At 43.2% G+C, this 144,179-nt stretch overlaps 5 protein-coding genes and 1 pseudogene across 5 annotated transcripts; 4 read left to right on the top strand and 2 right to left on the bottom strand.

Annotated features, from left to right (window-relative positions):
• The first annotated feature begins 37,185 nt into the window (after window positions 1–37,185).
• Window positions 37,186–48,220, top strand: LOC115385627 (F-box only protein 33-like). Its single transcript, XM_030087698.1, is given in 10 exon segments — window positions 37,186–37,285; window positions 37,288–37,325; window positions 37,328–37,620; window positions 41,642–41,752; window positions 42,618–42,778; window positions 42,855–42,908; window positions 42,911–43,062; window positions 43,244–43,541; window positions 43,661–43,798; window positions 43,801–48,220. Coding segments are annotated over 10 exon segments (1,461 nt in total). The 5' UTR covers window positions 37,186–37,194; the 3' UTR covers window positions 43,926–48,220.
• A 6,902-nt stretch (window positions 48,221–55,122) lies between these two features.
• LOC115385628 (pinin-like) lies at window positions 55,123–60,602 on the top strand. The gene is made up of 9 exons (XM_030087699.1): window positions 55,123–55,280; window positions 56,045–56,122; window positions 56,525–56,596; window positions 57,027–57,102; window positions 57,374–57,468; window positions 57,608–57,683; window positions 58,047–58,202; window positions 58,297–58,435; window positions 58,954–60,602. Exons 1-9 carry the CDS (start codon window positions 55,168–55,170, stop codon window positions 60,147–60,149), a joined length of 2,001 nt encoding a protein of 666 aa, XP_029943559.1. The 5' UTR covers window positions 55,123–55,167; the 3' UTR covers window positions 60,150–60,602.
• Window positions 60,603–61,073: 471 nt separating this feature from the next.
• Window positions 61,074–63,562, bottom strand: LOC115385625 (gem-associated protein 2-like). Its single transcript, XM_030087697.1, has 10 exons — window positions 63,358–63,562; window positions 63,123–63,207; window positions 62,837–62,926; window positions 62,699–62,758; window positions 62,483–62,599; window positions 62,364–62,408; window positions 62,213–62,281; window positions 61,754–61,864; window positions 61,526–61,584; window positions 61,074–61,330 (listed from the first exon to the last, which is right to left on the bottom strand). The coding sequence occupies exons 1-10, from the start codon at window positions 63,477–63,479 to the stop codon at window positions 61,285–61,287; spliced, it is 804 nt and encodes a 267-aa protein (XP_029943557.1). The 5' UTR covers window positions 63,480–63,562; the 3' UTR covers window positions 61,074–61,284.
• Window positions 63,563–72,512: 8,950 nt separating this feature from the next.
• Window positions 72,513–82,596, top strand: LOC115385629 (melanoma inhibitory activity protein 2-like). The gene is made up of 23 exons (XM_030087700.1): window positions 72,513–72,708; window positions 74,191–74,322; window positions 74,411–74,432; window positions 74,568–74,656; window positions 74,841–74,912; window positions 75,520–75,630; window positions 75,746–75,817; window positions 75,911–76,015; window positions 76,187–76,309; window positions 76,529–76,699; window positions 76,783–76,873; window positions 77,001–77,068; window positions 77,833–77,903; window positions 77,984–78,085; window positions 78,180–78,276; window positions 78,383–78,450; window positions 78,961–79,046; window positions 79,320–79,433; window positions 79,941–80,102; window positions 81,137–81,277; window positions 81,357–81,409; window positions 81,498–81,678; window positions 81,760–82,596. Exons 1-23 carry the CDS (start codon window positions 72,607–72,609, stop codon window positions 81,951–81,953), a joined length of 2,427 nt encoding a protein of 808 aa, XP_029943560.1. The 5' UTR covers window positions 72,513–72,606; the 3' UTR covers window positions 81,954–82,596.
• A 1,988-nt stretch (window positions 82,597–84,584) lies between these two features.
• Window positions 84,585–88,656, bottom strand: LOC115385624 (breast cancer metastasis-suppressor 1-like protein-A). Its single transcript, XM_030087696.1, has 9 exons — window positions 88,515–88,656; window positions 87,783–87,941; window positions 87,594–87,684; window positions 87,356–87,483; window positions 86,786–86,865; window positions 86,598–86,694; window positions 86,296–86,385; window positions 86,114–86,178; window positions 84,585–86,020 (listed from the first exon to the last, which is right to left on the bottom strand). Exons 2-9 carry the CDS (start codon window positions 87,919–87,921, stop codon window positions 85,922–85,924), a joined length of 789 nt encoding a protein of 262 aa, XP_029943556.1. The 5' UTR covers window positions 87,922–87,941; window positions 88,515–88,656; the 3' UTR covers window positions 84,585–85,921.
• Window positions 88,657–88,893: 237 nt separating this feature from the next.
• LOC115385630 (ral GTPase-activating protein subunit alpha-1-like) lies at window positions 88,894–140,685 on the top strand (annotated as a pseudogene).
• Window positions 140,686–144,179: the final 3,494 nt, after the last annotated feature.

Raw genomic sequence — 144,179 nt, 5'->3', positions numbered from 1 at the left:
ACAGTGAATGATCTACAAAAAAACTCCAAAGTTAGTGACTTGTAATAATTGTTTTCATCAATCAGTAGGGTTGTTTTTTGGTGTAACTTCAAATGAACCAGTCAGTTTTCAATCTCTTCAGTAATTAGGTACCTCAAGCATATTATTAGGCCTGATTTGTCAGATGGAGTTCAGTGCTGATGGCCGCTGCTCTCTGAACAAGTCAAGTATTTTGGTGTGACAGCTCAGAAATAAAGAAAAGCACACAATAATGTCAGCTGGTACATCGTGACAGTGTCCTGCCCCCATGCCGGAGAAATAAATATCGCTGTTCCTCCTGGCAAAACAGTCAGTCACCACTGCAGCAAACACAACTTCTGCTACTCATAAAATGTTTGGCACAACTCATAAGTTGCGATCCTCTGTTATACTGTGAGCTCAACACACTGATTCTGACAAAACCCAGAGAGATGGATACCCCAGTTTGGGTTAATGCGATTGCTTTGCCTAAAGATATGTAGCAGCGTGAAGCCAGACAGCCTGATGACATCTCATTTTAAGAACACACACACACACAAACACATACAGCCACACAGATGTGTGCAAACAGAGAAGCACAGAAATAACAACTACTTCAGTTCGAACACTTTTGCTGAGTTTGTCCCACATACAGGCCTATCTAGTTTTCAGTAGCTGATATTAGACTGAGATTATGATAAAATCACTGAAGATTTTCATCTGAAAAAGTCTTAGATTTTGTGTTTTTGGCTTCACATGTGCCCTACTGTATTCTCTTTAGTATTTGTTATTGTGAATTTAAAGTATCTAATCATGTAGCAGCTATTTAAGATTTGAAGAATTCAGAGGGGAGATTTTGATCTTGTAAACTGAAACTCAGGCCGACTCCTCACGTTATACCTTTAACTACTCAGGTTGTGTCAGAAAGTGCTTCTAATTTTTGCCAAATCAAAATGCAGGTGTTGCAGTGAGCAGCCACGGATCGTGTTCGGGTGAGGATAAGGATGAATTGATGTATAACTCACAGATTGGCCATTCACTCTTCTCACACAGTCATTGTGCATTGAGACGCTCTCTGACCAGCTGCTGTGCCCAACATGCTTCTCACTCCACTTTAATCAACGGTCGTCTATTTCTCTGTTCATTTGAGTGATTTTACTTTATTATCATATTTTGGAATTCCATCTGGTTTCTTCGGAACAATCAGGCCCCAATCATCCCCCGTGACAGGCACATTAAAGCTTTTTTAATTAATCTCGCCATAGCTAACAGCACGTCAGTAGCCAGCAACAGTGTGCTCATTGTTCCTCATCATGAAATCCTTCCTTCAACCTTCCTTTATCTCATTTATATCTCTCCCTCTAAGCCTGCCTGTCATAAAGACCCCAGCTTCATTCCATCTCTCTGCCTATACTTTATAACCTCACGACAAACACTGTATATAGCACACACACACACACACGCACACAGCACAAAGACCTCAAGATCACACACTGCAGCTGCCTCGCAGTAAGCCATAAAGACAAACAATCAAATCTCTTTAACGCTGCGTGCGAGGCCTTGTATTCCTCTTCTCGCGGGGTCCATTTCGTATGGAAATGTATTCTAAGATATGTCTTCGGAGCTAGAGTTTACATTGGGTTTAAATCCTGGTTTACATCCTCAGTTTTCATGGCTAAAATGTTCAGGGATGCATTATGTCCATTTGGTCGGCCTTAAAAGTAATGCAGTAAAAAAAATGTGCGTGCCTGCATGCGCCCATGTTTATGACTGTGGTGAAATCTAAATCTCTTTAAGCACTTATATTATGGGGACTTATCTTTGTGTCGGAGTCTAAATAAGAAAAAAAAATGCAGGTGAATAAATTTTTAAAAGGTTTGACTGAGGTTATGGTTAAGCAGGTAGTAACTGAAATGAAATTGCAGTACGTCTGCTACAAATAAATCTGGGTTTATATAATGGAGGTACGAAAGTGTGCATGCGTGTGTGTGTGTGACAGTGTTCAGGTCAGATTAAGTACTATGTGTGTAAGTGTAACATTATATCATGCATAAATATTTGTCCAAATATTAGACTCATGTCCTTAAGAGTGAAAAGTGTTTGAGGTAGACTCAGACGTATGAATGTAACACCCAACAACATTATCATGGCATTGCAAGAGGGTAAATAAAGTGGTCTGCACTCTCAACTCACTGCAAAAACACACGACTGTATTCCAGGCTCAGGGCCTCTTGATGTGACGTTTCTTTATTATCATCGCGGTCTTCACTGCAGCCGTGTTACGAGTCCCGGCAGGCATCAGCATCAACTGTAACTCCTCTGATTGCTGAAGTCATTCAAACATAACGCAATAATTTATAGTTTGTGTTTTGAGCTAACACGCAGTGACAGCCTGGAGAAGAGGTTTGGTGAGACTGTATTGTAACGCACAGTGATTGGAAAAAAATGCTTCCAGGGGACGAAGATATCGACACACTGAGTCTGTTAATCCACAGCATATTTAGTTACACTGGCAGAGAAGACAGTTAAAATGATTTTACCTCTGATCATGTCACTGTTAAATGACTAGGTTCTAACAACCTTCTTTTAATAATACCATTGAATGGGTTAAAGCAGTTTTTGTAGTAAACGTCATGAACTCAAACCAAACTTGAAAAATTATGTTGAGTTAAATGTTTGATTGAAATATAATCCATTGCAATGACTTCAGTGTCATGTGTTTCTAAAAAGTCTTTTGTACCTGTGTGTTCTGATCATTCTTGGAAGCCCCACCACCGTAGTGAGGACTGATCTACTGCTATGGAGGCGTGACAACAAAAGATCTCTACTTTGTACAATATGAAAACCTCACTTCCTTTTCTTGGAAAAGGTGGATACCCGTAAAATAAAGCGTATGATAGCGACTTGATTAAACGCCACCGCTCATGATAGAACAGATGAGTCACCTCCATCCAGACAAATGTGACACTCAGCAGCTTTTTCTCCAATAAGCTGGCTGGCAGCTCATATCTCCTCGGTTTTAGTAGAGTCGGTTTTACCTCCAGAGACTGACGGATCGTCGGCTTCAGCCGTTTTGGTAGCCAAGAAAAAAAAAGTTGAACTTTAAAGTTGGACACTGAAAGCGAACAACTTAGGATTCACCTTCAGGTGGTTCTCGCAATGTCTGCGGAAAATCTTGTCTCAGGAGCTATGCCTACGTAAAAGAGAATATATATGCCTTCACCTCAACTCTGAACTCTGGACGACTCAGCATTTGAGGTCAGTTAGGAGATTTGCACACGGGAAGGTTTGCTGTATAGCTGGGGGATTTAATGCAGCGTTCACACTTGTGGTGTGTTTTGCTGGTCCAGTTGAATTTGAAAGTAATGAAAGGTTTGTACTCACAATTCACTTGATGACATTTCGTAACACTGGACCTGAAGATGTAAAAATCGTCTTGCCTCACCATATCATTGGTGGTCAGAATTTTAAATAAAAGAATAATCAAAACTTTGACATGCCAAATCACCAACTTAATGCACAGAAACTGTTTATTCTGAATCCATTCTCTTAAGTCATGAACTGCTGTAAACTTCCTGCTGAAGCCTCCTTTATCTGCCATAACACCTTCGCTCCAGGGCGATTTGTTCATCATGAATAACTTCAGCAATAGTTCTTTTCAGCTTTGAAAAGCCCGTGTATAACTTTATTCTTTTTCAAAAAAACCATTTGTTAACCTCTTAGAGAGTGATTGTCCATTTAGTACCGTTTCATCCTTTCTTTGTTTTCCAATACTGACTCGAGTGTGCCGCAGCGGCGGTGTTAGCCCCATGAAGCAGAAGTCAAGGAGAGAGCAGGTTGATATGACGAATTAACTATAAATATTGTGTTCAACACAGAAAAATCCAATGCTGAAAGTGAACATGAGGATTTTTGAGATCTGGTCACTAGAAGGCTTTTTGTCATGTTAAAAAGATGTTGAAGATTATTTGAGCTTTGTGAAATTTATGAATATGGAAGTAGCGATCAGAAGATGGATACACTGAGGTCATCAAAGCTGGACAGAGTTGGCAACAATACTTGGGTGGGCTGTCAAGACTAAGCAACATTCAACAAACAGTAAAGGGCTCAAACTGTGAAAAGAAAACATTCTCCACATGTTTATACTATATTGGTAGCAGCCCGATCTTTCAAATTCTGACACTGCCATCTGAATGCCGCAATAGAAAGGAAAACTCATCTGACCGGGCTGTGTGGTTTTCCAATCTTCTGTGCACCTTGGTTCTAATGAGTGGTTACTCAAGTTACTTTTGACTTTTCATCATTTCAAGTCCGTCTGGCTTCCTCTTCTGACTTCAGGCATCAAAAAACTCCCCCCAAGAGACCCCACTGCATATTTTCTTTTCGGACAACACTCCGTAAACCCCAGAGATAGTTGTGAACGGAAATCCCAGTAGATCGCCAGTTCTTGAAATATTCAGACCGTCCCGTCTGGCACCAACAGCCATGTCGCATTCAAAGTCACTTTTAAATCACCTTTCTTTCTCCTCCTCCTGCTCTGGCTGGAATTCAGCAGGTCACCATCGCCATGTCCGCACACCCAAATACACACAGCTGCTGCTGTGTGATTGACTGGCTAGCAATTAGAGTTAAGTGGTAATTGAACAGGTGAACCTAATAAAAGAGCTTATGGGTGTGTGTGTGTGTGTGTGTGTGTGTGTGTGTGTGTGTGTGTGTGTGTGTGTGTGTGTGTGTGTGTGTGTGTGTGTGTGTGTGTGTGTGTGTGTGTATGTATAGTGGCTATAAAACACTGACTTCTGTGCATTCCTTTTATGTGTTTACCCAAAACCAACGCTCCGTTATTTACAGTGTGATTACTCTGCATTTGAATTTCCCAGCGGTGACATATAATATAACTACAGCATGTTTAGAAGATCAGTAGCACAATAAAATCCCCCATGTTTTTGAAATAGTTGACACTTTATTCGAAGCAAGGGATATTTCTTTCAACGTGCAAATGTAGTTTTTCCTAAATCCCCCCCCCACCCCATGAAGCCTTGTTCAATGAGAATGTTCACATCTTGTTTCCATGCAACAGCGAATGACAGCTGCCCACCTGAAAGCAACGTTTCATATAAGAAATAGCAAAGTGAGCTCGACAGGCTGAACCCTTTCCAAAACAATCTGATCACATCGACGTGATCATCTTCATCAGCGCTTTGTGAACAACGGATCAAAACACCGTTGTGAAGTCTCTGACTCCTGTGTGTTCTTCCGACTTGAAAGGACTGACATCCGTGTAGATGTCACTGGATTCCACTCAACATAAAGAAGCAATTTATTTGTCTATCCAGCACAAAGTTGGTCTTTGTCATAGGAGTCAGTGAAAAACCTTTAACAGAAAAAGACAAATATTATATTTTGCGCAAAAAACATAGAATAAATCACTTTCTCATACCCAGATACATTCAACAGCTACCAATCCAGTTACTGCCTGAATACATTCATATTTTTTTAATTCTTTACTCTTTTTTTCACTATTCAGCAAACAAACATCATCTTACCAGCTGCTTCTCGGCCGTCAGCAATGCATTTAGGCTGCACAGAGTAACCTTTCACAAACCAGCACCTGCCTTTTGGATCTCACACCAGCTATCAAACCTGCACTGAGTGTGCGCGTGTGCGTGTGTGTGTGTGTGTGTGTGTGTGTGTGTGTGTGTGTGTGTGTGTGTGTGTGTCTTAATGAATGCATGACCCTCTCACATGAACAAAACTGTAAACTTGCATCAAATATAAAATACTGCTTCACAACCACAAGTGATCAGGTAACAGCCGTACTAATCAGCCAACCTAAATGTTGCTGTTAGCTGAAAAGACGTCCCACGGGCATCGCTTTTATCTTTGCTGAGTGAAAACATCTGCTTTCTTTTACGGCTTATTTTACCCCCCTGTCATCGTTCATTTAGATTGATTTTATGATGCCATAAATTTTGCTGCAGCGCTGTGTAACAAGCAGATCTGTGCCGTAAACATTAACGCTGCCCGTGGCATCAAGAAACGAATAAAATATGTCAGTGAACTCATTGCACGTTTGTTAGTTGGTGATAACATGTTCAATCTATGTTTAGCACTTTACTGTGCCACGCGAACGCTCAAGTAAAGTGTTGACAGAGAATCACTCGTCTCTGTGTCCAAAAAAATATAAATCTGCCACAACAGAAATGTCCACAGGGTGGGGTGATTATTGGAAGCTATGAATGGTTGTTAGATTTAGATTAGCTGCAGTCATGCAGACACAAGTGAGCTCGTAACATTTTTATACCCACTTTAATTTATCTCTAAATGAACCTGACCTGCAGTGAAAATCAAGTGCTGCGTGTGAAGGATGGTATTACTTGATCAAGTTGTCTTCTTGTTTTTATACAGTACAGTTCAGGCCTCTCATAGAAGCTCAGTTTAAATCTAATGTTTGTTGATATCTCAGTCAATTCGCAATTATTGAAGAATGCATTATTTACCTTTGAGCATTTAATCTGCTGCCTCAAAGTGATATTGATCTTAAACCACTGCAACGTAATCAGTTCATCCACTAACTCTTGCAAGCATTCATGCCAGTCTTGTGTAGATGTCACTGACAAACCAAGAAAGGTAAAATCCAACACTCTGCTGATAAAAGTCCTGCATCAATCATGTGTATTCGAACTACAAATTTAATTCTTTTCCCTGCAAAACCAAAGGCAGGTTCACTTAAAAAGACCCTTGTAAGTTCAGTTACAAAAAATATGCATCCTCATGGTAACCGATACATATGGAAATTTATTTTTGCACGCCCACGTTCTCAGCATGTTTCTAGCTTCTTAGCATAATGTTTCCTGCTGCCAGTGTTAAAAATACCCCCGATCTCGCTCCTGCCCTTGTGTTGATTCCAGGTTGCTGTTACCTTAATGAATGGATTCACTCTCCTTGCTCACATATAGCTGAGACCCAACTACTGCATGATGAATGGATGAGATCCGGAACGCCTACGCGCCGGTGTGCTTGATGTTCTGACAGTGAGACTGAGAGAGACGCACAGATTCCTGGCAGGGAGAATACACAAACCACTAGTTTCAAGGAGAAAATGAGGAGAGATGCTTTCTTTAACAAGGTAGTACAACACATGCAATTTGTGAGCTGCAGTACAGTATGTGGGACTCAGCTTGGTGGCTGTAATTGTGCCATAAGAGCTCAAACAGTATTCGGGGCGAGAGAGAGAGATTTCTTTTAACTTTAATCTGAAGAAGAAGGTGCATGGAACACTGGAGGTGGAAATTATAGTCAGTACCTGAAGTGCAAGTTTACATATATATGAGTATGTGTGTATGTTTCTCATTAGATGGAGCCCTGTGCATGAAAACACAAGAAATTTTGCACCAATATGAAAGATCGAAGATTTGGTGAACCATCAATGGTTTTTAAAAAACAATAAAGAGCCTTTTATAATCCTCTATAAGCACATCAAATAAGACACTGCCTTGCAAAATGCTCCACAGTGTCTGAAAATCTTTACCATCGTTTTAAACACAGCCGACAGGGTGGCTGTGCAAAGAGTGGTTAGATCTAGTGACGCCTCGCCATCCCCTGCTCACACCGTGACACCTTCATCTCAACCCTGACCGCCTTCCTCCAAGGAATTGTTGCAGCATTTGTTTTCATGCACACAATCCAAGTTCCTGTTTAGGGTTGTGCTTCAAGCTACACAGTTTGTCTATTCCAACCTTCAGTGACTGTGGAGGAGTTACACAGCAAAGAGGGTGCAGGTCTCAGGGTTAATGGACAGTAAAAAGTAAATGACTTTTGCCAAGCAGACACATGTCAGCGCAGTTTGAGTTCAATTAGAAATGCTACCCTACCCCTAACCTGCCATGGTTCCTGATCACGCTCTATCTGCCTCGTTTTTGATGCCCAACAAACTTGGATAAGGACTTTTTACGATCATCAGGATATATCACTTCCAACAACTGGCTTACCGCTTCTGCTCCTGTCCCGCGCCGGTTCCTGTCCCACCAGCTCCTGTCTGGTGGCTGTTCCACACAGCTATTCCATCTGACGGTGTCTGTCCTGTATTCTATCATCCGGAGTGGTGTCCCTTACTGTCACGTCAATCTGGCCTCTGTCCCACTGACTGTCCGCCCAGGATCTGACGATCCCGGTGCGTTCGGTCCGGTGGTAGCACGAGTGCCCCGCTGGTCCCACAGCCTTGCAGTGATACACACTCCCATGCAGACAGCCCGTCCTCAGACTGGACCCCAGGCTTCGGCCTTCCACCGGACTCCTTGCTGGGCGATGACTTACATCCTGTGGACTCTTGTCAGCTCTCTTTTCCTCTCTGGATTTCATCATCAGCCTCATCCTGCCAGTATCCAGCTCCGCCAGTCTGAAGCTAATGCTAGCTCCCTGTTAGCATCTGCCACTCGGAGCATGCCGCCGCTGCAGTCCTCCGCCTCTGCGCTCCGTGGGCTCAACAACAGCCGTCGTCCGGCCTGCCAACCTTTCAGCCATAACCTAAACATATCGGATCACTGAGCCATCACCTTCAGCATACACATTCCCCTCACAGCCCCCAAAACAAAACGTGAAATAACCTTCAGAAACCTCAAATCCATCGATCCACCTGCACTTTCAGCCCTCCTCAGCACCAAACTGACCACCTACCCTCCACCACCGTCCGATAACCCCTCTGATCTGGTCTCTCATTACAACAACACTCTCTCCTCCTGCCTCGATGAACTTGCCCCCACCAAAACAAAGACAGTCTCTTTCACCCACACAGCCCCCTGGTACACCCCCGAGCTCCATCAGATGAAATCCCGCAAGCGCCAGCTTGAGAGACTGTGCAAAAAATCTGGTCTTACTGTGCATTTACAAATCTACACAGAATACATTCAGCAATACAAAGATGCACTCAACTCTGCTCGGTCCTGTTATTACTCCAACCTTATCCACTCCGGCTCCAATAACCCCAAAGCACTCTTCACTACCATAAACACACTTCTCAAGCCCAGTAATAACACTTCATCCTCATTCACTACTGACAAATGCAATAGTTTTCAGTCTTTCTTTCAGTCCAAAATTGACACCATTTACATTTCCATTGACCTCTCTGCCGCCCCCATTGCTCCACCTGACTCTCCTCCCCCAGATTCCTGTCCACAGTTCTCTCACTTCTCACCCATTTCCTCTGCTCAGTTAACACAAATTTTATCTGGCATTAAAACTCCAACATGCTCACTGGATCCCATTCCCTCCTCACTCATTAAAACCTGTCTTCCCATAATCTCTCCACTCATCACTCGAATCATAAACTCCTCACTCTCATCCAGATCTGTCCCACAGTCTCTCAAGCTGGCTGCCATCACCCCCATTCTCAAAAAACCTGGTCTCGACCCCGACAACCCTGCAAATTTCCGGCCCATTTCCAACCTTCCCTTTCTGTCCAAAGTCCTCCAACGGGTCATTGCTTCTCAACTCCAAACCCACCTCAGCTCAAACAGTCTATATGAACCCTTCCAGTTCGGCTTCCGTTCAAAACACAGCACTGAAACAGCTCTATTAAAAATCACTAATGATCTCCTCCTCTCTTCTGATTCTGGCCATCTTAACATCCTCATCCTCCTGGACCTCACTGCAGCTTTCCACACCATCAGCCACTCCATCCTCCTGTCTCGCCTCAAATCCACCCTCAACATCACCGGCTCCGCTCTGTCCTGGTTTCAGTCATACCTCTCCGATCGTCAACAGTTCGTCCACATCAACCGCTGCTCCTCCTCCATAGCCCCCCTGCCACAGGGCGTTCCCCAAGGTTCGGTGCTTGGTCCTCTCCTCTTCATCCTCTACATCCTCCCCCTCGGCAACATCATCCGTCGTCACGGTCTCCGCTTCCACTGCTACGCTGACGACATACAACTTTACATCTCCACCACATCCATACACCCCAACATCCACTCCACCCTCACCCAGTGCCTCACAGACATCAACACATGGATGAATCACAACTTTCTCAAACTAAACAGTGGCAAAACAGACATCATCATCATCGGTCCTCACAACATCACCAAATCCGCACAACAGTTCACCTTAAATTTTGATAACTCTACACTCACTCCATCCCCGCTGATCCGCAACCTCGATGTTCTCCTCGACCCCACTCTATCATTTGACCCCCACATCAAACACATAACCCGGACTGCATTCTTCCACCTCAAAAACATAGCTCGACTCTGCCCATCACTCTCCTTCTCTGCTGCTGAAACTTTAGTCCATGCTTTCATCACTTGCAGAATCAACTACTGCAACAGCATTCTTTACAGTACACCATCCAAAACCCTCAATAAACTACAGTACATTCAAAACTCCGCTGCCCGCCTCCTCACCCACACCCGCTTCCGTGAACACATTACCCCTGTCCTCCACAAGCTCCACTGGCTCCCCGTCCCTCAGCGCATCCACTTCAAACTCCTCCTGATCACCTTCAAAGCTCTCCATCATCTGGCCCCTCCATACATCACTGACCTGCTCCACCGCCACACTCCGTCTCGCTCCCTCCGCTCCTCCAACTCCAACCTGCTGTCCCTGCCGTGTAGGACCAGGCTCCGAACCTGGGGAGACAGAGCCTTCTCCATCGCCGCCCCCACCCTCTGGAACTCACTGCCCCAACCTCTCCGTGACTGCTACGACCTCCCCACCTTCAAGAAATAACTCAAAACCCACCTGTTTAGAATTGCTTTTGATGTTTGTTTGTTTTTCTTCTGTTGATTTTATGCTGCTGTGTTTTATTTATCTTGTTGTATAGTGAAGCGACTTTCAGTGTCTTGAAAAGCGCTATACAAATAAAATGTATTAATATTATTATTATTATTATTCCTTTCTGGCTGCTTTTCTTGCTGCTTTCTGACTTTGTTTCTCAGTGTTTCATTGAATGTCTGCTCATCCTGGGCTTCATGTGTCTGTGACACAGAAAGAGAGCTGTGTCAAGAGTCACTTTGTCCTGTCGGGATGTGGATGCCGTGACGGCTCTGTGCAAAATTTAATCTACCAATTCTGTATTTTCATACAACAACTTCATTCAACTCTTCATATTTCCAGAAGATCTGAAGATAGTCCTAGTTTCAAGGTGAACTGCAGTCAGTATACACTTTGGTCTTCCTTGATTGTGCAATTTTGGCATAATAACAAACAACATAATGTGATACTCACAAAAGAAATGTTTTGTTGAGGTTATTGCTTTCTGTTTATTTCACTGTTAAAATGTCATTTTTTCTGTAATCCGGGTGATTATTAAGAGACAAATGGAAGTGCATCACATGCTGTTCTCCGAAAGGACACAAGGTGGCAGCACCATCTGGGAGCATTCATTCAGTGACCATTTTAGCGGTGCAGAGCAACGATCGGCCACAATCCGAATGAATGGAGAAGGAGCAACAGATGTGTCGTGTGCTGATTCCTGTGAAATATTTTCACTATTTACAGGTCAGTTACCCACTGTCTATATAATCACAGATGTTTGTAAAGTCATATAGATCCCTGGTAATATGTGTTCAGTCAGTAAGAAATATGTTATTTGTGGAAACGGTTTAATTTGACGGCCCGCAGTGAGAAAATGGCAGCCGCTATATCTGTATAAACTCTTTCTTTATTTCTTCATTTGTGGCTCCGGGGCATTTGAGGTTTATTTCGGTGTGTGTAAGATAGTTGTGTGTGAGTAAAAATGTTAAAAAAGAAAATCAATTCATATCAATTCATAGTTTTAGATACGTTATGGCTTCATTGGGCAGCACATGTTAATGTTTGATGGTGAATTCAGTTCTGGGAATCTGGCGCCAAGTGAAGAGGTATCCATGTTTGTAATTGTTCTCTGTGTTAAAAAACTGCAAATGAGATTCATTCTGTTTAATCAAGTTGTGACTTATAAACTGTATCCTTATTACAAGAAATACTCTTTTCATGAGTGAACAAAGATGTAAAAAGTGTTTGAGTCTAAGTACTGACATGATTGATGGAAGAAAATGTGATTTCAAGAGAAGATGTGTATTTTGGTTTTGACTGACTTTTGATAAGTCTATGTTTAAGAAGAATATATGGCTTCATGTTATCCAAATGTGGATTTTGCATATGCTGATGCAGAGCAGACAAGATAACAGAAAAGAGTTCTTTAATGCAGTTAAAGTAAAAATGAAAATGTAAATAAACACAATCCGAATGAATGGAGAAGGAGCAACAGATGTGTCGTGTGCTGATTCCTGTGAAATATTTTCACTATTTACAGGGCACTCCGTTCAGCCGGTTTTCTATATATCTGCCTGCGGAGCCCAAGCTGGGACCCGCTACAATAACAGTAATAAAGACTACTATGTTATGAAACGGTCATTAAATCAGATTATCAGTGGAAAATTCAACTCTCAGGGTTGGAGGACGTCTTTTCCTGTCAGAACTTCTTGTTATTTAATTACTGATTAATGATCAGAATCAAAAAAAGGTCATTTTGTTAAAAAACACATTTTAGAACAGAATTCCCTGTGATTGCAGTGGAAACAAACTAAATGGAGTAAATATGCTTCAGTGTTACAATAAACACTAATATTAAAGCATCTGAAAAACATTTGATTATTTGGCACGAGACAGAGCAGGTGTGGAGTTGGTCAAGCTGTTTGAGGGTGGAGGAACCTCCTCCCGAAGACCCTCGATTAGATCGTCTCTGTAACACCCAGCTCATGAGATCAGTTTAAAAGACGGAAACACAGCCCAAATGGTGACCTTCACATTTACTTGAATGCATTTTATAGAAACAATATTTCTTTGTAGCTTTGTAACTGAGACGTGCCTTTCATATTAAATTCAACAGCTTCGTGAGGAATTCTAAACCTATTCCTGTTCATATTTTAAGCTTGTGTGCATCATTCAAACGAAGGTCCAACGCTCCTCCTCCTCTTCTTGCTCCGTCAGCTCGTCTGTGGCTGAAGCCGAAGCCAAACCTCCGTTCATTCATCTTCCGCTGACTGGGAGCAGCATGGCAGGCAGGAAGTCGGCGGTCCTGAGGAGGATCGTCAACAAGGACGGCCACAACAACGTGCGCATCGACAGTGTGGAGGGCACGGTGAAGCTGTACCTGCACGACATCTGGACCACGGCGGTGGACATGAAGTGGCGCTACAAGCTCACCCTGTTCGCCTCCACCTTCATCATGATCTGGTTCATCTTCGGGGTCATCTTCAACTTCATCGGCATGGGGAACGGCGACTTCGAGCCGGGCCTGAGCTCCAACCACACGCTCTGCGTTCTGAACGTGGAGACGCTGACGGGGGCCTTCCTCTTCTCGCTGAAATCTCAGACCGCCATCGGCTACGGCTTCCGCTGCATCTCCGAGGAGTGCCCGCTGGCCATCTTCACCCTGGTGGCCCAGCTCGTCATCACCGGCCTGACCGAGATCTTCGTCACCGGCGCCTTCCTGGCCAAGCTGGCGCGGCCCAAGAAGCGGGCGGAGACCATCAAGTTCAGCCAGTCGGCGGTGGTGTGCCGGCGCCGGGGCCAGCTGTGCCTGATGCTGAGGGTGGACAACATGTGCGGCTACGAGTTCAAGCCGGTGCTGTTCAGCACGCCCAGCGGCCGCTACGTGGCCGACTTCAAGTTCTTCGACAAAGTGCAGGCGAGCAACGACCCGGCATTCGTCAGCAACAACACGGAGAAGCTGAAACTGGAGGAGGACTACAAGAAGAAGTAAACTGTTTACCAGGAAGGCAATAAAATGTTTTTTAGGTAACAAAGAGACTGAATAGAAAACATGTAAAATACAGGAGAAATTCGGAGCAGCTTGACGAGTGAAACGTGATTTGTAGTTTAATGGAATTATAAGATAAAGTGATATAAAACTACAAAACAGCGTCAGTGGAGTTCACAGAATAGGATCCTGTTGGACGCTTCTCTGCAGAAGAAGACATAGATGTGAAAGGGAATGTATTTCATGTGTTCAGCAACTTTGATCATTGCAAAAACCACAAAAAATTACACACCTTTACCACAAAAATGTGTGAGAATTAGAAAAGTTTAAGTTAATCCACCAGAGTTCACGTCTTAAATTTAAATCTCTGCATTTGTGTTTTTTTCTGCCTTGAAATAAAAACCCAGTTACAGTCTGATCCAGTCATTTCAGTTGGTACCTTTTTCAGAATGTTGATCATCCTATCATTAAATGTGAAATCAATAAGTCATTCGTATCTGTGAATTGGCTTGTGGACTCTTGAAAAACACACGAATAAAAAGTTGACTGAATTTGCCAAATGTCACAATACAGATTGTGCTTCTTGCCTTTCAAGAAACTGAAGTGATTTAAGCTCCTTGATCACGCAGGGGGTTTTGAATGAATGGGTTTGCTCTGTACTCGCACAGATTAAAAGCAGAAGCCTCTTCAAGGACAAAACTCGTTCCCCCAGCAGCTCAGCTGTTCAGGCTTTCATGTTTGTTATGGAAACATGGTGGAGTGACCAGCAAACTCGAGACGACTGTTTCTGATCCAAACAACATCTGATCTTTTCCTGTCAGAGACAATAAACTACATTTAGTAATAATTCTGTTGTTATTTTTGATATGGAACAACTTCTCTTTGTTGCTTTTCTATCAGCAGCGACACATCCGATATTTGCTCTGATGGACTGGAGCGACACACACATTCTCACTGTAATTAATGAACGGGTGCAGGAAGCTTTTGGTTTTGTCTGTCAGACTGTACAACTCTACTGTATATGCAGAATATGAGCAACAACCTTGGACAAAATATCCTGCAGTCTTGGTCAATTTATAATGTTCTTTTTTTTTTATTCTTTTTCTTTAATGCACAAACACACACACACACACACACACACATTGTGACGTAAAGTCCATTCCTCTTCTTTTCCAGCGTTGTTCCTTAATAAAAGACACTTTTTTAACCTATTTGTGCCTTTTTTTTCTTTTTTTGGGGGGTTTCATTGAATAATGCCAAGAAATTAGCTAGTTTTTTTGTTTTGGTTTTACCAAATTATGCCTGGAATGTTGCCCTCTTTTTTTCTTTTTTATCCTAAATTTGTTCTGAATTTTTTCATCTTTCCCTCTGTCTTCTTTTTCCCCGTCCCCAGTTTCCTTTCGATTTCCAAATTTCTGTCCAACTGAGCGAACTGGACAGAAATCACTTTTTCCAGCTCTTCCGGCTCTTCCCGCTGCAGCAGCTGAACAGTTTCCTCCACCAGCTCCATCGGCTCGACTTTTTAACCGGATCCACGGGGTCCACAGTCTCTTCTGTCTCCAACAGCTCGACTGTCTCTACCGGTTCTACTGTCTCCACCAGCTCTACTGTGTCTACCGGTTCTACTGTCTCCACCAGCTCTACCGGCTCCAACGGCTCTACTGTGTCTACCGGTTCGACTGTCTCCACCAGCTCTACCGACTCCAACGGCTCTACTGTGTCTACCGGTTCTACTGTCTCAACCGGCTCTATTGTCTCTACCGACTCTTCTGTCTCCACCGGCTCCACCAGCTCTTCTGTCTCCACCGGCTCTACTGTCTCTACCAGTTCTACTGTCTCCACTGACTCTATTGTGTCTACCGGCTCTTCTCTCTCCACCGGCTCTTCTGTCTCCACCGGCTCTACTGTCTCTACCGGTTCTACTGTCTCCACCGGCTCTATTGTCTCTACCGGCTCTTCTCTCTCCACCGGCTCTTCTGTCTCCACCGGTTCTATTGTCTCTACCGGCTCTTCTCTCTCCACCGGCTCTTCTGTCTCCACCGGTTCTATTTTCTCTACCGGCTCCACCGGCTCTTCTGTCTCCACCGGCTCTACTGTCTCTACCAGTTCTACTGTCTCCACTGACTCTATTGTGTCTACCGGCTCTTCTGTCTCCACCGGCTCTACTGTCTCTACCGGTTCTACTGTCTCCACCGGCTCTATTGTCTCTACCGGTTCTTCTCTCTCCACCGGCTCTTCTGTCTCCACCGGTTCTACTTTCTCTACCAGCTCCACCGGCTCTTCTGTCTCCACCAGCTCTACTGGCTCTACCGGCTCTAATGTGTCTACCGGCTCTAATGTGTCTACCGGCTCTACTGTCTCCACCGGCTCTTCTGTCTCCACCGGTTCGACTTTCTCCAATGACTCCACCAGTTCAACAGGCTCTATGGGCTCCAGTGGCACCACTGGTTCTGCAGGATCTAACGGCTCCACCGGCTCCACCTGTGGCGCTTGTACCAATGGCTGCACCGGTTCCACAGGCTTCTCTGGCTGAACCTCTTTCCCTGTCAACAGAAAATGTAGAGTCACAGCAGTGAGTTTGAGGGGTTTTTACACACTGTTTAAAATAACAATCAGCAAGTCAAGCTGCTCTGATCTGCTCTGATTTTGAGGAAACAATCAATTTAAAATGTGTGTTTGCCTCATGCAGGTTTGGTATGAACATCGTCAGCTCACCTGGCTCCACCCTGTTTCGCTCTATCGCTGATGTCGCTCTGGCCTCCCTTTGTCTCTGCACGTGTTCTGATTCAACAAAAGAGAGAAAACAAGGAAGAAATAGATTTAACATACAATGTGAGAGAAAACAACACACTTTTCTTTCATGATGAGTTTCCTGAGCTCAGGAGGAGACCTTACCAGAGTCGCCAGCTACAGTCCACCCACGACATCCTTTCGCCCATAACCCCATACCTTGTGGGCGCAGGTGGATGGTTTGATACACAGGGTCTGGTTTGGGGCCGGCAGCCTGGGAAACTCCTGATTCTGCAAGAGATCAATCAAGGAAAAGCCTCATTATCACCATTCAGATGCAGCAGCACGTCACAAAAAAAGAGAGAAATTAATGAATTTCAATGAATGAGATTAAAACTGACAGTCCTAATTAAAGCATGTGTTCTGATTCAACAAAAGAGACAAATCGAGGAGGAGACCTTACCAGAGTCGCCAGCTGGAGTCCATCCATGACATCCTTCATCGGACTCCACCCGTTCAATGGACTCCGCCAGTTCAACGGGCTCTGCTGGTTGAACGGGCTCTATGGGCTCCAGTGGCACCACTGGTTCCACAGGATCCAACCGCTCCACCGGCTCCACCTGTGGTGCTTGTACCAATGGCTGCACCGATTCCACGGGCTTCTCTGGCTGAACCACTTTCTCTGTCAACAGAAAATGTAGAGTCACAGCAGTGAGTTTGAGGGGTTTTTATACACTGTTTAAAATAACAATCAGCAAATCAAGCTGCTCTGATCTGCTCTGATTTTGAGGAAACAATCAATTTAAAATGTGTGTTTGCCTCATACAGGTTTGGTATGAACACCGTCAGCTCACCTGGCTCCACCCTGTTTCGCTCTATCGCTGATGTCGCTCTGGCCTCCCTTTGTCTCTGCACGTGTTCTGATTTAACAAAAGAGAGAAAACAAGGAAGAAATAGATTTTACAAACAATGTGAGAGAAAAATAAAGGTTTTTCTTCCATGATGAGGTTCCTGAGCTCAGGAGGAGACCTTACCAGAGTCGCCAGCTGCAGTCCACCCACGACATCCTTTCGCCCATAACCCCAGACCCTGTGGGTGCAGGTGGATGGTTTCATCCACAGGGTTTGGTTTGGGGACGGCGGCCTGGGAAACTCTTGATTCTGCAAAAGATCAATCAAGGAAAAGCCTCATTATCACCATTCAGATGCAGCAGCACATCACAAAAAGAGACAGAAACTATTGCAATTCATGCGATTAAAACTGACAGCTCTAATGAAAGAATGTGTTCTGATTCAACAAAAGAGACAAATCGAGGAGGAGACCTTACCAGAGTCGCCAGCAAGAGTCCGTCCATGACATCCGTCAATGGACTCCGCCAGTTCAACGGGCTGGACCGGTTGAACGGGCTCTACCAGATCCAGTGGCACCACTGGTTCTGCAGGCTCCACGGGGTCCTCTGGCTGAACCACTTTCCCTGTCAACAGAAAATGTAGAGTCACAGCAGTGAGTTTGAGGGGTTTTTACACACTGTTTAAAATAACAATCAGCAAGTCAAGCTGCTCTGATCTGCTCTGATTTGAGGAAACAATCAAATTGAAACGTGTGTTTGCCTCATGCAGGTTTGGTATTGAACAACGTCAGCTCACCTGGCTCCACCCTGTTTCGCTCCATCGCTGATGTCCCTCTGGCCTCTCTTTGTCTCTGTACGTTTTCTGATTCAACAAAAGAGAGAAATAAAGGAAGAAATAGATTTTACATACAATTTGAGAGAAAAATAAAGGATTTTCTTCCATGATGAGTTTCCTTAGCTCAGGAGGAGACCTTACCAGAGTCGCCAGCTACAGACCACCCACGACATCCTTTCGCCCATAACCCCAGACCTTGTGGGCACAGGTGGATGGTTTCATCCACAGGGTCTGGTTTGGGGCTGGTGGCCTGGGAAACTCCTGATTCTGTAAGAGATCAATCAAGGAAAAGCCTCATTATCACTGTTCAGATGCAGCAGCACATCACAAAAAAAAGATAGAAATTAATTAATATTAATTCATGCGATTAAAACTGACAGCCTCGGGCTGGACAAATTTTCGATAGCAAAATATACCGCGGTATATTTTTATTCAACAACGGTGATATGAGTTTTAAACACATTTCCGATATTTCGATATAGTGCAGTACAGTATGCGTTTCACAATCATTAATTGCTATTCAAGCCCAACAGAAAGCGCCACAAGAGAGTGATCACGCACTCAGCATTCACACCACAGCTGGCCGTCCTCAGCTCATGATACAAGCTAAGCTCCACCGCAGTAAGTTTGAGTTCCAAAATGAGAACTCGTGATGTAAACGTGACTGAACAAGCTTCCACAAACTAGTTTGTGGCCACGAAATAATAAATCGTGGCCACGAATTAGGTATATCATTCACTGAACAGTCCAGTAAAGTTGGCAGCATATTGACAGATGCAGACTTTCAGTCTCAATAACTCTTTCACAAAACGTCAGTAACATACAAATGGCGCCTCCTTCCCACCGTTGTCAGGTGGACTATATGCTACAAGCTCATTTCTATTAAAAGTGTGTATCAAGCATCAGCAACAATATTGATTTCTATGAGCAGCTGGTAGTGCTACTGGATTCAGGGCTTGTCTACAATTTACAAGACGCTGTAACAGTGAAGACAAATTCCACAAAAAAAAGAAAAAAAACAGTACAGGGATTCACTGCAGTGTCACCATAATCACTACAACCTTAAATAATTCTGTACTTCTGAGAACTTTAATTTTTCTTCCTGGTTGAAGAACCTTTCTTTAAATCTATAAAAAAAACTGTGTGGTAGTATAAAAGTTAAAGCTATTAATATTGAAAAGGTGAGTGTATGGAAGTTATTTCAATTCCCTGTCCCAGTAATATTCATGTTTGTTGTTGCTCACTTTTTCTGTTTATTGCAGTAATTCTGAGCACTTTTATTTTTCTTCTTGGTTGGAGCACCTTTGTTTGAATCTATAACAATAACATAACTGTATTTAAGTGTAAAGTTAAAGCTATTTATATTGAAAAAGGTTAAACTTACGTTTATTTGACAGTGATTTCATATTTCTTAAATAAAAGGTAAACATTTAATTTATTGTAGTTTTTTTAATTATTATTTTCTTATACTGGAGGAGCTGCCTGGATAAATAATTTCTAGTTTTACAGGTAGTACATTATGTACATGATTCTTAACAGTTTTTCTGAGGCTTTTGTATTATTTATATCGATATCGGAATTATATTGTATCGACCAAAATTAAGACCTATATCGTGATAAAATGTTTGGCCATATCGTCCAGACCTATGACAGCCCTAATTAAAGCATGTGTTCTGATTCAACAAAAGAGACAAATCGAGGAGGAGACCTTACCAGAGTCGCCAGCAAGAGTCCGTCCATGACATCCGTCAATGGACTCCGCCAGTTCAACGGGCTGGACCGGTTGAACGGGCTCTACCAGATCCAGTGGCACCACTGGTTCTGCAGGCTCCACGGGGTCCTCTGGCTGAACCACTTTCCCTGTCAACAGAAAATGTAGAGTCACAGCAGTGAGTTTGAGGGGTTTTTACACACTGTTTAAAATAACAATCAGCAAGTCAAGCTGCTCTGATCTGCTCTGATTTTGAGGAAACAATCAAATTGAAACGTGTGTTTGCCTCATGCAGGTTTGGTATTGAACAACGTCAGCTCACCTGGCTCCACCCTGTTTCGCTCCATCGCTGATGTCCCTCTGGCCTCTCTTCGTCTCTGTACGTTTTCTGATTCAACAAAAGAGAGAAATAAAGGAAGAAATAGATTTTACATACAATTTGAGAGAAAAATAAAGGATTTTCTTCCATGATGAGTTTCCTTAGCTCAGGAGGAGACCTTACCAGAGTCGCCAGCTACAGTCCACCCACGACATCCTTTCGCCCATAACCCCAGACCTTGTGGGCACAGGTGGATGGTTTCATCCACAGGGTCTGGTTTGGGGCTGGTGGCCTGGGAAACTCCTGATTCTGTAAGAGATCAATCAAGGAAAAGCCTCATTATCACCATTCAGATGCAGCAGCAGCACATCACAAAAAAAAGATAGAAATTAATTAATTTCAATTCATGCGATTAAAACTGACAGCCTCGGGCTGGACAAATTTTCGATAGCAAAATATACCGCGGTATATTTTTATTCAACAACGGTGATATGAGTTTTAAACACATTTCCGATATTTCGATATAGTGCAGTACAGTATGCGTTTCACAATCATTAATTGCTATTCAAGCCCAACAGAAAGCGCCACAAGAGAGTGATCACGCACTCAGCATTCACACCACAGCTGGCCGTCCTCAGCTCATGATACAAGCTAAGCTCCACCGCAGTAAGTTTGAGTTCCAAAATGAGAACTCGTGATGTAAACGTGACTGAACAAGCTTCCACAAACTAGTTTGTGGCCACGAAATAATAAATCGTGGCCACGAATTAGGTATATCATTCACTGAACAGTCCAGTAAAGTTGGCAGCATATTGACAGATGCAGACTTTCAGTCTCAATAACTCTTTCACAAAACGTCAGTAACATACAAATGGCGCCTCCTTCCCACCGTTGTCAGGTGGACTATATGCTACAAGCTCATTTCTATTAAAAGTGTGTATCAAGCATCAGAAACAATATTGATTTCTATGAGCAGCTGGTAGTGCTACTGGATTCAGGGCCTGTCTACAATTTACAAGACGCTGTAACAGTGAAGACAAATTCCACAAAAAAAAGAAAAAAAACAGTACAGGGATTCACTGCAGTGTCACCATAATCACTACAACCTTAAATAATTCTGTACTTCTGAGAACTTTAATTTTTCTTCCTGGTTGAAGAACCTTTCTTTAAATCTATAAAAAAAAACTGTGTTGTAGTATAAAAGTTAAAGCTATTAATATTGAAAAGGTGAGTGTATGGAAGTTATTTCAATTCCCTGTCCCAGTAATATTCATGTTTGTTGTTGCTCACTTTTTTTTTTCTGTTTATTGCAGTAATTCTGAGCACTTTTATTTTTCTTCTTGGTTGAAGCACCTTTGTTTGAATCTATAACAATAACATAACTGTATTTAAGTGTAAAGTTAAAGCTATTTATATTGAAAAAGGTTAAACTTACGTTTATTTGACAGTGATTTCATATTTCTTAAATGAAAGGTAAACATTTAATTTATTGTAGTTTTTTTTAATTATTATTATCTTATACTGGAGGAGCTGCCTGGATTAATAATTTCTAGTTTTACAGGTAGTACATTATGTACATGATTCTTAACAGTTTTTCTGAGGCTTTTGTATTATTTATATCGATATCGGAATTATATTGTATCGACCAAAATTAAGACCTATATCGTGATAAAATGTTTGGCCATATCGTCCAACCCTATGACAGCCCTAATTAAAGCATGTGTTCTGATTCAACAAAGAGACAAATCGAGGAGGAGACCTTACCAGAGTCGCCAGCAAGAGTCCGTCCATGACATCCGTCAATGGACTCCGCCAGTTCAACGGGCTGGACCGGTTGAACGGGCTCTACCAGATCCAGTGGCACCACTGGTTCTGCAGGCTCCACGGGGTCCTCTGGCTGAACCACTTTCCCTGTCAACAGAAAATGTAGAGTCACAGCAGTGAGTTTGAGGGTTTTTTACACACTGTTTAAAATAACAATCAGCAAGTCAAGCTGCTCCGATCTGCTCTGATTTTGAGGAAACAATCAAATTGAAACGTGTGTTTGCATCATGCAGGTTTGGTATTGAACAACGTCAGCTCACCTGGCTCCACCCTGCTTCGCTCCATCACTGCTGTCGCTCTGGCCTCTGTTCGTCTCTGCAAGTGTTCTGCTTCATCAAAAGAGAGAAATCAAGGAAGAAATAGATTTTAGACACAATTTCAGAGAAAAAAAAGGTTTTTCTTCCATGATGAGTTTCCTAAGCTCAGGAGGAGACCTTACCAGAGTCGCCAGCTACAGACCATCCTCGACATCCCTGAGCCCATAATCCCAGACCTTGTGGGCACAGGTGGATGGTTTCATCCACAGGGTCTGGTTTGGGGCCGGTGGCCTGGGAAACTCTTGATTCTGCAAGACATCAATCAAGGAAAAGCCACATTATCACCATTCAGATGCAGCAGCACATCACAGAAAAAGACAGAAATAATAATTTCAATTCATGTGATTAAAACTGACAGCCCTAATTAAAGCATGTGTTCTATTTATTTATTTGACAAGGATATTGCACAATAAAGGTATTGCACAGACCAGATATAGCTAGAAGCTAATTTTCATCTTCTGATTCAACAAAAGAGAGAAATCGAAAAGAAAATGGTGGCAAATTGCTGGAATTCTACTCATGACCTAGACTATCAGCACCTAGACTCTTTCCTTTCTTCACGTCGTATACATGGAACTTATTATATGCAGTTTTTTCTAATAAAATAAAATATTTCATCACAAAAAAAGAGAAAAATCGAGGAGATCTCACTAGAGTTGCCAGCTGGAGTCCATCCACGGCATCCCTGTGCCCATAAACCAAAACCCTGTGGCCGGAGCTGGACTTCCTCATCCACACATTTCTGCAGAGGGAAAACAGAGAGATAAATATGCATTCTGTCGTCTGGAAGAAATGTGACACTCAAAAAAAGAGTGCTGGTCTCGTTTCTTCAAAGATCGATAAAGCATTTCTAAGTTGTGTTTGTAATTGTGTTTGTAAGAACTGAATGCTCTTTTCTTACCCGTGGCCTGTAGGCCTGGTCAGCCTGGGTGGAACTCATGTTCCGCAGAACTGAATGGTTCATCATAACCGCAGAAAAGTCTTCAAAAGACACGCAAAGACACCAAAAAGACGCTGTTCGACTCGCTGGACTCGCTCGACGGACAGAATGACCCTGTTCTCCCCTGGTCTCAGAGAACCTCAGGGAGATTTAAACTTGTGATGACATCAACAGTCTGTTGTCATGGAGACACCCAGCTGTTCTGCGCATGCTCCATGCTGGGTAGCATGTGCATAGATTTATACAAATTGTAAAAGTTCTTATATGCGGCCTATCTTAATATGCTTTCACTCACCAAAGCTGCAGACTCACTTTCAAAGAAAGGCGCACGGCGGTTCTTTTTTAGATAAACTTTGACGACCTTCATTCCTTTTGATTTCCGACTGTTAGCCTTAGCTTTAGCATCTCCCTCTGTCTGTCAATCACTAATCAGGACCGTCTGCGATCAGGACCCGCCTACATTGGCAGCAGCCAATCAGATCTCAGTTTGGAAATGACGCTGCAGTCTCAGCCCCACTTGTCAAAAAAATAAATAAATAAATAAAAATTGCTTTTTCATGTCATTTTAAAACAGACACCATGCAGGTAAACATTTTTCAAAAAATTTGACTGCCTTGCAAATACAGGTTGTCTGATTTCTTCAACCCTGAATAATCATCCTGAGGGTTTTCCTCAAACCTGTCAATGGCTCAAGCAGTGACCTCTGACCCTGCACTCAGCTGGCAGTCTTGGGCAAATCAGTTTTCTCACACAGGCCTGAATCACATGCATTGCAGCATTATCCAGGAAACGGCTGACAGGTGGATCCTCTGGCCACTGCTCAACTCCTGAAGATGAAAAAAATAGAAATTTATTTTGACAAATTTCCAGAGGTGGAAAGAGTTCTGAAAATGTAGTCGTGAAGTACAAATACTGCTACACTGATTAATGCTCAATTGCACGTAAAAATGCTGGTGTCAGAAAAATACTTAGGAGTACAAAGTATGTTTCTAGATAGACTCCTCAGAGTATTATTTCTTTTAACCAATGGATGCTTTACTGTGTTGTCTGTAGCAGCCATCTTATTTGATTTGTCTCATACAATGCTACGTTTAAAGCCTTTTCTCAGATGAACAATGGAAAAACTCTGCCAAGACAGTTTGTCTTTCTTGTGACCAAATGTTAATATAATCAGGAATTTATTTTGATTAAATGAATTCCCCCTTTTAAAAACATTCATTGTTTTGCTTTTTTTTTTTGGTTTTAATTTTTAAAATCAATATAATTTCTAGATTATTTAAATTTTTAGATTGCAGAGGGAATCCCTCTCAGGGAATCAACCACATCAAAACCTTTCTCTTTGGTTAAAAACCTGCTTATTTTTCCTGAACTCCCTGTTCTTCCTCCATATCATCACTCTTCTCTCTCTCTCTCGCAGTGCATGCTGGGAGTGATTGGTAGTCGGAGTGTGTGAGATTGTGGTGTGTGTGGCGTTGCTTTTTGCTTGTTTTTTTCTGTTTGTCTAAATTGCGAATGTTCGCTTTCACTGTGGTTTATTAATCACAGAGCACATTTATTAGTTTATATCGTTTTCGGGTTTCTTGGTGGGTTTTTTTGCCGTCCGTTTGGGGGTCTGGCTGCAGCCATGACCAACCTCAGACAGCTCACCCGCAGACACGGTGTCCGGGTTGTGGCCCCGCCCCCCGCGGCGTGGAGGACGTGGCTGTGGGGAAGAAGGTGGGCGACGATAATGTGAAGTCGGTCGCGGGGATGAACAGCGCCGTGGTGATCTTGCTGGACCAGGTGGAGCAGGCCAACGCTGTGGTGGAGTCGGGGACAGGTTCGTCCCGGTCCAGCCGGCTGTCCGGGTCGTCCTGTCCAACGTCTGATGGTGAGGTGGAGGGACGGGTGGAGCAGGATCAGGGTGAGACCGTGATAGGGGAGTCTCATAGTGATTTAAACAATGAGGCTGAGTGGAGGAGGGAGTGGAATTTACTTCATGCCAATAAAACTCTTCTTGTCAGGCCAGATCGTTTCCACTGCTGCTCAAACATTCGACTGCTGTTCCAGCTAAACGCCTTGAAGATGGACAAAAGGAGTCTGAAACACTCGGCTTGTATTTGGTTTTATTGAAGAAGAGAGATATGAATTGGTCGCCTTTTTTTAAGGCACCTCCAAAATGTACAACAAAAGCTGAACCATTTATTTATTCAGAATACAAAAATACACATGTCAGTGACTTCAAACTATAATAAATAGTTAACCATGCATTCTAACCATAAAAAGGCACAGAAAACAGTCACTTAGTAGTCATAAAAATCATCAACTACTTTACCAAAAATCATCCAGATAGTAAGAGAGGTGACGACCGTAACATTGTATTCCAGATGTGAGAACACAAAACACGTCATATCATTTAACCTTAGGCGATAAATATGCAAATATTTGTTTATACCTACATGTATGTCCTTAAAAATGAAAACTGTGCCATTGTAAATGTAATGTAAACAAATCAAACTCACTTTTCTCCCATAGTTTCAGGACTACATGCCAGCTCGCCTGTCTTCTTAAAGATCATTGCATGGGTTCTCCCGGGGTTCTGGAGAACCAGGCAGTTTGCAGCATTATGTACAGTCCACTGAAAAGACACGGCGAGGGGTGAGGTGGCCAAACACACCCAGACAGTACACACACACACACACACACACACACACACACACACACACACACACACACACACACACACACACACACACACACACACACACTGAGGAGCAGCAGCTCGGTCATTGTTCAAGCACAAACCAGCACGAAGAGACGGAGACAGAACCAGAGTCTGAAATGTTCAGTCTGATCTGACGAGACTAAAACTGTTAATTGCTGTTAAATTTAAAGTCAGTCACACCGCAGAGGACAGCGGATTTAACCACCCAGCCAAATTATAGTGGTTAAAAAAAAATCTGCTAAGGATTTGAATAATCGCTATTCTCTGGTTGCATATGAAAGGCCCTGTCTGTTAATAATGGTTAAACCCGGGTGTGCAGAAATGCAGACAGAGTTCAGCCGCAATTGATTTAACAGAAAAGAATATCCTAATATACGGCTTCAGCCATGTTGAAAGCACCAGCTTTATTTTCCACTAGCCAGTGGGCACCTGCAGTGTCAGCTCGCTTTAGCTCAGTATTAACAACAGATAATAAAGCATCCCATGTCCCCCTGAAGTTATTGATAGTAACCAATATGAAGTGATCGCATGAGAGGCAGGCATTTATCGTTAATTCACAGTTCATCATCAGAACTGTTTCTCACAAACTGAATCCAGCCATGAGGGTGTGTATCTGAACTGTGAAGTACGTGAATTCTCACTCCTCATTTCATCAGTGCATCCATTTTGCTCACCTTCTTCATATGAGCTGGAGCAGTAGGGGCTGGTGTTGATCTGAACTTTGATCAAACGCTTTGCTGCGAGGGAAAATTCCCCAGTACGACGCCATGCTGCACCTCAGCGTCTTGACCCCATCCTCCAAAAGTCTAAAAATCCTTACATGATCCACATGATCTCACTAAAAATTGTAGTTGAAAGAGAGATGCTTTGGCAAGTCTTTTTTTTTTCCTCACAGTAACTACTAGTGGAAGTAACTGAGGGAATTTTTAAAGGATGTGATTAGTAACGTCAGTCACAGAACACCTATGGCCAAAATTGTACTTATACAGGGATCCATTTTGGCAAATTATTAATTATTTTTTGGACTGTGAAGGTCATAAGTGTGTGAATAAAGGCCCTTCGCACAGGCCTGCCGGTAACACCATTTACCACTCATCCTTTTTGATGAGATTAAAATCGATTGTGGCACATTTATATGAAATATGAACCCTGCGGCCTGCTGACATACATCCATACACATGTATGTGCACTCTCTCTCCTGTTTATTGCCTTGGAAAATTTATGACCCCTGCAAACCGCAAAGGTCAATACCATATTTGAAAATGAGAAGCTATTGAGCATACATGTCACATAAATGCATGGTATTTTACACAGGTGGCTTTGAATATATTACAGTCAAATTTTACATCCGTGGCTTGAATTTGCAGCTTCTTTGGCAAATCTTTCATCCCCGTCTCTCCTCATCCTGCTTGCTCTGTCAATTAGATTACGAATCCGCCGCATTAAAGTAGGCCGTGATATTACGTTACGTTGCTCGTAAATAATCACTCTCACGTTTGCATGGCTCCATTTTTCCACTCGAAGCTCTCAGTGAGGGGCTTCACCTGTCGGAGATTACTGGAGCAAGAGTTGGGTTTATCCAACACTGAGCTGAGTAAAGGGGCCTCTTCCATCCCATCATCAGGGCCCTTCACAAAACAGCCCCACCTGGTGAAAAGCTGCTGGAACGCTGTCTTCCAGATTTTACCAGGACAGTTCCACCCTCATATCACAAACACATTTTCACTGGACTGTGCAGAATTTACCTTTTTGAAAAAACAAAAATAAAAGCTTTCTACATTTTTAATCTCCTGCTGTTACACTGTTGATAACCTCCCACTAACACCGTATGCATTTAAAGCTTAGCTCTAAATCTTTTAGAACAAGATTTATCTTTCTGGAGAAAATAATAGGCTTTGTGCAGTACGTCCTGCTGCTATCTTCCCCAAGTCCTTGCTCAGTCATTTTTTAAAGGATCCGTTGGCTCAGATATCTCTTTAACGCTGTGGCTGAGCTTGTAATCACAGACTTTAGACTATGCCAGGTCCGACCATTTGCTGTTTATAAATCCTCATTTTCTTGGTTCGGCTCAGAGAGCATTCAGACCTGAAAAGAGTCCAGCCGAATTTATTTATAGTGGGAGGTCACAGATACCAGGAGCAGAGAGTTTTTACTACAATGCAAAAATAAAGTCAGCTATATATGGCATACTTGGTCAAACGTATGGCCAGGGGGCCAAAACTGGGTCATCAGAGGGTCCCACCCATTTTATTTATTTTGAAAGATAAAAAGATGTAGTTGTAAAGTATGGAGATTAAACTAAGCTATTATAATATGTCTCTTCGATATACCGTTTTGCTCAAGGACACTTCAACAAATGGATAATGGAGATTGGGATTCAAACCCACAACCTTTTAAGCAAACAACGACCACTCCACCAACCAAGCCACAGATGTCTTTCAAATATAAAAATGTTATCCCTCAGACTCAGTAAACCCCTCATACTCAGTTTGAACAGTACCATTCTCCCACTTTCGAATTCAAAAAGCAACCAGCATCTCCTGCCTGAAGGCGAGCGAACCAGGACGTAGGCGCCGTTCTCTCAGATGTTTGTATTCCCGCATGTCTTTGTTGACAGTGAGTGGAGAAACTGTACGTTCTCATAAAAATAAATTAGTTTGAGATTTTACATCCGGGTGCACGATGTTGCAGAACCGCAAATAAAAATATCTGAAGCAGCTGAAGTATCCATCTGTGCCGCTCCACAAAAATCCAGCCCACAACCGTCCTATGCAAAAAAAATATATCTTTTTATTGATAAAACTGGGCTGAAGTCAGATCATCTACGACTACAGTGTCCAGTTGTTGCTCACTATTTAAAAGTGAAATTTAATAAAGAGAGAGAAGCAATACGAATGCTGAATACGAACTCATTAATCTTTTCTTATCTAATATTAAACATCCTGGAAATGCCAACTTTCTAGCACTCACTGTAGTAATGTCTACATGAAAAGCATCACTTTCAAGCTAAAAACAAGATGTTCTGATTTGAAGACAAATCCCTGGCCGTGTTTTTTTTTTTTTTTTTTTTCCGCAGACAGACCACATCCTAAAAACAGCGTCTCAGTAACAGCATCTCACGCCACCCACCACAGACACGCACGCCCATTTAACACATCTCTCTGCTCCTGGCAAGTAAATCCCCACATGTATTTCAAATCATATCTCTACAGCAATGCTACGCCGCCAAGAGCGGTTAAAGCAATTTTGCAAATCACTCCTCACGGGTAATACATTGAACACAGAAGGACTCAGTAGACACTCATAGCATTTCTCACTATAGTCCTATTTCAAAGGATGTTACACTGTGAGGGCCCTAGAAGAAAATGAAAGCATCAGGGCTGTAAGAAATAATAACTTTCCTTCATGGAGTCATCGACAATCGGATATTTGAATGATTAATCCAGTAAAGGTTAGATCAGTCTCAAGTCATTGAATTCCTCAAAGTACTTATGATATCAGACTGATCAATTGATCTTATAGCATATTTGTCTATTTTTTTGTTTTTGATGAAGACTGCAGATAGCATTAAGTCTCCTGTGTAGTTTGGAGTTCAATGAAGTGCGACTAAAGGTAATCCACCTAATCAGTTTCTATGTTCTTTATTTGTATTCATGAAGTCTTGTGGCCTTCCTCAGGTTCTTTCTAACAAATCCTCATACTAAAACGACATGTTGTCGATTCCCTCTCTCGCTCAAAAGGGCAAAGCTTACATAATGTGCAGGATGTAGGATATGTCGACCCTTCCTTGAGATTACAAGAATAAACCTGTTAGTTATGTTGTCAAATGTTCACTGGTGAGTTGACCGATCTCCTCGCTCAATTCAATGCTTTGTTTTTATTTGAATGAGATCACACTAAATCAGAATACATCAGCTTTTCTTCAGTCAGTCAATGACTCAATCAAACCTTTATTTGTACAGTGCTTTTCATACAAAACTCATGCATATCAAGACACTTTCTACAAGCAATCTCACATCTCTCATCTCAACTCACTAAGTAAAGCATTTCAAAGGCAACTTCACAGATTTGAACAGTTAAAATGATTAAAATACCTAAATGAGGCATTCATTTTTACTTTTATGTTGTAATCAAACTGCCTCTTACTAAACTCTAACAGGGCAAAGGAATGCAATTTTATCTCTCAAAAACAAATCATACTTGAGCTGATTATTATTTATTTGCTGATTGTCTTTATCGCAGCACATCCAAACATTCCTCCTCCTCTAGCTTTGGGTGCAGTCTTTCTCTTTCCGCTTAACACACACAATGTGCAAAAGACAACACACATTTCAAATGGTGCTAAAACAATGTCAGATAAAGAGGCTCGGTAGAGACTGAGATGATCCCTGACAGACAATAGCCCAATCGTCTCAAAGCCAGTGTGAAATGTGCTACTGATAAAGTCTCACTCCAGCCCTTTTGGTCTTGCAAAAAGTAATGCAGTGAATCACTTAAAGAAACAGCAAAGTGAATAAATGGTTGGACATGGTTTTATAATGGTATTTCAAATGTGACAAACAGAGTCCACCATTTACCTACTGCAACCAATTTAGGTCATTGCAACTGCCACCTCAAAATTACAGTCAAAGAACCTATAAAGACTGAAGATAGACTGACGATAAAGTGAATCAATCCCAGTAAGGCAACTCTGAAACTTTGCAGTTCCTTCCATTTTTTGTTTCTTGCCCTGTGCTGTCTCTTATTATCATTTTGTCAATCATTTGTGAAACAATTAGAACGAGACACACCTGTGTCTAATAATTGATGCTGCTTTCTTCCAGCTCAGCTCAGTTCCCATGAGATATCTATTGCAGATCACTTAACAAAAGTGTACTTTATAGCATTCCAGGAATTGTGAACAGTTAAGTCATCACAGTTTGGTGTAATTTTGATTTGCAAATGAGATCTTATTCAGGAATGTGTCTACCATTCAGGGTTTTGTGCGTCTCTTTTCCAACATTTCCCCAGCCTTTCCACTTCATGTGGGAGAGCCAGTGCATGAAAAGAAACACAGACCTGTACTGGCACCTAGTGCTGCATAGTGGTCCTGCAGAGTCCAGAAACTGAGGTGATTCAGCACTAAAAAGGGTCTCAATTTCCCCACAGACTTGGAGCTTTCTGAATGCATTAACCATACTATAGCTGAATATTATTCTCTTTCTTTTCCATTTATCACAGTTGAGCATCAATACCAGTTCTTTGTAATTTCTCTATTTTTTATGAGAGATTGATCACAAACACAATCCTGCTCTCAGTGTCGTAGGAGTAGCCCCCAGTTGCAGAACAATGCGGTGAACAGAGAAAAATCTGTGTCAAAAGGCTTTGTAAAATGATGAGTATTCAGCGGGCGACATCCACACATCTGCAAGCAATCAGAGAGCTGAGATAAAGTCTGTGAGGATGCCATTGATTAGCAGGATGCAGCAAGCCTCCGTCATCACTCCATTTTCCCCACTCCTACTTGGCTGTAATCAAAATTGCTTTGTACACCCCGTGTCTTCTCTTTTTAACAGACACAAATCCATCATGTGGGAAAGCACTTATCATTACCACAGAGTGAGGCCTGAAGCATCATTATGGTATCAACATGAGAGCCCGAGCAGCTGCCATCCAGAGTGTGCAGGTGTGAATAAAAGCAGATTACCTCACAATTGGCTGGCGGAGATTCGTAGTTGCGGCACGTCTCTCCTGACATTGGTATTCAGCAGCATCATGCCTCATTTGATGTGATGTACTCTAATTTTTCGGAGTATGAAAGTGTGTTTTGCCCTCTGGTTTGAGGTTCAGGATCAGCCAGCAAGTGGGATTAAGTGTCACACTCAAGGACACTTGAGTAGGAATGGCACGGCACTCTAGAAAAATATGATCGCAGAAAAAGTCACAAGGAGAATTTTAGTCAATTTTATTCATTCTGAACGCTGCAGTGTTCAGTGTGTGCAGTTTAATCAGTTGTGCAACTGAATTGTTGTTGCTGCCATAGAAATGGAGGGGCAGAACTGCAAAATCAACATGTATAGTGACCTCTTGTGGCTGTAGGAGTCACCATAGAAGCAAACCACAAAGGCTGTCAGATGAGGTCGGGAGTGTGGGCCATTCGTAGGGGGCAATCCATATCACAAGGGACCCAAGGCTTCTGAGGCCCGAAAAATTAGATTTGCACATGTCAAAGAAAATGAAAATAAAGAGTCTTTCTGGAATGTAGACCAGGCCTGAAGAACTGCAAATCACTTTGTGTGTGTGTGTGTGTGTGTGTGTGTGTGTGTGTGTGTGTGTGTGTGTGTGTGTGTACAGGAAGACTCGACAGGAGTGAGAGGAAAGTCATTACAGCTAAATATAGAGTGGTTCTGGTTCTAGAAGAAAATGTGCTCCAGGGTGCACTGACCTCATCCTGAGGTGATGGTTCACTTTTCAAAATGTATGGCACGCAGCCAGGAAATGACTGCGGCTTCAGGACTGTCTGGCAGTTAGTTAAGTCACCAGGGAGAGCTGAAACATGTCGGAGCGGCTGCGGAGTTACCTGAGGACGGCGGGTCACAGACACCCCTGCTTCAATCGGACAAATCTTTACAGGATCAGTCAGGAAGAATGGGGATGGAACATCCATATCCAACTCTGTTACATTTATAAGGCCCTACTCAAAAAAACGACTCTAATGTCTTCATCAGTGTATTGGAAAGGCTCACTATAAACATGCCATCCTCACCGTGAAACACGGTGGTCGCAGCATCATGCTTCATGGGTGATTTTCTTCAATCAGGATACAGACGCTGACTAGTTGATGGGAAGATGGAAGGATTCCAATGCAGGGCTGGAAGAAACCTTTTAGAAGCTGTGAAAGTCTTCGAACTACAGTGGAGATTCATCTTTCAATAATACAAGGACTCCAAACATGGATTCAGACCTAAAAAAGGATTGGTTTCTGTCAAAGCACACTCAGAAAGGCAGAGTCTGGGGTAAGACTTAAAGATTACTGTTATTACTGTTCACGGACACTCTCCAGCTAATCTGAACGATCTTGAGCTTTTTTTTTTTTTTTTATGTTTACGGGACTGTAAAGCAGTTTGTTATACAAAATGTCATTTTTGTGATACATGTTTCATAATGAAGCATTTGCACCTTGTTTGAAGGTGATCACATGATTGTTTCTGGAAGTGTCGACAGATGGGGAATCATAAATCAAAACTGATGAATATTACATGTGGGGTACCACAGGGGTCAGTATTAGGACCAAAATTATTCATAATGTATATTAATGACATATGTAGTGTATCTAAATTATTGAAATTTATTCTGTTTGCGGACGACACAAATATCTTTTGTTCCGGTGAGAATTTGCAGCAGATTTTGGAGACCATCACAACAGAAATGAATAAATTAAAACTATGGTTTGATAAAAATAAATTATCATTAAATCTAAGTAAAACAAAGATCATGCTGTTTGGGAGACACAGAATGGATTGTAGATGATAACAAAATAGAGAGAGTAAGTGAAATTAAATTTCTTGGCGTGATTCTGGACAACAAAATCTGCTGGAAACCTCATGTGAGTTACATACGAGCAAAACTGGCAAAATGCACATCAATACTGTGGAAAACTAAACATATCCTGGACATTAAGTCACTGCACACCTTATATTGCGCACTTTTTTTGCCATATCTGTCTTATTGTGTTGAGGTCTGGGGAAACAGCTACAGAACCACTCTACAGCCGATATGCACGATACAGAAAAGAGCAATTAGGATAATAAACAATGCAGGATACAGAGACCACACAAACCCACTATTCATAAAATCACACTTGTTGAAATTCATGGATCTAGTCAAATTCAAAACAGCACAAATAATTTTCAAAGCAAGAAATAATTTACTGCCAAAAAATATACAGGGGATGTTTGCGGAAAGGGAGGGTGGTTATAATCTAAGAGGAGACTTGAATTATAAAAAACCAAAAGTTCGAACTACACTGAAAAGTATGTGCATGTCAAGCTGTGGAGTGGCTCTGTGGAACAGTCTGGAGACAGAAATAAAACAAAGTAGCAACATAAATCTGTTTAAAAAAAAGTACAAAAAAATATTTCTTAATAAGTATATGGAGGAGGAAGTCTGGAACTCTGTATGATGATAACAAATGGTGTTGAGTATTATACATATAGTGGAAATTGATATATTGCTGTTATACTGTAGTTATAATTATTCTGTTATATAGTATATATTTATGGGGATAACTATATGGTATGTGTGGGTATATATTATGTATTTATAGGGATATCTGCACGGTATATGTATACATATATTATGTGATGTCCTATGATGTATGATTTTAAAACTTGTTAATAGTTAAAAAGGGGTAGGAATCTCTAAAAAGTTTTTACTTCTTCCTACTCCTTTTTTCGAACTATGCTGTTATGTTGGGGTTTTTTTGTTTGTTTGTTTGTTTGTTTGTTTTTTTTCTTTTTTCTTTGATTTGCATTAACTTTCCTTTTTATCTTTTTTTTCTTTCACTTTATACATGTTCGAAAAATAAATACATTCATTCATTCATTCATTCATTCGTTCATTCATTGGTATTCATGGATTCAGTTGAAAAAGATATGTCAAGAACTAATGATGATTATATGTGGCTCGATTGTGAATAAAATGTCTGAAAGCAGAGGGAAGACCAAAAAAACATTCTAAAATGGTTTTTTTTTAAATCAAATTGGAGAGGAATGCTCAAAGGTGATATGGATTATAAATCTGATCACATGAAAGCTGAATGAGAATTCGTAGACACAAAATGAACAATCCCATAAAAATGTCTGCTGAGTGGTGAACTAATGTGTTTGAAAACAGTTCGGATTGTTTGAGGTATTGAAAAAAGTCATCCCAAAACACTCTCTGACAAACAGTTCTTATAAAGACTAGTGCTGCTTGAACAGGTTCAAGTCTGAGGTACAGAACATTATTAATCATTCATTTCAGATATGTCCAAAACACACACAAAACACACATCTGCAAGGAGAGAATAAAGTCATCTGTGCAAACTCAATGTATCTGTACAATCTCATACACACAAATACATACACAGTTCCACAACATACTGTATGTTTAATTGACCATGCCTGCAAATTTGGCCAAGTACTTTATCTGGGATTTTGTGCAGGAATTTTTCATTCCGCTAGTTGCTGCAAGTGTTTTGTGCATGACCTCCTGCCTCCTGGGCACAAGTTGTATCTGTGAGAGACTGCAGTCGAGAAGAGAAGAACAGCCTCACTATGTTTACTACTGAGTGCTGCTGCTGCTGCTACTCGATGATAAAACAAGTGTGTGTCCTCATCTTTGTTGATGTAGGGACTGTCCCAGCTCTTTGTATTCTGTCTCAAGAGGAGCAAAGATTTCACGCACGTCTTTCAGTCGTTGCTGTATTTCCACTGTTGTCCACTGGATAGTGCTGCACTCAAAGACAGATAATGCCAGTGGATTCCATTCTCTCAAAGCAAAAGGGAATGATTGCACAGCCTGTGACACTGATCAATTAAATCATCAAATGATGAGAGCAAGGATTAAAATGTAAACATTTTTGTTATACTTCTCAAATTTCAAAAAATTGGTACAATCAGGGAAAAGAAATTCCAAAACCTTGGTCTAAATTATTTTGTTTAAAAGCTTCATATACAAACTCGTTAGTATGTGTTTCCAAATGGCACAGGTACTTGCATACTGCTATTCATTTCATTAATTTAGAACCTTTTCCGAATAATCTAAATATCGTAATTGATTTTCTGAGGGAAAAAAAGAACAGAACATTAAAAAAAAAAATCATGTTTATGGTCAGAGGTTCAATCATTGCATGCAAATATACATTCATTCAAATGTCAACACATTATGAATTTGAATTAAAACTGGGACATGGGCCTAATTCAGCCAGAAGACTGTAAAATTGAGGGTTATCATAATCCTGGAAACACATTTCAGTTTTTAGGTGCTGTGACATTCATCCATGTAAGAGTTGTCAGTTGAGTTTAAAATCTGACCTTACCAAAATTAAAAGAAAGGTTTGTTTTGTTTATTATTGTGTTTTTTAAATGCAGTAGTGGTCATACTGGCTCATTCTTTACCCTAGCCACCACTACCACAACTACCTCTCTGTGTGAAGCACTAAACCCAAAACGTTACCAGCAGACTGATTACTAAATATAAGATACAGTACATCTAAAGCGGATTTGCAATCTCTCAAAACATTGGTTGAAGTTAGGATTTCATCGACCCCCCCCCCCCCCCCCCCCCCCCCAAAAAAAAAAAAGGTTTTTAAATCATTAATTTTAAGAGCACACTCGTTGACCCTGTTATAGCATTGGTAATTTCAATAATTTAATTTAATGAAATTGCATCTCAAACATTTAGTTTTATGTTTTAATTCTATTCTACCCACTCACTGTAGAAGTAATTTTTGTTATTAATTAGAGGAACAACAATCAATCAATCAATCATAGTTTACACAGCACTTTTTAGAGAATATACACCAAATCACATCACATATCACAAATGAAAGCAAAAAAGTAATATTTCTGGAAACACAAAACTGCACAGATGGTCTATAGGTGTCATTGCATGTGCATGCATATACAAAGGAAAAGAAGAAGAAAAAAACATTGGCACGTGCATACATTCAGACACGTGGTGTGTTTTGCATGTGTAATCTCTTCCCCGATCTGGATACTGAAGGGGGTGTGTCCGCATACAGTACCAGAAAAAAAAAAAAAAAAAGAAAAAATCACGTGTTGGCTCCAGTATTTCTCTCCACCCGTCAAACAGCGCTCCACCGCGGTGTACGGCTTTATGGCAAAAATAGCGGCCCCTCCGGACGAAACCATTCACTTCAGAGGGTCCATACATGACAAAATATGGCTTGAATGTCTCTAAAATTCCATTATTTGGAATAGAGAATACGTGTTAAAACAAAACTAGTAGTAGCTGATTTCTTACCAAAGACGATTTGATGTTGCTCAGGGAAGTGTTTATAGCCCTCCCCCCTTTTGTTGACTGACAGTGGTCCCTCCCAATAGTATTGAAGGCTAACCTGAAAAAAAAAACGGTTTGTTTTCACTGAGAGGAGGAAGCGTCGCTGTGACCTCCGCCGCAGCAATCCACTTTTACAACGGTTTGCTTTTATTTGACGCCTGGTTGTGTCCAACACACTTTGTTTAGCTCGCCATGGCTCTGTGCGCGGGTGTCGGAGCCATGGCTTTGCCCAGCGAGCTTATCGTCCACATATTCTCCTTTCTGTCCGACCGAGACAAGCTCCGGCCTCGGCTGTGTGTTCTCGGTGGAGGGAGTGTCTGTTCTCTACCCCGCGCTGTGGGGCCGAGCTCAAACTGCGATAGGCGGCGGATCTACCTCCGATGAGACCCCGAAGCTTGAGTTCCTCATGCGGAAGTTTGGCTCGTTCGTGCGGGAGTTGCAACTGAAGTCGCACCGGTGGAGGGCACCTCGGCGCCCTGAACAACGACCCGTCGTCCGCCAGGATGGATCAGCCTCCCGTCCCGACAGCGACCCGCAGCTTTCGGAGCGATGGAGGACGCCATGGCCTACCTACTTGGACCAGGTGTTGTGCGTGTTCTCCAGCATAAAAAACAACAGGTAGTGAGAATTTTGCAACTGCTACATGCCTTTTGTGTGTTTCGTATTTATTTAGTTTCCTAACTCGGCGTGACACGTTCTCATTGTTGCTGATTATTCAGCTTGTGTAGTGCGTCGCAGTGAGCTAGCCACTAGCTAGCTTACTTAGCTACAAACAAACCAGGCATTAGGAGTTACGTAATCGTGTCACGTCTTTGCGGCGAAGCTTACAGCGTGTATCCATCTTCATTGAATAGTACACTATTGCTTTGTTTGACATCTAGGCGATGTTTGCTCGAGGTGATCTTCGGGGTCAAGCCAAACAAACGCTGGTCGGCGTTTTCTTTTGTTGCCGCCCTCTATTTTCCATGTTACATTACTCTGACCATGCCAGCTGGTACAATGCAGCGCTGCTGCTGGCTACAGAACGCTTTGTTGGCCCTGACTTGCTGATATCAGCACTGACACACACACACACACATATATACAGTTTATGTGGCGTTATATTTAGCTCTGGTATGCTTTTGCACGCTGTTGGATATGTGAGCAGCATACATTAAATATGACCACTCTGGTAATGTATGCTATAGGGCCTGCAGTTCTTAAAATAAGAGGAACCGTCTGTCTATCAGTCTGAAAATGTCACCTTCTACAAATTTCTCCGTTCTCTGCTGTGCTTTGTTGTATTGGAATGCGTACCTCTCGTTGAGAGTGTTCCTGTCTCACTGCTGTTAAATTCTGTTCTGTTACGTCAGTTCTTCTGGTCAAACATCTTTACCGGTTTCCCAGTCCATACAGCACATTATGACAATATTATACAAACCTAATTGGGCTTAATGGTTAATGTGTTTCTATCAAGCAGGATGCAAGTGAACCAAACCAACCATCCACAGTAAAATGATCAAAAATGTCTTTTTCCCTAGTTTGGTTGAAGCTTTCATGCTTCAAGCTGAAATCAAAAATCAATAAAAAAGAGATAATCATGATAATGGATTCTTAAACAGAATTCACGACTGAAATTGTCGAGTACAGTGGTTTTCCTATAGTATTACAGCCACAAGTTGTTACAATTGTAGATGGTGTCAGTCCAAGTTGATAGTAAGAGCAGATAAGCCATCAATTTCTGTTCTGTGTGATCAGTTGATGTGAAGCGTCATTTCAGTCAGTGGTAGGATTAGCTGCTGATCCTCAGCTCTCTGTAAACATACCTTTAAACAAATATCCCATTCCTTTTCATCTTGACCTTGGCTGAGGGACATAGATCTAATCCCAAAGCAGAAATATGTAAAACCGTGTAATACTGTCGTTTGTGGTGCAAATTACAATAACTGGTAATCTCTATAAAACTTTGGTTCTAAATAGACGTGTACTTACTCTGAGGACATTCAAAGACGGAGAATGGTTGGTGTTTATATGATGACTGAAACAATTGGTGTTCTCTACTTTTCTGGCAAAGTCAGATTTCATGAAAACAAACTTGAAGGGACAGTTTGTGCTTTCCTGCTCACAAACTCTGATGCATGCCTTCATGTACTGGAACAGAAAGGAACTGGTGATGCAGATGAAAGACGTTCTTATTAAAGACAAATTCACAAAATGGAATGTGGAACAAATTGTAGAGCGGCACTGCATTTTCTTTTTTTTTCTCCCACTTGATGTCACATGTCGCTTCCACATTCATTTTGTTACGAGGTAGTCACAGGCAGCAGTTTGATATGCACTCCTTACACACTCATGAGCAATAGAGAATTTACACTTGTTAAAAAAAAACACATCTGAAAACAGGTTTCCTCACGAAGTTAGCAGCACTGTCTGAGTATCACACCTCCCTCAGAGACTGTACTGCTGCTGTCACCTGAGTGAGAGGTACAGCCAAATTTATTTGTGTATAACTGAGTTTGCAGTTGCTTTATCTTATTTGCGGTCATGAAAAATGATAGTTTGTCTCCATTCCTTCAATGAAAGAAAACAATCAGACATTTGCTGTTGTGTATGCACAAAGAGAACATGCGGTACTCCTTTTTTATACAGGAAGTGGTTGTACTGCATGTAAGCGCACTACCTGGTGAGTGGGTCTTTGTTTTTGAGACACAGCCATGTGTGCAGTTCATCTTTTACGACCATTTCTGCTCTAAGGAACCTTCCACATACTATACTGCTGGTCCAATTGTTAGACAAGCCCCCATTTTGCAAGACTCATATTTGGAAAAAGGTTTTGCAAACACAAACAAAATAGTTTCATGAAAACATGGATTTTATTTTCTGCTAATAAAATTGAAAACAAGCAACTGTAAGATTTTCAAATACAGATTGCATGCATGCTTCCGGATGTTTTCATGTTGTCGTCTTCAATGAACTCAGTCTTTTCCTCACAAAAGTCACCTGCCTTTCTGCATTTGAGATGACAGCATTTTAAAATCCTTCAAACAGCACCTCTACCTGCTTGTCATTCCCCAGTATGATCACCAAGTCATTGTTCACTGTGAGCACCTGTTGACTAGCTCAGTTAGTTCCTCTCATTCTTGCACGTGTTAATCTTTCTGAGGTCTCTGAGTTTATGATGCAGAACTTGTCGCATTGAGAGCTAGATATAAGCAATGACTGAAGGACAACTCCACTTTTTCAGGCCGACTGTTCAGAACAATACACTACATCATCCACAGCTACAACACTTCTCTTTGGGAAAAGGTTTTCATTATTTGGAGATACTAGGAGAGCGAACTTGAGAATTAGACCATCTGAAAAGCACACAAATGCAGCTTCAGCCTTCAGTCGACATGGTATGACAACAAAGTGAAGGTTAAGTATTTATGCACTGGATAGAATAAATAGAATTTACGTAGTTTAAAAGAAACATGAAGGTCTCTCATTATTAAAGGTCTAATACAGGATTTTCTCGAAAAGACGAAGCCAAACGTCTGTTACTCACTTTTTGAACAACGCGCATGCGCCAGACCATCCGCCCGGCTCTCCTGCTTCTCCCAGGAAACGTGGAGCGTGCGAGCGCGATCTCCTCTTCTCCGGACTGCACGGCTCTGTTTACAGTTTCTGCGATCGACCTCGCCATACATAAAGCTTGTTTTCCGAAACAGTTTCAGTTTCATTATGTCAGAGTCGCCATCGGTAAGTACTAGCTCAGAAGCTCACCGGCTACATAAACACTCTGAATGCGCATGCGCAAAAGGGAGAAACTTATTGGGCGCAAGCACGTGGAACCGCCTTACAAAACCAGCTCGTCAGAACGATTGACAAACGACCCACCAATTATTTAGGTGATCCACCCGGAAATCAAAATCCTGTATTATACCTTTAATGTCTGCTTACATAGTGTTAATTTTACAGTCTTTGTTGGTGTTGGTTCAACATTGACAACAATAGATATTAGAGCCACAAATCAGATGAGACCACTTCTCTTGTAAACAGGTGATCTATAATCTTTGGGACATAAAATAAATATACAAGAGTTATTGGACTGGGTGCACAGTGACCCCTGTGCTCACCTTGACTGCATCAACTTTTGTTTGGCATACAGTCTGCCGCTTGATCCTCTGCTGCCATTCTATTTTAGGTGCCTGGATTTAAAGGGCTTGAGACAGCAGTGCAGTGAAGTGCATGGCTGTCATAATTCTGTGCACAGTAGAAGGCGACTCGGCAATATACAGAACGGGGGCCAAATTAGATTGCTTAGAGTGGCTGTCTCAGTTGCTGGGCACATTTTCTAAATAGTTCCAATTAGTAATACTTATGCTGTCACTTCAGCATGGGTTTTCTGAGTGTCCCTTATATGCTGTTTGGGATTAAACCATCCGCACAACCTTTGCATTAATGGCATGGACACATGGTGACAGAATGTGCTGCACACCCTTCAGATAATTTACAGTGTTGTAGATAGTGTTAGCTCAGGTGAGATGAGAGGCAGATATGGTACACAGGTGATTCGAGAATGTCCGAGCTCACTCAGGTTTTCCCGTCACGGGTTTGTGTTCATTGATTTGCTATTGTTTCCTCTCTAACACGACTCCCTTTCTCTCTGACTCTCTAGAAACCTGCAGAAGCTGAGTCTTTATGGAGACACCTTTATTCTCCAGCAAGAAGGACTATTAGACAGCTCCAACCTGCACCAAATCCACCAAGGGGACAAAAAGATCAATGAGTAAGCTTCAGCACCCAAGAATGTGTTTTTTGTTTGTTTATATTTTTCCATGTAACAGGAATGGTTGTATAAAACTGCACCACGTCGGCCACTTGTATTATAAAGTAGACACTTTTCATAAAGGAGTAGAGCAGAGATGCAACAAAATACTTTAAATCATCTGCAAACATTGATGTTTGCTGCTGTGTGTGGGCGTGAATGAGCACTATTTACTACATAACACTACTGCAAATGGCGTGATGCTTGGAGTCTTTGCCTGGCCATTCATGTACAAAATGCTGTGGCATCATCCAGTTAGAGCATACAGCACCGTGCTTCATGAAGGTTTGCATGTGGATGATAATCAGAATGTGTAGTGGCAAGAATCTCTGTCATCTGATGCATTACAGCAGTACGCAGTTATGAGTCATCATATTTCATCATACTGTGAGCACTGGTTCACCCATTTCCAGGGATCCTGATGATAACAGAACAAGGAAATCCCACTTGATCACCATGCCTTCTTAGATTCACCGATAAAATCGCCTCTTTCCCCCAGGGCTTCTTGCTTTAAAGTACTGCAGATCCTTTTCCCCATGTCCTGTCATATGATTTCCTGTTCAGCTGGTTCCTTTTATGAGCGCTTGAACCTATAAAGTAATTTGTCAATGTCACAAGTTTCAATTTCAGGGCAGCTTAAAGAAGACACCATTATGTGTGTTTCATGATGGTATAGATTATACTGTTGCACTGCTGTAGAGATACCTGCTGTGGTGCATATTCATTTCTATTGTTGTGATGGCATAAAGAAATTGTATTTTTCTGAGCTTTGCATTGGCTATATGATATTTAAAGTGTACTTACCCTGCCTCTCTGCTCTCAACAGAATCCAGCAGCTGTTCATGGAGCTGCTGTCGAACAGCAGGCAGCTCAAGTGGTTGTCCTGTAGTTTTATGCTGGGACTGGTCACCCCTTGTTCTTTAGCCTGTCTGTCAAACCCTTCTGCTGAGAGTCTGCAACACCTCAGTTTACTGGACCACCAGCTAGGTTGGTATTTTATCACTCCGTCATGTTTTGACTGAATAAGACGGTAAGCTGACTGTGTTGTAACCTTTTCTCTCAGGCCCTCTCATCTCACCATCGGAGCTGGATCGCCTCTCCAACCTGCACTCTCTGGCTCTGATTTCTCAGACTTGACATCCGAGTTGTGTGGCCTGCTGGCTTCTCCACGCCGAACGCCGCTGCACCGCCTCTCCCTGCTGCTCAACGGTGCTGCGCTGGAGTTCAAAGCATTAGAGGGGACAGCTACAGAGGATGACTGGAAGGCTCTGGTAAACAGCCTATGATTGCTTTTTTTGTTTGCTGTTTGGTACCAGATGGCTGTTGAAATGCTGTTTTTATGTGGCTTTTTGAATATTTCTGAATATTTCTTGAATAATCACAACTTTGAGTCACCTTTGCCGAAGATTTTGCCCTCCTCTCCATAAGTCAAGTTTCCCCAATGCTCTTCAGGTACGCGTGAGTGCCAACTTGCGAGTATACATCATGGCCCTGGAGGTGGACAGCTCCGAGCTCCTCAGGTTCCTGAAGCCGAGCCTTCCCCTGGAGCGTCTTCATCTCGACAGCTACAGCACACTTGTGACCGACGCCACACTGGAGCTCATCTCTCAGCAGTACAACAAAACGCTGACGCACTTCCTGCTCCTTAGAGATGGCCACGACTTTCCTGACCTCAACGTCAACCGCAATGAGGACCCGTTGGTTCTGTTGGCATGGAGATGCACTCAGCTGGCTGTACTGGTGATACACGGTGAGTTAAGCTTGTTGTTTTGTCCAGTTTTTAGCACAAATTAGACAAGGCCTGCTGGACCAGGTTTGGAAAACATGGCGTACGCATTGGGATTGATTTCGTTTCCTTTCTCCCTGCAGGTTACACTGTGTGGTCCCATAACTTGGTGGCTATCTCTCGACTGCGAGGCTCCAGCCTCCGTGTCCTGACCGTCTCTGAGGAGAGCATCGACTTCGACCCAGACCAGTCGGTGTACGTGGAGGGCGACCCAGTCCACAACTGGTCAAGGAGGTCTCTCTGGGCCTCGGCCGCGTCTGGCACCCCTGCCTGGATTCCAGTCTGGTGTTGTCTGAACCTACCCAGCACTTCCATCGTGAGCTGCACGCCTTCAGCATGGGCATGTAGATCAGGGCCAGCAAACCCATCACATCACAGCCAATAACCAGTTCAGGCCAGGTCAGGCCAGATGTGTAAATCCCAGGTCAGGTTAGGCCTGTGAATGAGGCCGACGAGCAGATAGGTTTTATTCAATCTGCTGAAATGGGTCATCAATGGTGTTGTCTGGTCTGATCTGGTCCATTCTGGTCTGGTCCTCTGACCTACAAATATTCAGAGCTCTCTCCTTCACCTTAATAACCTCCAGAGCCTCTGTATAAATGTACGCTTGAGTTGTTTCCTGTTTTGTTTTTTTCTTTCTTTATTTTTTTTTCTCCATTCGATTGTTTTCCATCTCTCCCTGCTTTGTGTATAATGTTTTTTTTTTTTTTTTTTCCTACGTGGTGTTTCCCTCGCCTGTATAGGCTTTATGTGTATTTAAAATCCAGATATATTATTATCCTGCTCACAGCTAGAACAGGACAGGCAGGCAGATTGAGTGATGGACTAGTGGGATTTGCGAGACGATGTGTGTTCAGACACAAGCTATTAGCTTTAGTTGCAACAGGTTATTTAGTTTTGTTTTTTTAAACATTTGTTCTGTGTTGGCGTGTCAGCCTGCTCCACTCTTGCAAAAGCTGGAGTACGTTGGGTAACCGATCACTGAATTCCTCAGTAACACATCCATAGTTGCTGCTTTCGTTGCTCTGAAAGAGCGCCTTGTGCACTTGTCCACTCGTTGGCAAGCCTTTTACCAGCAGGGTGGGAATTTCCACTGTATGATGGCTGACCGTGGCTGGTGCCAATCAGTTTTTAATGCAGTTTAAAGCAACAGTCAGATCAGCATCTCTTTGACCTGAGGTCCGGTAAAGAGCGTGGCTTCTCGAAGCCAAAGGATTTCACTGAGGTTCCAGTTGCTCGGTACTTGTATCGCTATGTGGTCTGCAAAGATCCCAAAACTTATCTAGTGAGAGAAACAGGATGACATACGACAATAAGGTTTTCTTGGTGACTCATCAGATCACATAGTTGAATATTTCCATGTCTATTGTCAAATAACCGGACTGCATTTAGAATTTCAAGCACCTCAAAGCATCTTACCAAAGGTGTTGTGGAGAATATTGTTACATACTCATAGCCAACATTCCCCACCTGGCTCGCTTGGTTGACTTTTTCTTGGGGGGGGGACGTAACCAGTCATGTAAGCGGGAAGCCTCGTCTTCCAACTGACATTTTGAGCCAAACTCGTCAAAATCTGCATTCAATTCATCACAGCGGAATGCAAAGTGACTGTGTTCGGCTGTTTTGATACTCTTGATGTGTATTTCTTCCTCTCCGACTATTATCCACAGCACTTTTGTGTGAAAGTCGTGTCGTTTTGTCTAAGTTTTCTTATTGCATGCTAACGTGAAGGCATCAGTAGAGAAAGTGACACCAAATGAGAGGGAGTAGATGGAGCGTGCGCCACATCAAAGATGATGCAGTCATCATCTAATAGGCTTGTATAAAAAGGAACGGAAAAGAGTTTCATTATGGATAATGCCATATTTGGGGTTCATGTGTTTTGAAAAATCTTTGCAACTGTTTCCAAACTTGAGGTCATGCAAAGACATTGAAGACCATCCCTGGGGTGAGGCAGTTCTGTCGGCAGGATCCAGTTTTTCTCGTCCAAATGTGATTACAGTTAAGAAATGAGAAAAGAGCGCACTGAATGTAAACTCATCTCACACTTCTCCTCCTGTTGGCCGGTTGCTTAGCCTTTTTTCTTCAAAGGGAACAGTATAGCTGGATTCACCACAAGAGTGTCAGCAGATGCATCTCTTGCCAGGGCTGAGAGGGGAGGGGTATACAACATTGTAGTATCAACTGATAGCCAGAGCGTGCATGTCTTTCTTTTCTTTTTCTTTTTCTTTTTTTGATCCCCCCTTGAGAAATATCTACAGCACAACAAGATTCTGGGTATCATGTTGAATGGTTCTTCTCTGTCAGTCTCAGGTAGGCTTTTACCATCACTCTTACCAGGACCGTGATGGTGGTGTTGCATCAGGTGTGCAAAACAATCATTTAAGTATGGGACATGGTTTTGTTGTTTTTCTTGTGTTATTTTTTTAAGGTTCCTCTTGAGTCACAGTTGCCTTTGAAACAGCCCCCTTGTTTTCTGGATGAGGTTGTCTTCGTTGATGTTTGTCTTGCCATCTTAGAAACCCTCGCTTACCCCCTCAGTTAGAGGGTTTGCAAACCTAATCATACATTTGTTTTCAAAGATTAAGGTTGTTCAAGACTAAAGAAAGATGGCAAGGCTGAGCTGCTCATTGCACGTGTTTTATATCTTTAGATGTTGTGAGATTGGAGACCATAGAGTGGCTGGTGGGGAAACAAAATCGATGCTGTCAATAGCAGACGTGCTTATCGTCGTCGACGTGGGATCTGATGGTAGGAGGTTTTCTGACGGGTGGGAAACAATGTCTGCCTGGAACAGCAGGGTTCGTCCGACTGAGCCTGTCCCTCAATCATTTACAAATGCCAGGCTCCGTTCGAGTACCGCTGTTCTCATAAAACCAGTGAATGTCCTTCAGGCAAGCACGCCATGTTGCAAGGCGCAACCCAGGTCCTACTGGCCAAAAGCTTTATACCAATACAAGCAACGTTGCTTGATGAGTGGACCATGTGTGGTAAATGTTGCCATTGCTGAGTGGGTCTGACAGCTGGGTCTTGCAAAAGACTGAAAGAAATTAGTTGCGTTAGAGAAGTCTCTCTCCCAGACAGCGTCGGCTCCTCTGCAGTTACACTGACTGCACAGCTCGTGAAAATGGCTCTGCTAACTGTGAAGGTCCAGTTTAAAGGCCGTAGTTTACAAGGTCGTACCATCCATTTCTCTTTGATGTGGAACCAGCATCATTCAACACGCCAGCACTTTGCTCGCTTCAGAACAAATGTGTTCCTGATGAGAGGCCTGCAGTCACCGAACGTTCGCTCATCTGTTACAGGACCTGAAAAGCTTAGCCATGATAATCTCCCAAGTCCTTGGTTCATATCTCAGGAATAAAAGCACTTTGGTACCAAGAGTTTCTTTTAAAGACTGCCGTGGTGTATGTATAGCGCTGTACACTCGGAGGGGACAGAAATACCAACATAACATGTTCAGACCAAACACTTGTTGGATTTATCCCCCGCTCCCCTCTTCCTCTTTTCCCTGCCGCCTCTTATAAGAGCTTGCTCTTTTTATGTGAAGCATTTCACCATTCTTGAAGTTCATAGTTTGTGTAGATTTCGGGAATGAAAATCAGTGTTTATTTTAGTGGAATGTAATGTCAAATTTGATAGTCAACTCAGCTACACATATATTTTAAGAATTTTTTTTAAGCTAGTTTTTTCATCTTTAACTTCCCAGATGTTACCGATTCAACCGTAGAGGTCAGGCAAGGCTGTTTGGAGTCTAACTCCACACATGTGGCTGTGGGTTTTTGACAAGAATTTGAAGAGAAGTCTGGGTTTATCACTGAATAAATTTGAGCAAAATGAAATTCAAGAATTCACCCAATCACAAAGTGGACAACCAAATTTAAGTGAGAAAACAGAAATTTCTTTTGGTTTATTGTCAAAGAATCATAAACTAAGAGCCTTGTGTATAATATTTAAAAAAAAAATTGTCAAATTGTGCAGAAAAAACATTTGAAATACAATTTTCTCAATTTGAAAACATTTTGTAATGGAATTTTGACCAAATGGAGCAGAGCTAATTCAGAACTTGGAAACACACAATGGTGAGAGAGAGCGAACGAGGGAGAGAGGCAGCTTTACAGGTCGAGCAGCTGTGTGGTCTGTCCTGGGAAGCTGGCTGTATTGACTGCATCTTTTTAAACATCTAGACTTTATTTTTGTAGTCACACAGATTTTAATGTCTACAATTTAACCTTATTCTCAACTTCTAGATATTTCTCAAAATTACATTTCAGCTTTTATTTTTTTTCTGAACAGCTTGACTTCATTCTCAATTGTGCAATGTTTTTACTTCTTTCTCTATATTTAAACTTAATTTTTACAATAGAAATGTTAAAAAAAAAAAAAACAGAGACCCCCTCCTCCTCCCGGAGCCCGGTCACTCCGTTGCATCACATAGAGACAGTGCGAGACAAAGCAGTGCCTGGTGAGGTGGCGCTGACAGGGGGATTGATAAATTGACCAGTGGAGAAGAGGAGGGGTGAAACTGACCTTTCCCTGATCCCTCTGCGTCGCCGCCAGTAGCTAAATATCGAGCCATCTCGTGCCTGAAACTTCGGGAGTCTCACTGCTTCCCAAACCCCGTAGTTGTACCACAGATGATGCAACAGTTCGGCCGCTGCAAGAGTTTTAGCACTGTCTGTTAATTTCTTGCGTGGCATGTCAGTGTTTTCTGGCGTGTTACTGACATGTGCTGTGCATACCAACGTGTGCGTGTCTGTGCGGAGGGGTGAGGTATGTTGATAGAGCATTTCATATTCAGCAGTGCAGTCTTATTCATGTTACAGCCAGTTACAGGACGTTCTCAGGGTACAATCGGTTTTCACCAAGCAGCAGGCGGAGGATGAAACACAACAGTAGCTCAGGCCTCTAGCTTGTTCACATGAATATTGGGAGTCACTGGATCTGGTTTACTCCCTCCATGTGCTCGAAGCTGCCAAAGACCGCAGTGGAATGAACCTTTAACGTAGACACAAGTCTATGAAGTGCCCATGGATACTGACACGCAGGCTGAAGGCTGGTCTGACTCTGTTCTCCTCCACACTTCCAGCACATCACATGGGCAGACCGCCTGGACTTTTTGCGTGTGTGGGGGTTTTTTTTCCTGTGAGAAATGTGTTGTCATGCGTTTATTTAGTGTGTCGCTGTTAAGGGTGAGCTGCGTCGGACGTCTCGTACAGCATTGCCAAATTCTTCCCTCTGTGTGACACTCAGGGTCTACAGCGCATGTGGCTGGGGCTCCGCAGACCGAGGGCTGGCCCGCCCAGTGCACGTGCATTGCAGTGTAATTAAGTCTTAAAGCAAAACAGATCTGAGGTTCCTCCCCTCTTTTACCTTCATTTCCTTCGCCTGTTTCACTGTGAGGAGCAAGTGAATGTAAAAGGAGGACGTTGAGCACGTCAGGGATTCGAACATTCCCGCACATGCTTCCAGAGTGTAGCTTTTAAACGAGACGGCAGCTTTCACAGCTCGAGACAAAGGCCAGCGTGTGTCGGTGTGTGTCCAGCCAAGGTTTTACTGAGAAGCGCTTAGTAATTCTGTAATGCGCTGCGCTGCTAGAGGAAAGACACGGGACATTCCAGGCCTTCAGTTTACAATATGGCTACACTGTCTGCACATACAGAGAGAGTCTATTTTTTTTTGTACTCGGTTTTGGAAGGGAGTGAGAGTTACAGGTGAGCGCTGATGAGTCACACTGGAGTAGCAGCTGGTCTGAATAGAGCCGTGGTGTGATGCCATTTAGAAGTGGCTGTTCAAAGTGTGTCAGCTGCTGCTGGGGTTTCGGCGCGCTGCAGCCATTTTTGGGAGGGGACATCTTTTGTGTCCGGTACACAAAAAAAAAACAAAAAAACAATCTGCCTGTGTTAAATATCAACATGAACTAAGAATAACACAGAGGTTAGAGTATATGGATGTGCGTATTTGGGAAGCACAGGCCGCAGCACATGTGCATATGGTTCCAGAATGGTCCGCGCTGTTTACTTCTACACCATGTGCGCACGGGTTTTGCAGAGTTTGTCTGTACTATACTGACTGAGTGGCACAGAGCAAGCAGAGCCTTGTTCTATTGCACCCTGCCGCCGAAGCGGCAGGTCTGAAGGTGTTGGTTGATCCGTGTTGCCAGCAGTTACTGTACACTCACGTGGTTTAGTGGCCCCTTTTTGACCTTTGTGTGCTTTGTTGTTGATTTTGTCAGCCCTCCTAATGTGCGCTCATTTGAGTAATCCTGGATGACAGCAGGACCCCCCCCTGTGGCCTGACGAACCGCTGGATTCACAGAGCTGGCCTCTAACATGCTCCATGTCCGACGACGCAACCTCATGTTTGAACCGTTGAGAGGCTCAGGGGTTCACCTCTCCGCTCAACACTTGTGTGGAAGCTCCTCGTGCTGCTGACACGGAGTGGAGCATGAGCGAGTGTTATTTTAGTACCAAAGCAAGCAGACTGTCAAATCTGCGTCACGCTGGGATCCGTGAGCCAGGCACTCATCAGACATCACTAGTTTTCTGTCCCACTTTGATTCGAGTACAAACTCAAAGCCAACTCCAAGTTTGTACTGTGACTCTCAGGATGATAGCAATGTTATGGAAAGCAAATGTTAGCGTACAGTTTCAGAAAAGAGGTTGTCAGAAGATTCTGGGCCTTTCCAGCTTCCCCTAAGACAGTTTTAGGGGCCGTTTGAAGGGGTCCCATAAGGCTTCCTCTCATATTCTGAAACTCCTCATTGCAGAACACTTTCATTTTAAAACAATCTGCGATTGCTTGTGTCACTTTAATGTCCTTCCCCCGCTTAAGTTCTTCCAGAAAGTCTCTCCTACCAATACACAGTGTCCAGTGCTTGTCATTTGACACCAGCTTCATCATGTAGACACCTGTCTGGGGGAACTCTGAGAAATTGGCGTCATCCTGTGTCAACGGGGCCTTTACAGCAACGTAAAACCTGAGCCTTCTCCGTTTGAAGAAGCACTTTCCCCTGATTTCTTTAGCCACCTGTGAAACAAGCACCCCGCAGTGTAACATTGCATGTGTGACCGAAAAATAAAGCATGATGGGGCCCTGTTAACATTTCTGAAAGGAAAGGGACATACATGGTATCCTCGTCATATTTTTTAAGTTTTTCATCTGAAATACTTTGGCCACAGATGGCTAAAGTTCAGGCAGGACTGAAAGAGAGAGAGCTGGACTCGAGCAGGAATGTAAGAAATCTGAGGACCATCCTAATAGGTTTCAGGAGAAAAACACTGGATGTACACTGTTCAACAGTCCGTGTAGATAGATATGTACTCTCAGTGGGGGCGATCACAGAGCGCAAGACCATGAACAGGAGGCCACACTGAGAGGAAGTATGTACGTTCCTTTATTCAGTTACCTAAAATCATTTGTCCATCCAGTTTGTGGTAAAGGTCTCGGCACAAACGGGTTATTCAAGGGGGCTGTCATATGCCCCCTGCTCTCTGCGTCTGGAGAAGAAACCATGCTGGTGGCAGGGCCCCGTCAGTCCCTGTCAGGAGCTCTGGTGCACATTGAGATTGGGTGGAGGGCTGGACTATATCACAAACCTGACAGATCCTCATGCTCGGTGTCAGCCAGTTATCTTCATTTCGACCTGGGCTCCTGTGGCTCTGATGTTTCTGGCTGGTAAACAAAGTCTTTCTTGTGGAGTCTGGAGAGCCAAACCTCCTAATTAGCCAGGCAGGCAGGCCTGCTGCCCAGTCCAGCCTCACAACTATGCAAGAGGAATGCATATAATCCACACTCACTGCTTATTTTGTTTCAGGTTTTTTTTTTTCTTCTTCTTCTTCTTCTTCTTCTTCTTTGGTTGGTTTTTTTAAAATCGCGATTTATTTTTCCTCACTGTCACGCAGTAGAAGTGAAGATGTGTACTAATAAGAACTTGCAATGACAATACTTTGGCCTTATGATGATTTCTGAAATCTTATTGTTTCGTTTGAAGATCTTTATTGATTCTGGTCAGCCAGCCCAGCGACAGCAGCGGTGACGGCGGGCTCACTCTTGGTCTCTGTGAGACTGGCTCGATGGCCCCAAGTTTTATCGTGGTACGAATGTTGTGCATTTGTTTAAAATCAGGACAGTTTGCAATAACAGCAGTCTTACTAGTGGCCACAAAGGGGGCACAAGCAGTGCTGACAGCGCCCGGCTGCGTCTTTAGAAAACCATAGAGGAAGAAATAGAAACTATATAAATAGATATATAAAGTTCACACAGTGCATATTTGTATAGGTCTCAACAATGCATTATCGTGGTATACTCTTATGCAACACATGTCCGGGTTCAATTTCTGAACATGAAGTATAAAATGAAAATCACACAGACTTTGTAATCAGAAGCTATGATGTTGTGTGTTTTTTGCAAAAAAGAAAAAATGGTTCTACCATCCTCATGTTGAATATTCTGAGCATAATGTTCCTGTGTGAGTGTATTTGGTAAAGTGAGCACATAGCACTGGGTTTTATCTTCTTTTTGTAAGCAGGGAAGCAGAATGTACCCCCAGCACAGCTGGATAGACTTCAAATGCACCCAACTTCAAAACGCTGCCTTCCAACTCGATTCCGTTGTGCAATCTTGTTTACAAATAAAACATGGTGCGGTTCCAAATACACCCTAATGAAGAATCGGTTTCTCAACAGGATGGATTATGAACTTAAACCCAAGCAAAGCAAAACTCCACCCTGAATACTCCCCATTGTGCCCATGTGTAAATGCACTTTTATTGAGGATGTGGCCGTCCAGCAGTGAATTTCACATCTGAAATCATTGTAGGAAGCTGCTCCTTGAAATCTTCCCAGCTGTGATTTTTTGGGGGCCAGTCTGTATGGAACAAGTCCTCTATACCAGCCCAACGGACGGATTCAATGAAGAACAGTGTTGAGCCATGGTGTTGTTATGGAGAAACGGGAGGGCAGTGCACAACATGCACATTGGGGAAAAAAACCAACCCTCTTCACTGAGATGATAGCGTCCACCTGAGGGGGTCAACCTGCCGAATGTTGATTTGAAATAATGTTGAATGAATGCTTCTCTTCTTTTAGTCAGTGAATAAAAACTTGAAAAAGCCACCTGCCTCGGTCGTCTGTGTTTTTACTTTCTAAATTTGGTTTTATTATGGGATTTACACACACAGTTTGTGTTGTGTTATAAGTTTATTAAAGTTTTATTTTATCTGATGCCTGGCATGGTTTGAGTCTTTCAGCAGAACAAACCTAATACAAAGACCTATTATGGTGATGCTTTAGGGACACAACAATTTTAAAGAACTCTTTTTGAAATCTGAAAAGAAGCAGCAAATGATCGACACAATGAATGAATGACACAATGTCCAATTCATGCTGGAAACAGAAATCCTGTTTGTCACAACATGAACTTTAATCAGTTATTATTTAACCTTTTTATGCTTCACAGACCAGCCATTTTCCTCAGATTTCACACATATTCTATAACTCCCAAAACAGCCCTGACCCGTTAATAAAATATTTTAAAACCTACTCCTTTACATTCTAGAAAAATAGAAAGATGTTAATTTGTAATTAAAAAAAAGATTGAATGTAATTTATTAAAATGATACTTCTTTCTCAAATTATACAAAAGAAAAACTGAATGACTAATTTCTCACTGGATGTCTTAATTAAGCTTTCACAGTCCTGATGTCTCATCCCCATCACTACATGGCATTGGTGTACTGAAAATAAGTGTTTTTATCAGAAAGGAAAAACCTGGAAACTTGATTTTTATGGCTTTCATTGAACTCGCTTTGTGATTCAGGCCCCTGCTGTGTTTATCAACTATTCAAACAGTACGGCGCTTCTTGTACAAGCAGAGCACGCACGCACCCACCCACACACACGCACACACACACATACACACACACCCACACCGCTCCCTTTCTTACTTGGTGAGTCCTTGTATTTGAGGTCATAACAACAATGGGCATTTGATCAGTAAAAAAAAAAAAACTGGAATTCTCCAGCCTTGACTTTAAACATATTTCCAAAATATTATAACATCATATCTCACCACCTGTTCCTCCTCCCATCTTTCTGGAACATTTCTGCAATGTGGCAGTTGTCTTCAGCAATCAGTATTATCTACAAAGAAACATTCGGAGGGCACACATCCTGTCTGCTTAGTCTGCAAATAAGATAAGGAATAACTCGCCAGCCAAGGTCCTGATAGTTGCATATCACCCTGTTCATACAAGAAAGATACACAACAACCTGCAAATGTTTGAATGTTACACAAACTATTCTCATTGGATTGAACTGTTTTTGAACAAAATGTCTTGTAATGAAGCCAAACCACATTATGCTCTAATTTCAGTAATAAAAATCTTAATTACCGTACACAGACAGAAGAAGAAGAAACACTGCACTCTGTGAACTGAGACTTCACTGGCATACTTTCTACTGACTCGTACACAGTCAGCCTCAGTGACCAATGGAATGCACTGAGTCACTTCAGGCTAAAAACAAAGAGCGTGTAGACAGTTTTTCAGCCTGAAGGGAAATTAAAGTGGTTTTTAAAATGACTTTAATGTGGGTTTGACATTCATATTTACGCCTTTAATCTCAAGTAGAGAAAGAGGGAAAAGAAATACAGGGCTCAGAAAAATAACTTGTTATTGTGTGGATCAGTTTGTTGCCATGGAGCTACACAAATATTCTGAAAGAATCCCATATTTCAGTCGGTGGTGTGGGGATAGCAATGGCACAAACAGCAAGAAGCAGAATCAATCCAGACGAAATGCTGAAATGAAAACAATGTCAGCCAGCCCGCTTTGTGGTAGTTTGTTTGTGGTATGTTGGCATCTTTTTGTGGCAGTTTGGGTCTCTTCTTCAGTCGTCTGACTTTTTTTTCCCATGATAATTCACATCTCTCTTTGCTCTTTGTATCTATTGTAAACATTGTATGTAGTGTGTGTGTGTGTGTGTGTGTGTGTGTGTGTGTGTGTGTGTGTGTGTGTGTGTGTGTGTGTGTGGTGTGTGTGTGTCTGTGTGTGTGTGTCTATCTATATCACATTTTTGTTCTTTTTCATATTACTTCCTAATAATTTGCTAATTTATGTTTTGGCATCATCCAGGCCTTGAGTATATAGTTCCGTACCAACACAGGTAATGTGTACTGATATGACATTAAAGATTCCTTGATATCTGTGTGTCTTTATGGTCACTTTGCATGGCTCCGGGATTTTGCTGTCTCTTTGCAATATTGTTATTTTTATGCAAAAAACGACAAACCTGGAAATTGAAGAAAGAAAGAACTGAAATTTCGACAAAATTATGTCTCGATTTATTATTATTATTATTATTATTATCATTATTATTATTATTATTATTATACTCCTTATACAATCAAAAGTATCAAACATTCAGCCTGATGAAGCTTGAACTCAAAAACTGAGTAGGCTCGTTCATATCGTTCACTATAAAGGTGTTTCATGACAGTAGGGGGCGCTCGCGAGCCACAAACAAGAACGGCTCGCGTCGGTAAAACGTAGAAGAAAAGAAACACGTGATTCGCGCGAACTGAAAGCAAGATGGCGGTGGTGGTGCGGAGCTTGCAGGACCAGCTCGAAAAAGCTAAAGAAAGCCTGAAAAATGTGGACGATAATATCCGAAAGCTCACCGGCCGAGACCCAAATGAGTCCAGGTAAGTAGTCCGAGTGCGTGTGGGTCGTTCTGGGTGATTCTTTTTAGGCAGAAGTCCGAGCAGCCGACGAGCGTGTCGGTGATAAGCGACGTGCGCAGAATTAGCAAACAATCACGACTCACTGCGCGAGGTGGGAAAGTTGATATTGTCCTTTCTTTGGAGTGTCTGCCGCGAAATTGTCCACTGGATGAAAAAGCAGAGGAGAAGTGTCTCCAGACATTGAAGCGAAGCCGTAATGCGAGCAGGGTGTGTGTAGGCCCCGCAGCAGGCGTTGTTCAGCCGCCCCCTCACGCTGCGCTCCTCCTACCATTGCTTTATTCACACAGGGCGATTTACAACCGGAGATAAATAGATTAGCAGGCATTTTACTTAGTGTAGTTTTTAAGTAAGTTCAATTTCACAAACGAGACACTCTTATTAATATTTAAGTCCAGGTAAATCGCGGCCTTAATCTCTGGGGTTAATCTGCATAATGTTGAGTAACAAAGGAAAAAAGTCTGTAAAATGACTGATTGCAATTTAAGCAGTTTCCTCGCACAATTTTAGACAAATTTCAAACAACCTTTTTTGTAAACTAAAAATTAACATGTTCAATCATTCTTACATAAGTCTGGCTTATAATTTGTTATCCTCCTTGGTTTTATTTAGTACTTGTCAAATGTCCTTATTTTAACGTAATGATTCAACACTTCAATGGCTTCTTTTTCCAGTGTGCATCCAGTAGTAAGTTTTTGTGTTGACATTGCATCTCCCTATGTTTCCAGACCAGGTCAGATCCGGCGGTTTGGTGGCCCCATGGCAGGCCTCGGCGGAGGTAGAGGCAGAGGAATCAACCTGCTCAGGTAAACGTGGTGTTAATATCATCACAAACCCATTTAACATGAACTCACTCACGAGAAGTGGTCTGATTTAACATGTGTTCTATTTGTTTCATCTATTCATCTCATACATTCACTTTATCTAGGGTGATACCGCAGCCTACTAAATTTTTCAAAATATTTGTTTGCAATAAGTAAAGTACATCATGTACTGTGCAAGTTTGTAGAGCCCATATTTAATCCTCAACAAATTAGGCAGTATATGAAATGCTGAAAGTAAGATTATTTCTTAAAACATTTTAGTTCATTTTGAATGGAGTCATGATGAATTGGCTGGGCTGCAAGGAGCAAGTACTACCAAAAACAGTGGGATCTTGACTTTAAAGTGGCTAATCTAAAATCTGTCTGTCTCTCTTTGCTCATCAGGCGTAGTCTCTCAGACATGGGAAGTGGCGGCCCCCCTGCCAAGCAAAGAGACATCGAAGGAGCCCTGCTCAGGTGAGTTTACAGCTGTCATACTAGAGTTAGAGCTGATCCGACAGAGCTACACATTGAAAGAATCCAGTGGTTTTGTGACAGTCACACAGAATGAAATTACATGGGCAAGTTGGTGATTTTAACTTTTCTTCTGAGATGTTAATCAAGATAGTTTAACTTGGTGTGCACAAACTAACTTTTCCACCCGGTCTAACTGCTCTGTCTGGTAAGAAAAAGGCTGAGTTGGAATAATTCAGGCTGCTTGCTTTATTGTAGAATTGTGAAGGTGCGGATCTTGCATTGTTTGATCTGTGTTATTTTTACTCCTCGTGCAGGTGAACTGTCAGTCTGTAGCTAAATCGGTTAAGTTCTTGATTTTCTTGTGGATTTGAAAAAAAGCATTCACTTTCATGTCTCTTGCATGTCTGTCTACTTCTCGCTGTGCTCACAGGCTGGCAGGGGACCAGAGGGCCAGGAGAGACACGCGTCCCGACAGCGACGCCGAGGATGACGATGATGTCAAAAAGGTCAGAAGCGAGAGTGTGCCGCTGATTTACAACAGTGGGAAAGATTAGAGTCAGAGTTATTTGGTTTATGGTAACAATACAACATAAGCTTCTCTGGTTTGTCAACACCAGTCAGAGCAGTCAGTCCTGCTTTCTTTCTGTTAGGTTTTGTTCACACTGTTATCTACTTTGCACTTGACAATTGTTTTGGTTTGAGAAGCGGTTCCATTGACCGCTGAAAGCAGTAACTTGTATATTTGCTCAGCCAGCTCACGCTTTATTCTGCCTTTAGCCGGCGTTGCAGTCGTCCGTCGTAGCTACCTCCAAGGAGAGAACACGCCGAGATCTCATTCAAGATCAAACCATGGACGAGAAGGGCAAACAGAGGTAGGCCCACCGGAGCCTCGGCCTCTGAACGCACACCACACTTACACCTTAATCTCTGGAAAATTCTTGAATTGATTCTGTAGAAGTGGCACGGGTGGCGCCACGTGAGTGATGGTTGAATTTTTGTCTCTTCTGTCAGAAATCGGCGCATGTTCGGCCTGCTGATGGGGACACTGCAGAAATTCAAGCAGGAATCAAACGTATCAACAGAGAAGGTGAGCAAACTTTTTGTGATGAGCGAGGAAACGAGCTTCTGGAGAGCTTCTCGGGTGACCTTATATGCAGATCATTTCTGCTTCACGTTCTTTTGCTGTGTTATATGTGTTTTTACTGTCGTGTTTCATGTAAAACATTGAAATTTACCGTCACACTTTTTTACTGAATTGGGTAAAATTTGGTTCAAGATTAGAAAGAGCACTTTTTTGGAACTTCAGAGCCCAAATTCATTAAAGTAGTGTAGGAAGTCACAACATGTGGGTGAACATGTTTTGTTAGAATTGATAGATTTTGATTTCATCACAGACAACAGTGTATTTAACTCTGGATCATCGTCCTTTGTCTTCTTTCTTCCCTTGTAGCAAAAGCGGCGCTCAGAGATTGAGCAGAAGCTGGAAATTCAGGCTGAGGCTGAAAGAAAGAAGGTGGAGAATGAAAAGAGGGAGCTGTTTGAGGAGCGAAGAGCCAAGCAGACCGAGCTGAGACTACTGGAGCAGAAAGTGGAATTAGCTCAGCTGGTAAGAAAAAAACTCATTTTCACAGTGTGAATACAGTTGTACATGATTTGATTTTTCAGCTCCATAAAAAGTCGTTTTATTTCTCCCTTCACAGCAAGAGGAGTGGACCAACCACAACAATCGCCTGGTGAAATACATTCGCACTAAGACCAAGCCTCATATCTTCTACCGGCCTGGAAAAGTGTGCTCCGCAACACAGAAACTCCTCGATGAGTCCACCAAGAAACTCAATGGTAAGTATAGCTTCTGTTTTACAATTTATCTTGATTTAATAGTGTTTATGAATATGTTTTATTAAAATAATAGACAGCACAATGTTAAGTATTTACAAGTATTGAACAAAAGGTTTTGATTCCATTGGGAGAAAACTCAAGCTGCAGACTGAGTCAAGATTTTTCTGACCCAAAGTACAATGGTTGGTGATATAGTGACACTGGTGCCAAATTGCCAATTATGCATCTGTTGTCTCAACCTCTAAACATGGCCACAGTCAGCAGATTGAAAGTCTTTCAGGTGATAAAGACAGGATGACATTATTAGTGTTTAAGTAAATATTGAAAGTCCAAATTGCTGATGTTACACCTTTTTTTTTTTTTTTTTTTCAATGACACTCCAAGTGACATTATTATAGTGCATTGCCTGGGGAAAAAGTATAGAGACACATTTTAAATACATAGAGACATTTTAAATGAAATGTATCTTTCTCCTGGTAACTGTGTGACCCTCGCCTCTCTGGATCTCCTCTCCTCAGCTGTTTTTGAGGAAAGGCGTGAGGCTTTTGCTGAGCACCTGAGCAAGATGGAGTCGCGCCCCCGGCGACAGCCGAACCGCGACCAGGACGTCAACACAACGGCAACAGGGACGGACCACCCGGCGGAGGGTAAGCCAGTAGGTCAGGTAGTCAAGGTGACAGGTAATAAGGGTGCTGTAGACTTGGAGGAAGATGAGGATGAGGAAGAGGAGGAGAGAGAGAAGGAAAAGGGTGGGGATGGAAAGGGAGCCAAACCTGAGGAAGGTAGGAAGGAAGAAAAGGGGGGGAAAGAGGTGTTGATGAAGGTAGAGGAGGAGGAGGAAGAGGAAGGTATGGAGCTGAGTGAGGAGAGAGGCCAGAGGAAGAAGGATGGGGAGGAGCAGAAGGAGGAGGCAGAGAAAGAGGGGAGTCCAGGATCAGAGGAGATGGAGGTAGAGAAGGAGGACGGGGGGAAGGAGGGGGTGGCAGGAGGAGAGGGCCAGGAGAAGTCTGCAGATGACCGAAAGGAGCAGAGTCCAGAGGAGCAGCCGTCTCAGATCACAGTGAGCAACCAGGAAGCAACAGACAGCGGCAAACAGGAGCAGCCAGGCCCGGCTGCAGTAGAGCCCTCAGTCCAGCCCCCCACCACCCAGGAGGCCTCCCCCACCCCCGAGTCCACTGCTGCCTCCACCGCACCTGTGCGCCCCCTCGCCATTCCCGTCACAGTGGTGCAGGACAGCCAGGCAGCAGAGGAAAAACCAGAGGAACAAGCCCCGCAGAAGCCGCCTGAATCCAACGAGGCCCCCGTCTCTGCCCCCGCCGCCCCCAAGGAGGCTGGGGACGGCGTCAGGGGAAGGAAGGAGAAGAAGGAGGCCAAAAAAGGCCGTAGCAACAGCTCCTCCTCGTCCTCCTCCGGCTCCTCCTCCAGTGGCAGTTCCTCTTCGTCCTCCGGATCCAGCCGCTCGTCCTCCTCCTCGTCTTCGTCGTCCTCCTCGTCATCAAACAGCAGCAGCCGAAGCCGCGAGGGTGGCAAGCGCAAGAGACGGCCGTCAGGCAGGGACAGGAAGAAAGGAGAGGAGCGGAGTCACCACAAGGGAGGAGCGAGGGACAAAGGGTCCAAGGAGAAAAGAAAGAGGCGGAGCGAGGAGGAGCGGGGCAGGTCGTCACGCGGCGATAGAGAGCATAAGGATAGAGACAGGAAGGACAAGAGACGCTGAGATGGTTCTCCAAACTGCTGAAGCTTTTTAGTGTTCTCCCGAAAACAGCCAAAGTTTCATCAAGAACCATCAGCAGCGTCACAGCAGAGGCGGACTGGCAGTTTCCCTCTGACTTGGTAAACAGGATCGTTAGTGTCAAATGGTTAGACAGGAAAGACGTAATTTTAAATCCGAGGCACAGACCATCACCTTGTGATCATAGGTCTGTGTCTTAAAAATGTCCCGATTCCTCACTGAAGCCACAGGTTAGCCTGTGAAAGGTTCCAGCAGCAGACGTCGTTCACCTCAGTGCAGTAGTCGTGTTTTTGAGTTGTTGTGACGATAATGTTCGTCTGCGCTGATTTTTAAGTGTTCTAAATTTTCGTGTGATAATCTCAAAAACGTTGAGTTGGAAGTCTTTCTTTTTTGTACCAACTGATTATCTGGTTCAAATAAAGGGGAATTATAAATGAATTGACTCCTTCTTTCTTTTCCGATAAAGTGTGGAAAAACCAGAAAACTGAAGTTGCCAGAATAATTGGAAAGTTACTCCTTCTTGTGTGTTGTGGACCTGTCAGCTGTGTCAGTTAAATGTCAGAATCAGCTCTTGTCCATGCACCCATCATTTAAGATGTAAAATGGAGTGGGTATAAACTGAATTCTTGTCTGCACATCACAGCACCAGATGATGTTTGACCCTCCAGAAGTGCTCTGCCTCATTGCAGCTTGTCCACAAATTTACAAGCACTCAACTGATCCACAAGCTGGAGCTCCCACACCCAAGTATGGTGACTGCTATGGCATTCAGAGAGCTAATTGAATCAATATTTGTGATAACAGGATTTAAATCTAAGAAGTACTGTTACACATGTTAACAAGAATGTTAAGTATTCTTTTGTGCAGTACTGCTGAACACTTATCTACGGGGAAATGAACGGACATTGTAGAAATCACTTTATTAGGAAAAAACAAAACAAAACCTTCGAGTTCAATGACCGTACACTAAAACAATCATCAAAATCAGCTGAAGTAACCATGCTCGTTCACAAATATGGTGGCATCACAACATGTGAGCAGAAACACCATGAGTTATTTTCCAGTCTGTTGTGAACAGCCAGATGGAAATCGCCACGATCTTGAGCGTGTTGTGGAGAGATCAGCTTCCCTCTGGCTGGTCTGCCAGATCATTCTGCTCAAAGTATCTGCAAGAGGAAGGAAGAGAAAACAACTGAGGCTGGTGTACGTCACAACAACTGGGATGTGAAGTCAACACTACTCTCTATCCCGACACCTTTTCAGAGGTGGAATATATTAGCAGCAAGGAAACCTCTTCCTCAAAGTTGAGGTGAGGATTTGTGGAGTTTTACAGAGGCCAAATTTCAAAATGTGTCAGTCACCTTGCAACCAAGCAGATGAGTAAGTTCAGAGCAGGAAGTCTCTCATCCTCATCACTTTCCTGTGAACACAAGAAGTCCTCAAGGTCAACAAATTCAAAAGTCACAGTCATTAAAGCAAATGTCTATTTGTGCATTCACGAACAAAGATGGTAATCAAAGCAGCTCAGAGTGAAATCACAGGGAAAATAGAAGTGTTTGCAGATTGTTGGAGCTGCTCTGAGTAACTACCAGCGTGCTGCGGACGTGGGCGCATCTCCTGGCGAGCTGTCGGATGGAGGAGTGGGCTTCAGGCAGCAGAGGCTTCTCCAGGCAGGCCAGCAGAGCATACAGCCAGCGACCCTGCAGGGACCCACATTCAACAACACTGTACAATTTCTCAAATAAAAAAAAATAAACTGGGTGACCTATCATTCACTTCTCACATCCAAGTTGTACACCTGCAGCAATATGCAGAGTAAAAGACACAAAGGGGTGTTGTACCAAGCAAGTTGCCACCAAATTCTGAGCCAGACAATCTGAATTAATCCAGACTCACCAGACCAACAAAGTGTCCTTCTTCTATTGTCCAGTTTGGGTGAGTAACGTTCTTAACTCACACTATTAATATCTACCTGAAGGTTGAATGAAGTTGGAAGTTGTAGCCACTGGTTATTTGAATTCCTGTTACCTTTTTGTCATCGAACTTACCAACTGTGGAGCAAACTCCTGCTCTTCAAACCAGCTGATGAGGATGTCCAGTACCATTAGAACCGTTGACTGAGCACACAGAGAAGGTGGGAAACAATAAACACAGACATCAAGCACACTGCTGCACTACCTTACAAGAGAGGTAAGTCACCTGGTTCAGTCTGCTGACGATGCTGAGAAAGGGAGGGAAGCCCACCTGCAATGAATGAATATTTCAGTATAATTGTGTATTCTTGTATGACCACAGTTGATAGATAACGTCAGTACGACCTTGTTGTAGTCTAACGCTGGTTCGGCGTCGGGATCTGTTTGGCAGGATGAGGAGCCCAGGTAGACCTTTTCTCCTAAACAAAATTTCTTCCAGCCCTCCTCATCTGTGAGCTTTGGCTGAAAAAGACAATGCAGGACAAGGTTAAAAAAAACCAAAAAACTATCAAGAGCGTCCAGAAAACCCCTCTGGGTGTACAGTTTACAACAGCTTCTAACCATCTGCACATTGTCATCCAGATTCTGGCTGCTCCAGTGTTTCCTGTTCTTTGTGATACTCTGAAAGGGGAAAAGAAAGCTTATGAAAGAATATCTACAAGCTGAAGGGACGTGGGGAGAAAATATTTTAGATTTTACCTGTCTGACTTCAGAGAAGTTGCTGACTTGATGCTGCTGCCAGCTTAGGCTTGGAGAACAACCCAGAGGAGCCACGGGACACCCCGCCACCTGAAACACCAGGAAACTCATCTCTTACTTTTTTAACTGTCTCATCAAGAATCATCAACAACACCGTGCAGGTAGTACGAAGAACACCACCCCAAGTCAGCGTTAAGGTAAACTGATGCAAACATATCAACCGGTTTGAGAGGACAGATACGACAATTTTGTCGCTTCTCCACCAAATATGTTTATATTTATTTACCGATGCATTCACCGTCTGCTTCTTCTTAAGCTTCTTTGGGTCAATCTGAGCAACCACCACCTCTGGGCACAGGGACGCCTCCAGCCTGAAAGAACAACACTTTCACAGCTTTTGCACGCTGACAAAACCATATGATCGACAATCATATACGTTCATATTTAAAATAACATTATGTTATTTCCTAAGAAGTTTTAGATCATGAATGCCTAAAGCAGTGGGAACTTCGTTAACGTACTGCACTTGTCGGAGGTATTCCTGCGGGTTCCGGGGCGTCACGCTGAGGTCCATCTCCGCCGCGCCGCCGTCACGGTCCAGAGGCAGCAGCCTGGGCATCAAGTCCTCCGTGTCCGACTTCATTTTAACCCCCTGCTGTCCGACAGAAGCAGAGTAAAGCTCAACTGTCAAGTTTCACCAAGTATACTCGCAGACTACGCAGCCATCTTGCTTTGGAGACGCGGAATGATGATGTAGGCAATGTGCGCGAGGTTCGTTGCCATGGCAATAGACGCTCTATGCAATTTTTGGTTTTAGTTTGGTGAAACCAGAAGGTTCAAGAAAATCTGTTTTGTCCAAACCACAGGTCTTTTTGTTTTGTTAAATGAAATGGCGGAAGTGTTTATTAAATGAATGAATTAAATGAATACATTTAATTTTAAAATCCAATAACCTTTGACCAGTGACCAAATCAGCCTCGACTGTTAATAATTATCAGGATGGTAGCTTGTATCTTATCTCAGCTGCTACATTTACCATTGAGGCTTCACAACAGCAACAACTCTGAGTCAATGTCCACTTAGTGACAGCAGTCGGAGCATTTTCCACCCATTATGGACATTTTCTCTTGATACACTCCTGTTCAAAACACCAAGGATGGCTGCTTTTCCTTTTTATAGAGTTCTGTGTGTTCTGGCTGCGGCGTTCATGATTTTACCTCATGTAAATCTGGGTTTGCTGTCAGACTACAAGATTTGTGGCGATTCTGCATGTGAAAGTAAGTTCAGAACCTCCTGATATGATCACAAACTACATCAGTGTGCAGTCATTTCTGTTTATGCTCTTTGAAACAATCACCACCAAGTCTTACAAGTCACTCTTTAAAGTCTGGTTTTTTTTTTTTTTTTAAGTACAATTCCATGTTTTGAGATGTAAACGGTGTCACATATTCCAAATTGTATTTTGGAGAAGAAATTACTCACAACACATATGTTTTTTAAAAGTCTTTACTTCTGTTATAGCAAATGTATAATTCTTTACAGCTCAATGCTTTACAAGTGTTCTACTTCAAAAAGTTAATGAGTCCTTTCAATTTTGCGTTTGTGTGTGTGTGTGTGTGTGTGTGTGTGTAGGTATGATTAGCTCAGCACAGGCAATAAGGGACCACCACGGTAAGGACTGCCGTTTCCTGAGCTTCCGAAGGGGAGATGTCATCTTTGTTTATCACAAACTGACAGGAAAGAGGGAGGACCTGTGGGCAGGCAGCGTACGTATCATATTCCCTGGAAAGTCTGTAAAATGTAGAGAAGAGGTATTGAAAGGTATTGATTTTTTATGTAGAAGCTTTGAGTGGCTGTGGTGATGTGGATATCAAAGCACACACAGCCACAGTAGTTGGATATCTTGCTGGCTTTCTTGTTGGACAGAAGTCATGATACTCTTTTTAAAAACCATAAACTAGAGGTCTCAAACCGAGCTCCTGGAGGGCTGTAGTCCTGCATGTTTCCTATGTATCCCTGCTGCAACACAGCTGAATGAAGTAATGAGTGGCTCTTTATCAGACTTTTTGCTGACCTTGGTGATGGCACCTTCATGATATTCAGGTGTGTTGAACCAGGGAGGCATGGAAAACATGCAGAGCTGTTTGTAACTGCTAATTTGTTACTTTTTCCTTTCAGATTGACAAACAGTTTGGCTATTTCCCAAAGGACGCAGTGCAGGAAGAACAGGTTTTTGCAGCCACGGAGAAAATAGTGGAAACACGGGTAACTTCAGTAACTGAGTTAAGAAGAAATTAAAAAAAAAACATGAATTAAACAGGAACTGTCCCTAAATTTAGGACTTCTTTCTCTATCTTTCCTTCAGAAATCTGATTTCTTCTGCATGGATGAGTTCGGCTATCCTACCGACTCCTCTCATCTGGACAGTGATGACGATGCTGACGAGGATGAAAGTGAAAAAGAAATTCAAATCCACGACGAGTCAGAATTCACTCAAACCACCGCTCACTCTGAACGTTCTCTCCAACCTGCTGGTCCGGAGTCCACAGAATCCACAGCTTCAGTGCAGGAAGCAGAAGGAAATGAAGGGAAAAGCAATGCTGATCCTGCAGAAGACACACAGTATATGGCTGAACAGAATAAACAAGGTGGGTCTCCTTCCTCCGCTTGGCTCAGCTCTTCAGTGACAGGATGGTTCGGTCTTACTAAAGACGAGCTCCCCGACCATCGGGCTGAAGAACAGAAAGAAGATGAGACCAAAGACACACAGGCCGAAGCTTCACTTGCTTCCTCTGCCACGTCATGGTTAACACTTGGCGGAGAAGGTACACCTGCAAAAGACGGCGTGGAAACTGGAGAAGAAACTGCAGATCCAGTCGCTTCATCCTTTAGTGGATGGCTCGGTTTTAACGGAGAGGAAAACACTGATCCTGCAAATGAAGAAAAAGAGGAACCAGTAGAGAAATTCAGGAGCAGGAGGATGTCTTTGGACCTAGAGGGCAGCCAATTACATACAGAGGAGGAGGAAGATACCGGAACGTTCGGCTGGTTGAGAAATGGATTGACAAACACATTGGGATTTGAAATAAGCAATAAGCAAACAGAATCAGGGCAAGGAGAAGAGGCTGATAAAGATGACAAAGAACCACCATCTAGTTCCTGGCTGGGGATTGGAGGAATTTTAGGCTTCAGGAACGACAACAATGGAGATGAAAGTGGCCATGCAGGTAAAAGCTCTGAAGAGATGAAAAATGATGAAGACACTACAATATTAGAAGATGTGGTAAACAGTCAGCCACAGCCTGCATTGACAGATGAGACGAAGACTGAGACGAGCATCTTGGAAGAACCTCCAAAAGACCAAAATGTCCATTCCACTGCCAGTGCAGAAAACAGCTTTGGAGAGTTGAAAAATTCTGAAGACACTGCGAGATTACAGAATGCTCTTACCACTGAGTCACAACCTGAACTGACAGATGAAGAGAAGACAGAGACGAGCATCGTGGAGGAACATCCAAAAGGCCAAAATTTCCATTCCACTGTCAGTGCCGAGAACAGCTTTGAAGAGATGAAAAATGATGAAGATGAAGCACTATTACAAAATGTGTTTGGCAGTCAGTCACAACCAGAATTGACAGATGAGGCGAAGACTGAGACAAGCATCTTGGAGGATCCTCCAAAAGACCAAAATGTCCATTCCATTGTCGGCACAGAGGACAGCTTGGAAGAAATGAAAAATGATGAAGACACTGCAGGATCACAGAATGCTGTTAACACTCAGCTGCAGCCTGAATTGACAGAGGATGTGAAGATTGAGACAAGCATCATGGAGGAAAATGCCCATCCCACTGTCCAAAATGGGGATAAGGAATTCAAAGACGATGAATCAATTGAGAAGGAACAAAATGAAAAGGAGGGGACACCTGCTGAAGCAAAGGATGAAGATCATGAGCAGAACAATGAAGCCATGGAGCAAAAACAGCAAGAAGTTCAATTTCCAGTTGACAGTAATCAGGGTAGTACAACCCAAGCTGACATTCATTTAAGCCCTGACCACACCTTCACGTCATCTACAGGTGAGGGCAACGTACACGATGAAAAGGACACAATATCTGTTGAAACTAGTTCAAGTGATGGCGACCATGTAGGAGCCGGGAGTAATGAAGAACTCAAGTTATCCCACAATCAAGTTCTCCCTACTCAGACTGAGGAATTAGCAGATGAAAGTTTAACCAGCAGCGAACAGAATCGGTTTTCTTCTTTCTCCTCATCAGATACGAGCAATGACCCAGTCCTTTCCAGTTTTACTTCTCATGGAGAAGAAACAAATAAGGACAGTGCAGATACAGGGGCTGTGATAGACACACATGTAGAAACAGAGACAAGTTACACTGACTTACCACAGGAGAAAGAAACACTGTCTACAGAGGAGAGCTCTCAAGAATTCACATTATTGAATTTCAGTAGTAGTGAAACTGAAAGTTGGAAGGAAAATTCCTCCGGGGAGGAGAAAGGTGAAATCCCTTTAGATGGAAGCACACCAAACACAAATTCAGCTGCTGAAGAGGATAAAGACTCAAGTGATGGAGGGAGGCATGAATTGATAGAGGAAGGAAATGTAAAGCCAGAGGATTCAATGAAGGTGGAGGAGATAAAGACAGAAGTGAACCAAGAGGACGTGGAAAAGTTAGAGGAAGAGGAGAGCAGTGACAAACCTGGGGATTCAAGAGAAATCCAGGAAATGAAGGAAGTGGAAAAGCAAGGCAGACTGGAGGAGTTCGTGGATGAGCAGGGAAATGTAAAGCTGGAGGATTCAATGATGTTGGAGGAGATGAAGAAAGAAAAGCCAGAGGAAGTGAACGTGTTAGAGGAAGAGGAGGAAAGTGAGAAAGTTGAGGATTTAAAAGAGCTGGAAGAGATGAAAGAAGAAGGGCAACAAGAGATGGAGGGATTAGAGGAAAGTGAAAAACAACATGAAAGGGATGACATAAAGGAAGAAAGAGTGTATGAGGAGATAAAGGAGAAAGAAAACAAAGAGGATGAGAATGTAAAAGAACAGAATATCATATTCCATTCAAATGAAGAAAACAAAGATGAGAACGTAGCAAAGCAAACTCAGGAGAATGAAAATGTGGAAATCACAGAGTCAAGGGGAGAAGAGACAGTGGATGAGGTAGAGGTGGTGAAAGAACAGGAGAGCGTCGATGAGGAAGACTTAAAGGAAGTGGATGGGCTAAAGGAATTGGACAAAGAAATAAATGATGAAAACCAGCTGCAGTCATCTCAGTTTGAAGTCCATATGGAAAGTAATCTTGATGATAGCAGCACGCCAGAATCAGAAGGTAATGAAGATATTCAAGACAAGAGTTTCACATCATTTGTCGAATCTTCAACAGAGATTGAAAGCCTGCAGTCAGAGGAAAAATGGGAAGATGAGGATAGAAAACAAGAGATGTCTGAGGTCAAGGATGACGAGATGGAGCAGGCTGAAGAGAAGCATGTGGAGGAAGATAATCTCAATTGTTCAAATGAGCTTTGTTCTGAAGGTAGCGCAGAGGACCTTGTAGCAGAAGGACAAGGCAGCACTGAGTTTGTAGGTGAAGATACAACAGGAAATCAAAGCAATCGCACAAAAGAGACAACAGAGAGGGAATCGATACACACTGATGGAGAATTCACCAGTGAGGGAGTATACACCCACGAACCTGACCCAGTGGAGGGCAAAGCTGAAGAGGAGATAAAGGAAGACGTGAACCAAGAGGAGGTGGAAAAGTTAGAGGAAGAGGAGAGCAGTGACAAACCTGAAGATTTAAGAGAGGCCCAGGAAATGAAGGAAGTGGAAAATCACGGCGAGGTGGAGGAGTTAGTGGATGAGCAGGGAAATGTAAAGCCGGAGGATTCAATGATGGTGGAGGAGATAAAGAAAGAAAAGCCAGAAGAAGTGAACGTGTTGGAGGTTGAGGTGGAAGATGAGAAAGTTGAGGATTTAAAAGAGCTGGAAGAGATGAAAGAAGAAAGGCAACAAGAGATGGAGGGATTAGAGGAAAGCGAAAAACAGGATGAAATGGATGGCGCAAAGGAAGAAAGGGTGTTTGAGGAGATAGAGGAGAAAGAAAACAAAGAGGAGGACAAGAATGTGAAAGAACAGAATGCTGAAGAGGAAAACAAGGACTCAAACCAAAATGCAGGAAATGATCCCTGGAGCAAGGAAGAGCAGGAGATTTCAGCGTCAACTAGTGACCGAGAACAATCTACCTCATTTGGGTCTCCGCTTACTGATGATGATCGCAGTAGGAATACAGCAGAGACTCCAAATGCAGGAGCTTTAGGCTTTTTTAAAAATGCCTTTGGCTTTTTCAATCAACCACCCACCACCAAACCAAATGATCCCACTGAACAAGTCCAGACTCCAAACCTCAATGAAACTGACCCATTCGAGTCACAGTCCTCTTTGAGTCATAGTCAAGATCTGGATTTTGCTGGTGAATCGACTCAGAATCGAGATGAGTCCACAGAATCATCAACAGAGCCACCACAGTCCAGCATCAATCTCCACACTCCAGCTCCAAATCCAGAAGCACAGCTGCAAGCCAAAGCCTTTTCCAAACATTACAAGAACCTTATTGCTCATGTGGATGCCGGAGAGATGACTATTTTACTGGATCTGTTTGGGCAACACAAGCTTCAGTTTTTAGATTACATTTTGTCCAGTTCAGAAGTTGAAGACCCCGACGGTGATCAGTCTATTATATCTGATATAGAAAGACTTCTAGAGTATCATAGGGAAATGTTGGTTGCTCCCAGCATGAGGATTTCAGAAGCCCCACAGGAGGAGAGAGAAACGACCAGAACACTCGCAGCACTTCAGAAGCTGGAAATGATGCTGGCAAGTGTGAGGAAGTCCTTCCACGCGGGACAACCTGATGTCAGTACTCATCAAGGTACTACACTGCTTCTACTTTCATGTCTGACATGCATAATATTTGTTTGTTTTTTAATGGAATTTGTGTCATTGGGAATGCATGTATTCCTCTGTCAGAAGTCAGCTGTGTCGGCACATCGTGCTCCAGTGGGGAAGAGATGAGAAGTACACAGGATCCATCAGGAAACATGGAGAACAACACACACAAAGGTGAGCTTCTGGTCACCGAGCGAGACGACGGCCAAACGAGGACGTCTGTTGTAAATGGTAAAAAGTAAATGGACTACACTTATAAAGTGCTTTTTCACTGCTTGAGCTGAGCGTTTCACACTGTCAGTCACATTCTCCCATTCACACACACATTCACACACCAGTGGCTGGCTGTGGGCAAAAGTGAAGCAAACAGAGTAGACATTCACTCACAATCACAACAGCTGCATAAAGATACAATCCAAATAAAGGGACCGGCAGCATCTTCACTCCTGCAACATATAACCCCACCAACTTGGTGGAACAGCTTGAACATTACTGATACACTTGATAAAAATAACAGACGTAATTAAAGTCATGATCAATCAAGAACCTTTATTGTTAAAAGCTATGAATTTTAGGTTTATATCAATGTCACTTTGACCAAAGGTTGAAGATTTTATTTCTCTTTTGTGCTTGACTTTAACTCCAGGGGAGATGAGACAATTTCTGGACTTCATTCATCAGATGGCTGAAGATTACATCATTTACAGTCATGCAGCAAGCGCGCTTATCATGCAGGTAAAATTAACCAACAGAATTCAGTCATGTGAAAGGATTTGCTTGACATGTGCTTTCCTGCAATTTTATCTTTCCTAAAGCCTTAATCCTACTGCACAAGCTACTTTTTTGCATAATATGCCATGTCACACATCTGACTAATGTCTACTCATTCCATCTGACTTCCACAAAAATCACAGAAAGTTTTGAATGCATTGTTTCACTTGCATACATTGTAATTGTGATTTCATCAAGTAAATCTGAGATACCGGTATATTTAGGCTAAGACCATTCAAAGCTTTCTTGACGTGAAGTGAGATTCTGAAGTCAATCCTTTGACACACAGACAGACAGCCAGTGCAGAGATTTAAGAACAGGTGTAATGTACTCCACCCTCTTTGTTGGTGAGGACTCCGGTGCAGTGTTGTGGATGAGCTGCTGCCGTCTCACAGTTTTTAGCTGAGATCTGTGAGTACACTGTTGCAATAACCCAGTTTTATTCTGTCGTGATCGATGGATATGCTCTAAACAGGCTGTAGCCTGCTCTCGAACATACCCAGTTAAACCAATACCCCCAGAGCAGAATCCAAGTCACTTTTGTAACACAATCTTTTCAGCTGGCTCCAAAAGCAGTTCAATGTAGCACTGTAACCTCTCAATCAAATATTTACACTTTTGGCCCCATTCCTAATAGAGCTGTCCATGAACCGCTCCTTCAGCACTGTCTCCTGGGGGCTGTGTGGTTCTTTAAGACATTTTATTTGCGACATGTTCCCTCTGACATTCCAGCTTAGCCTGCGTCTCATCTGTCAACCTCACTCCACTTCAAGTTCCACATCCTGGAGTGTACTGTAGGCCAACTGTATTCAACACAGCTGTGGTATTTAAAACTAGTAGATGTATTTTTGACAGATGAAGAGAATCTCTTGTGTTAGATAGATGGACAGAGATGAGGAGAGTTCGGTGAGTACTGGGGTTAACAGCAAAAGTGGTAGGACCGGATTACATGACTGTAATAAGGAAGTATTTTTGGGAAACTTGCATTTTTTGACTATCTTTTGCCAATGCTGTAATTTTGCTTATGCTTAAAACAATCTACACAACTGTTTTTAAAATCACTAACACCTAAGGAGCATTCCTCATAAATGGAACTAATAATCAAATCTTTTGGTCAGCAAATACCTTTATTCTTTAACTTGACTAAGTTCCACCTTTGATGCGGTTTTTTTACCTTAGATTTTTTTTTTATACCTTATTGTTTGAACTCATATTAATACAATTAGGCTAAAAAAATACATCTCACTGACAATGCAGTAAATTTGGTTTAAAGTAACTGGGATTTTGAGTAGTTTTAGAGGGAAAGTTGCTTTGTTAGTTTTATTTGGATGTTATAAACGTGCGTACTTTCGCTTGTAAATGGCCATGATGAATAAGTAAAGTGCTTTTGGAGTATTTGCCTCTCATAAGGATCCGTTATATGTGCAAAGATCCGATGCAAAGATCGCGCTAGGCATTTTACCAATACAAATCAGCATGCAATGCTCGCAATCTATCAATCGCATACGTCTGTACTTGCGCGATCTGTCGATCTTGTGCATCTTGTTCATTCTAATTTGATTGGATGTTGGTGCAAGTTGGTTTGGTGAAGGAAACTGTTAATGGTTAAAGGTCAAACAAGTGAAACACCTCCACTTTGTTGACACCTGTTTCTCTCGGTGTCGCACTAAAAGCGCTCAGATCCGCCAGTGTGGCGTTCTACTATTGGTGACGTTGCGACTAAACCATTTGCACCAACAGTAGGGTGATCCCGTTCGTGTGAAGTCCTCAAAACAACGCATATGTCCGGTTTCATCCTTTAAACGCGTAACGCGTAATAATTAGGATATACAAGTGGTGTTATATTGAATAGAGTAAATAACCCAACATTGCTGAGAGATTAAATCATCTCTCCTTCCTCCCCACAAAGTGGTATCGTCTGTAGCGTCAGTGTTGTGAAAAGGATGTGAAATCGCCGCTAACCCGAGTGACGCGGCTCCGGCGTCTCCTCGTTATAAATAAAAGAATAACTAAAAATCTACACAAATGAAATAGTCTGGAAATGGCGGAACATGCGGGCAGTGACCAAATGGCCAGCAAAGCGGCGGACTTTCAGGCGGCGGCGGAGACGTACTACAGTATCGCCGTGGAGAAAGTGAAGGATGTATGTTATATGTGGCAGGTTTTGCTAGCATTTCCCCAAATGACACAACAGGCTCTCAGATAACCGAAACTCCACGATTTTTTATTTATTATTGCTACTTATTATCATAACTGTGTTCCTCTCGTTTGTAACTGCGTATGTGGTAACGACTGGGCCAGCTGTCAGAAATATGTTGACATTGGAAGTGGTATTTTTAAACAACTTTGTCATTGCCCTTACTGTTAGCTAGTTATAGTTAGCCTGCTAATTGATAATAACGTTGTTGTCGAAAAAGATGCAGTTCCATTTTTTTACGTTTCGTTGGTTCAGAGAAGCAATTGCGGTATTCGGTATATTCCCTCGGCACTGGATGAGTTGCGATTAGTGGGTTAAATATTATGTGAACTGTGTGTTGTAAAACCTTTTAGACTGTTTACGATCATTGGTTCCTCGACCAAATATAAAACACTGCAAGATCAGTTTTAAAAAAGAAGAATTTATCGCAACTTTTTTATGAAATATGTCTGGTAGGTGACCGCAAGTCAGCGGAATCCAGCTGCTTGGTGTTCGAGCTGTTATGTTTCATTATATGTATTTTTTTGTCAGTGTGTTTAGTTCTCATTGTAATAGTTGGGATAGTGTTTACATCCGTGAGAGTGCACAGGTTCAATTCCCATAGTGGACAGGTCACCACTGTGGCTTCCTAAGCAAGACCCCTGACCTCCTACCAGCTCCCCACAGCACTTTAATGTGGATGGATGAATGTGAAAAGGGAAATCTAAAGTATTTTTGCTTCTTTTCTTTCACATTCCTTTGACATTGATTTGATAGCGACAGAAACTCAACTCAAAAAGGTTTGCTCAATGTCTACATTAGGAAAACGATGCTATAATGATATCATTTCCAAAACGTCATTTTATTTACCGTAAGACAAAGATACTAGTCTTTTTTTTTCTCTCATTTTAAGCTGAGATATTATGTAATTTAAATGTGATTGTGAATTGGATGTCAGTTGGAATTTTGAAAGGTGGGACATGGCCCTGTTCCATCATTCCTTTGACCGCTGTCTGCCATTCTGCATCAGATAAGAATGAGACAGCATCATTCTAGATATCTTCTTCTCACTGCTGAGAGGTTTTCTCAGTAGTGCGAAGAAGAGATCTGGAATGATGCTGTCTCATTCTTATCTGATTCAGAATCTTTATTGCTTCTTTGTTTAAAGTTTTTCTGTTTATGATGTACCATATGCTTTCTGTTGGTTTAAGGTGTGGGATGTCCATAACGCTGTCTGTTCAGCTCTGAATGATTAGATGATGCTATGTACTGTGTGTAGTTGGATCTTTAAAGTGTTAACCATTTTTCTGAAACTGTTCCACAACTTTGAGTTGTATGTTTTTGCAAATTATTGAACATGTTTGAATAATTTAAGGTAAACCTGATGTCCATCGAGAATCACTTCACTCAATGAAATGGGAGTGAACTTGCAGGTGTCATTTTGTTCAGGTGGTCTCTGCACTGCCGGACGACTTAAGACCTGGACCGGACTTGTACGGGCTGCCATGGGAACCGGTCATCTTCACCAGTGTGGTGGGGCTGGTGACAGTGCTGTTATTCACCTGTCGATGTTATTTCTCGGTGAGGATAAATACTTTGAACAAGTTTTTCAACCTGTCGCTGTCTTCACTGATCACGTTCTCATGTTTGCTTTGTTATTTCCACACAGGTCAAGAGCAGAATGTATCGCAGTAAGTTGTTACTGGCCATTGCTTGATCAAATATATGCAAGACTCATCATTGTATCTAATACTGGACAGTAAAATAAAACTCTTCCAGAAATTCATGAAAATGTGCCCAATAGATTTCTATTCCCTCTTTTTCAGGCCGAGAGAGGTGGATGGCTCAACAGGTTGCACAGCTCCTGGATGAGAAGTGTAAAGTTCTTGAGACTCTCAGCCAGCATAAACAAGAGGTTGGTTTCTACTCGCTGGTCAGAGTCGGAGCTAATTGTTGAACTGGTGTAATGAACAGAGACAGCTTGTGTATGAAACAGCAGTTGCAGAATCAGAAAGGGAAATGGTTAATTGTTATCACAACCTGAACAAAATGTAGGTGTCATGGTCTTATTGTGACATTTCTCTCTTTATGATTGGCAGTATGATGATTTGGAGAACTCCCTGAAGGACAGCGGTGTCTTAGCCCAGAGTCAAAAGACAGAACAGTTAGAGGTAAGGATGAAAGTTTGTTTTTTGTAAGTTTTTCCTAATTGTTTTACTGTTCTCCAGGAGTTTAACTTGTACTTCCATCCCTAGAATATTCAGTTTATTGTGTAATTATAAATTAATTTTCAATTTGACAAAGTTTGTAAAAAATGTTGTTTTTTTTTTAAACACTACTGTACAGATTTTCTTGCATTGCAATGCAAATGCAAAAACCGTTTCACCCCCTGTAGCGATATGCTGCACAAAGGTGATGAGTTCAGGATCTGCCACATCCTGTCTTTGTGTATGTAGACTTGCCAATGTTGACACTTGTACTGAGGTTTGTGTGGGCAAAAGTTGGGCAACAACAAAAGAAGCAATCACATTTAGGCTTACTCATTTCACTCTCACATTGTCATTTTTAAAACAAAAGATATAACCAAACCTGCTGCAAAACAGCTGCATATATTGCACAATATGACTCCAACTCTTTGGTCCAATTCATCAGAATTTAATTGACAGGCACCATTGTATGTATGTCTTGTAAGTTTGCTAATATTTGCTTTTCACTGACTTTGACTTTCAGTTAGTGAAAGTAAGTTTTGTTTTTTGTGACTCATCTTGTGAACTTCAGGCCAAAACCCAACATTTAGCAAATGCTAACAAAGAGCTGGAGACTGATCTGAAAACACTGAAGGATCAACTGGACTTGCAGAGAGAACACAGGACAGAGCAGGAAAAACAGGTAAACACTTGCAAGCTGCTATTAAGAGCAGAGAGGCAGTATGATTAACTCTGTTCATAGAGACATTGCCATTGTGACGCAATCCTGACAGTCAGTGTTTTGTCTCCCACTGCAGATAACAGCGCTTGAGGAGAGCATGAAAACACTTGAGGAGGAAATCAAAGACCTGCATTCGCAGGATGAACAGGTACACTCCCCCGCCTTTTTACACTCACTTTTCTTTACTTCCTCCTCCTCTGTAGCTTTTATATAAAGTAATGGCTGCCTGTCTGCCGTCCAGGCACAAACCACTGTGAAAGTTTACAGTATGAATAGCGACCGGCTAGAGAGGAACCTGGACACAGCTGGAGAGGAGAACACTCTGCTTCACGAGAGCAACGCTCAGGTATGAGGCTGCACACACAGTTTTGTTGTTGTCTAAAACTAAAAGGTTTCGAAACATTTCTTACCATACTGCTCTATTCAGTGTATCGAAGCACTCTACCAAATCTGTGTTGCTGTCTTCACTCTATCCTGACCCCATTAGTTCATTTCCTCCCGTCTTATTTTCCTCCAGTTGAAGCAGCAGGTTGAGGGTTGGGCCGAAAGAGTGAGCGAGCTGGAGGCAGAGATGAGGAGGTGTGAGGTCGCCCACAGCGCAATGCTGCAGGATGTGACTAACAAGGATGAACGCATAAAGGTGCGTTAACTGTGATCAGTTCTTATTCTGTGAAGATTATGTTCTCAAATACTGGTCATAATGTTTTTTTGTATCATTTACTCAAATAGAGGAAATTAAACAACTAGACTCAACTAGAATAGATTAAGTCATTTCATTTGAAAATAAGAGACTTGTTGGATCCAGAATTCCTGGTGTTTCTACATATTTTAGTGTTATGAATATTTTCTGCACTTCCAGTCCCTGACTGATCGACTACTGAGCATGAAAGCTTGGGATTCAGATCTTGAGGAAGAAGAGACGGAAACCAGCAACGGCACCGCAGGAAAGGAAGATGCAAATGGAAGTGGGACTGTAACCGACACGCAAGGTCATCTGCAGAAAGTCCAGAAACTCATTTATGCTGCTAAGGTACATCAAGAAAATGAACTGAACGTTTGAGTTTATTGTAGTCCCATGCAGACCTCTAATAGGTTTTCTTTATCTGTGTGTAGCTCAATGCAGATCTCAAGTCAGTGGATGAAGATAAAGATCGAGTGTTCGCCAAACTGAATGATGAAGTCAAAGCTAAAGAAGACCTTCAAGGTAAGCCATCTGTGCTCTGGATACTGTTTTCGTGAACTTCATGGACTCAGAACAGCAAGTTTGAGTTTTGATTGGATAATTATCATCATTCTGATGCGCGTTGATGTGTTTTTGTTTTTCCCTCAAGTGGCCATGAAGGACCTGGAGAATGAGAAACTGTCACTACAGTCTGACACTGAGCACTACTCAGAGCAGGTAGCCCATTTCAACTATGCTATTGAAATCTGTTCATATCGCAGGTCAAGTTATAAGTTGAATCATTACGTCTATGAAATACAGTCAAAGTTCTTCAATAGCTCTACTATGTGTGTAACGTTTCATTAAGTCTGTATTACCTTGACCCAAACACGTGGATATCACTAATTAAGCATTTCTATCAGTGCTTTTAATGTGTAGCTGTAATCTGTTCTCAGCTGAGTCGAACTAAACCAGGCTGCCAGTATTTGCACTGTTAAACTGCAAAGCTTAAGTGGAGCTTTTTATTTGTGCTTCTGTTATGCATCACCAATAACAATCCTGACAATTAAGTCCTGATTATGCTCTGTAGAAATTGGAAACAGATGGCCCTCAGCAGCATTGCTGTGAAAGAGCTTTTAAAGGCTCCATGAAATTTAACACAATAAAACAATTACTAGGTTTTATATTGTTGAAGATTCTAATTTTTTATTCTTTTTTGATTGTGCCAAGGAAATAAATGACTGTAAAAAAGTTTTTTTCTGTTTTTGCATCAAATTCCCATTTTACAGTTACAGCCGATGTGTAATCATTACGCACTTGAGAGCAAATCAGCAGCAGACTATTTTTTTATATCAAATCTCAATAATATTATATTCAAAATCTAAAAAGAAAACCATCTGACACAGTTATATCATATAGCATTGATGCGTGGCTCAGCCCTGCACAGTGATCTTACAGCTGTTTGACTTTGATGATTTGTGCTTTACTTTTTATGTGTTTAGGTTCAGCGGTTACAACAGAAACTCCAGATTATGACAGAAATGTACCAGGAGAACGAGCTCAAGCTGCACAGGTAGAGGCGAACACGCGTGTATCGATTTCACCAAGACCGCTAAGAGATTTTGGAAGGGTGTTGACGAGTGTTGTCTGCAGACTGTTGACGGTGGAAGAGAAGGAGCGTCTGCAGAAGGAGGAGAAACTAAACAAAGCAGACAAAAACATTGCGATGGCGATGGAGGAACTCAACAACTACAGGTAGCTGCTTCTTCCACGGACTCATCGCCAGTTTGAAACAGTGAAAGCTTTGTGAGGCGATTCTGCACACACACTCTCGTCTGCTTCGTTTCAGGCAACGGGCTTTAGAGATGGAGGACGAATTGGAGAAAACCAAACAGTCCTACCAGACTCAGATGTCGGCGCATGAGAAGAAGGCTCATAATAACTGGGTTGGTAAAACTCCACAGTCAGCCATAACAATACCTCCCACTCTGTAAACCCACTGAGCTGTATCTGTATCTGTGTCCACTTCCTGTTCCTGATTGTGACCTCCAGCTGGCAGCTCGAGCAGCCGACAGAGAGCTGGCAGACATCAGGAGAGAGAACGCCCTCCTCAGGCAGAAGTGAGCTCAAGAATCATCTCGTCCCCATTGCTTTGTTATCAATTATATGTAGACGTTGGTCGTAGCAGGTTGATTCATAATGATGTTTGTTTCCTTCACATGTCATCAAGTTAACATGCTGCTGGAAACACTTCGCTCAGATTTCTCTCCATATTCTCACTGGAGTATTAGAGTCACTGCTGATTTGTTGGCTATCTATGATCTGAAGGCTTTGGAGTAGCTATGGTGCTGTAACAATGCTCAGTTTGTACTGAGAAACCAAAAGTTTGACAAGAAAATCTCTTTCCCATCAGCAGCCTGAACAGCTTCAACTAGGCAGGATGCATTAATTCTGAATTACTTTCCCCGAATTCTCTGTTACCTCTGTTATTGAACAAACTCGTGAGATGAAATGAAGCTGTCTTTGTGCTGCGTGGTGAAGTTTCCAGTAGGGACAATGGTGGCGCCATTTCTTTGAAGTTTGACGTCCCAAGTTGTTGATCAAACTTTAACCTAAATGTTTGTTTACAGGCTGACGGATACGCAGTTCAAATTGGATGCACTCGACAAAGATCCATACGCCTTGAACAGCCTAGCTCGACCTCTGCCATTCCGAGGTACACACATCTAATCTTATTAACCTTTAGGCAACTTACAAATGCCAGTTCTATTCAAATTAGAATTACAATGCCTCTATTGTCATCATATATGTACAACGAAATTAAAAAAATAACTCTTTGGTGCAAATAGAAAGATAAAATAGGAGAAGAAAATATCATCTAATATAATTTCCTTTCTGTGTCCTGGAGAGGACGGTTGGGGCAGTGCAGATGTAGTGAAAGCAGTATTTTCCTCGGTTTCGCTCTAACGGCTTTCCTGTTTATCTCCAGGCGAGCGGTCTCCATACGGACCTTCTCCTCTGGGCCGACCCGCATCTGAGACCCGACCTTTCCTTTCTCCTCCTACGCTCATGGAAGGACCCCCTCCAAGACTCTCCCCTCGAGGTAAAACATCAAATGCCAAACTGTTATACAAGCCATTCTTCTCCTTATCCTTTTTGTCATGTAGACAGTTTTGGCTTTTCTCCTCTAACGTGTTATTTCCAGCAGAATCACCACTCTCTCACGAACAGATTGTGTTCTCTTCATTTTAATGATTGACTTTACAAAACCTCCACACTTTCTCTGGGTTCATTAATGCAGTGGACATATGAAGCATGTTGGTAATGAGCAGATGACGTTGCATGAGACATGCCGCAGCATGCTCTGTGCTAGCATGCTCTCTGCAACCTGGAATGTACAAATGGAAAAAAAAAATCAGATGTAAAGCCGTTTCTGTGCTCGGACTGAACCTCTCTGGCCGAATGACGCCGTCTGGGACCTGATGTTGCTGCTCTTTCTATAATCAATCTTTGGAAATTGGGTTTCCCCTCCCTCTTTTTCTTCCTTTCTGTCACGTCGCCCACCTCCCCTGTCTGTGTGGCGCTCCGTCATCGCTCCTCTTCTCCCCAGTGCCCCGCGGTCCAGGGGAGCCCCCAGGTGGCCAAGGGGAGATGGAGCGTAGTGGAGGCCCCCACTCAGACAGCGGCTCCATCTCACCCACATGGGATCGGAGGGGACCGCCACCAGGACCCCCAGGGCCTCTCGGACCACCAGGGCCTCTCGGCCCCCCAGGTGCGTGCACATACGCAACATCAAAAAAGACAGAGGTTACATGAATCTTGTGGTAAACGCTTACACAGTCACAACCTGTCAGAAATGACATTTCCTCAGGTTGATCTCCAGCTTTAGCAGGTAAGTTGTCTGAGTTTTCCAGCTCTCAGAAGTTGTGACCGTTGCAGCAGGCATTAAAATTCTCGATGCTCCTTGCAGCTGCACTGTAAAGCAATGTCAGATTTGAGCTGTTTAAAAAAAAAAAAACATAAAAAAGAATGTTCGGGCTTCGTGAAGGGATCTGCATGTGGCAAAGTTGCATTTCTGCTTCATCATCAACCACTCAACAGTTATTATCTTAATGCATGTGCATCTTGATTGTGCTTAGGAAGATCAACAGTGTCTTTCAGCGGGGGTTTGAGTTAGGGTGTGTTCACGCCTGCGGCGGATGGCAGGCTGATCCAGCTCACACGGCTCATGTAAATAAGTGGCGCGTGTGGGATTTTTACCAGGTGAGCAGCAGAAGAGTTCCTCTGCTCGCGAGACGCCAGTGGAAATGTGACAGAGGTCCAGATCAGGCATTCACTCTCCCACAGATGAGTCATGCAGGCCAAGTGTGTCAATCCACCCAAACCTGCTCAGTGTGAACACACCCATACAGCCGTTAATGCATTAAACGGCTCTAATGATCGCCCGTGGGAAGCGGACATTGGGGAGATTGATGTGTTTACCAGGTGAAAAAAAACAGAAGGCATCAGTCATACTATGCATGTGAATGCTGCACTCATCTTGAATGTGACACTGCAGACTCCAGTTGTCTGTCAATAATGTATCCAGTCACACATCAAGAGATCCCGGAGAGAACGTCTGGATTCAACACACACTTGAGTTTACTTTCACAGGCAGCATCGCCATTGTGCTTCCTCTGGATTTTAACCCTTTAATTACCTTCATACCCACAGTGTCACGCCTATGACTTCTTAAAACATCAGTCTTGCAGTGGAGATTCGATCTGTTTTCACCTGTGCATGATCTGTGTTTCCCGTCTGTCACAGGCTACATGTTTCCAGACCCCGGTGGTCCCATGTACAGGAGACCCCCTCCTCATCCAGGAGCCATGGGCCTTTTACCTCCTCCAGGCCCACTTCTCCCGAGGGGTTTCCCCCCGGGACCGCCTCACCCTGTGGACCTGGCAGGTGAGTCAGTGGCGGCTCTCAGGCGTCGTGTCGTCTCTTTCCTCACTGCGGCTCACTTGCTGAGTGTTTGTTCTTTCAGACGGCCCCTACAGAGAAAACAGCCTCGGAGCTCCTGAGCAGGAACACAGAGAGGTGAGATGTGTTTCTGTGTGTTTGCGTCTGCGTGTGTGTGTTAGTGTAAAACAACCCTGTGTGTGTGTGTGTGTGTGTGTGTCAACAGTCTGGTCCTGGCGAGCGGAGGACTCCCCCAGAATCCGATCCCCGGATGGGTGGCCCCCCACCTCCAGGACCCCCAATGGGCCCCATGGATGGACCCTTTCCTCGGAGAGCCCCCTACGGACCCCCGCCCCCGTCCGACTTCTACCCTCCCCGGGTTCCGGGGGCCCCTCCCATCATGCCAAGTAAGACACTGCAGCGGTGTTTCACACCGTTCCACCAGCAGATGTCAGCAGTGTAACTCCTCTTCCTCCCTCTGCCTGCAGCGTGGGCCCCTCCTCCAGGAATGATGCTCCCCCCTCGCTTCCCTCCTCACCCTCATATGCCTCCCTTCGGCGCCCCCATGCGACACCCCCCTCCTTCCGATGGGCTCCCGCCTCATCCCATGGGTCCTCCCCCTCCCCGGCAGCCCCTCCCTCCACCGCAGGACAACCCGGTCTCGCCCGAAGACGCCATCTGAGCCCGGCGTCGCGTGAGACGACGGGGCGGACTCTCGTCGTTCAGCGGATGGAGCGAGTGGCGTCGTCAGAGCTGAAACAAAGGCCCGTCCCGTTTCCGAGTCTGCTTTTCGCCACTCGCATCCTTCTCTTCTGCCTTTTTTTTCTCTGTTGGTCCGTCTCCATCAAGCAGGCTCCCTCTTCCGCGAGGCAGCACGGTTCTCCAACACCGCCACAAAGATTTTTATCGCGGCTCTTAGTTTGGGATGCAGCTCGCGCAAGTTCTGCATGAAGCGCGCAACGATCACCGGCCGCTGCAGCTCTTTTAGACTTGGAATCGTACAGTTTGTCATGAGCGTCATGTCATCACCGATTTTAGTTTTCCATTCAGACATCAGCTCTCATTTTCCTCAGAGATCAAACGAGACACTTTTCTACATTTCTGTTTGAATCCGGGGGAACTTCGCCTCCGTCGACACAGTTGGTCTTTCAGGGCGAGAGCAGCACTTGTCGCCATGTTTCATTGACTTCCAGACGGCCTCTGATGGCGACACGTGACTGTGAGCTGAGCGGACTCAGCGGGGTAGAGACCCCCTCCAGAGCCGCACCCCGGACACCCATGTGAATTTTGTAAAAAGTGATTAATAGATGAATAAAGACTCTTAAATTCTCCATGTGTGCATATTTCTATGAGATGACTTCATTCCGGTGGCTAGTGTTGATTTGAAATGTTGAGGTTTTTTTTAGTTAAAACTGGACTTCACAATACAAAATATGAATAATTTTCTATTGCATCATTATGTAGCCGTCTCTTAAAACCTGACTGAACCCGACTGTGGGTCTTGCTTGGAAGCTTCACATCACAGAGGTTTATGAGAAATACATGAAGTTTAATTTGGTAGAAAACAGCTTCATACAATTATATTTAAGATTTAATTCTATTTTTTTTTCTTTTAATTTAATCAATTTCCTAATCGGTTAAGATCAGGACACAGTAGCGTTCATGCTTTATGCATCAGTTTATCCTTTGGACAAATTACGCTGAGGCGAACAAAATCAAAATTTGATTTCATGTTTTTCAGTATTTATCTTCATTGCAGACAGATTTATGAGGCCCTGCATTAGTGGTCAAGTGTTCAAATCTATAATAGTTACTGATGTTTCCGAGAGCTCTCAGCCTGCTGTATTTATTGAACTAAAACTGTTCCCTTGATGATTTATGCTGTAAACTATTAGAGGAGGCGCATTTTATCAATTGGCTGTAAATCTTAGTTTCAGCTTCTGTCTGCAAGTTGTGTTCAGTTTTCATTTGATTTGCAGAAACTTCTAACTTCACATTTTAAAAATTGACTGCAATTACATGTTTCCAGTCTACATAATACGATTATCACCATTTTATATTCTTCTGGTTTGATCTTGCATGTTTATTGACTATATTTAAATGATAGATGCTTGTTTTTTAATTTTAAACGCAGCAGGTCTCACTGACAGCCTCCGCGAGGAGGGAAGCCATAAGGAGAAGAGTGCTGAAAAGACTCAAACATGAAAGCTTCACTGTTTGAATCAAATTACATGTAAACAAGAAGCTTTCAATGAGGCTATAATTCGGGGGAATATAGCGCTGCTGAAAGGCTGCCTGTGCTTCACTGACATAATGATGAGTTATTACCCTCAGGTAGCGCACGCTGAGATGTGTGGAAAGTGTGGAGCACATCCTGCAGAAAGATCAATGTTAATTTCATTAAGCCTGGCTTCACTGTCCTGTGGCTTTACCTCCACTCAGACACGTACGCGCTCAGTGCTTTTGACCTGCTTTCTTTTTACGACGTTCTGAGGTTCAGTCGAGCACTTTGAGATCGGCTGCTGAATATTTAATTCCTAATAATGAGCTAACGTCTTTCAGAGATGCAAGGCTGCAGTCTGGAGAGTTCAGTGTCGCAGCTACAGGAGAGTTAACTCTTCACAGGGCAGACATCACGGAAATAACCTTATTAGAGGATGTTAAAAGTGAATACAGTGAATATAAAACCTTGTGTTATTTCCTCTCTGGATGTCTACATATGGAACCAGGATTCAAGTTTTTTTTTTTTTTTTTTAAATAAGATCCCTGTTATTCTTCAACTCAATGCTCCACCAGGGCAGAAATTATATCACTGGATTCTCAAATGTCATATTTTCATTAATTGATATATTTTAAAGACACTTTTTTTTGTCATGTCAACATTCCCGAATCAGGATTAAGAATTCCTCAACCGGCGACTTCTTTAAAGCGGTTCGTCATGAGAACTGTAAAGCCCAGTCGTCGTGCACTATCATTATTCACCCCCAAAACTGCACGAGCAGCAGCTCTCTGTGTTTAGCGTAATTATTTTTCTATGACTCTCAGCAGAAACTAAACTTTCTGGTGATAAGACGTTTCTCTTTCACATTTTAAGTGTTTTTTGCCTTTTTTTGGACTTCTTTAATAATTTTTAAAGCCCTTTTTAGCGAATATATGAGTCATTTTGAAAATGTCACCTGGTCTTAAATGTTGTAAAAACTATAAATTTTGTTTAAAAGCAGCTAAGAATTAATCGCCAGGACACCACTCCAGAGGAAGTGAGTCTATTTCTTCATTCTGTTCCGTGAAAATCCAGTATCAGCTCAGATTAGTTCACAGGAATCCACAACTTTACAAAAAACAAGTTTTATTGTACAAACCCATTCACTTAGTTACAAAAAAAGAAGACACAAATGCACCAGACACGGCTTAAAACTGTAAAAATACAATTTCCAACATCCAGCAGAACCTTGACTCTGTTAAAGCCACATCAAATGGCAGCTCTTGTTGAGCGATCAGTGGTACGTGTGTGTAATGATTACCTCGAGTGTTTTATCAAAAAGGTGCAGAACAGCAGTGTAAAAAGCAGGAACGCATGAAACACGAAGGCTACGCGTTTTACTTCTGAAACGTTGAAGAAATAATCCAAAACTGGGAGGAGAGGTAGATACAAGAGTGGGTGGTAGAACACTTACCCCAGGAAAACACTGGGAAGGAAAAATACAAGTGTTTCAAAGAGCTGATTAAAAATTCAACCTTTTGCTTCTGTGAAGTTCTCGTCGCTGCTGCCAATTTGTACTGCAGTGGAGTTCACCGGCAGTCCTAATGAACATCAGTCATCTGCCACAGACGTGTAAACACATGAAAAATGTAAAATTTGCACCTGGATTATCTCCAAAACCACCCAACGATCAGAGAACATTTCTCAATCAGTATTCTTGTATGGAAAAACACAAAGTTTCATGGCACAATGGACTGGGAGCGCAAAGAACCCAGTTTACTGGAAGGCTCATTAATAACACTCAGAAATGGACAATATGTTGGATTTCCACTTGAAAGAACGCTAAAAAATAAAATAAGATAATGCCATAAAAATATTTTTGTGGTTGCTGAGCAGCAGGAAAACCTGCTGAAGTCGGCAAGCAAACCAACTCGTTGCATCTAGTTGCCAGAAACGATGCCTGATAAGCACGTATTTAAGTTATGCTCCATTTCAGATAAGATGTATGTCTGGGGGGAAAAAAACAAACAAAACAAAAACACTGAATTGGTCATCTTCCTAGAGAGCTGAAATGTTGCATCACTACTGTTTACTCCCTGAAGATATCCAACAATCTGAAGCGATGCCTCCAAAACACTTGGACAAATGACACGTTTCATGTCCAAAGTCCACTGAACTGAACGGATCCACGGACAGCCTGAGAGGCAAGAGGGAGGCAGGATTACCTGATCAGATCAGCAGGGATCAATAATACTTCCATTTTCTTTTCTTTTTTAGTGAACGGAGTCAGCCCACAGAGTCCCGGCATTGAACCGCTGTCGACTACAGACAGCTCAGCAACGGCTGGCAGTAAAAGCCTGCAGAGGAAGATGCCCCCCCCCCCCCCCCAAATCCTATGTTGTATTTGAGGTCCTTTTGTGTCCTGTTGTTGGCTGGAATTCGAGAGTGTCTCAGCAGTTGAGAATGGGCCTGCTTCTGTCGGGCCTGAAGGGGAACACGGGGCTGTCGGAGTCGGCCTTCCCTCTGTGGGGGCCCAGTGTGGCCACGGCCTGAAACGCAATACACACATCCACGTGGCTTTAGAAGGCCAACAGTAAACCCATACGGTCAACAAACACACAGGCATGCACAATAACACACACCTTTCTGATGGCGGTCCAGTCCTCCAGGATGTCCAAATCAGGCAGCATGTACACGATATAGGGGCGTGAGAAGGGTTAAGAAAAGTCACAGAATCGTGAAACACTAAAGATCTAATATTAACACGTAGATTCCAGTGTGTTTCTTTTCTTGACAATTAGATAAATATTCATCAAAAGGATATCAGACACCACCGAAGGTCGTCTCCTCTTCTTGTCTGGACTTAATGCGTCTCGCCTCTTCTTCCTCCCTGACAGTTCATCATTCCACAGCTCTGATAGAAAATAAACAGAACGCATCTTTTGAGTTTATGTGAAAAACGCACAGAAACGACAAAAATTGTACATATAAGTAAATAAAACTTGTGATTTTACTCAACAAATACCACCAAAGAGGAAGTAATGACATGCTATGTTAAAAAAATGGTGAAAATTACAAAATTCACTTATTTAATTTGATTTATCAGCTTGTGTTGAACACGATTACCTGATGTAATATCTATGCTGTGCCTGTCCTCCTCCAGTCTTCGGATCTTCTCTTCCAGTTCACTCTGAACCGTGTCAAACAGCAGCAGCTTCTCACTCTACGCACACAGGTAGAAAACAATGTAGGACAAACATGCACACAGACAAAATCACAGGAAAATCCACAGACCTCAACAAAGTATCTCGTACCTCCCAGTGTTGACACGCTGCCTGGATCTCACAATCGTACTTGTTCTTCACAGACTCCAGACACAACTCTCTGTAGATACCTAACAGATACAAGCAGTAGAGGAGTGAATGAGGAAACCGAAGAGTTTTTGTGCTTTCAACCAACCTAGAATGAAGACTCAGGATCAGAACAGTGGTCTTTTAATGGTTCAGTCACTTTATGATGTTCAGTTCTCAGATTATATTTAATCCAACACACCAGCCTTACAAGTCTAATATCACATTATATTCACGATGAAGTACAACTGACATACAAAGGGGGTTACTTTAATAACACTGGCTTTTTGATCTATATAGAAAAGTCATGCAAACATTGTTGATTTTCCACCGTAAATTCAACCAGAGAAAAGTCAAGAATATGCTGTCTAAGCACCCACTCCGGTTAACAAGAAAGTATGAAACATACATGAAAGTGAGAGAAAAACTACTAAGGCTAATAAATTCATAGTCAAAAAGACTAAACAGGTCATTCTTACTTGGAATGCAACATACGAATAAAGTATATAAACATGCATCTGTATTCAATGTTACCTGCCACCTTGGTCCGGACCTGCATGTTCTCCAGCAGCACCGCCAGAGGTTCTAAATATTCAGCTGCTCGGCCGGCTTCTACCTCTGCCAATTTATTGTTCACCTGACTGAGACGCTCACGATACAACCTGCACACAGCCACAAGTATGAATGAGGACAGATGTTATTTTTTTTATCTGAAATCTTTTTAATATATATGGATCAAACCAAATTTGATCTAGCTCAGCATAAATCTTACTGGTCTTTAAGATCGTTGAACTGTTTCTCCAGGTTGGACATTTCATCCAGACACTCCATCCTCCTGCGCTCACAGTCCTCCTCATCCATCTCTGGAGGAGGAGAACAATCCATGTCAGCCACACTGAACTGCACTACAATGGGAGCGAGATAATTATTCTCATATTTGTCCACAGTGTGTGTTATTTACCGGAGCTGTCTCCATCCTCAGAAACAGAGGAGGTGTCAGAGTCCTCCTCCTCTGAGCTGGAAGCCTCCTGCTCGTGCTCCTCTACCTCCATCTCTTCAGCTGTACTCTCCTTTTTCTCCCGATCACGGTGCACTGGCATGGCCGTAACTCAGCTTGAGCCTGGCGTTACATAGAAATGTAAATAAAAAAAGTAATTGATCATCAGATGGCTTACCATTTAAATGCAAACACTCAATGATTTGATTGCTTTTGCTTTAAATCAATTTAACAGCGCAAAGCTGTCAGACTTCAAGGGATGACAGTCAGGAGTATCTGCAGCACAAACTTGTTAAAATATATACACATGTACACTTCATTCGATCACGCAAGAAAATCATAAGATTTAATTTGAGTATTTTAGACAACTCCCGCCACTTTGTATGAAGCAGACTGCACACCCACTAAACAAGCACTCTCGCGCTTCTGATTATAAACTTTCTTAATTTCGACTGCATGCAAGAATTGCTCCAACCTGCAAGTGCAACATCGTTCACAAAAAAACAGGTTTGATATGGAAACCATCAGCTGTCTGAGTTTTAAAGAACTTTGCGACAGAAACTCGAACAATGCACAACAAAGTTAGCATTTTGTTAGCATGTTAACAAACCAATGTGATTAGGTAGCGTGCTAAATGAACACGATTTTCATCAGATACACCAGAAGGAAAAATCATAAAACTTAGCAACAACTCACAAGGTTGGAATGGCCTGGACGCCCAAGGACGCTGCTGACAGCAAAAGTTATTTTCTGAGAAAAGGGACAACTTGTTTTTCCTCGGCTCCAATTTCACTCGTGTGTCTCCAGCTAGGCTAAAAACAAATCACCGCAGGGCGTTCCTCACGTGTATTGGGAAATGTAGTTTTTGTCTCGCGAGATGTCGTGGAAATATAAAAGAAAAAACATGAGACGTAAACCACACTTCCCACAATTCCGCAGTGCATTGAGGCGGAGTTGGAGCGGAGCTGTCAAAGCAGAGCATATAACAACAATAAAAAAACATTTCTTTTGCATAGTTGTGACTTTTAATTAACTTTGTTCAAATGAGATAATTAAAGATGGTGATAGTTGGATTGCACTTTTCGTTGAATGTATCTGGAATGTATTTTTGAGTTTTCCCTCCTCCCTCCTCCGCCATGATGTTTTAGCCGAGCAGTTTTTAGCCTTTAGCCGTCAGAGGGCTGTTGTGGAAAGGGAGGTGCGATGGATGGATGCGTTGCCCCGCTACGCTGTACATATTTGTGTTAGGCTTATCCAGAATGCGGGTTTTCACCGCCGGATCCTCTCGGCGCCGTTGCGGAACGCTGCTGATTCGCAGCGCGGCGTAAATCAATGATAAATCAGTGACGCCTTTTTTTTCTTCTTGGTTATAGTTTAAAGATTAAGGCTAGCTGGGCTATTTAAGTGGCTACGCGGCTAGCTCCTCCTTGCTCTCTACCATCGCATTCTTGTGTCTCCTGCCTCAGGAATGTTCTCCAAAAAGCCTCATGGGGACGTTAAAAAATCAACACAGAAAGTGTTGGACCCAAAGAAGGACGTGCTGACCAGGCTCAAACACCTCAGGATAGTCATAGGTAGGTTAAACATCCTTTTTAAGTCGCTAACAGGTTAGCACTTTCGTGCCAGTCTGTACACACAGGGCATGTCTCGCCAAACTCAACCCGGAGATCACGAAATTCAGGGTTGCCTGGATTATAATCAGAGATGTGTCGTTTTATCACAAACGTGACACCAGTTTCACTGTTTTTTCTGTCCATGCATTCTTTCGGCATGGCGTTGTTGTTGTTCCAACACTTATTACACTCTTTTGCTCACTGGCTGAAAGTAATTGCTGTGTGTTCTCAGAAGGACACAGACTTGCATGCAAGCTGAAAGTGACAAGTAAATGTGCTGTTGTTAGCTACTGGAAGGATCTGTTGTGTTCGGACAGTGCTTCAAGATGCGCTTCACAGAGTCTGGGAATCACTTGTGACATTGCATAGTTGGGTTATTACACTGGGCTCTGAGATGGGAGAGAATCTGAGCTGGTGCTTGTATAAATTTAGAGAACGATGCTACATGCTGTTAGATTGTTGTGATTTCTGCAGGGGCGTGCCTGACTGCTGGACAAAGGACCCTGTGTGTGTGAGGGATGCTGAGTATTGATCTTCACATATGATGGGATGTGTTACAACATAACACTAGTTGCAGTGTTTTGAATGTTGTGGGAAAGTTGGAAGGAAAACAATGTGTGCGATGGAAGCATGAGTGTCTGTATGCAACTTTCAATAACACACACACACGCACACACACACAAAGGCTGGGAAGGGAAATCGCCTGTACTATTTCCTCCCCATGTCCAGTACAGTAGCTTGGCTTCCTGTTTCTATTGTAAGAGCTACTGGACTGTGTGTGTGTGTGTGTGTGTGTGTGTGTGTGTGTGTGTGTGTGTGTGTGTGTGTGTGTCAGGCGGAAAGGGGTGTGCCCCTTGTGTGAGGTCCATGGGGAACGCAGGACAGTGATAACAGTCCCAGAGACGTACACACACACACAGACAGACCTGCAGTGACATTGTGTGAGAGGGAAAGCTTGCGTGACTGAAGAATGAGTAACCACACAGATTTAACAAATACAGTCCTTTAAAAAGAGCACTCTCGTTTGAGAGGTGAAGTACGGTTGAGAGCTGCTTTAGAAAAATGACAGACTGGGTTACAGTATGTACCCCTGAGTGACTGAATATTTGTCAGTTTTGTTGTTGGGTATTGCTGCCATTCTCTCTAACAATTCCATGAAAAATGTTTACCCCATTTGTCATTGTGGCCTACCTTATCTGAGAAATGATTCAGCAAGGAGCAGTCTTCTTAATAGAATCAGGGTAGAAAATAGCCACCACTTATTTGTGATCTGCAAACAAGCAAAGAGATGAATTATTTCAGATTGGTTCATAGGAAGATTGACCTTGTGGCTTATGTCAAGATCAACTGGCCAAAAGTTGATGCAGGAATTATTCCTGGGCTTTTTTTTTTAATTTATCACCATAAAACAAGAACTTAACTGAAGGGATCAACTCCAGTGTTCCGTGACCACAAGTTAGTCAGATTTGTCTGGAAGTGGATGGATGCGTGCAGTTGTGTGTGTCAAGGTTTGATCCATGGACTAAAGTTAAGGCTGCTGTCAAAGTGTGATTTTCTTAGCAGTTATGTCCAAAAGGCTGTTGTCAAACCAGGGAAGAGGTTATCAGTTGTGTGAGATTTGTTTCTCGTAGGGATCACCCTGTTGCTTGGAGTAGAGATAAAGCAGCAAACGTATGATAGCGCAGAGGTCATGTCTGAAAGCCTGTGGTGAAACAAGCAAAGAGGTTATCAGGTGTGTTGAATTTGTTTGTGGCGGACATGAACTCGTGACGGCTGTGAAGAGATTGAAACAAAAGTTTAATCGGTACGCGGCATGCCTGAGAGTATAGCCCTGCAAATGAATGTTAAGACAGCAGAAGTGGTGTGTGACAGTACTGAGGAGTGTTTTTGTGAGATTTCCAGACTTTAGTTGAATGTCGTAGAGGTTTTCTAGTCTTAATTTAAAGTAACATGAAGGGAGTTGCCCACTTGACACCTCCTGAGAGAACTTGTGACTTTCATGATGTTTGTGTGGTTTGGTGATATGAATTTGTATTTCTTGTGAGTCAGTAAGAACATTGTTGTGCTATATGAGGGTCACTCTCTATAAAGCACAATATGTGTATTTAAATGTGTAATATGTGAAATACTATCATATGAAGTCGAAGCAATTGAGCCATGGTTTGAATAAGATACAATTATGTGCATTCCAGCTGAACTTACTCCTTTAAATAAGACAAAATAATGAAAAGAAATCCTGACCTTGAATATATTATCAGAAATCAACCTCTTTCAAGCGGTGAAGAATGGGCAGTCACGTGACGATAAAGATTGTGTTAAAATGCCAGTCTGGGGAGGAAAAAATAGAAACCCATGGTGTTGTACCACTGTGGCCTTACAAGGACAACCACAATGGCACAGAGATCCTGTGTGTGTGTGTGTGTGTGTGTGTGTCTGTGTGTGTGTGGCAGAGTTCAACATCTCAGCTCTCTTTTTGTAAACAAACCCAGAGGCTCCTCGTCGTGTGCTTGTGTGTGTTTGTGCATAGGTGTGAAGTCTGGCGCCTGTACTACGAAGCGAGACGAACACACCCGGGATATTGAGCCGTTTCTTGGATTGACAGACCCAGACATTTGCAATGGTTGACATGCGGTACTACAAAGTTGTTTAATAATTTGGGGAGTGTTTGAAACGTCTAACCAGTTGTGAACATAGCGAAACTCTGCAGAGCAGCCTGCTTTACCATTGAGGAGCAGACAGTTATTCTCCTAAAAATATGAACAATCATCCAGGCTAAAGCAGCACTGCTGCCTCAATAGCAGTCAAGAAGGAATGCTGGCAGAAAATTGTCGATACTGTTGATAATATAAATTTGTGAAATTACACAATATTCCATCCATGTTTCTGCAGTTATGCCATGTGGGGCCATTATTATTAACCTCATTATTTTAGATGTGATCCTAATGGAGCTAAATGGACTTGGGAACACGTCAAGAACAAACAACATTTTGTCATTTCACTCCATGTTTTTTGATTTGTCAAAGAATTGCATCTCTCCAAGTCAGCTTGATTCAATACCGTCAGAGTACCGAAAACCCAGATTTGATTCCTGTAGGTACTGAGATATAAAAAATCCTGCTTCATAGTGCAGGCCTCTGACGTGTTTGTTTATATCCGTCCTAGTTTGACCTGCGTTGACATGATGTGTTTTATGTCAGGCCTCGCTTCTCATGACAGCCTGTAGAGCTGAATTTGAAACATCCCATGATGAAGAGCAGTGTGAATGTTCGTCTGCGGCTGGGATTCAATCCGGTCCGTGCTGCCGGGGGTTTTAGAGAAGTCAGATGTGGCTATGATGTTGCTCTACTCAAATGAACTTCCTGTGATGAAAAGTCCAACGGTGTTCAGTGCTCACATCACAGTACTCGGATACATAAATACATAACTTTCATCTCTGGACGTATGTTGACATTACTTGGGTATTGAACATGGCTATCACTTTTTACATTCTAGAAATGACATGCACAGTTTACAAAGACTTTTGACTTAATCTTAATGTCCTCCTCCTGGTTGTGTGCATATTTGTGAAATCTTGGCATTGTTAATCCTCCAGAAAATGCTGAACCTGCAGAGCTGAAGCAATTCTTCGACCTGAACTACTCCCATATCTACTATGTCTTCTTTGAGAACTTTGTCACCATTGAGGTCAGCCTCAAGCAAAAAGGTAAGCTTCAGCTGGCCAAAAGCCATCTAAATATTCCTCTGGTTAGCGGAGACGGGTCGGTGGATTTCACTTTATGTGGCGCCGTTTCCTTGATTCAGCTGTCCCCAAAGCCTTTTGCCATGTTAGTCACATTCACCCATACACTCTGCTGCCATGCCATCGCCTCCAATAAGACTGTGATTTGATCGTATTGTAACAAATAGCCCAACAAAGCGAAACTATATCTCCAATGTCATGAGCAGATTTGGGCCTCATTGCCGTTGTAAAAGCTACTAACAACACAACACAACTTCCCATGGTATTGTTTGATGTTTGGAATCTCAACTGTCTTTTGCTTCCTGTTTTTCAAAACCGTATTGTGTGTGGATGACACTGATCTCTGCTTCGCAGGTCATAAGTCTCAGAGGGAGGAGCTGGATTCAATCCTCTTCATTTTTGAGGTGAAATAACGTGACAAGCCTCTACTTTAGGTTGAGCTCAAGTGAAAATTAGCTGTAAGATAGCTATTATTCAATTACCGGGTATTGTTGGAGTACTTTTTCCACCATTGTTTTGTCCTGAAAAGCTCCAAGAGAATAGTTTTTATCTCAGCCTGGGCAAACATGTAGATACAGAGGGGAGTCCTGACATTCAATAAATCAGTGAGCTGTTTGCTTTAAAAAGGTTTGCATGTGGTCTCGTCCAGTGCCAGGCCACCAGCTGGTTTTGGCCTCAGACTCAGACCACTAAAATTCAGCGATGACCAGATTTGTGCAGTTGTTTTACTTTATATGTCAAACTTATGATAAATGTGTTTGTGGGTGTATAACGTCGACTTTTCCCTCAATGGCCTTCAAATTCAGATTGAGCTAAGTTAAGCAGAAGTCCGTCAGTGTGGTTCTAAAGTCTTAATGCTGGTCGCTTCTCACTGAGAGAATAGATTTTTTTAAGTTTACAAAACTGTCAAAGTTGGGGTTAAAAAAAGGCAATCTTGATCTCCAGGAAACATCCAGGAATCTCAGGTTGTTTGGGTTAAACCTGTTCCCTGAGTTAACTACACTCGAATGAGACACAATTCCTTCCTGTTGGCAGCTGATAATGATATCTTGCTGCAGTATAACTGTTTCCTGACTTTGCTGAGTTTGTATTTTTAACTTTGGCCTTCATGTTGGTAAGCGATTTCCAAAACAGTAATCTGTGAAAGGTAGACCTTTTTTTTCTTCTTCCTTTTTGAAATTCAACTTTTATGGCTTTGGGCAGTTTTTCATACGACGGACAAGTGACACCTATGAGGTCTTCTGCATTCAAATGCTTTTTTTTTTTTTTTTTTCACATCTTTTTCCCTTCAGAAAATTCTCCAACTCCTACCAGAGAGAATCCAGAGCCGATGGCAGTTCCACAGCATCGGTAAGTCACACAAAACTGCAGATGACCGCTTTACTCAAACACATTCAAGTTTATTTTTTTGTCCGGTTTTACCAGTTTTGGACAGTTTCAGGAAACATTTTTTCCTGAGATCTGTGTGAATTTTCATTTTGTCTTTTAACCTTCAGGCCATTTGTGAGCAGAAGAGATCCACCTTCACTTAGCAGGCACTCCATAGCATAGCACCTTGGATCTGCTGGAATGTGAAATACTTTGACAAATTTAGAAAGACATCAATCTTCTAGACCGGCTTTATGGTCCTGAAGAGCTTGAGCCAATCCTGTTTGACACTGACTGAAAGCCAGTGTAGTTCCTGAAGAAGCAATCAGAAGCAACCCATGAAGATTTTATATTTTCACATCGGCATAATGAAAACTAATTACAATAGTTCATTAATAAATCAACAGTGGATTTATCAAAAACAAATATGTAGCAACAAAAATTATTGCTCCAATTATTGCATTACTTTAACCTGAACAATATTCATCTGGTCCATTAAACAAATGTGAGCAAAAAACTTGATGCACTGCAGTTTGAAACAAACAACGCTGAGATTTCTTTATTCCGCAGGGCTCATCCTCAAGAAGCTGTTGCACACTGGGAACTCTTTAAAGGTACTTCTTCTCTCTGTTACCTGCAGTCGGATCGGTCACATTTAGAACTAAAAGCCCCTCTCACTCACGTGTTCTCTCTGTCGTGTATGGCAGATCCGCCGTGAAGGCGTGCGTTTATTCCTGCTGTGGATGCAGGCCTTACAGAGCAACGCCGAGCGCGAGCAGCTCTGCATGTTCGCCTGTCTGATTCCCGGCTTTCCGGCTCCAATCTGCCACGGGACCCCGCGCACTCTCGACAGCTTGATCAACCCGCCGCTGAGTCTGACTGAGAGTGAGGACACCCCACACACACACACACACACACACACACACACACACACACACACAGTGAAAGTCAACAAATCTAGACATCAGCCATAATATTATGACCACATGTGTTTGATCGCCTCTCCGTTTGCTGCCAAAACAGTCCTGTGTGTTCAGGCATTTACTCCATCAGACCTCTGAAGGTGGCACCAGGATGTTAGCAGCCGATCCTTTAAGTCCTGTAAGTTGCGAGGTGTGGCTTCCTCGGATCAGACCTGTTTGTTCACCACAACCTGCCAGTACTTACTAGTATTTAGATGTGGTGAGTTTCAAGGCCAAGTCAACATATCAAACTACCTGTTATTGTCCTTAAAGCATTCCTGAACCCTTTTCCCTTGTTAGAAAGGATGTAGAGGTGTTGCATATTAAAACAAAAACATCACCTTCACCAGCTTGCGTTCTTATCATATGTGGTTGTAATGTTTTGGCTAATATGTGGAAATGTGCTCAACAGCAGTTAAAAGAAATGAACCAATCACTCCTACCTTCAACTTGCTGTTGGGAACACTGAGCATTTTTACCCAAACAAAGATGAAGGAGAACATATTTGAAAGTACTGATCCTGATGTTTATCACGTCCTTTCCCCCCCCCTGCAGCTCAGGTCACCCCCGAAGAGATCACTCCACTTGTTCCCCCTCAGTCAGGTGACAAAAACCAGGAAGATCTGACTGCCTACTTCCTGGAAGCTCTGTTGAAATACATGGTAAACCAGGTATTATCACATTTTATTACTAACATGGTTAACACAGCATTATTGCATTATGAAGGACAAAGCTGCAGCGCTATACTAATGCCACTAATGACGGCTGCATGGCGGAAGCCTGGTGTCGGGTGCATCTGTCTCTGATGGCGGCGTGCACAGATTCGAACAAATTACTCACTTGCAATTTGTAACTCCCTATTATCTGGAGTACACTCCCTTTTGGCAGACGCCACATTGTATTTCCTCCTGTTTGCTGCCGTCGTGCACATGCATGCAGTCACACTGATTGCAGACAATGGTGCTCTTCTCTGCCTGACCCTCATTTTGTATGCATAATGCTCTCAGTGTATCACAAGGCCTGTGTGTGTGTGTGTGTGTGTGTGTTTGTGTGTGTGTGTGTGTGTGGCACACAGGCAAAGTCTCTGGAGTGGCGCTGTAAAGAGAACCATGAGCGTGGTTTCAGCTTCCTCTTCGGTCACTTCAGGAAGTTTTATCTTCCTCACATCTTCCCCAACTTCGCCATGGAAACCAGTCTCTACAGTCCCATGCTGGGTCAGTACTCTGAACTCACTAAGACCTGCAACTACCATCATAAAAAAAGAAAGACACAAAGAAATAAGAACTCGGGGCAATGAAGTACAAATCTTCAAATACCAAAAAGCATTGCAAATGTTAATGTGAACAGCTTGTGATTGTTTCTGGACAGTATTTAAGAATTTTGTGTTTCAGAAAGAACAGTAGAGCTACACAGGGTGGAAGACATTGTGCAATGCTTGTACAGAAACCCAGAGGGTGTCTCTTTGAAAAGAGGGTTTGCTCAACTCAGAAAAAACAATGGAAAACCACATTTTGCAACAGCAGATGTGTGTAGTGAAAGAGCCCAGGTGCTAAATTTAAGTTGGCACATTGTGAAATGAGAAATGCTACAAAGGAGACACTGAGGTATTGAGCAGCTGAAATCACACAAGCATAGAGAAACATGCTATTCTTGAAATAAAAGAGTTGGTTAAGCACAGCGGTGAACATGTCTTTGTTTCCACTCTGGAAACCTACTTCTGTATAAACTGTTCTCACAACTTTGAAAGCAATAGCTGATCATTGCATGACCAACAAAATAGGTGTGTTTCTCTCTCTGTAGATGTGCCTCCGATGCGGCCGAAGCCGTACTACAGCGTGGTGCGCCGAGAGCAGGACGGCGGGGAGACGGTGTACTGCACCAAGGAGAGCTTCCTTCAAGCCCGAGTCATCTTCATCCGGTGGCTGGTGTCCTTCTGGCTGGAGCCACGGCCAAACACACAAACACACATCCCAGGCACGGAGGGAGAGAACGTCCCCAAGAACATACAGGTGAAACATAGTGATAGTGGACCTCGATATTGTGCAATATTATGACTCCGTGTCTTGTGTGAAAATGCTCTGAATGATGAGTGTGTCCTCGTTTACGTCCAGCGAGCAGCAGCCGGTCTGGCAGCTCGCTCCACAGGCAGCTCGGAGGACAGCGGAGGAAGCGGCATTCGCTCCGATAGCCACCTGGATGCCAGCAGTGGCTCCTCCGGGCCGATGGGGAGCAGCATGGGACTCCCCGGGGGCCCCGGGTGTCCGGGTGAGCCTGAGCAAAGCCACTCCAATACGTCCACACTGACTGAGCGGGAGCCCAGCTCCTCCTCGCTCTGCTCCATGGACGAAGAGCAGCTGACAGACATGGAGGTGGTGAGGAGAGTGCTGACCTGCTCCAGAACCAACGTCAACTTCATCACAGAGATCTTCAGACAGGTCAGAGAGAGGATCACTCACAACTTCCCTCCAGGGTGGCTGTTCACGGATTACAATTGTTATTTATTGCTTTGTATAGTAAATAATGTGAGTATTCTGATCGACTTTCTATTCCCCCAGGCTTTTCTTCTGCCCATGTGTGAGGCAGCAGCCATGCGCAAAGTGGTGCGTGTTTACCAGGAGTGGATCTCCATGGAGGACAAGCCAGTGTTTATGAAGGAGCCAGAGGAGGGTCCCTATCCTATAGCTTCTGCCAGCAGTATGGAGACAGGCTCCCAACTGGGGGACAAAGAAGACGAGGTGAAAAATCTCATTAAACCTTTACGACGATCTTGTTATTTCAGTAGATGTGAAGAGATCTTTTTATTCACTTCTCTCCAACTTCTTGCCTCCGATTTTCTATTCCAATCATAACGTTTAGTTTGTGTCTTGCCTGTGTCCTCCAGGGATCAAACAGAGTGACTGACAGTGAAATGCTGGAGTACAGCGTTCATGCTGGAGTTCAAACTACATTGCAGGTATGGTTTTCATTCTGTGCCACACATCGGCTAAAAGAGTTTCAAGTTTTTAAGAGGTCCAAGTTTTCTTTGCTTAAGCTGCAAAGATGCCCCCCCACACACCTTACTCAAAACATTCTATTTATTTGAGTGTTTCATTGATAACAGTCGCTCTACACCTGACGTCTGTTTTTTTTTTTGTTTTTTTTTTTAACTTGAGCTCATTTTGGAGCCAGAAACAGCTCACTTTCATTTCCCAGCAGCTCTGTCAATGATTGTCTGTAATCAATAGAGCAACACGGTTTTAGAATTTTAGTTTGATAATATCATTTGTCTTCACACATACAACAAGGGATCTGTTCACCATCAAGATGAATGTTGACAGTCGGGTATAAAGGCTGATAATGAAGTTAAAATTCTGAGCAAGACTGAACTATCCGATAGGGCTGAAGTGAAAAGGTGAATAATAAGAATGTCAAGGATAAATTAGAAAAATTATCAGTAACATTGAGCTTTTTATGTTGACAATAAGGATGAACTGTTAGAATCTAAATGTTTTGTGATAAATGGTAAGTGATTTGACTTTTACAGCACTTTTCTGTTGCTTTAAGGGTTGGCAGAGTGAAAAACTTAGGATTTATAGACAGAGACTGGCTAATTCAATAGTTTATTTTGCTCATATTTGGTTTATTTTGTTATTGACATATAAACTTCGTCAAACAAATATGAACCACAATGTAAGCGTCTTTCCTTTTTCCTCTCTGATGTCCACTAATGTGTCTTTACTGCAGCATCTAGTTCTTGCTTCAGCTTCCGAAACTGCTTCAACTGCAGCCATAATGGTTCCGTGTCTCTGATGCAGGTGTTCATCACCCACTCCTCCAACGTTTTCCTCCTGGAACCAGCCAACGACATCAAGATCCTTCTGGAGGAGCATGTCGACATGTGCAAGCGAGTCCTGAACATCTACCGCAGCCTTGTCATGCACGAGACCATGGACCAGAAAACCTGGTGAATACCAACACGTCGTATGGAGTTACGAAACGAGGAAGTGTCATTTAGCTTGAACCTGTCTGTGTTTGCAGGGAGCAGATCTTATTGGTTCTGCTGAGGGTCACAGAGTCTGTGATGAAAAGGCCTCCTTCCATTATGCCTCCGGGCAAGAAGAACAACACACTGTCAGGCCGGCTGGCTGGTCCCATCTTTCAGGTACACTTCCTGTCGCATTACCCAGGTTACATTGCTCCATCAAAAACAACAAAAGCATGTTGATAATGAGTCCAACATGACATGTCTTGTATCCTCCCTTCTGTTCAGACTCTGATAGTAGCTTGGATCAAAGGGAACTTGAACGTCTACATTAGCAGGGAATTGTGGGACGACCTCCTCTCTGTCCTCTCCTCCCTCACCTGCTGGGAAGAACTGGTCACTGAGTGGTCGCTCACCATGGAGACACTCACAAAGGTACTCAAATATGCACGTTCTTGGCAGTCCTATTGCTTCCTTAGACGCAGGAAGAAGTGTTACCTAAACCGCGTTTATCTCTGTGTCTCAGGTTTTGGCGAGGAATCTTTACACAGTGGATCTGAACGAGCTGCCTCTGGACAAACTCAGCGAACAAAAACAGAAGAAACACAAAGGCAAAGGTCGGTTCATCCGTCACAGAAGACCTGTCAGGGATGTTTAAACTTCTTTGATATAGATTATACAGGAGGGATTTTATTTAATTTAAGGAAAGAACACTTTGTTTTTTAAATGACCCAGTTGCAAGAAGGTTTGCAGTGTGTTTAAAAATAGACTTTTTCTCAAAACATTAGGAAAATGCATTGTCCTGGTCAACAGTAGGAACAGTTTCAGGAACAGATTAATACCAGCAAAGTGCAATACAGAGCTCCACTTTTATTCTACTCACTCTGTATGTTTTATTGTTGTGCAACAAAAAGAATTTCCCTTTGGGATTAATAAAGTGTCCTGTTTTATTATATTTTATTCTAAAAGGGCAAGTTAAGGTTTGGAAAAGTAATTGACTGGAAGAAACTGAACTGAAAAGCTAGATATTTAGAAATCAGTACAAAAGTACAAGAACTGTTGACCATATATTCCTGAATTCATTTACGGATTTTAAAGGTGTAGGTTTGTATTTTGTTGTTGATTTTTATTACTTGAAGCTTCACTATAAGAACAGTCTATGATTGTTTGCTGAAAACCACTGTATAAGCCCCAAAACAGTGACCAGGCACATGCACTTACATGTCAACAACGTCTTTCCCTGCATTGGTTCTGCAGGAATCGGCTCGGAGGGCCAACGGCAGGTTGTGGATCGTTCCTTCTCTAAAGGCTGGAGCAGGGACCAGCCAGGCCAGGCAGCAGCCATGAGGCAGCGCAGCGCCACCACCGCCGGCTCACCGGGCATCGAGAAAGCCCGGAGCATCGTCCGCCAGAAGACTGTGGGTCAGTACGTTCTCTCTTTAGACCTCTGTGTGAGCAAATGTAGAAGGTTTTGCTGCTGGTGCTTCGTGAGGAGATTTTTGAAGGTGTGCAACACTGGAAGTCGTCTTAGTTTTCTTCGTGCATGGCCTCTGACTTTTTAAAAGTTTGTAACATCAACAATCTGTCCTTTACGATACACACAGCCATCTGAATACCCAGTAGCACCTAATCAGTCTGTTGTTTGTATCAATAAAGGAGGCTCTGCTCCACTAACACATGCATCGCCTGACTGAATGGTCAACGAAAAAGATCCAGTTGATATGAATCTTAACTTAAAAACAAAAAGGAGAAGTTCACCTACGTTTGAATGAAATCAGTTCAGTTCCTTGTTATTGCACACAGTTTTAGTGGTAAGTCATGTTTTGTAATGAAGAAAATATTACGTTACTGATTTACTGATTTTGACTTAGATATTAATGCACTAGTTTTTTTTACTCACTTTCTTTTCAGTTACGTATTCTACCACCAGTAAACACAAACGTCACTGTGGATGTGAAACTTGCGCTCAGTCGTGGTTTGCAACCGAGTGCCAGTCCGCCACCAGCCTCTCACCGTTTAACCCCGTTTCACTGCTCCCTCACCTTCCCTGTCTCCACCCCCCCTCTAAACCATGCCCTCCAACCTGCCTCTTTTCTCCACTCCTCTCTCACCTTTCTCCCATTTGAAATCTTTTCACACTCCTATCACCTTTCTCGCTCGATATTTTGCTCCAAACAACCCACTTTTCTATGTCCCATTTCCTCTTGCGAATTTTCAACCCTTTTTTATAATCGCTCATCCTTCCACTTGTCATCTTCTCCACCTTTCTTCTCACGCCAACAATGCTCTCTTTCTTTTGCTTTCCACATGTGCCCCCTCTTTCTTCCTCTTCTTCCCACTTCCTCAGCCCTGCGTAGCTGCTCTACGGGGGACTCTCTGCTGTCCTCAGCCTTTATCCGCAGCGCTAAGAGTGCCCCCGCTCTGGCGCCGCCTATTCCTGTCCTCCTCCACCATCACCACCCTTTACTCCCCCCTCTTGCCGACCAGCTGGCAGGTACACACTCTTTGCACTACCTGTCTGCCCGCCTGCCGTCCTCCTCAGAGCTTTTGTTTTTGTCTACGTTGTGTGTTGGGAAATGAAGCCTGACGGTTTCACAGATTGTTCGTGCGGCAAAAGCAAGAAGTATGCATGTGCCTCACAAGGTGTTCCAGATCCCTATCTCATTCATGTGTACCAAAGATGATCTGTTTGATGTGTTTTGAAGAGTTTTCTTGTTTGTCACCTGTTCTTCTGTCATGTCTAAGAGATTTGTATACTCAGATGTTAAAAGTCTGAAATATATCGCACTCACTGTGTCAACTATTGATGCCAGTTATCGGCTTGTTCCATTTGAATTATGAGGCTTAAAAATAGCCACACTATTTATGTTGCTGTCAGTTTGAATTTATCTACGAATATTTCACTGGACGGGTGAATGTAATTCATTTTTTATTTTCTTTTTTTCAAATAGTGACCTGTGTTACCGTCTTTAGTCTTTACCAACCTGACCTGTCTGCTTGCTTGTTTCCCTTCTTTTTAACCTTTTAGTCTTTTACTACTCCACATGCCTGTGCACATGCTCGCTCTTTTGTCCATTAACGTCACATGCCTGCATTGTCTTTCTACAGCATTTTTCTGCCTTTATTGGTCCTCCTATCGTTGCTTGTTTGATGATGGTTTGTGATGTTTGGTTTGATTCCTTTGATTTCAAATACAGTAGTGGTGATTTTTTTTTTTTGTTTTTGTATTCTTTTCTTTGATGATTGAACTGAGACAGTTTGCTCTTCACTCGGTGTGTGACTGTGTGTGCCGTTATTACAGCTCAAGTGATTTAAATTGCTATTGGACTGAGTTAAATCCTGAAGGTATGATTAAGGCTCAGTCAGCCACGCAAAGGGGACTGGTTATTATTTTTAATCCATCACTCATGCCATGTTGCAGTAATGATGTGATCATATTGACCACCTCCAAAATAACGGGAACGAGCAGAAAGCTCTTATATTCTTTTTTTGGTTGATGCTGGTGTCAAATTACAAGGACTTTGTAGGCTGTGTGGGTAGAACTGTTACTGTGGATGACTTCTGAAAAGCAGTTACCTCTCATTCAGAGGAACCTTGAAGAGAGACAGGAGCTGGATCAAGGATTGGTTTTTTGTAGGGGGCGACTACTGAAGAGATAAGTTATGATATGCAATTCCGAGGGTGCAGCAGTTGATTGAGGCTCCTGATGATATTCAGCCACATCTCTAAGATCCACAGAGCTGGAGATTTCTGAAATACACACCATCAAGTCAAATCATTTTCACTTTGGAAATGAAAATAACTGTGGTGCTACAAGAGTGCCCCAAGATTTATTGTTTGGAACATTTATGCTTCCCTTTTGGTACTTTAATTTGTCTTTATTTACATTTTCATGTATGTTATCCCAACTCTACCCTCTCTAATGTCCTTCATCTTTGGTTTTCCTCCAATGGCCAGACCTCGAGGACCCGCCCATCTCGCTGACATCCCGCAGCTCGCGGATGCGCCACTCGTCCCAGAGCGACGAGGCGCCTCCCACGTCCTGCTCCGAGGTTTTCCAGGGAGTAGCCTGTGACCTTGACACCCCGGCCCCATCCTCCCTCGCGCGGAGCAGCAGCGCCTCCGACATCATGGAGCCTTTCATCGCCGAGAGGGTCAAAGGTGACGACCCCGAGAGGGATCCTGCTTCGATCCCCAACCCTTCCCACCAGCACCACTCCACAACTCCTTCCTTACTCGCAGCCAACAACCACGCAGCTCCACCACTCTCACAACCCCTCACCTCCCCTTCTCCCACCTCTTTAACTTTCCCCAATGGTGTTGTCTCCGCCTCAGAGGGACAGGATGACGGTCATGTTTACGACCAGTTCTGGGAGCAGGTCGGCTCTCGGTGCCGAGGCTCCAGCTCTGATTGGGTAACCGACTGGGACTCTGCCTTCACCGCCTCATCTGAAAAGGTTACAGATGAGGGTGAAGTTGGGGCCGGAGCAGAGGAGGATGATTTGTTCTCTTCCATCAGGGATTATCTCACTCAAAAAGGAGGTGAAAGGAAGGAGGAGTCCGGAGAGAGAGACGGTTCCGGTAATGTGTTAGAAAGCAGCGTTACCCAGCCTGCTGTGGTGCAAACAGAGGGAGCGAAAACACGATTAGAGAGCACATCACAGGCGTCTGAGGTGAAACAGGCAGCGAGAGAGGACAGACACGTAAGTAAACCAGTTAGACATAGCAGTGTGGATTCCACTGAGGAGACTGAAGCAGATCAGAGGAGTATCTATGAGTGCCTGGAGTTGCAGTGTCAGTGGCCGTCTCCCAGTGTTAAAGGGAGCGCCAGCATAGAGAGAAATGCTGATGAAAAAAGGATAGGGGAGGGTTCTGGGAAGACAGCTGAGTGGGAAGGAAAAGGTGACATATGGAGTGAAATAGGAGAAGAAAAGCACAATGAGAAAGCAGCAGGAAATGATTGTTTGAGCTTAATTAAACAAGAAACAAACGCAGTAGAGACGAGCACTCAAATAGCTTCCCATACGTCAGACTCAGCGAAAAACAAGACGTCCCGCAGCGGTGCCAAGAGGCATCACTCCGGGGGCGTCCACGTCAGCTTCCGGCCCTCCACTGAGTCCGTCCAATTCCACAATCCTCTGGAGAACAAGGAGGCCCACTGGAAGGCCAGACTACGCAGGCTCAGTCACTTCCACACACACAGCCACTCGGCCGGGGAGAGGCTGGGGGGCGGAGCCGGGGCGGGGTCAGGAGGGAGGCTCGGCGCAGGCGGTGCAGGTAAGTTTGCCTCTGTGCCCGGAATTAGCCACAGAAGTGGAGTGCATGAGAAGTCCTCGTCGGGGACTGTTGAGGAACGCGGCGCGACGGGAGGCGGAGGCCTGGACAGCAGGGCTGGGACTGGAGGGGACAACAGCAGACTTCACCCCGGGTCCTGTGTGGGACCCGGCCTCGGCCCCGACGCTCATTCGGAGATTCCCTCGGCTAGCTCGGCTTCCTCGGGAGTGCGCGGACGTCTGGGGCGTTCCGCCCTGCGATCCCGAGTGTCCCGCTCGCGCTCCCAGGAACCAGGCAGCACCGCCTCCCGCCACCACCAGGGGGCTCTTCTCGGTGGCGTTTATAAGACTGTGGTCCACGCTCTGTCCTCCAAACCACGCCCCCGAGGCCAGGGGTCATCCCAAGGCTCGTCGCCACAGCGGCACGGCCGGGCGGCCATGGGCGACGCGTCGTTACGGGATCTCTACTCCCACGTCCTGGGCTACTTTGGACGAAAGACGACGACGCCAGGTGAGGATTGCAACGAACGAAGCGCTCACAGCGGACACAGCGGAGAGACAGATACTCACCAACACACAAACACCAGCAACTTTCTTTTTCTTTTTGGGCTGTTTTTAACTGGTTTGTTATGATGGAATGAGATTTTTTTTGGCTGACACTCATCATCTCGCTGCTGGACTGAAATTCCAACTCCCTTTGATGTGTTTCCTCCTGAACGTAGCCCCTCCTCCTCCAGCCTGCCTCCTGTCAAGGACCCCATCCTGCTCCCATCATGCCTTCCCACTTCTCAGCCTCAGAAGCTCCCTCCCTCTTTTTTCTCCTGTCTTCTCATTTCTAAGGGTTTTTTGGGAATTTAACCTCCTCACCTCCTTCCCCTCTGCTCCACCTCCTACCCTCTCCTCGATTATGCATGCGGCCCTCCTTGTGCCTCCTTCGCCTCCCTGGACTCCGGCCCCTCTTCAGCTGCCCAGAAGGAAGCGGCAATCTCCAGAAAAATAACCGCCACCTGTAGGAAAATATAATAGCACAGAGAGAAAAACATGGCGAAAAACATGGCGATACGCGACACCTTTCAGTAAGCTTTTGATTGTTGCTGTTTGTTGTATCATGATCATGTTGATAGTAAGAAAGAAATCAGAGCTGTATCAAGAATGTGTAAATATATTACTGTAGTTCATCTTCAGACCACTAGGGTGCAGCAGAACACCTCGTGAATGTGGCCATCTTTATGAGGCTGGTGTGGCAAAACAATTTGAATGGATGGATCCACTAATTAATCTAAAGTGGTTTATGCCTTTTTTCAGCTTTGAAATTCTGTTGAGCAGAACAGAAGGCAAAACTGAAGTTATTTTTAGAATAAAAAAAATAATTTGAATGTCTTCCACTGTTTCAGCTGCACTATAAGGTAGTGTTGTTCAGATGAGTTATATGTATTTACTACATTAGCTCTTGGATTGGATACAGTGGCATCTGCTTTAGCCTTCTTGCTATTGAGAGGCTATTATGAAGGTTTTCTTTTCAGAAGAACTTGTGCACGATGTGAGTACGACTGCTGTTTCAAGGCGCAGAACTGACAGTGGCAGCTCAACTTTTCTTCTGTCACCGTGCCACATGGTTTTATATGTCAGTGGTTCAGTCATTATTAGCATAATGCCCTCCTGTTCCATTAATGTGCACCAGTCCGCTGCAACATCCATCTTGGTACCAAAGATCGGTACAGACCGCAGCAGACCAGGAACATCTTGCAAGAACTACAGTTGTGTAGATGCTCTGATCTGCTCATCCTCCAATCACAGTTGGGTAATTTTCAGACCTAATCAAATCAATATGCTTGACTATTTTTTAGCTTCTAACTCATCAGCTTTGAGGACAGAATGTTAACTTGTTTTCTAAAATATGATAGCACTAGTATGCCAAGAAAAATGACCAGTCTTATTCATGTCATCTTTCAGTGGTCATCATGTTATAACTGATTGGTTTATGTATGACCCTGACTTCAGAACATCTGTGTGTGACACACACAGTATGAAATCTAAAATAGGACCTCTTGTCATAATGTTTAGTAAGAGCACAGTGATTCTTTACACGAATCTGTCTAGATGTGGATTACTGTTGAACAGAATGCTTTTTGTTTGATTTGTCTGCTGAGCCACATGAATGCCACATATTTGGAGACAACCGAAGTCCAAAATATGTTGATATTGCAGGTAAAAAGTGAAGTTTTTACCAGCGATTTCAATTTTGCCATTTGAGATTTTGTCCACTTCAGTAATCCGGTAATACTTGAAGACTAAAATCGGTCTGTTTTGTGTCGTGACTGTCTGTCTGGCTGAATGTTCAACCAGCTTTTGATTCTGCATAATCCTCATCCTGTGAACACAGATGGAGCCCTCTGCCCGAGCTCTTTAGACTTGACCACACAACTGCACAGTGCAGGCGGGCGCAATCTGCATGTCTGTGTCCCGGTCCATTAGGATGAGCTTGCACGGCCAAACGGAGGCGATCCTACAAAAGGGAACATATCCGTTCCACACTGCAGTCATTAGCTGTAGTGTGCTGCATTATTTATTCTGTATATGCTTCCTCGCAGCAGCTGGTTCTCTTAATGAACTGCAATTAGGTTTGAGGAGCGTGGAAGTGGATAGCACAATCCTTCAGTGATGATCCTCGTGGAGAGTCGGTCCTTAGCTCTTGTAGTCATGTTATTCAACTGGTATGCGTCTTTATGGTTCATTTAGATGCCCATTTTCACCTGGAATTAAAATGTATTTCGGTGATCAGATAGCGGGCAGATCAAACTCATGGAAATGTGTCAAGAGCTAATTGAGGTTGAATTAAAGAGTTATAGATCAAAGGATTATTTGCTCTTATGCTAAACAGTCCTAATGCATAGTTAAAGGAAGTGAACAAAGCAAATCAGCAAGTCTGATGTAGTATAATAACCATAATTTGGGAAAATCTGATCTGTATCAGCAAAGATTTCAAGGTAAATCTCAATGCAGGTGTTATTCAACATAATTGTAATTCTAGTTAATTGTAATACTGTAAGAAAGGCAATATATTGGATTTCTTAAAATTTATTTTTTTACTAAAACATCCATATTTTGGTGCAAAAGAACATTGAGATCTGCCTTTTTTATTTCAGTCTCCCTCAAATATCCGTCATCTAAGCCAGCTTCCTTTACTTGAGGAAAAACAAGTGCTTTCATCCTTTAGCTGCCAGGTGGCAGTGTTGTAATCTTTATTCAGCTACTTCTCCAAGAGGAAAGTCATAGGGAAAAAAAAATGTCAATCCAAACTCTACTCTCAATATAAGCACGTCTGGATAAATCAGAAATACATAAACTATGGGGTAAAGTACATGGTGAAAGTCCAAGACAGTGATATGTGAAATGTTGCATCCTTAAAGATCAAAAATATCAATAACATTATTCAGTGAAGACTAAAAATAATTGAAGTGCTAGGAAACCACGGTGAAGAAAATGAAACCATTTAGTGGTGCAAATGTCTTCAGTTAAAGAACCAACTTCTATCCAGATTGAAGAAACGCAACATGCTTGTGGACGTGTCTGATTAACACACTGTGTCATTTGTGTGCTGCTAACTGGGATTATGTGTATGTGCTCAGCAGCAAGATGCTAAAGCTCCAACTAAACAGCTCAGATTTCACTAAAACCCAGGTGATCGGCGCAGGGCGAGGAGTGCCGAGTGACACCGGTGAGTCACGGTGTGTTTTATCCAGCTAGGGGGCAGCACGGATAAATCCTCCCCTCCTCCGTCAGGTTTTGACTACAGTCCCTGTTATTGAGCCACGATGGACCCAACCGAGCTCCCATCAGCTCTGCCAGCCGTCAGGTTCAGGAATTAAAGATTAGGTGGTTAATACTGAAAGCAGCGGATTTACTCCCGTCTGACTGTGGTTGATAGACGCTCGACCATCCAGAGTTTATAACGCCACACTAACAGCTCTCATCGCTTCCGGGCTAACGTCAATAAAACCTCTGTTTACTGCACTCATGCAGGCCTCCGGTATGCTGCTTGTTTGGACCTAACCAGGTGGTGTTCTGTCTCACTCTCTGTGCATGGTGTGAATTAACTCCTGCATTGCTGTGTGGTGGGTTTTCATGTGCCTGCTGTCGTGGCTTTTTGGTTTTATTTCTTTAAACCTTAGTGTTTTAAAACCCTCATAGCCCACAGTACATACACATCAGGACTGCTCTTACGATTCAGAGAAACCCAATCAATCAAAATCAGTCATATTTGTGAATATTGTGAAATTTGAACCTATGATCTGACTCAATCCTTCACGCCTGTTGCTAATGCTATAGGGACGGTGTAGGAAGGAACTGTTCGTGATTAAGAACGTGCCGCTATATCTCTTACTTCGCCGTCACATGGTTGCAGGAGGTCATGAGCGTGGTCCGTCTATCTCCATATCTCATTGCATAAATGTTTGTGTGTGTGTGTCTGTGTGTAGCCAACAAAGAGGAAGTGGTCCAGAAGGCCCGCCCGGTCTCCACCGATGTCGGAAGCAGCAACCCAAACTTCTCCGACCTCATGGATGAGTTTATTCAGGAGAGACTGAGGGCCAAAGGAACTGTGGTCAGTTCAACACACCAGCATGAAAAAAAATTACAGCCTTTCAAAATGTGCGAGCTGACGGCGCCCCCGCCCCGCCTCTCTCCGCTGCCCTGACCCGCAGGGCCGTCGTGGCAGCAGCCCAGGGAGTTTGGAGGTTCCCAGGGACCTGCCCGAGCTCCTGGAGGCCGGTCAGAGTCCCGGGTCACGACCCTCGGATGACCCTCGGCCCATCGACGACCCGGGCGTCCCCTCCGAGTGGACGTCGCCTGCCAGCGCCAGCGGTTCTGATGTCATCAGCTCTGACAGCCAATCAGACTCCTTCAACGCCTTTCAGTACTCCACCTGCAAGTTTGACAGTGAGGAGCTCAACAGCATTTGGTTCACGCTGATTTTCAATGTGTTTGTTTGTTTGTTTTGGTCTCTTCATTGTATAAAACTTGTAATTTGAAACCATATCTGTCATCCTGAACTGAACATGAAAAGAGTAGATTGAATTCACAGTAATTGCTATATGTATTTATTTATTTTTTTATTTTTTTTACAGATTTTACTTTCAGTTCTGAAGCGAGTGGTGGTGGAGCTGGATCTGGAGGAGGCGGCCGAGGGAGCTCACTGGACCAGGACAGCCTGGGTGGGGGCGTGGCCTCTGAGGAACATGAAGTAGCCAGTTTGACAACACTTCATATTGACTCGGAAACGAGCAGCCTCAGCCACACTGTCACCGTCACTGGTATGCTCACAGCCTTGATTCTCACGCTGTATTGATATATTCACATATACAAACAAGTGGCTACCACCTTTTAATATAAGTTGTACTTGTATTTCAATTTCAGTTGTTGAAACACTGCACCTCAACTGTGATTTAATCTTTTAATAAGAATTTCCAGTGCTGCGATATCTGTCCATTGTGCAGTCATCTGTCTCAGTATTTTGCAGACCAACAGTGTAACTTGATCAGACAATCACACTGCATCAGAAAAATGTTAAATCTTGTTTTATCAGAATTTGGCTTATCATTGGTCACCTTTCCAGTTATCAACTCAACATATGGCTAAAAAAATATTTAAAAAGGTAGAATTTGAAAAAATTTTCACATCCGTCTGACCCATGGAGTGAATTAATTATTAATTACACAGCTCTTGGCTTACCGATTGTGTCGCTTATTTAGCTTCAAGGCTTCCAACTGACCAGTCATGCATATTATTGTTCAAATTGTTTGACTTAGTTATGTGATGTTAGACTGACCAGTTTTTGAATTAGCCATGCAGTGTTCAGCTTACCAGTGCTTTGCATTGATTAGCCTGTATCATATCATTCAGCCTCTAAAATATTTTTTTGTTGTGGGGCTTTTGGCTGAAGTTATTTGAATGGGATTTCTCTGCCACAGTTACCATGAACCTCTTCAGTGATTCAATTCCAAGTGTCCCTTCTTTTCAGTATTTGTTGTTTTTCTCGCCTAGGTTCAGAGAGCGCGTCGCCCATGCATTCCCTCGGTGGTTCCCGGTCTCAGACACCCTCACCTGCCACGCTGACAGCAGATCACGCCGATCACACACACTCCCATTCACACACGCACTTGCAGCTGGACCAGAAACTCCACAACTCCGTTCTCCAGACCCCTGATGATCTGGGTAATAGTGAGACACACACTGTCATAAGCATGTGGCTTAACTGGAAATGACATTATATAGAATGTAATTGGTGAAAGTGTGTACATGTTGGTTTTCTCTTGCACGCTGCGGCTTTCAGTGAGATTCACAGATTGATTGTTTGATCGATCCTAGAAACCAGCGAGTTCCCTAGTGAGGACTGCAGCGTGATGGCAGGCGGCTCCCTGACAGGATGGCATGCGGACGTTGCCACGGTGATGTGGCGGCGGATGTTGGGTATTCTGGGGGACGTCAACAGCATCAAGGACCCTGAGATCCACGCTCAGGTCTTCGACTACCTGTGCGAACTGTGGCAGAACCTGGCGAAGGTGTGCATCGATACACGCTGTAACGGTGACTCAGCACTTTCTGCATTAACTGAATCTGAGTCGTTTCTTTTTGCAGATCAGGGATAATTTGGGCATTTCTCTGGACAACCAGTCGTCTCCTCCACCCCCTGTTCTGATCCCTCCTCTCAGAATCCTCACTCCCTGGCTTTTCAAGGTAGATTTTATTGACAGATTATGTACATTTTTCAAACCCAGGCATTTAGACAATGGAGGTTCTTCTGTGTTTGTGTGTAATGTGTCTGTATTTGCACACACACTTATCATCTTTTATGTGCTCGCCTTCAGGCCACCATGCTGACAGAGCGTTACAAGCAAGGAAAGCTTCATGCCTACAAGCTGATCTGCAGGATCATGAAGAGAAGACAGGATGTCTCTCCCAACTCCGACTTCCTCACCCACTTCTACAACATCATGCACCAGGGACTGCTGCATCAAGACCAGGTAGCGCGTCCGTCTGTGTGTGTGTGAAACTGTCGCAAAATTGACAACAATAATAACCTATTGTGTGTTTGAAGTGTTTATTGGTATGTGTGCAACATGTAGTTATATTGTAATTTCTGCAGGACATTGTGAACACTATCATCAAACACTGCAGCCCCAGATTCTTCAGGTATTGGTTTACCAGGAGCCACCATGTTGATTCTGACTTCATCATCGCAGCTTCTCGAGTCACTGCCTGCTCGTCACTTAATGTAAAAAAGACAAACAGAACCATATACCCACAGCATGGTGTGTAAGATAAGATCTAATATAGTGTTGCTGCTGTTGTCGCCTCTCTTTTCAGGCTCCACGAGTGGAAGCGCAGATCCTTCTTGGATCTCTGGTGTGTTTTCCCAACTTGTACGGGAGCTTCCGCTCTCCACCCGACACTGCTGACGTAGTGCTGAGCAAGTTCCCCGATGTCAAGGTAGATGGGAAAATAGACCTTGATTTTGCGTAGCTCACAGCATATTCTCCACTTTTATCCCATAGCATGAAGGGAAATTCAAAGATTCATAGATATCTGTGCTCATGACTTACATCAATTAACTCGTTTGATGTAGACCCTGTGTTATAATCCTGTGATGACCGTAGAGCAGAGCATTAGTCACTCATACACACACCCCTCTAAACCAAACACTTCTCTCCATTTCTGTGAAAGCAGCTCACAAACACAAAACTGACACAACTTTTTCATAAAATTAGTAATAACGTCAGCTAACGTTCAATTCAAATGAGTCATAAAATTGGTTGGAAGAAACTTGGAAAAACTTTGACCACCAGGGGGCGATCAAGATGCTTTTACTCTTTTAATGCAGGTTCAGTGTGAGACAAGTTCTCATGGCCTGTACTTAGACCTGTGTTTATGAAAGGCTGACTGTACACACAGTGATGGAGAAGGAAAGGACTGAAGTGCACACAGAAGAATAGAACTCTATTGCTGCTCTGGTGATCTTGTCATTGCAATAACATGAAAAAGATGCTTGTCTACTAAATTATAGGATGCTGTTATTGAAGAAAATACTCAAATGAAGCCCTTTTTGCAAAAGCTTCTGACATTCATTTACGTTTGTGTTGTCAGTAGGTGTTTAAATCAACTCACCAATAAAAATATCTGCATACATTTCTGAGACAGTTATTTCTTTAAAAAAAAAAAAAAAAAATATATATATATATATATATAAACTGACCTCAAACTGAAATAACATCATGATCATCAAAGGATTTTACTGTTGATTCAAGTTATGAAGACAATGTACTCATCAGCAACTCAAGATTTTAAAACTGTTTGAGTAAACATGGAGTAGAATGACACCACAAGCACCCAAAAATATAATTTTCATGAATATGAGTACTCATTTCCTAATTTATTAAAAACTGACCCAGCTTCGGCTTAAAAGCTCCACTGCGTGGGATCCACACACATCCAGCACATGCCTGCTGTCAGCGGGAATCTCGGAGCCAAACTAATGGGTTAATGTCGATCAGGCCATTCGCCCAGGCAGCTCTGGGCCGCTGAAGTCGTGTTGTTATTGTTGTTGTCGCCGTGTAACGGTTAATGCCATGCACGGCGGCGTCTCAGGCTCACTCGCCGGCTTCTTTCAAGGCCAAAACTTGTTTTGAATCCCTAAGCAGTCATTAACATGAATGGTGAGTGTGTGAATGTGCCTGCTGCGGCGTGCAGAAGTTTGTAGGCCTGTGACCGCGCATCTTCATTTTCACGCAGTATATGTAGCTTTGATGTATATTTGTCGCTACCTAATAATTTCTAATTTTTCATCTTATCTGGTTGTGTTGAGATCATATATAGAGTTTTTTTTTTTTTTTTGCCCGGTGACAGGACATAGGAGATATTGTCATGTTACATTGCGTTGTGTGTTTGCTTCGTTTCTTAGGAGCACATCATCAAAACCATCCTGACCTCCGCCAGGGATGAACCGTCTGCTCCTGCTCGGTGCGTCGTTTCTTCTATAATCAAAGAAAATCCACATAAAATAAACTGAATCCGAACACCGGTGAAGTAATGTGTATTTGTAACGCCGTTACGCTGGACAGTGATGATAGTGACTACTTCCTGCAGTACAGAAAGTGTAGTTTTACTGAGTTTTTTTCTTGTTTCTTTCATCACGTTTTAAAATATTTGTAGAGTTGCTGACTGTTAGCTGCTCTGGGGAAGGTTACTGTGTCTATACAGTCCTGTTTACTGGGGAAGGTGTGCCTCATAGTGAGTGTGAAAGATGGCGCACAATGTTATACAAATTTCTTCTAACTTTACTTCTGAATATGTCATTTAAAAAAGTACAGAACTAATTATTTTGTAGATTAGAATATACATTTATTTAGCTTGGTCTGAATAGAGAACAGGCATTTCCCTCTTATATTTGGACCAGAAATAGTTTGAAATTTTTTTCATTTCTTAACAGGTTTTGTAATAAATCAATATAATTACTGAAAATGATTACATAAATTAGCTTTACCGCTAAAAATGGTCAATCACCTTTTTTTCAAAGGTTTCTGTTAATTTAACTTCCACAAACTGTTAAAAACAAATTAAATCACCATCAGCAAAGTTACCTGGCAGTATTATGACCAACCCGTTCAAGTCTAAATCATTTACAACAGCAAAAAAGAAGTGTGTTGCAGCAGTGGTGTGTGTAACAGCCAGCTCTGCTTGTTTCGCCAGGTGTGTGGCTCTGTGCAGCCTGGGGATCTGGCTGTGTGAGGAGTTGGCTCGCGGGACTCCAGCATCCGCAGATTAAAGATGCTCTCATGTCATCTGTGTCACCTTGAGTCAGTAACGTAAATGCTGCTGTGCATACCCCAGTTTTAGTCCTGAAGAGAACTTTTCTTCCTTTGAATTGTGATAAATGAGGCTGGAGTGGTGAACCAGCTGGTTGTGCTGCGTTGGCCCTCAAAACTTTGTCCCTGCTGACCACCATACACTGCCTGCGATCCAGTATTGAGTTCCAGTAAAAAAACTCTGACTCTAATCAAGCGGCTGCTGACTGGCTTGAGCGATGTACAGATAGCGTCCACACATCTGCTCCGTTTGTGTCTGGGTGTTTAATTACACATACTTAGAGGGAAAATTCATCACAAATTCCGCATGCCAAGTCTTATTTAATATTGGTGTGAGAAATGAAATCTTTTAATTCATTGTCCGGATGAGCCCTGTTGCATTTCTCTGTTCTTTGTGTGTTTGAATGGATTTAGAAAACCACATGATGAGAGAAATGTACAACATGTTCTCCTGCTGCTGCGTGTCTTTTCTGCCAGTGCAAAAAAGTTTACTTAAAAATCTCACGGATACAGGAGATTTGAGCGTTATCCTACTATATACAATTAATGTCTGAAAATGATTGCCGTTTTGTCCTGTGACTCTTGTTTTTAAAACTTCATTTACTGGAAATCACGATTTGACAGTTTTAAATTCTTATTTAAAGAGTGAGCTGTGGGTGAATTAGAGCAGACTTGTACTTTCTCAAATACAGACCGCTGGAACAACGTTCCTTGGCACAGCAATGACACAAACATTTTTTTCTGTCAGGTTTGCTAATTCCTGACTCTGTTTTGCTCGTTTTGGGGTCATATTTCAAAATATTGCTTCAATTTTTTAGCAGCACTGTGAATGGCGGTGTTCTAAAGAATACATAATTAGGATTGTTTGTGTGACATCAAGGACATTGGCTTGTCCGTTCTTGGGATTGTATTTTATGACCAGCTCATGTGACACAAAACAACAGATTTCCCCAGGTTCCTTTTGTTGATGCTGCAAGTAATTCATTTAAACTGTGAAACATGCATTGCAACTGCAGTAGATCTCCAGGATATAATAAATTACCGAAAAATGAGCTCATTATGTTCACCAAAGTACTGATTTACAATGGGCTGATTTGGGCTGCAGATGCCTTCAGCACAGTGGCCTGTCAGCAGCCAAAGTACGATGGGAAACATTGTTGGAGGTGGTCATCGGTGTTGCTGAAATTGTCTCATTTGGTATTGTCTCTTTCAGGCAAGTTGTCAGTGAGGCCTGTGGATCACAATAACACTGTCCAGCATTTGCTGTCTCATCTATGGCCAAGTGGCTCTAGATGGACATAAACACACACACACACACACACATACCTTTTCCATCTTGGAATCCCTAGCTTGTGTATCGGCAGCCAATGGCCTGCAAAGACACTGCAACACACACACACACACACACACTCCTGCGTTTACGACTCCTGGGAGCAAACCCTGGACTGTCAATATGTTTGGTCCTTCTTCAGATAGGAGACTAATCCAGGGGGAATGCTGCAAGCTGTGGCTCTCACACCATTACATATGCACACATCCTGTCCACTTTTGAATCTCTTGCCTTCATACCAGCAGCCAATAGCCTCAGCCATGGGCTCAGTGACACACACACACACACACACACACACACACACACCACACACCACACACACACACCACACACACACACACACACACAAAGCTGGAGGGATTGTCATATTTCCATGCTTCTTCCTGTTGTCCTTCCTCCTTCTCTTTCATCTATCAGCATGTGTTTAGTTGGTGGTAATCCTCATGAGAGCCTGACTAATCTCTAAATACTGTAAAATCTCACCAGCGGTGTTACTGTGATCTCAATAAGTGTTAAATTAGAGAGTAATAGAATCAAAAGAAAACTTTGTGAAAATTACATGCTTGTTTTGACTTGTAATGAGTCTTGGTATAATGCTTCTTGGCAAGAAAAAGACCTTATAGTTTCATAAAAGCTGTTTATTTCCCCTTTTTAAATGGTGCTGCATTTTTGGACGAGCAACAAAGCAGATTATGTGTGTCGTGCCTGCAACAAAATCTCTCAAATAGTCTTTCCTATCAAGGCAGTTAATTCTACAGTTGATTTATTTTTACAACATAGTAATAAATGTGCTTCTTGTTTATTTGCTTAGTTTCTTCATGTATATATATTCATTCAACTCACAGAAACTGTCTTCCACTCCCTCAGTACCCCAATAAGAATGTCGCACTGGTGGCGTCGGACATCCTTCACCTCCTGATCAGTTATGTGGATCATCTGCAGAAATTTCCCCCTGACACTCCGAAGAAGATCGTAGAGGTGAGACATCACAAGTCTGTTAACATTAGAAAAGTTTGTGTAACATTTCTGAATTTCCTCAGTCTTATCTTTCAAGGTTTAAAGGGTTTTTTTTTCAACCTAAAAAGACCCGTTTTTCTATTGCGTTTTTGTATTTCCAGTGTTTTAACCTTCAAAACAATACCTTGTTTTTCCTGTCTTCAGATCCTGATTGCGACCATCACTCACTTGCTGCCCACCACTGAATCGTCTCCACATGAGCTGGATAAAAGGGTAAGATGATAACACAAAAATCTCTCCTTTTGTTTTTTTTTTTCCTGTTATGCTTTAATAATAACCGCTCTTCCCCTGCATCCGTTGCAGCTGGTGGTTTCCTTGTTGTTATGTCTTTTGGACTGGGTGATGGCACTCCCACCAAACACTCTTCTTCAGCCTGTACAAACGCGGAGCCCGCCGGAGAGAGACCAGCCCACTAAAACCCTGCTCAGCTGCATATACAAGGTACGCAGGTGTAAAGAAATGGTGTTCTCGCCAGCACTGGGTTCATACCTGGCAGACTGTCTGAACCAGGCTTCTCTTTTTTCGTTCAGGTGTTACATGGCTGTGTTTACGGAGCGCAGTCTTTCGCCAGTCCCAAGTATTACCCGCTGCAGTTGTCGGACTTGTTGGGTCCGGACTACGACCCGTTCCTGCCGCTGGAGAGCCTTCGGGAACCGGAACCGCTGCACAGCCCCGACTCGGAACGCTCCAGCAAACTGCAGCCGGTCACTGAAGGTCATTCATTTAGTGTCTGCAGATGTGTGTATGAGTTTGAACCTGTCTGCGTCTGTGGGAGAGTGTGTATTCCCCCCTGCTGCTGTTCACCACGATTCAGTCACTAGTCTAATGACAAGAGCACTCTGATAGGACATGCCTCTCTTCTCTTCTCTTCTCTTCTCTTCTCTTCTCTTCTCTTCTCTTCTCTCTCTTCTCTTCTCTTCTCTTCTCTTCTCTTCTCTTCTCTTCTCTTCTCTTTCCGACCCTCCTGAGGTTAAGAAAGTCGTTGAGAATGTCTGATCAATACATATCTGTACTCTACACTCAGCCTGTCAATAAGGACTCGTTGGGAGTGTGTGTTTGGGTGTGTGAGGTTGATTAACTGGGATCTGCTGGCAGCACAGTGTGTGATGGCATCGGCTCCTTCTCAGCATGGGACAAGCTATGTACAAGGCTCACAGAGTGTTTGCACCTTTTCCGAAGTTGTACAGTCATTCCTGAAGTTTTTCTGAAAGAACTCACACATCAGAACTGATTCATTCTATGTTTTGAAAAGAAAAATCATGACAGGAGTTCAAAATTCTTCTATAGATTCTTCTTGAGTATTTCTTTTAAATCCTCGCATCTCCTTCAATTAATTCTGTCTCTGTTTTGTGTTCTACCTCCAGTTCGTAGCCGCATTCAGCAGGGCCTGGTTTCCATCGCAGCCAGAACAGTAATCACCCACCTGGTCAACCATCTTGGGCACTATCCCATGTCCGGGGGGCCTGCGACTCTGTCCAGTCAGGTACTGATGATTTGTGCGCGTTTGGCGGTACTCGTGTCACCTCATGGTGTTGAATTACACGGTCGGTTGTTTTTTGTGTGTTTGCAGGTCTGCGAGAACCAAGACAACCCGTTCTGCGAGAGCGCAGACCTTGGACCAGAACTGTTCCACTCTCCGAACCTGCAGTTCCTGGTTCTGAACGGCTCCACGCTGCTCTCAGTGCTGCAGGTAAATGGGATCTACCAGTTTTAGATGCTTTTTTTGAAATATTATGATATTTATTGCAGAATAAAACTCACAGTTTCTTATAACAAGTGTTCTTTTTTTTCAAGAAAGTTTGAAACTTTATTTCGTTACCTCCCAGGCTGGATGATTGCCTGAGTTGGCGAAGTGTTTTGAGTTTACAGCTTGTTCCCTGCCTGACCCTGTTTTCCAGATCCGATCGGAGTCTGGTGTGCCGGGAGGCGGAATGACAGCGGTCTGTCCTCCGCTCCTACCTGCGTTCGGTCATCAGCCGAGACGTGGCCGGGAAACACTCGTGGGACTCAGCGGGCTTTACGGGCCTCCGCTGTGCTCCCCGAGCAGTCCGCCGCACGCGCTCCTGACGCACACGCAGCCGCCTCACACCGCGGCTCTGCAGTTACGCACCCCACCGGGAGGTCCGCCGAAAAAGATGGAGGCAAAGCGGGATGATTGCGAGGAAGACGGGCAGGGAGAGAGGGGGGCAGCAGAGGGGGCAGGAAGCGGGATGGAGGGGGAGAAGCAGGAGCTGCAGGGAGAGGGGGATGAGGAGGAGGAGGAGGAGGCAGAGGAGAGGAAGGCCGGCGATGGGGGAGAAGGATGGGCTGGGAGACGAAGACGAGTACGAGCAGCAGCGGCAGGAGGAGGAGAGGAACGAGCAGCGGACCGACGGGGTGGGTGGACGCTGGGGAGTCGGGCTTGGAGCAGCTTCTTGCTCCACCATTGGCTAAGCGAGTGTGTCGAGAGGCGGTGCCAGCGTGGGATTCACTGAGGGAAGGAGACGACGCGCTGGATGAAATGCTGCAGTACCTGGGATACTCCAGTCCCGAGTGTCTACAGAGGGCCGGTAGGTGTTTCCCTCCAGACTCCACCTGAATAACATGCAAGCAGTTAAACTGTTCTCAGTTTAGTTCAGCCCCGCTGATATTGGAAACAACAAACAAAAAAAATTAGCTGTTTCATAGCTAACTGTCTGCTGGCTGCTTCCTGCAGGTATGCCGCTCAACATCCCCGCTCCTCCTCCGGCGTGCGTCTCAGAGAAGCAGGAGAACGACGTGATCAATGCCATCCTGAAGCAGAGCGCCGCAGAGCGAGAGTTTGTCCTCCATGTGCGTAGAGCCCAAACTCAGGAGCGAAAGCCAAACGTTGGTCTAAAACAAGTCTCTGTATCTCAATGAAAGCGTTCGCATGAAATGATTGTGTCTCGTGTGTCAAAACATTGAGTTTAGAAACTTACTAAGCTCAGCTCAAACTCGGTAGTGAAATATATTATACAATATATATGATCGTATTACTTTCACATTTCAGTGCTTTGTTGAATCAGATTTCATCATATTGCCATTAAAATGTGAGATTTATTTTCGATTGAGTTCACACACACACCCCAGTTCTTTCTCAGTGGTCTGTCACTTTACTGCTACTGTCTGATTTTTTTTTTTCCTCATCTGTATGTGTTGCAAGTTGTGTTATCATCAAACTTAAGAGATAAAAAAACTGTTTCAGAGAGGCGAGGAGTTGAACATGAGGGCAGTGCAACAGGCCGAACCAGAAACCCAGACGCCACAGTCGGCCTTCTACTACAGCAGACTTCTGATCAACATACTGGGACTCAACTCCTGGGAGAAGAGGTGAGAACACCATGAAAGAAAGAAAATGACATGTTGACTCTGCGGCTTTTGAATAATTCTCGCTATTCGTGACAAATACAAAGGGTGACAGTCTTTTGTTAATTCAACCTTCTTCGTAGTTGTTTCATATTTAAAGATCTCTCAAGTAGCAGGTGATCACATAACATTCATTAAGCTAAGTAATTCATCCTGTTTTCATTCTTGAGTTGATTTCTTTCTTGTTTTTTTATTTCTACATTATATTTATTTAGATCTGATTCTGTCTGTAAGACCAGCTCGCTTCTTTTTGAAGACCTAACACACAGCTTGGCACATTACCTGCTCGTCAGAGTAAATAAGGGGGTGTTTTTTGTGTTCTTTTTGGCACATATGGGATGTCCTTTTGTGATTTTTGTCTCCACTGGAACAAACCAAAAGCTTGTTAATGCAAAAATGAGACACCAGAGGGGAGAGAGAGAGGAAAAAAAAAAAAAAAATCAAACTCCACAAAGTATTTGTGCGCATTAGACACCACGTTTCCCCCATTCATGTGGTCCAGCATTTCATCTTCTCAATACTCCCGGGCTAGAATACACAATGTCAGGGTATCACTTTAAATGTGTCTGGCCAACTAATGGACACTCATCACTCTTTATGCTTCATCCAGGGAATTACACTTTCTGTATTCAGCCCGCACAATAGACTTCTTAACACACTGGCTTGTGTGTGTGTGTGCATGCTGTGTGCGTGCGCGTGTGTGTGTGTATATGTGTGCAGGAGTGTGTGTGATAATGAGTATAGTGCTCTATTGATCAAACTCAAGCCATTTGGAGTTAGAATAAAAGCCAGTAGTTGAAGAAGAGAATGGCTGAGGGTGAAGTGGCAAATCAGAAAAACAGGATGAATGAGGCACGTGGAGATGAGGAGAGACAGTAACGGGGGGGGGAGCGCACCTTAAAATAAAGGCGTTTGAATATGGATGGGAATGAAACAATGAATACTTGGATGATGGAGGGAGAGAAGAAGAACTGGTTCAGATAACGCTAAAGAACAGAAATAGTCTAATCACCTGTTATTGTCCCCCTTATGTCTCTCCAGGTATTCCTATGGAGCATTACAGAACTAAGATACTGACTAGTCACCCTCGTGCGTGCATGGTGTGTCCCCATTATGCTTTTCCCTATAATCCAGGTGTAAATGGAGTCTTTGAGAGCAGAGAATGAGGCCATTACCAAGTACAGTTAATAAAGAGCAAATTGCCGTCGCTCTTTTTCTCGCTCTCGCTCTTTCTCTCCTGCTCTTTCTCTCTCTCTCTCTCTCTCTCTCTCTCTCTCTCTCTCTCTCTCTCTCTCTTTCCCCCCTGTCTCTAAGAGAGAAAAGAATAACGTGTTCATTATCAGTCCACTCTGAAGCTACACTGTCTGAGTTTTGGTTTTTATATCAGCAGCACAGGGGTTGGGGGGGTTGGACCCTGGGAATTTTCAGAGTGGCCTTTGGGCAACTTTTCCCCCCCATAAAGCGGTTTTTCTTTTTAAATTTGAATGCAAGCCCCTTATTTTACACTGTGTACGATTTAAACAGTGGTGAAAACGCGGGCAGTGGTCAACTGACGTACTTATTTCTTGTAATTACAGAGCTGTGATGAAATGAGGGAAGACCAAGGACCTTTTTTTTTCATGCGATTGTAGCTGTTTGTCCATAACATAGCTAAAATAATGGTGATCTCATATAACTGTCCTCTCATGCTCCATCGAGCTATCTTCTTGGAGCACCTGGACAAAACTGCACACACAAGGGAAACATGCAAACTCCCAACGGTTTCTGTGTCTTACAGGCGCAACTTCCATCTGCTGAGAAAGAACGAAAAGCTGCTCAGAGAGCTGAAGAATCTGGACTCACGGCAGTGGTGAGGAAATGGAAAAAAGTCGAGCGCCTCTCACTTTGTCTTTTTTTTTATTCAGCGTTCTTCCCAAAACACCTCTATTCTCATTACGCCGCCACTCAGCGTCATTCTGTTCTTTGTTTGAGCCGACTTGACTGTTGCTGCTGTAACAATCCGTTTCTGTTAGCGACACTGCCGGTCATCATGATCTTTCTCCTTTCTCTTGTAGCCGCGAGGACTCACAAGATTGCTGTATTTTACGTGGCTGAAGGTCAAGAGACCAAACACTCCATACTAACAACACAGCTGGCAGCCAGGCGTACGAGGATTTTGTTTCTGGACTTGGCTGGGAGGTAAGAAAACAATTGACCTCCATCGTTCCAGTCTTTGGACTTCTATATTCTTGACAGAATTTTAATTAAAATCATTGTCATGTCTCCTAATTGTAACGTTGTGTTTTTGGTCGGGCCTTTAGGTGGACCTCACCACCCACTGTGGCTTCATGGGAGGCCTCAGAGAAACCGCAGCACCGGCCAAACCACGCCGTACTACGCCACTTCCACCACTGAGGTCATCTACCACGTCTCCACGCGCATGCCCCACGACCAGGACCCACATACCTCACCAAGAAGGTAACGCTGTGCACGTCTTCCTAGTGCTGACCTTTGATCCAGAAGTTGTCATGTTCTGCTGTTTCTGATTGCGACCTCTTCTCTTTATCATTAGTTCATGGATCTGTAAATAATGAATAACTGTAATTGTTTTTTTTTTCTTCTTAACACAAAACATCTCTGACAAGAATTTAACAAAAATTAAGTAAAAAGAGTGAGATATAATGATTGTATTAATAGTAAGTCTGCAGTTTTTTATATATCTCCAATTATGGAAATATCTCTTTCCTTTCCCTTCAAAATCTTATATATGTCCTCAGTGGAACACACACACACACACACACACACACACAGTCGATGTTGGCGTCTCCTCACCACACAATGTTTCCAATAACTCTCAGGACACAATCACGTCGTTGTTTGAGCACAGTGTGTGGGCTTGTATCAGAGTCTGGACAGGCTGCTTATTGTATGGTCTATGCCTGTGCGGGGTGTTTGTGTGTGAGTGTGTTGTGTGTGTGGTGTGTGTGTGTGCGCACACCTGTCAACCCCCGGGCATGGGCGCTCTGCACATGGCCGTAATGTCCCTATAATCAGATCATATTCCTGCTTCTTGGCCTATCACATCGCTTCAGGCTCCTGATTGGATATCAGCGCCCTGGTGCGACACCATCCGTCTCCCTGATCAGTGATGGGCCCCATCCAACACGCTAGACACACACACACGCCTCCGCGCACGTGCATACGCTACGCTCAGACTATAAAGCTGTTTAATTTGACACAAACGCGCGCAAAGGGTTTTCTTCCCATTAACATCAGTCTGCACCACGACCACACGCCTATAAATTTGCGCTAATGCCGGACGATGAGCCACCACACTCGGTGCATTTACGCTTAATGGTGAACACACAGGCCTTGACCTAAACCCGTCGGCTCAGTCCACATCAGGGCGTCTGTCCAGCGCTCCGCTCTGCAGAGACGCATCTGCTCAAATCATGATTAAAAGCATTTAAGTTGCATTACGCCAAACTGATCATTACATTGGTGTTACAATCACTCCGATCCTCGTCAAAGAGAAAGCGTTTTAAAATAGCGAGACAGTTCAGAAGATCCCGCCAGACTCTAAGACTCCATTCTGAAACAATTTAGAGTCACAGTAGGAGGCAGACGGAGAAAAATACGGCTTGAAGCTCATAAATTCTCACTCCGCTCTCAGCAGTAATGAATAAGCTTATCAGTTCCCATGTTCGCTGTGAGTTGCATCCTGCTGACACGGGCGAGGGGAAAGGGCTCGTAAAGTATGCATCGGAAAATGATCTTGACATATATGTCAACTTAATGCATCAGCAGTCGAGATATATCAGGGTTTGTATCCGGTTGGGTTAAGTTAGCCCATAAATCAATGGAGGCATGTTGTGGCATTATGACAGGTCGGTGGAGTCACTTCCAAAAGGGATGAAGTCTTTGGATAAAAGTCATGAGAAAAAGAAAAAAAAAAACTCCACCTCAAGAGTTAACTTCAGCAACAAACTTTGATCAACTTTTTAAATAAAGATGTTTTTCTCATTAAAGGATGAAAAAGCACATTGTGTGTCTTCCTGTGTTCCTCATTTCCCAAAAACCTTCATGAATGTCACTCAGGTCTTTATCAGATCCTCTTCTGTCTGAAATGACCTGTTTTAGCCTCCGTCACTTGAAGAGTCGCCTCCACTGGCACTCGTTATTATCATTGCTGGTTTAGGGTCTTTCATTCAGTCTTTTCTAGCTCAGCTAAAAGAAAACATTGAGTGGGTATGAATATGATGGTAGCACTAATGTGACACCACCGGTCTTCAGTGATTTCTCCTCACTGAATCAGCCACCTCAACAACAACAACAAATCTCTGATATAACAGCGAGGGATTGTAATTTAACACCAGCCTCATCTTGTTGCCTTTTACTGGGATTTCATAAAATGAAGATGTTGCTCATTATTAGTCACTTTTAATGTCAGATTGCATAAAAATACAGGCCGTGTTGGGCAGTAGTTAAGTAAACATTCAAAGGAAACGTCCTCATTGCGTTAGTCTCATGGCCAAGGCCGAAAGTGACGGCCGTCTGAAGGTGCGACGCGCCAGACGAAGTATAGGTGTGTGAGTGTGAGTGTGTGTGTGCAGCCATCAGGTTAATGACTGAGCTGTCAGCGACTGAACCTCACTGAGTGAATTTGAACCACACACACACACACACACATCACATGGTTCCATCGGTCATCCAGCCCACACTCCATCTTTCTGGGGCACTCTGTCTTCTTGTCCGCTCTCCATCTTCACACACTCACTCCATCACACCCAGGGCCACAGACACCGCGTCTGCACCCACCATCAAAATCCTTGGGGTCTGTAATGGATAGAGGCCATTTGCCTTATTGTGTCGGAGCCTTCAGGTGCATGTGTAAATGTGGGTGTTGGATTTCTCTCTTCTTTTTTTTTTTTTTTGGCAATGGCTTGGTTTGTTTTGTTTATTCTGTGTGGCAGAATAATCAATCAATCAAATATAAGCAGCTTTCACTGCAGGTCAGTGCAATTCAAAGATGATTGACACTGCAATAAAAGAACAAAGCAAGCGAGGGGAATAAATCAGTGAATACAAAACAGAAATGAAGCAAAGTTTTAAATGGTATTCTGACAGTGATTATTAAAAATCAATGAAATAAACCATTATTACAATGATATTAAAAAAATAAAGCAAGCTGAATTCAATATTTAAATCAAAAAACCCTGAAAATGGAAAATAGATGTTGGAGGAAAAAAATATTTCAGAGGAAAATAAAGAAATACAAATTTTAATGTTTATATCAGTTACAGTTATTGGGACAACTACATGGTGAGTTAGCTAACAAAAACATTAAATCAATGAAGGTAAAATTGAAGAGGTTGATTTTGGCTGAAGTTCTAATGTTTTAAGGTGAATTTAAAGGGTTTTTTTCTTAGATTTGCATCAAATTCTAAAATTCAGCTGAAAACCCTCTTGTAAAGGGTTTATGGAGACTAACACAAGTCCCTATCAGCAGCCAAGCTGTTCAAGTTTTGAACTACTTGACCTGTTTACAGGTTTTATTTTGGAAAGTGAAGAGTATTACAGTGATCCAGTCAACTTGAAACAAAAACTCATATTGAAATATCTGTCCCCATCCCTGAAGAACCACATGCGCTCCATTCATCCTGTCGCTGTGATTCTGTTTGGTGTTTGTTTCTGCTCTGTTCCTCCTTCATGTCTCTGGATCTTGCAGCTCAGACACCTGGGAAATGACGAAGTCCACATCGTTTGGTCGGAACATTCCAGAGACTACCGCCGAGGGATCATTCCCACCGAGTTCGGGGACGTGCTGATCATCATCTACCCCATGAAGAACCACATGTACTCCATCCACATACTCAAGAAACCAGAGGTAAATAGCACATTATACTATTTGTGCAGTAATACAGTCAGAAAAATGTACAGCATTTCCATCGGGGGCCTCGCAGATTCACTAACAAATCGAAAGAGAGTTTTTGCCCCAAGTCTCGTCGATCTGGTTAATGTCCCAGTCTAAAACACACAGACATTAATACCACAGCACTGATGGCATAACTCTATTTCAAACAAGAGCTAACACAATAAAATGCTGCTTTTTTTTCTGTATGACATAGATACCATAGCAGTAATAACATAATCATATTCTCTTTCATTCATTCTGCGGGAGAAAGATTGAATTATGATGAATCCAAAAACAAGTTAGATAAGATGCTGTGTGTTGTTGCCTTGAAAGCACATGTATTCAGCCATCGAGCACATGGCTTGGAGTCCTGGTCGACAAATAAACTCAATAAAAAGCCTGACATTATTCTCTTTGGTGGATTCCTCAAGCAAAGGATTGAATTAAATCAGAAAGCCATGGCCTGAATCAGATATTATGTCATAAAAAAAAAAACTTTTGCCAATCACTGCTTGTCAGGCTCGATTCACTGGTGATTTCCAGACTGTACTTCTGTCATAAAAGAAAAAAATATATCCATTTTGCCATTGTAATGCTGCCACAGCAAGAATATTCCTGATTGTTTGAACAAGATGTTAGTATATAAATGTCTTTTTTTTTCCACTACACCTCGTGTTCTAGATCTGATCGGATAGAAATATTAAACACTTTGCAGGATAAGTCATAATCATCTTTTTGAAACTATACTAACTTGTTTTGTGGTACTTGGAAATGTCTTGGCTGGATGGAAATAAAGAACAGATATATTGGAAAACATAAATATGTAAGACTGACTCAGGCTGGTTTCGGCCCGCTCACCTTCCCCTCTAGGTGCCGTTCTTTGGTCCACTTTTTGACGGCGCCATAGTGGACATGAAGATTTTGCCCACCATGGTTCGGGCCACAGCCATCAATGCGAGCCGAGCTCTGAAGTCTCTGATTCCCCTGTACCAGAACTTGTATCCTTTCAAGTCCTCGGCAGTCGTCCATCCGTCTCCTAAACCCACATTAACCTGAGCCGGGTCACAGTGAGTGGAGCTTCAGTCTTTCACGACTGAATTCACTGTGGGGTGATCAGATTCATGAAGCCTTTAAAAAATGATTATCCAAAGACAAAGGTAGGTTTGGATTGTTTTTTTATATTAATTATTATTTTTGTCAGTTGTATTCATATGTTTTTAACTGGTGGCATGTTTTATCATCTGAGATCCTTTTGCCACAAGCGATACTTTAAAGCGACAAAACAATTATGAAAAGCTTTAACTGAACCTTTATTACCTGCTTTACATTGTGGCAGTGTTCGTGCCCTGCTGTGTGTGTGTGTGTGTGTGTGTGTGTGTGTGTGGTGAGATGAGTGCACATGCATGTGTGAGCGGGAGTGCTGGCTATCGGTCAGCTCCAGGATTAAGAATAGCAAATCGATGTCCAGTTGTGCTTGGCTTTCAAAATATAAATGCTGGTATGATGGAGCTGCATTTACTGCCCTCTGAAGTGCTATATATCAAATGCGTGTTTGCCGTGCAAAGCCAGCCAGAGAGGTGTGTGTGTGTGTGTGTGTGTGTGTGAAAGAGAAACAGACAGGTGTGTACAGTCTGTCTGCTTGATCTGCGATGGTAGTTTGTTTTGGAAGGAGCCCAGCGGTCAATAGTTATTGATGACTCTCCACTCCGACGCCGTCTCTAAATGAGGGGCTTTGCTCTCTCGTCTCAGACGCGGACATGCACACGCACGCTCACACACTTCTCCAGTCCACGGTGATTACACTCGCACATGACACACTCGCGCGCCTCGCAGGCACTGTAATGCATGTGCGCTCATCCAAAGACATGCAGATACATGCTGAGTTGATTAAAAAGTGGCCGTGGAGGCACACACACACACACACACGCTCGGCACAGTGAGGTGGTGAGCTCTCCCGTGGAGGTGAGTCGACCCGCCGGTTCATCATTGGAAATTCTTGTGAGCTACATTTAAAGTGATTTGATTCTCTTCCAGATCTGGTCTGTTTGGATGTTTGAGCTTCTCTTTTCAGCACATTGTTTCTCAGACTTAAATATGTTTAGTTTGCCATTTTTTCCATTTTTTTTTTTTTTTTTTTTTTTTTTAATGAAATTGTCCGTGTGGATGCAGAAGCTGCATCCATACATTCATAACTTTCTCCAGGCTGAAAGGCCTTTGACCCAGTCCATGAGCCCTCCTCCTTTCCCCACGATACCTCTGAACCTTAAGGATGGTCGAGGCTGATGAATTAAACTGGCTCGCTTTGTTTTTTGTTCATATTTTTTACATCGATCTCCTCATGTTGTCTTCTTCCTCATTTTTTTCCCCACTCTACTCCTTAATCTGCTCCATCTTTTACCGTTTCATCTCTTTGCTTCCAGCTCGCCTTTTGAGTTCATCTCGTCTTTCCTTCTCAACTAGTCCCGCCTCCTCTTTCTTTGAATCATTGTGTGTGTGTGTGTAGACATGTACATACACCTTTACGACCGCGTACGTGCATTACTATACCGGCACCTGTATGCACCCGCATGGACTTGACACACTACACATGTGTAGCACATGCTTATTTTGAAGTGTGTGTAAGAGTGAAGGAGAGAGAGAGAGAGAGTGGGTCCCGGTGTGTATTGATTGGTGGTAGCAGCAGGTCGATGCCTCTGACAGGCTGAATTACAGTAATCAGTCATTATTGACTCCCCATCTCTCTGCTACACACACCACTCGTCTGTCCTCCTCCTCTCCCACACCTTTTCTGCCCTCCACTTCTGTCACTCGGGTTTTTTTTTTTTTCCCCCTCCTTCTCCTCATTTAACTTCGCTTTCTGTACATCAGCGCTCGCATCCCTGTACGTCTTGTGTTCTTGTTATTTATTTTTTTTGATTCCTGCGTCTGTCTTGTGTCACTCTGTGTCCCTCATCATTTCTCTGCCTCCCTCCCTTAATTCCGTCCCTGTGCTGTCTCTCCCGTCTCTCTAATTCCCTTATCTTACCACATCTTTGTTTCTTCTCCTCTCTCTGTCATATTGTCTGTTTTTCATTTTGTTCATATTTATTGGTGAGGTTTTTTTTTTTTTATTCATTCATTTTTTTTTCCCTCTCTCGCTCTCTGTCTTCTTTTCTGCTCATTGTACCAAACCGAGAGAAACTCTCGCCGTGATGTAATGGCAATCCTTTAATCGACTTACAAGAGTTAGTGGATGTTCAGAACAGCACAAGACAAGACGCAAGACAATGGCGGTCAATACAAGATGGGTAAAATGTGAATAAAATGGGTTCCCTGTTCACTCAATTTTGACATCACTTCAAAACTACTCCAGACTCCCAGTGCCAAAAAACTTCTCTTATCAAAAGACACATTCATTTAAATTGTGACAGGGACTAATTGTTAGGTTTCTTTTACACATTTAAACCTTTTAGAAACTGTCGCTTCTTTAAAAAAATGGTTATAGGTTTACATTATCACTCAGGGAAAAGGCACAAAAGGCAGCCTGGGGAATATATTTTAGGGTTTGTTTTATATTTTAACTGTTTATAGTGTGTAGTTTATGTGCCTTTAGTTATAATAACCATGTCGATAATAGAGTTCATGATTGAAATACCTCGTGCCAGTGAATTAAGACCTTTTATCTGGTGATTTTGCTACCTTGAGATAACGTTGCGTCAGTCATTCCACCTCATTTTGCGACCATCCTGCCTGTGGCTGCGCGCGATATGAGCGTTTGAGGTTTTAAGAAAAGAGTTGCATTGCACTTCATACCGTTTAGTGCAACAGTCAAGACCGATCGAGCAGCACAGGATTGTGATACACATCTTCAACAAGTCCGAAGTCCTGTTGAGAAAGCAAAAAAAAAAAAAAAAACAGTTTCCAGATTTACTCAATTTTAGGGATCATCAAGGAGATTAGATTTCCATGAATGGCAGTGGAAGTGTCTTATTCAAAGTGCTGCATGGTTACGTCACGGCCTCTCATTGAGAGACTGACATGGAACCAAGTGTGGAAGCAGAGAGACGGAGGAACCTTGGCTGGGCAAAGTATGTCACTGTTAACTGCCTTTTTTTTTTTTCTCTTTCTTTTTTTCTGTTTCCTCACTCTCCCTGGCCTGTCCCCCCCCTCCTCCTCCTCCTCCTCCCCTCCTCCCCCCCCCCCCACCACTCTCCTTCTCTCTTTCTGTCCCTTGGCCCTCAGGGCAGTCCATCTGCCTTTCCTCTCTCTCTGATCTTTCATTCACCATGACTAGAGCCATCCAAAGGCTCACAACACGCTCACACACAGTGCCAGGCTGCTGGGGCAGCTGTGTGTGAGCACAGCTCTATCTCGCATATCAGCTCGCTGCAGCAAGAACAGCCATCCAAGACTCCACAACGGCACACACACAACACACACACTCTTCACAGAGCTCACGGTGCGCTCACACGCGTCAGGGTGAGAATGCATCACCCAACGAGCGAGACATCAGGTTTGAGAAAGTTTGTCTGTGCTGCGATGTCTTGTGCTCTAACACAGTAAATCGTTGGTCAATGCGATGCAGAATGGATTCCTCCCGGAGCGCAGCCGAGTGAAGTCATCCATCTGAGCTGGTCGAACTGACAGATGAGACCAGATGGAAGTCGGGAGCAGACTCCTGCTTTGGAACTCGGCGCTTAATACGGGTCAGATTAGGTCAGTGGTTGTGCAATACTTGAGGTTTCACAGCTTTTTTCACCCCCAAAAACTTGCAGTAAATGCGGAAACTGCCAGACACACACTCGCTATCATGAACATATAGAGGCAGAAAAAATTCAACATGTCAAAGCAAAGGCAGTATTCATGCTGTTCAAACTGTTGCTTTTTTCCCACTCATACTTTCTACACAATACATTAAAAAACATTCACACTTTTTTCCCACCACAATACGGATAAGCTTTTTTCTCTTTATATAATTTCACATTTCCACTGACATTGACTACTAATAAAGTAATTCCATCAATAAGTTGACCATTACAACAATATATATTCATCTATTTAGTATCATCAACAATTAACAATTTACATGTCGTAGTCAGATGATTGTAAAGCAGACATTAGGGTTAGACATGGTGAATTCTGGGAAAAGAGTTAATGGATGCATTTTGTCAATGAGTGGGCCCCACAAGTGAAGCTGTGTGGGAGTGAGTGAGTGACATGGAGACGGCGAGCTGTGGCCGTCCCCCATCTGCTGCTGGGCGATTGTGGTTCTGGGGAACAATGTTGGAGAGATGTTAAGCTGCTACACACACACACACACACACACACACACACACACACACACACACACACACACACACACACCACACACCACCACACACACACACCACACACCACACACACACACACACGAACAAACTGCCAGCAAGTGTTTGTGTGTAGATGAATTTTCTAATGCATATCCTTCATCCATTCACTCGTGTGCACCCTGTAGTGTTTACATTGCATGTGCATATATCCTACTCTTGGGATTAGAGCGTGTGTGTGTGTGTGTCTGAGTGAGAGACCTCCCCTCTAGTAGTTGATTGGCAGAGATAGCTGCACTGAGGCTGGGGTCAGCATATGGCTCAGTGTGATAGCGATGCTGTGTTTGCACGCACGTCGCCCGTGTGCGTGTGTGTTTGTATGTGTGTGTGCGACTCTCTCTCTCTCTGTCTCTCTCGCTGTCTTCCCCTCGCTTTCACACTCTGTTCCCAGCGAAATGATGGCAGCTCTGGGCATGTAGCGCTATTATCTCCCCATATCCACACACACACATACACTCACCGAGGGCAGCCAAACGCCTCGCGGCCTGCATGGCTTCTCTCTGCCAGCTCTCACAATAGAGCCCATTGTCCCAGTAAGGCTACAATCTGCCGCGTGTGACAAGGAGTGCGTGTTTCTCCCCGCGGTGGTAAGGTGAGGGCGAAACCTGACAAATTGAAGACATTTTCCTTTTGCCGACGCCGAAAATGGGGTCATGTTATCCTTAACCTCCCCCGAGCGGCGCTGCGCCCATCAGACACAGAGAAAACATTCCCTCCGATATAAGAGAAGACGAGCCGACGCAAGTTGTTTTGTTCCGTCTGATGAAACGGCGCACAATCAACAACAATTTGCTGTTGATGCAGGTGCACGGAAGTGGCTCTGACATTTGCTAGCGGATTAGAAATAATTCCCAGGTGCAGATGTAAATTAACAACTGCAATCCTGAATAAGTCGCACAGTCAGCAACCTTATATCACAGATGGAATAAAAAAGTATTTTATTCTCTCTTTCGGGCTGCAAACGGCGCTCTCGAAATTGCTATTAAATGGCCTTAAACACCCACAGATACAAGTAGGATTAGGCTGAAAGTGTGTGCATGATGTAAAGAAATGAATAAGTGAAAGTGTACAGAACGTGTAGGGGGATTTGTACTTAATTGTTTCCCTCGGGTGGATGTTGGGGGGGCTCGATGAGGGGGAGGGGCCACAACTAATCTCTTCCTTCCGCGATGATGTTGGGGATGTGCGCGCTTGTAAATATTTTTTAGATGCTTTCAGGATGTCACCGTGTGTAACATGCTTCAGCTTGGTAATCTTTGACACGTGAAAACAATGAAGCCAATTCGAAGGTTTGATTTTTGAACAAAAGGTGACTTTTTTCTGCGTACTTTGCCTTCACCAATAGTCAGCAGGAGAAAAGAAAATACAAAGAGGTAACAGGGCGTTAAAACCCAAAATCCCTCCATCCTACTGTGCATTTTTAATACCCATTAAATCAAAGCTACAGTTGCAGTCCTTAAAGTATATGGAAAGCAGAAATATTCTCCATAACTTGTTGCAGGATGTTTTCCTGCGCAGCCTGTCGGTTTTAATAATTTCCAAAGTCTCAAAGTACAGAAAGATTGCCTCTAAAGAAAATTGTCCATTAAAGAAAATTAAACCATATTCAGTCACAGTCAAGTGCAGCATGTTCAGTATGTTGATATCCACAAGATGAACATTTTATTTTATAATTTTAGCCTTTTCCGCTTTTCTACATCCATTTTCATCCTATGTAGATTACATTGCATTCATAATGTAGGTCTACCAGCGCAGATTTTTTTTTTTAAAGACTCATCATGTTCCAACACACACACACACACACACAGCAGAAAAACTGGTTAATTATAAAAGAACAAAAAAAAAGGAAATTCATGTTAAGTGAGATGATATGACTTTATCTTAAGTGTTCTGTCCATATTTGTGTGTGTGTGTAATTTCCAAAGCGTATGATTCTTGTTGAGGCTGAGTAATGAGGTGTGTGCGCGCGTCTGTTTGTGTGCACATATGTGCTTGTCACCGAGAGCTGTGCAGACACATGCGCCGAAGCCATCAGCAGCTTGATCACACCTAGTTGGAGCAGACCCCCCTCTGACTGGTAAACAACCTAATCTGCAGCGTGTGTGTGTGTCCGTGTATGCACTGTGTGGCTGGGCTGTGCGAACCTAAGTTTTTTATGTGACAAGGTGTTTAAGATTCAGGGCGGGATCTGGTATGACCGAGCCGCAAACCGTGCACTATGAGCTCTAATCACCGTCTTGAGTTTGGCCTTAAAGGGCAGAACAGAGCGCTGTGGCGTGTTTGTCATTTACCCAGTTCATAAGTTGGTGATTGTCTATTTCTGAATATATCTCTATTTTTTAAATATATTTATAGTTTTGTTTTATATATTTTCACCAGAAGCAGAATTGTCTTTGTACTTCGGTCCCTGAATTACAATATCGCCGGAATAGTGTTTCTACATGCAAACTGTTCAGACTTATTTACTTATTTCAATGTGCAAAATAAACTAAATTTACAGTTCAAAGCAGAAAGGAAATCCTTGTTGGATTTACCTTGTAGAAATAATTGTGTTTCTTCTAATATATAAATATGAGTTCTTACATGTGTGTATGTAGATATAGCGTGTGGAGGAGGGTGTGTGTGTGTGTATTATCTAACTGCCTGCAGATAAGAGCAGGCTCCATCTCCTCAATAAAAGAATTATTATTATGGCTTTGGTGACAATCACACACCCTCGCTGTGCACGTTTGTATGTGTCTGTTAAATAAAGCTCGCAATTGCTTTGGCAGCTTTAGGGCTCCCCAGTGGAGGCAGAGAGAGGAGGAGGAGGAGTGTGTGGATGTGTGCGCACACAGTTTAATGTCACAGGGTGAAGCATCGGGGTGACAAGGGGGCAATTAATGTATCACATCTGTTTTCCCCCGTGCACGGGGGTTAAAGAGGAGATGAATAGGGTAAACACGGTGGCTAGTGTGTGTCTTTCATGCGCGTCGTCCGCTGGCAATAAGTGATGCATCAGCCTAACTTATCTTTGTCCTCATCTTTGGCGTACGTGGACACACACACTGGTAATGAAATCACAAAGCCTCCATATCACTGCTATCACAGAAAGATATAAACCCATTAGCTTGTTCCTTTGGGCATGGACACACACACACACACAACACACACACGTACGCACAGGTTTATCATTACACGCTGTAAAGCTTTTCCAATTGTATTATCCCTCTGATGTCCTCTTCTCTGTTGTCTGTTCCAATGCCCAGGGTGGAGAGGACAGATAGGGTGCTTGTGTGTGTCTGAGGAGAGGTATCTTTTAGACAAGCTTTGGAAAATGGACTCATCTGTCGGGCTGTTTTTAACATAATTTTCTGCCCTTCAGATGAGAAAAAAATCGCACCGAAAAGAAAGAGAAGGGGGGCAAAAAAAAAAAAAAAAAGGAGATGAGGTGTTCTCTCATCCTCGTAGAGATGCTTCTATTGGTTTCTGGTGAGATTTGTTCATTCGTCTGACCCAAGTGAAATGATGCCGGTGTGACCCAGGGTAGTTTAAAGAAAAGCCTGCAAAAAGATTCAGCTCCTCGCTGCTCCACGGGGTTAGATACTGATGAAGGAAAAAAAAAAAAAACTACAGTGTTCTGCTGTCTTGTGTGCTAGTCTCGCTTCATGATAGGTTTTTGAAACAAGGAAATGAACTATTTGATGGAACCAAACGGTCAGAGTTACATCAGTTGTTTGGAAATCAACTGGTGGCCCACACTATTTGAGTTAATTGTTCTCTTTTTCCTCCTTTTTTTGGGGGGGGTGTGGCAGGGGGGTGTCATGCTGCAAGTGCAGTGATTCTGATGCTTCAACCGATTTATGGAGTAATGACAAAACAGCTGAGATTTCTTCCAGTCGGACATCTTTAATGTTGTCAAGAGGACTGAGGTGCTCTGCCAGCAAACAGGAGTTTAGGGAAATAGTAACCACTCAGAAAAGCCGTTGTACCATTAAAGTTAAGTTCTCACAAAGAACGAATCGGAGCAACAGCGGCGTCACAGCTGTTCACTGAACCTTAAAAGCAACAAGTAACAAACTAATAGAAACTTTAGTAATTGTTCCTGGTTGTTAATTTCATGTTAGTAGTTTCAGGCACATTGTTCCCAAAAAAAGAGCTCGAAGCCATTCGTGGAGATGATTCAAAAACACACACTCAACATAGACATACCTTAGTATACACACAGACACACACACACTCAAATGTCCCAGCAGTGGTCCCAGCTCCTAATGCGCTAACAAGCTCCTTTTCTCCTCCCCTCGGCTCCTCGCCTCCTCCTTCAGCCTCCCTCGGTCTCAAGTGATCACAGGAGTCGAACACGGCCACAATGAGGCGCGCCGCAGGGGAGAGAGCGAGAGAAAAGGCCCGAAATGGAGAGAGGGCGAGAGAGCTAAGGAAGACACGAACACTTCACTCCCGCCACTCTTATTCGGCTGCGCACAAGAAAATGAGTTTCTGACTCGACACAAAAGAGCCTCTTTACCGCCCCTCGCTCCTCCGTCTCTCTGCCGTCCTCCTCACTCTCTCGCTCCCTCACCAGCCTCTCTCCCATCGTTTCCCCTCATAATTTTACCTCTCTTTCCCCTCTCTCTCCTCTCTCTCTCTCTCTTTGAAAGAGATATTTTTCTGCTAATGACTTAATAAGAGGAGCCATCTGAAATTCAATTACAGTAGATTTCGTAGCACTGACGGCCATTTGGAGAGAGGGAAGGAGGGACGGATGGAGCCAGAGATGCATGAGCGCTCTGCAAGTCGATTTTCTTTGACCCTTCAATAGGTTGCACTTTTTTTTTTTTTTCTAATACCAATAATAATAACTGTTCGTGCAGCATGTTTCATGCAGAGAAAACATTTCACACTGCAGATTTAAAACTAGGAAACTGTTCACTGGACCGCATGAAGGCAGATTTAAAGAAAAATAATAAATAAATAAATGAACCAGACTAGTAGAGTGAAACAAAGATTTCATTTTAAAAGCAAGGCAGACAGCACTTTGCTGTTGTGTCCGGATGCTAAAGAAGTGCTAAAGTAAATATGAGAACGGGGATTGGAGCTGCAAGACAAACAGAAAAGAAAGGAAAAACACGACCTGCAGATGGAAGTGATACTGTGAATAGGTGAAATAGTGGACTTCATCTTTGCTAACAATTTCCAGATTAAAAAAAAAAAGTTTTCCAGATGTTTATCACCACATCAACATGTTAAAACGCAAGAAACGGCTTCCATTTCTATCCTGTCTGATTTGTAGATTTACATCTTTATTTAATTCTGCAACTGTGAAGAACTTCTGCTCATTGTCCTGATGAAACTGACTTTCACTTGTTGCCAGTTCTGATGCTCCGGTGCATCCCCAGTCATCGGCTCTGCCCGTTCGGCATGCAAGTCCCTCCCACCGCCGCCGCCGCCTCCACCCTCCCCAGCTCCGCGCCGCGGGGAGCCGGTGTTTGTGACACTGTGACATAAGTCGGCTGGCGGAGGCCCACACTGAGAGGAACAAAGAAGGGTTGGGAGGCAGAGAGAAGTCAGACGGAGAAAGAGCGAGGAAAGTGATGTTCTTGTCATTTATCTCAGCGGTGGCGCCGCGGGCTCTCGGCGCAGCCCTCCTCTTTCTACTTGTCTCACTCTTGCTGTTTCCTCACCTCTACGGGCTTCTTTCTTTCCCGCGGGTGTCGTTGAACCTTTTAACCTTAGAAATTATGAAAAGGTGGCCTTTTGTCTGCTTCTTGAAAATAGAATTTAAAAAAAAACCCACAGCTCTCTCTCGTGTTCACACCCCGTTGCGTCATGCAGCCGCGCGTTACGCCGACATGAGATGAAGATGATTAGGTGTTGTTTTTGCTGGAGTAGTTAATTCAATACTTCCTAATTACGCGACTTCCGCGCAGCCACCTCTTCTCTCCTCGCGCCGGCTCGCCAGACGTGGAAGCGCGACGCCGAGGGGAGCAGGGTAGGCAGGAAAAGGCGAACACTGAGATCACGTTGAGGCTCAGAGTGAGAGCGGCGGCCGCTCACACACTCACACGGCTTTGTCTTTACTTTACACACCCCCTCCTCCCATCCGGCCCCCCCCACTGTCCTCCCCGCTCGCCTCCTCTGTGATCCGCCGCTGGGTTCTCGCCCCTCGTCCTCCACACCTCTGCGGTTTCCCGTCGTCTTCTAGCAGTTGCTCTTCCTTTCTCAGCACCACTGTAGATTTGCACCTCTAACCTCCGCCTCAGCCAGATATCTCTGTTTACTCCACTTTGCTCCTGTGATGTTTGGAAAGTCAAACATGTTTTTTTTTTTTTTAATCTCTAGAAAAGCTTTTGTAATTCTTAAGCTCAAAAAATATGTTTTTCACATTCTGGTCAGAACTGGAAAACTAAGGAAATTAATTTTACAACATATAAGGAGAGTTAAAAAGAACACACCATACAAATAAAATTTATGTGCTTATATTTCAGTGTGTTTTGTTGATTATACTAATGATTAGAATTATTTTTGCCATGTTTCTGCCATATTTATGTAACACAGCCTGACTACTAGTATGTATTTATGTGTGGGTGTCTGATGACACATAACGGTTTCTATTCATCGTCTTATAAAGAGTGATCTACTCTGTCAGGGTAATATATTTGAAGTGATGACTGAAGTATTTATTCCAGTGGTTTAATTTTAAGCTGAAGTGTCTCAGTTTTCTCCAAAGAGCGAGCTGGTATTGTGCTTTTTGGAGATATAAGCAGAGTTAAGAAGGGCAGTGTCTGTTAGGCCCGTCCTGCTCCGCCTCCTGACCTCTCCAGGGAGGGGTCCACAGTCATTCAGTTCAGACTGCTTCTTTTTCTGCCATCTGACCAGCAACTTATGATTCAATTAATATTATAATATTATTATCCTGTTCATCTTATCAGCATCTTACCCTTAAATACGAGGAGGAGATTGAGGCCAGAGATGTCTGGAAAGGGACGTTCCTGACGACGTCTGTGAAGGAATTTTACTGAGATTAAAAACTTAAAGGAAGAAAAGTGATCGGATATAATAGTAAATAGAAACATCTTTTTTGAGGAAGGGCTGATCGTCTGAGGTCAGCTTGGAAATACCACCAGAGGTGTTCATAACCAAGCTGAGATCATCTTCTGTCAACTGATGAAGGCAGGAAGAATACGGTATAGCTACATGCAGCAATCGCTCAGGCTCTGCCAGGCCTCCAGGAAAGAGCAGGAGCTTCAATAAACCAATGGCCAGTAGGTGCTTTTATATAAATGACACAAAATACAAAAAGCTTTATATTTCCTCGTGCGTTTCTTCCACTGCCTCGTTTCCGCTCACCTCTTGTCCATTCCCTGTGGTTTCTTCTCCCGTCTTCCAGCGCACTTTAAAGGAGCCATATTGTGTATTATCATTGTGTCTAACTGAATCAGTTACCATTAGACCTGAATCTTTTCTCCTTCTGAGGCCATAGACCAGCTCTCTAACCAATAGAAAACCCACGGGCGCTATTACAGATGGCCGAACCATTCACAACGTGAACACACACACACACACTCTCACACAGATTTCATTCTGAAGATTCATTGGCTCAATCCCATCACGCACTCACACAGTCGCACTAAGTCTCACGTGCACACATTGTGCCTGTTCACAACCAAGCTTATCAAATTCAGACACACACACACACACAAACGTCGCGCTCTCATTGAAAATCTCTCGTTATTGGAACTCACTGAGCAAATGGTAATGCTATTGGGAGATGATGAGACTCAATTGTGAGTGTGTGTGTGTGTGTGTGTGTGTGTGTCTCGGACTGTTACGGCTGCATATGGCTGTCATTATGGTTGGATGTATGAGAGGGACCGAGGAAAAGAGGGTAAATGTCATTCTATGAATGAGGTTATCACTAATAGATGGACAGTAGAACTCTGGGTTTCCATTTACTCTGCTCTCAGCTCCGTCTTTCTGCCCCGCTCTGAATTCATCACTGTAATAGTGAGAGAGAGAAAAGAGGACTAGGTTTACCTTTGTTTTCCTTTTTCTCTCCACCGTATTCACTTTGAATTTACATTGAAATCCGGGGACATGGAGCTAATGAGTCTGTTCATTACTGACATCTGCAAATCAACTCGCTGAATTTTCTAAATATCCCCAACAACAATTTGATGTTTCGTTTCCCCAGTTTTTAATCTCTAATCTGTTGTGGGGTTTTTTGTCTTTTTTGTCTCCAATATATGGTAAATATATAATATATATTAACGTGCTCAGCCTGCTTTTGTTTTATGGAAGGACGCTTATGCAGACATTTGGAAAAATCTATCATCTGTTCTGAAACAGAAACCTCTTGCTGTAATAGTTACTTATTTTGATTACTGTCATTATTATACTTGAAAAGCTGGAAGAAAGTACAATTTATATTCCCGAGTACAAGCTTTGAAAAAGGTTTACAAATTGGTTGGAACTATTTTTTAGTAAGAAATTTTTAATAGTTTTGCTATGAAAGTATTTACATGTAAGTTTGAAATGTAAAAGTAGTTTTTTAAGAAGTGACTCTTTTTAATCCGTAATTTGTGGCAAAGTTCCTTCAAAAATGTAAAATGAAAACATTGCGATCATAAATGTGACTCTAATTAAACATTTAGCAAATATTCAGCTTTACTTCACCTTTCTGACATTTTCTAGTTTTTAAGTTTCTGCCCGCATACATTTTTTTTTTTTTTTTTTTTTTTTTTTTAATGTTGTTTTTAAAAACTTCATCCTAAGCGTCTGGGTTGTGAATGTTCCTTGACCTTTGATCCCAGTTATGAGGAGCGGGCTCGGTACCTCGAAACCATCGTGCAGCAACCACCAGGAGCCGAAGACGTTTGAGGATTATGCGGCTCGGGTCTACAGCCCCGCCCCCTGCACCCACCTGGCCCTCGGACACAGGTAAGACCCGACGCTTGACCCCCCCCCCCAACAGATCACTGGGGGAACATCAGCATCACAACATCATTTAAAAATGCCGGGCTGTCGTTTGATTCCCGTTAACCCCGTCGTCAGCACAACGGCCAATTACATTAATCGAATCCTCGCAGGTAAGACACACGTTTTCTTCACAGAGACATGAAGGAGCAGAAGTGTGCACGGCGGGCCACCTGTCGGCGCGTTAACGTGACAGTCTGGATTGTTGGGGGGCGGGGGTAGGGGGTCCAGTGGCGTGATGTGATGGGTGTGACCGTGTGCGTTTCTCTGGGTACGTGTGAAAGTGGCAACTGTTGTTTTTCTCAACAACTGCTCCCCATCTCACCAACTGTTGTGTCAAAAAAATAATAATGATACAGTAATAATCACTCCGCTTTGAGGCTGAATAACATCTGGCCACAACCCGACCACACTGGTGTGTCTCCCCCCCCCCTTAATATCAGACACCCAGTCGGCACATGGTTTGTCAGTCATGAATGTGTTCAGCATCAACGTTTCCATTTCAAGGCACAGGATCAAGGAATCTCTCAAATTCTAAATTATTTTATGAGACGTGCATTATCTTTTGGTGTGAATATGATCCCGTGCTGTGAAATAAAGCTTGCTCAAATTACTGCAGAATCCCTGTATTAACTCAGATTTTCCCATTTTAACAGCACAATGATAAAACATTCTCTCTCTGTTTTTGTTTCAATTTCACTTTTTGTTTTTTTTATGGATATCCTAAATGTTTTTTTTTTTTTATTTATCATGTTTCACTTGAGATTTTTTTTTTTAAATTTACTTAATTTATGCATTTATTTATTTTGGGGTATTTATTTAATAACTAATGCTAATGTTTGTTTCTGTTTATTTTCTATTTTTCTTTTTTTTTATTTCCTCCTTTCCCCTCTTGTTCCCCCATCCTTTTAGATCGTATTGTCTCACTTGCCTATAGCTAAAAAAAAAAAAAAAAACCCAAAACAAACAAAAGCAAGGTAAGCCTGGTGATTGACACGCCCTGTTTGAGAGTGGCTCTTCCTCTCACTGACACTTTCAGCCCCTAACCTTGGCTCCTCTCATCTCGCCGTGTGTTTTTCTCCACGATCCAGCGGCCCTGCATGCACTAACGGCAGCTCCGTCACAGGAAGTGTCACTCTGGACTCATTGCTCCGTGTGGTTTTGGGTGTGACTTGCTGCGTTTCCTGGGTTGGACGATACCGACAAAGCGACACATTGATGTGATGATTTAATGAGCTTTTTAGGAGCTGATACACATCGCACTCTCAGACCAGAACATCAGACACTCTGTGCTCCAAAGGAAAACTGTAATGACTTTCATTAGTTTCATAATACTTAAAGAAAATGATTACTGACCCAATTGAGTCTTTACCTTTGAATGTTAAAATAAATAGTACATTGGTCTAATTTTACTTTCAATGTGCTCAAATCACATCATGTACGTCCCAATATGTCCAGCCTGCGGTGAGAATTCACCCAATTTAAAAGATTCCCATTTTTTCCCCCCCAGAGATACACACTGTTTTAGTGAAAGTACCCTACAGTACAACACACCCGGCCTCTGAACATCCACCCCATCACGCCAACAACCACCTAAATGTATCCTGCTCATAATGCATAGGAGACAGCACTTTGGATTTGTGTACGGATGTAAAAATGCACCAAAGGTTTCAGTTTAATTTAATTTTTCTGTGCATTTCTAAGTGAAATTACTCCCCACCATGACAAAGCGTGGGGCAAAATGTTCTAGCCCGAGCAGCGTATTTCCCGTGGCCTTGTGAGGTGCGTGATAATTATCACATGATGTACGATTAATACACCCACGTAGACACATGCCGACTACATTTGACTGTTGCAGGAGTGGGCTTGTTATTTGGGTCAGCGTTTGTGGGATAGTTTTACGATAATTCTGTAGCTATATCCAACACACCACCACACACCCTCCAGCACTGCTTATTTGCACCCTGGTCACGTCAGCATACCAACATAGAATTTAATGTGAAGTCACTACTAATGTTCAGGCCCCCGGTTGCCTTCGGGCCAAGTTACTCCAGCCCCCTCACCCCTCTGGAACGGATAAAAATCTCTTGCTCGGAGGTCACAGGTCATTCTCATCAGGGTTTGGAGGCCAAAGAGTTCATCGGATTGAACATTTTCACAAGAGTACCGCTCGCCCTTTCTTTACTATGAAACCAAAGGGAAATCTTTGAATTGATTAGTTATTTTTACTGACGCGATCAAACATAATCATGTTCAACAGTTTGATTTCAAACTTTCTCTTTTCCCAAGTTCACACACACACACGTCCCACGGTGTCAGTCTCGGGTTTTTCTTTCACATCAAACTGTGAAGGATCCGGTTCATCAGTCACACCAAACTGCACTGCGATGCCTGATCACAGTGAGATCTCCTCCTCTTCCTCCTCTAACCTCCTCCTCTCTCCTCTCACCGCCTCCGCCTCGTGGGCGCCCGTTGTGTTGACTTGCCGTGTGACTCTGCCCTGGACCAGCTCTTCCTCTAACCGCCCTGTATGCTCCTGTCTCTTCTTCTGGATTTGATATGATGTAGCATTAGCACTACGCGCACACACACACACACACAGAATGGGTAGGTGTGCACATGTCAACAAACTGGATGTGTAACTTTAACAGTTGCTTGTTGTTTGTTTTCCGGTGGGTTGGTGGGTTCAGCTGAATGAAGCGCTGATGTTTGTCTCATTAAGTCTGTGTCGTTTCTTTCACTCTGAGACAGTAATGTTTGTGTGAACGGATGGAGCCTGTTTTCTCCTTTCTCCTGATTGTCTTCATTTTTCATCTCTTTTTTTCCCCTCAACCTCACTCTCCTGTTTTGTGTTCCTCTCGCTTTATTCAACGTGTTATTTTCTTCTACCCTTTTCATCATTGTCATTCTTTCCTTTTTTAATCACTTTCATTCAATTCATTCCTTGTCATTCTAAATTTTTGCTTTCTTTTATTGTCCTTTTTCTCTCCTCCTCCACCCTCTCCTGTCCTGTCCTGTCCTCCTCTCTGCTGTCCTCCGTCCAGAGGAGCACAGTGGGATGTATCTGATGGTTCCTAAACCTGTAGACAGCTTGACAGTACTGAGGGTGAAGGGCAAAGGCCTGAAGCAGAAGGTCCTCCATGCTAGCTGTGAATGGTATGCCTCACAGAGGGTAGCCGTGGTATCTTTAGTCAGTCCAGAGCAGGGGGGGGGGTGTCAAACGTGAATCCTGCAGGCCAAAAAATGACAAGTTTTTAATCTGGGCAAAGAATTTAACAGATTTTTCAATAAAAGTCACTTTTGTTCCAAATCTGTCCACAGAAGTTTGCACTTCTTAAGATTAGAGATTGTAATCTGACTCTGAGACAGCAGTGAAATGTTGATACAATATTGAGAAACTGATAATATTCATGCCAAAAGCTGCAGAAGTCCCATGATTTGTGAGACAACAGGCTTTATCTCATTCTGGCATGGTGAGAAACTATGAAAAAAAGTGCATTAAACAGAATTATTGTCAGGATTTATGTTGAACTTAGGAGTTTGACACCCCTCATTTAGAGCAACAGGTCCAGCGTGGTGCGTCAGGTGAATGGTGGCTGTGATACAGGTAGCTCCCCGCGCTGTAGTTTCCCTTTCGCTGATCTGTTTTAGTGAGCCGAATAGAACCAATTAACCCATTGAG

The sequence above is a fragment of the Salarias fasciatus genome, unplaced genomic scaffold, assembly GCF_902148845.1.
Source record: "Salarias fasciatus unplaced genomic scaffold, fSalaFa1.1, whole genome shotgun sequence".
Classification (NCBI taxonomy): Eukaryota; Metazoa; Chordata; class Actinopteri; order Blenniiformes; family Blenniidae; genus Salarias; species Salarias fasciatus.
The sequence above is the reverse complement of the archived record's forward strand: the minus strand, read 5'-3'. Positions and strand labels throughout refer to the sequence as shown.

Coding starts and splice junctions, on each gene's coding strand:
- LOC115385628 (XM_030087699.1), top strand. CDS start 55,168: ATGGCGGTGGTGGTGCGGAGCTTGCAGGACCAGCTCGAAAAAGCTAAA. Junction 55,281..56,044: donor CGAGACCCAAATGAGTCCAG/GTAAGTAGTCCG, acceptor CTATGTTTCCAG/ACCAGGTCAGATCCGGCGGT. Junction 57,469..57,607: donor GACGAGAAGGGCAAACAGAG/GTAGGCCCACCG, acceptor CTCTTCTGTCAG/AAATCGGCGCATGTTCGGCC.
- LOC115385629 (XM_030087700.1), top strand. CDS start 72,607: ATGGCGGAACATGCGGGCAGTGACCAAATGGCCAGCAAAGCGGCGGAC. Junction 79,434..79,940: donor TCCAAGACTCTCCCCTCGAG/GTAAAACATCAA, acceptor TCTTCTCCCCAG/TGCCCCGCGGTCCAGGGGAG. Junction 81,278..81,356: donor TCACCCTGTGGACCTGGCAG/GTGAGTCAGTGG, acceptor TTGTTCTTTCAG/ACGGCCCCTACAGAGAAAAC.
- LOC115385625 (XM_030087697.1), bottom strand. CDS start 63,479: ATGAAGTCGGACACGGAGGACTTGATGCCCAGGCTGCTGCCTCTGGAC. Junction 62,600..62,698: donor TGGATGACAATGTGCAGATG/GTTAGAAGCTGT, acceptor TGTCTTTTTCAG/CCAAAGCTCACAGATGAGGA. Junction 62,282..62,363: donor TCGTCAGCAGACTGAACCAG/GTGACTTACCTC, acceptor CTGTGTGCTCAG/TCAACGGTTCTAATGGTACT.
- LOC115385624 (XM_030087696.1), bottom strand. CDS start 87,921: ATGCCAGTGCACCGTGATCGGGAGAAAAAGGAGAGTACAGCTGAAGAG. Junction 86,695..86,785: donor CAGCGTGTCAACACTGGGAG/GTACGAGATACT, acceptor CTGTGTGCGTAG/AGTGAGAAGCTGCTGCTGTT. Junction 86,021..86,113: donor ACTGGACCGCCATCAGAAAG/GTGTGTGTTATT, acceptor ATTGCGTTTCAG/GCCGTGGCCACACTGGGCCC.